Source organism: Trichomycterus rosablanca, chromosome 14 (genome assembly GCF_030014385.1).
Source record: "Trichomycterus rosablanca isolate fTriRos1 chromosome 14, fTriRos1.hap1, whole genome shotgun sequence".
In the NCBI taxonomy this organism is placed as follows: domain Eukaryota; kingdom Metazoa; phylum Chordata; class Actinopteri; order Siluriformes; family Trichomycteridae; genus Trichomycterus; species Trichomycterus rosablanca.
Window position 1 is genome coordinate 21,460,165 of NC_086001.1, and position 144,179 is coordinate 21,604,343.

Genomic DNA, 144,179 nt, shown 5'->3' on the forward strand with positions numbered 1-144,179 from the left:
AGCAAATATTTAAAAATGCAGTATGTAGTGTGGGACTGCAATCATTATACAACAGATAAATGGGTTATACAGCTGACAGTAGTAGTAACACAGTATTCCCAGCAAAACAACTTACAATAATAAATCAGATAGAATCTAAAGCAACTGAGTTATTAACACCATATAAACACCTCAGAAAACAGTCTAAAATGTTTAGCTAATATCAATTTAAAGCTTATGTTCATAACACACATCACATCTTCACAAGTGAAATCATCTTAAATCTAGTCAGTATATGTCATATCATTTTATGATTGTTTTATCTGGTTTGAAGTAATTTTACCTAATGAAAGTGTCTGGTTCCTATGAAAGATAGTCGTGCTTGATTCAAGCATTATTTATTGATTAATGCAATTTTGTTCAAAGGAATAAAACTTTCTCTAGAATAAAATGACCTAATACAAGTACAACACGTCTAATAAGAAGTTAATCTAATACAACTGATGTCAAAAGTTTTGAATTTAAGAAGATTTCACAATAACAGGATTAATTTGAGACAAACTGTAGAACTTTGTCTTAATTTAACTCAAAATAAACAAATGCTGGATGGATCAGGGACACAAAACAGGGTGGGTAGTAAAGGCAAAGAGCTTTCTGTATCCAAAAACAGCACCTCGAGTCCTTTTCTTCCCTTCCTTTATAAAGCCTTTGACTTGGACCTGATATGACATTTGTTGATAACAGCTTTTTTTCAGTTTGGCTTTCTCAACTGGTTCCCATCTGTGCAGTTTACCACAGATCATGGTATAACATGTTATCACCTTTTTTGCCTCTTTTTGAATTGCTGCCAGTCTGGTCCACTGTTTGGGTATAACTCATGTTGGCCAGGTCTAGTCTTTGGGATTGGAGGTCCACTCTCGAGTCCTTCGTGTTCTTCAACTCGGTCTAAGACGTCCCTGACTGTCTGCAACTGCTCAATATCTAGAAAAAAAGCAAACATAGATAGATAATTGTGATTATATTTTATTCTCAATCTGTCTTCTAGCAAACAACTAAATAGGAAATGTGAAACACATACAGTACTGTGCAAACGTTTTAGGCACCTGAGAAAATGAGATTTTAAAAGCTATAAAAATAAAACTATTTAAAAGTAAGAGTTCATTTGCTCAGAAAAAACTAATGTTAGAATAAAAACCAACATTAATACAGTAAGTAGTGCTTTTCTGTGTGTGAATGTATAGTTTAATATTATTTGTGGTTATCATATACCTAGTTTGGTTAATCAACACTTTATTATTTTAAATTAAGTGTGCTGGTGATTTAACAAGTTCATGCAATCAAGGAGAACATCTGGAAACAAACTTTGTTCTTCACACCAGCTTACATACATCTACTTTTTACTTTTTCCTGTATTTATGATTATTTGTACTTATTCTAATGTTATAACTTCATATATACATTTAGAAAGGAAATAACGTTCTTCCAGGACCGGGACCAGGACCAGGGTGCATCACAGAACAATAGAATAAACACAGTGCAGTTAAACAACAGTGTAATAAATACAGTAACTTACAATAAATACAAGAAGCATTTCCTAAGCTGTAAAAGTGAGGGGGAGTAAAAGAGAGATGTAGTGTGGGTCAGTACACGGTACTGAGAAAATGTAGAGCCAGAACTAAAGCATGTAGAACATATTGTGCTATAGAAGTAACAATGTAGGCTTATATAGCAGCAGTCATATTAGAGATCTTTTCTGTCTGATGCTGCCCGCCGCCACAATAGTTTTAACATTTTCACCCTGTTTACATTCTCACAGCTTAAACAACAGGCAGTTAAAACAGTCTGAAAGACTTTTCCTGAATTTCCCTTTAATGAGGAATAAAATACATCCATTTATCCATCTGTCTATTAGATCTTTAATAATGCAGTCAGCAGAAGAGGGAGACGTCACCCCTGTGGATCTACAACATGAAGAATTCCAGAAGAAAATAATAAAAAAAGGAGGAGGAGGATGATGATTTCTTCTGTAAGTAAATATGGAGCAGACAGTATGTTACAGTACAGTATGTTACAGTACAGTATGGTACAGTACAGTATGTTACACCTTACTTGTGCTGCTACACTCCAGTCTGGATTGAAGTTTTAATCTAACTAGGATTTATTTATGATTAGGAACCAAACCCACAACCTTCAATTTCCTCCAGTTGTTGAGATTCTTCTTTTGATATTGATGAATTTCAGGTGAAGTCACTTTAATCCCTGCAGAACTTGTGGCTTCTGTGGAACTGCTTTTCTCAGAGGACCAACAGTGTGGAGGTTTCCAGATGAAGCCTGTGAAGAAAGAAGAACCTGAAGATAAAGATGAGCTCAGTAAGACTTGAGCAAAATTATTTCTCCTGCTTTGGTCGTGTCTGAATTTCTTGTAATATTTTTGTATATTTAGTGCAGAAGTGAGCAGGTGAGTGAAATGAGGAGACAGAAGATAAAGAAGATTAAACAGATCATGCTGACTGTACCGTGTTTACACTAGTATATAATTACAGAGTAATGCCAGGTGAATACAAGTGGCTGAATGATTGGGTAATGAATGAGAAGAAATAAAGTCGAGTATATAAGCTGATATATTCAATATATACGTGAATATATACGTGTTTGTGCTGATGGTCCAGGAGAGATGAGTCTGCACCTTCCATCCAGATCTTAACTGTCCTCATTGTGGGTCTCAGACGTCTGATGACTGGGGTGTACTTGGGGAGCAGGAAGAAAGACTGGTAATCAGTTTACATTTGTGTAAACTTGGTCCAAGATTTTTAGTCCCCTTCTGATGAAACTTTGGAAGTCCAGATCTTAAACTGCAGTGATTAAAGTCTCCAGAAACAATAAAGACTCCATCTAGGTTCACAAAGGTCTTTTAAAGCTGCGTTAGCATTAGCATCTGGAGGGATATAAACTGCAGCAGTAACAATGCAGGAAAACTCTGGTGGTTATAATACCTGGTTATAAAGGGTCTACACGTTATAACCAGGTATTCCAGGTCAGCAGAGCAGTAGGTATTAACTATGGCAGAGTCCATGCATCGTTTTGTTTACATAAAGGCAAACACCACCACAGAAGCTCTTCATCAGTTTCATCAGCTCTTCATCAGTTCCACCATGCTGTGGTTTAGCTGCAGTCCATGAGCCTCTTTTGTGTCAGGGTCCAGATTTTCTGTTTGTCATCGCATATTGGCAGGGAAGATACAAGGTAGCGCTGGCTGGTGTGGATTTAGTTTTAACTTAGCGCGCAATCCTCTGCGTTTACCCCTGTTTTGTTTATGGTCTTGACTCCGGGCTCTTCCAGTTGGGATGAACAGTTCGCTTGGACGTGATGTTCTGCTCAGCTCTGGAAGTTATTAGGTTGCCTGCAGTAGCTAATGAACGTGACCCGGGTTCCCGGCGTAGCAGGCGTTACAGAGCTCAGAAAACAAAGGCCTTAAGTAGTAGGTCCACTAATTAGGGCTGATCACCCGCAGCTGTGGGGTGGCTTATTTAAGCCAGCTCCGCGCAGCAGCGGGTGTCGCACCTTTTGTTCTCTCGCTCTCAAGTGGCAGCTCGTCCACACTCCTTTATAGGGCTAGACGATACCCCTGGTGGCATAAGGCCATTTGGGTGTGTAGACCGCAAAGTCGAGGTAGCTAGTCTTTTGCTTTTGCCTCTTTAGGATTAGTGTGGTGCAACGCCGTGCAGCCCTCGCGCTGCTATTGTTTACACGATTAGCATTTAGCATTAGCGGTCTTGTTGGGCATCAAGCTTTAGCGCTTGTTGCATTCCCCGCTATAGTGCTCTTAATCATTGTTGTTATTGGATTCCAGAACCGATTCCAGAGTCCATGAGCCTCTTTTGTGTCAGGGTCCAGATTTTCTGTTTGTCATCGCATATTGGCAGGGAAGATACAAGGTAGCGCTGGCTGGTGTGGATTTAGTCTTAACTTAGCGCGCAATCCTCTGCGTTTACCCCTGTTTTGTTTATGGTCTTGACTCCGGGCTCTTCCAGTTGGGATGAACAGTTCGCTTGGACGTGATGTTCTGCTCAGCTCTGGAAGTTATTAGGTTGCCTGCAGTAGCTAATGAACGTGACCCGGGTTCCCGGCGTAGCAGGCGTTACAGAGCTCAGAAAACAAAGACCTTAAGTAGTAGGTCCACTAATTAGGGCTGATCACCCGCAGCTGTGGGGTGGCTTATTTAAGCCAGCTCCGCGCAGCAGCGGGTGTCGCACCTTTTGTTCTCTCGCTCTCAAGTGGCAGCTCGTCCACACTCCTTTATAGGGCTAGACGGTACCCCTGGTGGCATAAGGCCATTTGGGTGTGTAGACCGCAAAGTCGAGGTAGCTAGTCTTTTGCTTTTGCCTCTTTAGGATTAGTGTGGTGCAACGCCGTGCAGCCCTCGCGCTGCTATTGTTTACACGATTAGCATTTAGCATTAGCGGTCTTGTTGGGCATCAAGCTTTAGCGCTTGTTGCATTCCCCGCTATAGTGCTCTTAATCATTGTTGTTATTGGATTCCAGAACCGCTGGGTGGCGACGCTGTTAAGCACTCGGTTACTGCGCCAGCGTCCCCGGTTAGAATCCGCACCTTTGAGCTTACCTAACTGATCTATTGACTTTCTCTCTTTTTAGATCGGTGCGCTTCCTCAGCTGCGACCCTCAGCGAAGTATACGCCGATCGCTACCTACCCTAGCCAACCGCTGTGCTGGGGCTAGTGTTCGGCAGGAGGTTCTCCTGCCCGTGTCAGTTTGTTATAGCGCCTTTAGCGCTTTCGCGCTCTCTCTCACCTACGCCACAATAGCGCAGTGACAACGCACACGGCTGTTCCCCAGATGACCTGGGTTTGCGTCACGCTTTATTATTTTGTCCTTTTTAGGTTTTGTTTTCTCGTTTTTTCTTCTGTTTATCTTTCTTTTGTATTTAAAATAAAATTATTATTTAATTTTAATTCTGCGTTTGAGTCCTCCTTTCTCCCACGTGACAGAAGTATCTGGTTAATTTTGAATGGACAGCCAAAACAACGTTTGAGCGGTATAAATTAATGTCCATCAGCGTCTGTCTGTCATATGTGTAGTTCACTCGAGTAATTCAAGTGAAAACGCAGTAAATTGCCAAGTAAATAAACACTAGATTGCTAAGCTTGGTGAGATGCTGAGGTAGACATGCTGCCATCTTGCCCAAGGGTGGAAACATGTATTGTAAAGACAAAAAGGACCGTCCCGACTATTATCAGCAACATGTGCTGCCTTCAAGACGTCGTCTTTTCCAAGGACTTTCCAAGGGCATTTTTTTAAATGCATTTTCCCCTTTTTCTCTCCCTTTACCGCATCCAATTTTCCAATTTGCATCGTGCTTCCTCTCTGTCTATTCTGAACCCTGCCCTGACCAAGGAGATCAAAGCTAACCCACATCCGCTCCGACATATGAGCAGCAAGCCAGATGCAATTTTGCCACCCACACATTGAGGGTACGGGTACTGGACCAGCCTGCCTGCAGTCCTGACCTTTCCCCCCATAGAGAACGATCCCAACTTTTTCTGATTTGGGGTTGTATTATTATTATTATTATTATTATTAATTATTATTATTATTATTATTAATTATTATTATTATTATTAAATCTGCTGAAACCCTGTTTGAACAAAGGTTTATAGGTCGTGTTTTTTGACAGATAGTATAGAAGTACGTGTCTGTTAGTTCTAACTTAAGTGCTTAATAAAGAAGTCGGTCGTTTCTACCAACAATAACAAACTTATTTTCTTTATTTCACAAAACAAAACAAAGAAATTTCAGGTGAAGGACCCTCGATCCCTGTGGAACACGTCACCTCTGAGGAACACCTCACCCCAGAGGACCAACAGTGTGGAGGTTTCCAGATGAAGCCTGTGAAGAAGGAAGAACCTGAAGATAAAGATGAACTCAGTAAGATATTTTTTATCTTGAGTAAAATAAGATTTGGATTGAATAGAATCAGAGGAACCTGGGATGAAGCATCATACAGTGAAAGCTTGTAATGTACTCATGCAGATCAGTGTGAGCAGGACATGATGAATGCAGGATGAATCACGTTACAGGACTTTAGCATCAGATCTCAGTTTAACAATTACTAACAGTATTTATTATTTATAATGTTATAAATGTATTTGATTATTTATAATATTAAAAATGTATTTATTATTTATAATGTTATACATGTATTTGATTATTTATAATATTAAAAATGTATTTATTATTTATAATGTTATAAATGTATATGATTATTTATAATGTTATAAATGTGTTTGATTATTTTTAATGTTATAAATGTATTTGATTATTTATAATGTAATAAATGTATTTATTATTTATAATGTTATAAATGTATTTATTATTTATAATGTTATAAATGTATTTGATTATTTATATTGTTATAAATGTATTTGATTATTTATAATATTAAAAATGTATTTATTAATTATAATGTTATAAATGTATATGATTATTTATAATGTTATAAATGTGTTTGATTATTTTTAATGTTATAAATGTATTTGATTATTTATAATGTAATAAATGTATTTATTATTTATAATGTTATAAATGTATTTGATTATTTATAATGTTATAAATGTATTTGATTATTTATAATGTTATACATGTATTTGATTATTTATAATGTTATAAATGTATTTGATTATTTATAATATTAAAAATGTATTTATTATTTATAATGTTATAAATGTATATGATTATTTATAATGTTATAAATGTGTTTGATTATTTTTAATGTTATAAATGTATTTGATTATTTATAATGTAATAAATGTATTTATTATTTATAATGTTATAAATGTATTTATTATTTATAATGTTATAAATGTATTTGATTATTTATAATGTTATAAATGTATTTGATTATTTATAATGTAATAAATGTATTTATTATTTATAATGTTATAAATGTATTTGATTATTTATAATGTTATAAATGTATTTATTATTTATAATGTTATGAATGTATTTGATTATTTATAATGTTATAAATGTATTTATTATTTATAATGTTATAAATGTATTTGATTATTTATGTTATAAATGTATTTGATTATTTATAATGTTATAAATGTATTTGATTATTTATAATGTTATAAATGTATTTGATTATTTATAATGTTATAAATGTGTTTGATTATTTATAATGTTATGAATGTATTTATTATTTATAATGTTATAAATGTTTTTGATTATTTATAATGTTATAAATGTATTTATTATTTATAATGTTATAATTGTATTTGATTATTTATAATGTTATAAATGTATTTGATTATAATGTTATAAATGTATTTGATTTTTTATAATGTTATAAATGTATCTGATTATTTATAATGTTATAAATGTATTTATTATTTATAATGTTATAAATGTATTTGATTATTTATAATGTTATAAATGTATTTGATTTTTTTATAATGTTATAAATGTATCTGATTATTTATAATGTTATAAATGTATTTGATTATTTATGATGTTATAAATGTATTTGATTATTTTCTGCTTCAGAACTGAACAAGGATTTATTCTGCTCCTCGTGTCCACGTTCCTCTACAACCCAAAATCAGCTCCACAATCACATCAAGAGCTGCAACCATGATAAATATGAGACTCTGGTGAAGATTAAGACTGAACATGAGGATCTGACGCCCACCAGAAGCTCCAGTAATCAGCAAACATCTTCTGGTACTGTCAGCATTAACACCTCTCTCAGTCCCACACAGGAAGAAGGAAACGTCTGCTCACAGTGTGATAAGAGCTTCAAATACCAGAGTGCTCTCAAAATACACCAGCGCATTCACACTGGAGAGAAACCGTATCAGTGCTCACAGTGTGGTAAGAGTTTTAATACAAAGAGTAAGCTCAAAATACACCAGCGCATTCACACTGGAGAGAAACCATATCAGTGCTCACAGTGTGGAAAAAGTTTTAATCAACAGAGTAATTTCAAAAAACACCAGCGCATTCACACTGGAGAGAAACTGTATCAGTGCTCACAGTGTGGAAAAAGTTTTAATCAACAGAGTAATTTCAAAAAACACCAGCGCATTCACACTGGAGAGAAACCGTATCAGTGCTCACAATGTGGAAAGAGTTTTAATCATGCAAGTTCTCTAAAAAAACACCAGCGCATTCACACTGCAGTGAAACCATATCAGTGCTCACAGTGTGAGAAGAGTTTTAACCAACAGGCTAATCTCAAAATACACCAGCGCATTCACACTGGAGAGAAACCATATCAGTGCTCACAGTGTGGAAAGAGTTTTAATCATCAGAGTGATCTGAAAAGACACCAGCACATTCACACTGGAGTGAAACCGTATCAGTGCTCACAGTGTGGAAAGAGTTTTATTGGACAGAGTAATATGAAAAGACACCAGCACATTCACACTGGAGAGAAACCGTGTCAGTGCTCACAGTGTGGAAAGAGTTTTAATCAACAGAGTAATTTTAAAAAACACCAGCGCATTCACACTGGAGAGAAACCATATCAGTGCTCACAGTGTGGAAAGAGTTTTAATACAAAGAGTCATCTCAAAATACACCAGTGCATGCACAGTGGAGAGAAACCGTATCAGTGCTCACAGTGTGGAAAGAGTTTTATTGAACAGAGTGATCTCAAAAGACACCAACGCATTCACACTGGAGAGAAACCGTATCAGTGCTCACAATGTGGAAAGAGTTTTAATCATGCACGTTCTCTAAAAAAACACCAGCGCATTCACACTGCAGTGAAACCATATCAGTGCTCACAGTGTGAGAAGAGTTTTAACCAACAGGCTAATCTCAAAATACACCAGCGCATTCACACTGGAGAGAAACCATATCAGTGCTCACAGTGTGGAAAGAGTTTTAATCATCAGAGTGATCTGAAAAGACACCAGCACATTCACACTGGAGTGAAACCGTATCAGTGCTCACAGTGTGGAAAGAGTTTTATTGGACAGAGTAATATGAAAAGACACCAGCACATTCACACTGGAGAGAAACCGTGTCAGTGCTCACAGTGTGGAAAGAGTTTTAATCAACAGAGTAATTTTAAAAAACACCAGCGCATTCACACTGGAGAGAAACCATATCAGTGCTCACAGTGTGGAAAGAGTTTTAATACAAAGAGTCATCTCAAAATACACCAGTGCATGCACAGTGGAGAGAAACCGTATCAGTGCTCACAGTGTGGAAAGAGTTTTATTGAACAGAGTGATCTCAAAAGACACCAACGCATTCACACTGGAGAGAAACCGTATCAGTGCTCACAGTGTGGAAAGAGTTTTAATGGACAGAGTGATCTGAAAAGACACCAGCGCATTCACAGTGGAGATAAACCATATCAGTGCTCACAGTGTGGAAAGAGTTTTATTACACAGAGTAAACTTAAAAGACACCAGCACATTCACACTGGAGAGAAACCGTATCAGTGCTCACAGTGTGGAAAGAGTTTTATTCAACAGAGTTATCTCAAAAAACACAAGCGCATTCACACTGGAGAGAAACCTTATCAGTGCTCACAGTGTGGAAAGAGTTTTAATACAAAGAGTGAGCTTAAAATACACCAGCGCATTCACACTGGAAAGAAACCATATCAGTGCTCACAGTGTGGAAAGAGTTTTAATATACAGAGTAATCTCAAAAAACACAAGCGCATTCACATTTTACAGAAATGATGCTCACAGTGTTGGGGAGAAATGTTTAGCATGAATGAATTATACTGTGTAATTAATAGGTAATTATTTACACAATAAACATTAATAAGTAAATAGTAATAATAAAAGTATAAATCTTTAGGTTAAACTATTAATTAAATTAAATTAAATAATGTGATTATCTAAAGTGGAGTGAATGGTGGGTAGAGTATGGTGGCCGAGAAGTGCAAAACAAATTAACATGTTAGAAAACAAAATTACAAAAAAAACAAAAACAAATTTACAACGAAAACAAATTTACAAGTGCTTGGGTGCCCAGTGTTCGTAAATTTGTTTTGGCATATGTAAAAGTGTTTCAGCACATTTTGTTTTCGGCACTTGTAATTTTGTTTCGTAAAATGTTAATTTGTTTTGCACCTCTCGGCCGCTGATTTCTGACGGAAAGGGTAGGGACAATACACCGGAAGTGCGTGTTGCTTACCTGCTGTCAATATAATATATATACTATATATGTAATATAGTAACCAAACGCTTTCTAATTCCCATAGCAGCAGTTTCCTTCTGTTTCATACACATCACCCGTCTCCCACTGATAAAATACAGAACAAAGTGCGTCCTTTATCAGTTCAATACAGAACGCGGCGTTTAGTCTCCAAATAAAGAAGGATTCTGTATTTTACAGGACGGTGGGTAACCCTGGTTTGATTGTCTCTTATATAGTGAGTGAGATAAAACACAGCACCAAAGCTTTAAATCAGTCCCGTACAATCTGGTTTAATATAAGCTCCGATACACTGAGTCCAGTGTTACAAAAGTGAAACAAGCTTTAAAGCCTCGGTATCAGATGTTCCGTCCCTAATAAACAATGTTTTGTTTATTTTGTGTTAATTACTTTCATTATTTCGCTTTTGTTTTCCTTGTGGGAATTCCTTAGATGTTTAGAAGAGCGGACAGTAGATAGAGATGCACACGCCACGTCTAAACGTCTGCACAAACAATCTAATAACTTTCCACAAGAAAAACAATAGCGGGTCAACTGGATAAAATGATTTCCACAAACTAGACAAAACCTTGTTTATCGTCACCATCACAAACTCTGTTCACTTTACCGCTGACAAACAGTTTGATTGACAGCAGGTAAGCAACACGCACTTCCGGTGTATTGTCCCTACCCTTTCCGTCAGAAATCAGCGGCCGAGAAGTGCAAAACAAATGAACATTTTAGAAAACAAAACTACATATTCCGAAGTGCTGAAACACTTTTACATATGCCAAAACAAATTTACAAACACTGGGTACCCAAGCACTTGTAAATTTGTTTTTTGTTTTTTTTGTAATTTTGTTTTCTGAAATGTTAATTCGTTTGCACTTCTCGGCCACTATAGAAAGGAGATGTAACAGTGGTAAACAAGCCCCTGTCCCAACTTCTTTGGAACGTGTTGCAGGCATCAAATTCAAAATGAGTGAATATTTGCAAAAAACAATAAAGTTTATCTATTTGAACATTAACTATCTTGTCTTTGTAGTGTATTCAATTGAATATGGGTTGAAAAGGATTTGCAAATCATCATATTCTGTTTTTATTTATGTTTTACACAATGTCCCAACATTGGAATTGGGGTTGTATTAAAGGTTAATTAACAAAACAAAGGTGAAGTTACAAAAGTTTATTTTTGCAAGAGTTTATTTTTGGAATGTAACGTTGAAATATGTGATGCATGTAACATGAGAGCAAGTTGGGGATGTTAACGTAAGTCCTAGTTTAGAATTATTTCACTTAAGGTGTGCTCTCAAGTTATGTTGGGATGGTACCCATCATGTGATTGTTATGTAACGTACCGGTATAACCTGTTCTGTTCGAGTGTGGATCTGTTCCGTGTCTGTGTTTGTAGTTTTGTTGATAATTGAAGTTGATGAACGCAGGTGAGTTTATACATTTCCACACTTCTGTACATTACTGTGTATTGTTATTTTATGTAGTTCAGATTGTTGTAAAGCTGTTTACAGATTAATAAACATAATCTACTGTATTCTGATGCACAAAATCCACTACATTAAAGAAGAGCATTGCTTCTGTTATTAATGAAATACATTTCAGATGTTTTTACTGTGTGAATTTGTTCTGATAGGATCTCAAACGTATGTAAAATGTCAATTCGGTTGTGTTTAGACCACATTTAAAAGTCTAATAAAATTAGCAAATGAAATTGTTATCAAGTGCCACCCATACATTTATAAAAAAAACACTTATTCTAGTACTAATGTTGTGAGTTTGGGACAATTTTACTGAAGGAATTTAAAATAATAGGATGGTAAACATGTGTAAAATGTCTATTCTGTTGTGTTTAGACCACATTTTGAAGACCAATAAAAATGAAATTTCGAACACACCCTTTGTGTGATTTTGGGACAATTTTACTGTAGGAATTTGAAATAATAGGATGCTAAACTTGTGTAAATTTGTTTTTAGATTGCTTTTTGCAGATCAATAAAGACAATAAATCTAATTGTTATTAAATGCCACCCCTTTCATCATGAAGAACAAATAATTTAGTACTTATCTTGGGATTTTAACACATTTTTACTGTAGAATTTTTAAGTAATCAGATGCCAACCTTATGTGGTGTCATTTTGGTTGTTTTTAAGACCACTATTTAAAAATCAATAAAAAAAGACAATCGAATTATTATTAAATGCTACAACTATGACCATAAAGAACACCTACTCTAGTACTAATGTTGTAATTTTAAGACAACTTTACTTAGAGAATTTGGAGTAATGGGAGGGTAAACATATGTAAAGTGTCTATTCGATTGTGTACAGACCACTTTTAGAAGACCAATAAAATTAGCAAATCAAATTGTTATCAAATTGCACCCCTACAACCATAATGAACACTTACTGTAGTGCGCATGTGTTGATTTTGAGAGAATTTCACTGTAGGAATTTTGAGTAATCGGATGGCAAACTTATGTAAAGTGTCTGTGTGGTTGTGTTAACACACTTACATTACATTTACATTTTCAGCATTTAGCAGACACCTTTATCCAAAGCGACTTACATTACAGTATACAGCAATTGAGGGTTAAGGGCCTTGCTCAAGGGCCCAACAGCAGTAACCTGGCAGTGGTGGGGCAGAGCAACCCTCTGATCACTGGTCCAGTACCTTAACCACTAGGCTACATCTGGCCCACCATATTTCTATGTACAATAAAATAAGCGAATCAAACTGTTATTAAATACCACCCTTACATTCATGAAGAACACTTACTAGTACTCTAGAATAGACACTTTACATCAGCGTTTCTCAAAGTGTGGGGCGCGCCCCCCCTGGGGGGCGCAGAGGCATGACATGGGTGGGCGTGTCTGACTGAAATGAAGCGCGGAACTAATGTTTTAACGTCGGAATTTTTTTTTACGGTGGACCATAAACAAACCATAGCTGCGTCCGGAATCGCATACTTACTGAGTACGTACTAGATTGGAGGAAGTATACACTACTCGGCTGGTAAAGAAGTACGTACTTTCAGTACGTAAGTACGCAGTATACACACAACACCCGTACGTACTACGTCCGCCATCTTACCAACGTCAAGTGATGACGTGAGGACGTGATGACGTAATATCACCAGACCGCATGCTCATTTCAAGCGCCACTCGCTAATATTTTGGGTATTTATCTTGTCTTTTTGCGCCACTTACCGATTAATCCATAGTCATGTATCCCGACTCCACACTGAGAAGGCAGAGAGCAGTAAATCGCAGAAGAGAACTAAGAAAATTATTGATTTTTTACCTCAGAAATAATGTAAGTACTACTAACCTTTTTAGCAACAGTATACTCCATTACCATGATTAGACTAATACAATAAAAAAACATGACAAAATGATAGATCTGACACATTAATAATTACAGTAGAATAACTTCGAAAAAGGACAAAAAGAATAATAGCTTATGAGTGAAGATTGAAGTTCGACACACATTGATTTTATTTTAGATAGGTAATATAAAAACAATTATAATAACAATAATAATAATGATAATAATAATAAGTAAAACAATGCAAAACCAGTAAGAACAACAACTAAACTATGTACATTTATTTTACAGCATGTGAACCCGAGATCGTACTGCAACCTGAACACAGCTGTGCCTATCTTGCAGCTGTATTTTAGTGGTGCAGACCTTAGGGCTGATCTTCGTCTCTCCCGGGAGACCATCACCTCACTCACCGCTGCATTAAAAACTGAAGCTGATCATGGGTGGAGCAGGGACATTGAAGTGTTGGTGTTCCTCTATTGGCTGGCACATGCAGCATCTTATCGTGTTGTCTCATGAGCCTTCGCCATACCCAAATCGTCTGTGCACGACATTGTACACAGAATGAGTAGGGCTGTCAGAGGGCTCGTCAGGAGGATCATCACCCTACCAACTGGTGATGAACTAGAGTGTGTAGGAGCTGGGTTTGCCCACTTGGCCGGACCCGAATGTTTTAAAGTGACAGTTGGTGCTATTGATGGGTGCCACATTCGTATAAAACCCCCTTCTGCCAATGCACAGTGCTACCTAAACAGGAAGCTGTTCCACTCAATTCAACTTCAAGCCATCTGTGACCACCAGGGGAAGTTCAGAGACATTTTTGTTGGTTACCCTGGGTCGGTTCATGATGCAAGGGTACTAAAGAACAGCCCTGTGTATAAAGAGGGATAATACCCACCTGCAGGACGATACATTATTGGGGATGGGGGTTATCCCTGCATTAATACACCCATCCGGCTCCTGACCCCCTATCGAGAGCCTGTGCAGAACCCTGTACAGGCTCGTTTTAACAGCAAACTGTCCAAGGCCAGGAATGTGGTGGAAAGGGTTTTTGTAATGATGAAGACAAGATGGCGTTCCATTTTCTTTAAAGCCCTTGAGGTGAGCCCTGTCTTCGCCCCGGAGGTTGTTGCATGATGTGCGGTGCTCCACAACCTCTGTATCACTCATGGAGACATCATTGAGCCACAATTAACAGAGGTGCATGTTGACCAACCAGAGCCTGTAATTAATGACATTACATCAGGTGAAGATGCAAGAAAGCATCTGGCTGCAGCTGTCTCAGCACCACAGCACAGCACGCTCTCGCTTTTCCTCTCTCTGATGCGCCTCTTGCTCTCTCTTCTCCTCTCGTTCTATTCTTTCCCTTTCTCTTCTTTCCTCCCTCTCCTCAGCCTCTCTCCATCTTCTCTCCTCGTTCTCTGCTGCTTCTATCTCCCTCTCATTTTCCCTTTCTTCCATCTCCCTCAGATACGCAACTAAATCTTTTTTTGAAGCTTCAGCAGCATCCTGGCCAGTTGAGGAAATAAGGGTCACTGGGATAATTGATGGTCTCCCACCTATTGCCTCATCCATATCCGCATACCATTTCCAGGATGCTGCTGTTGCTTCACCACCCTCTGTACTTACCCCAGTAGGTGGACACTTAAGTTCCTACAAGATTCATAAACACAGTACAAGGACCTTTACTTGTATTACAAATCTTTTCTGATATTTTTACTGAAGATCTTACCAACAAATGAAGCTTACTTAGTTTTTTTGTTTAAGGTTTTCCCACTTCTTCTTCACATAAGTGGCAGTCATTGGTTCTCCAACACAAAGGCTCTACAATATAATGCACATAACAGTTATTAATGTATATAGCATACACTACTTCAAAAAAAGTTTAGTCATTAAAAGTTTTTAATGCTTTGAAAAAGTTAGCAAAACTTAAATACTAAAACTTGTCTTTATACCACCCTTTGTAATTAATATTATGCATAAGATGTAACACAAATTTTGTGTTACGTCAAACAAACAGTTACTTACTCAAACCCTCGAACCGCTGCATTCTGTTTTCCGGTGAAGAGGACCTGGTTGGCCACTCTCCACCGGATAAGATTTTTAGTGTCTTCATCAGACCCTGCAATATCAAACATTAGTTTTAAAAGGGATTTCTAATGTGACTGTGTAGCAACATTACAACAATCATGAATATTTAGCCTCAACAACCCCAAAGCTAGATATGTCTACCTTCCTAAGGATAGTTTGGCCCATCACTAGCATTACAGATAAAATTAAATTAATCTATAGTATTATAGTAAGCAAGTATTAAAGTATGCAAGTATTCAAATTTGCAAGTATTAAAATACAAAAGTATTAAGTACACATGTAATGTTGTACAACACTATGTAGTTAAATACATTGAATAAAAAGTAGTATATCGCTTTTATTGTCCTACCAGAATGACAATGTTTGAAGCCCAGGTCAATAGGACCTGCTAGTTAGAGAAGGATCACTTGTTTGTTAGGTTAAGTCCAAGAGTGGGTGTGGCCCGTACGGGGATCAAACCCGCGACCTTGGCGTCATTAGCACCACACTCTAATCAACTTAGCTAACTGGCCGACTTCCAAGGACAGGGCATATACCCACATACCTGATTCTACACTGACAGCCCTTCAGTTATGGAGCTGCCACACAGAAACGATGGAGAGCTTTACTGTTGTTGAGCAGAACAGATCTTCGTGTGAGATGACTGAGGTTCATGTATTTTTCTTTTAAGAATAAATAAAAGTTGATGCTTTTAACCTCATACTTTCCTAATACTTTTATTCTACACGGTCTCAATTTATTTTAGTCTTCTGCCATGTGCAGTGCAAGAATTCACTAAATTACACAGCAGTTCTATTTTTATTTATTTATTTTTGCCATTAACAAAATTGATTGTAAGCATTTATAAAGGTCATGCCACGTTCATTAGGTGAAATGAAGCCATAATTAAAGATGGCAGAAGAACAGGGTGGTATTCTTACTTTCAGTGATTAAATTACTCAGGTTAGAAAGTCCAGATACACAGCACATGCTCACCTGACTTTCTCTTAACCATGCCACCTATAATCATTAAAGTAGGTGTGGCCAGTACGGGGATCGAACCCGCGACCTTGGCGTTATTAGCACCACGCTCTAACCAACTGAGCTAACCGGCCAGTTCATCTTTTGTCTCTTTAGATCTTTGTACATAATTCTACACTAACTCCATTCAACCAGCTGCATGGCAGCACAAAAAACATTTGAGGTTCTGCACACTTTCAGTGAAGATCTGCAGAAACTATATATAATACTAATACTATATACTATGTTCTTGACTGAGTTTAATGCTGCCAACCAGTGACTGGACCAGATATGACTCAGGTCCAGGTTTTAGGATTTGTTGGTGTAGATTCTGGATTTTAGGAAGTTGAGCTACTGTTAATATTTCTTCCCCGTTGAACTGTTTTGTATATTAAACTGTAAAGAGATGATTTACCCTCTTTAACGCTTCACAACTGTATTACCGTAAAACAGGGTTTAGATGCGCAGTAAAAGTGACAATAACGTGACCCTGGTTTTTTTTTTCTGGGTGAGACTTTGTACCTAAAAATACTACAAAAAACAAAAACACCATTGATTGGACACCTGCTTATATGAGGTCCCACAGTCCACAGTGGCCATGAGGTCAAAGGAATCATCTACAGACCTCGGAGGCATAGATCTTGGCAACGGTACGGACTACCAACATCCATAAATGGAAGAAGTCCAGCGTATCCTGGTGGAGACGTGAGAACCTTCCAGAAGATCGACCATCCAGGCAGCACGACCAAAAGGCACCTAGTGGACTCTCTGGAGAAGACCAGGCATCTGCCACCCCTACGGCCTATCTGAGCCATCGAGGAGAGACGGGCCAAAATGCACCTCGAGGTCTCTCAGACCAGAAGAAACGAGTCACGTATGGAGGAGACCAGGCACCCGGCTAATGCCACACCTACTGTGAAGCATGGTGGTGGCAGTTCTGATAGAGCGGAAGATGAATGCAGCTGATCTGTCCTGCAGTGCTTATATATTTTATTTATTTGTATTAAACAGCGACTTTACGGAACGAGCGTAGAAGCCCTGGCGCTCGGGCTGGTGAGGGGCAGGTCAGTGCCGTGCAGCTCGGGCGGGGTGGCGTACGGAGGAGTTGGTGCCGCAGTCGATGTAGTGATACGCTTCCAGGGTGTTCTGAGCACTGCGCACCACGTACAATGTTTTCACTGAGGTCCTGTAGAAAACAAACACATCAGGTCAAATACCCTCTCGACCTAAATACCCCCTCCGCCTCAACTACCCCACAGCCAATTACCCCTCAACCCTAATTACCCCAAATAAACTTACTGCATGAAGACCACGATGTTATGAACCTTAATGTTGGCCATGGTGCAGAAAGCACTGAATCACACACACACACACACACACACACACACACCTTATACACACGTCTTAAACACACACCTTATACACACACACACCTTATACACATGTCTTATACACACATCTTATACACACACACTTTATACACACGTAATACACACACCTTATACACAAACCTTATACACACATGTAATACACACACATTAGTACACAATCACACATCATACACATGTATGAGGGTCTGTCATGGTATGGGGGTGTGTCAGTACCAGGGTGTGTCATGGTATGGGGGTGTGTCAGTACAAGGGTGTGTCATGGTATGGGGGTGTGTCAGTACCAGGGTGTGTCTTGGTATGGGGGTGTGTCAGTACCAGGGTGTGTCATGGTATGGGGGTGTGTCAGTACCAGTACCAGGGTGTGTCATGGTATGGGGGTGTGTCAGTACCAGGGTGTGTCATGGTATGAGGGTGTGTCAGTACCAGGGTGTGTCATGGTATGGGGGTGTGTCAGTACCAGGGTGTGTCATGGTATGGGGTGTGTCAGTACCAGTACCAGGGTGTGTCATGGTATGGGGTGTGTCAGTACCAGTACCAGGGTGTGTCATGGTATGGGGGTGTGTCAGTACCAGGGTGTGTCATGGTATGGGGGTGTGTCAGTACCAGTACCAGGGTCTGTCATGGTATGGGGGTGTGTCAGTACCAGGGTGTGTCATGGTATGGGGGTGTGTCAGTACCGGGGTGTGTCATGGTATGGGGGTGTGTCAGTACCAGGGTGTGTCATGGTATGGGGTGTGTCAGTACCAGTACCAGGGTGTGTCATGGTATGAGGGTGTGTCATTACCAGTACCAGGGTGTGTCATGGTATGGGGGTGTGTCATGGTGTGGGGGTGTGTCAGTACCAGAGTGTGTCACACACACTTATACCTAGGGTACCCTGTTACCCCCAGGACATGGGGAGAACATGCAAATGTCACCCGGTAATCGAACCCAGGACCCTCCAGAAGCCGTCCCACAGTGGAAATCAAGTCAGTATATGTGCAGTCACATGAATTCAGTCATGCCCATATATGGTAAAGGTAAATTCACTCTGCTCCCTCGGAACGCTGTGACATCACAATGTGGACCTGTGCTCTTCAGGAGCAGCATTTTGATTTTCTCCTCATTTACGATGGCTGCTTCTCTGAGACAGAGGTTTCTGCGTGTGCTGTGTTGCGGGGCGCCTCCCCGGGCGTCCTCCGGGGGCGACCCGAGTCACGGGGGCGGCACGGGGGCCGAGGAAGTGCTCCTGATGGAGGGGTTTCTGATAAAGAGGACCAGGAGTGTGTTTAAAACCTGGAAAGGGTCTGTACACTGATGCTTAGAGTATATATTAGGAATTCTCTCTCTCTATATATATATATATATATTAGGAATATATATAATTATGAATATTATATATACACAATATTATATTTATACACTCAATATTATATATATACACTCAATATTATATATATACGATGTGTTTGATCTCTGCAGGCGGTGGTTCATCATACAGAACAATCAGCTTCTCTACAAGAAGAGTTTTAAGGTAGGTCACATGACTTTACATGATCTAAATCAGCTCTCTCCTGGACTCTGTGAAATACCCATAATGCACCGCAGTCTTACGCCCCTCATAATTCAGGCGCATCACAGCAGAGGTCGACTTCTGTGCCGGGCTGCGCCCCAAACCGCCCCCCGTCGTGTTTACGTCTGGGACGATTTCACCAGCGTTTATATCATCGACTGTATAAATAAGAAGGTTTTATGTTCTGTTCCCCCAGCGTGACTTCACGGTGCTGGCTGAAGACCTGCAGCACTGTTCGGTCCAGAGCTGAGAGGACGCCGGGCGCCGCTTCTGCTTCCACGTGGACACGCCCACAAGGTAAGTCCAGATCTATAATCATCAGAGATAGACAGACAGACAGGTGATCAATAGACAGACAGATAATCAATAGACAGACAGACAGATGATCAATAGACAGATAGATAATCAATAGACAGACAGACAGATGATCAATAGACAGATAGATAGGCAGATGGACAGATAGATAATCAATAGACAGACAGACAAATATTAGACAGATAGATAGACAGACAGACGGATAGATGATCAATAGACAGGCAATAGATAGATAGACAAGATGATTGATAGACAGACTAACATACTAACAGATAGACAGATAGATAGATGATCAATAAACAGACAGACAGATAGATGCTAGATAGACAGATGAATAGACAGATAGACAAGAAGATAGATTATAGATAAATAGATAATCAATAGACAGACAGACAGGTAGATAGACAGACTATTTATTTATCTGTCTATCCATCTGTCTGTCTGAATGTCTGTCTATCTATCTGTTTATCTATCTACTCAATCTGTCTGTCTGTCTGCATCCTATATAATCTGTATCTATCACCGTGTGTGTACAGGAGCTGTACGTTCCAGGCCGACTGTGAGGCAGGTAGACGGGCGTGGATCAGCGCCATTCAGAACCTGACTCAGAGTAAAGAAACAGTCGAGAGCGAGGTGAATTATCATTACCACTATACTCCAGGAGGGGAGGGGATCAGTTCTCGTCTCTGTAACACCAGTTTAATGCGTCTGAATCAGCAGGAATCAGACGGGTACAAGAACGATTCGGAATCAGATTTGTCAAGCAAGCAGACAGACTCACAGGGACCACAAGTGTCTTCCGAAGCTCCAGGTAACCTTAACACCACCACGTTAGAGTTCCACACTATTGAACTCTAGTGACTATATATTTAACCCTTGGGCTTCGTAGGTGGGATGAGTTCTGGAGAAGTCGTCTGTGATGCTCTCGAGAACAAGGGTGAGTACGCCGAACCTTTATGTAGACCCTTATTTTTGGTCCACATGACACATGGAGCATCATTGGTGATACTTGTGTTGAAGAGGCTGAAGGAGAAACCACCGACGGAGAAGGTCAAGAGGAAAAGACGACCAACATGAACCCGGACAGCCAATACACCCTTGGAGAGCTGCTGGGAAAGAAAGACTGCGGTTCAGTCTATGAAGGAGACCATAAGGCAGATGGGAACCAGGTGAGTATCAGTTTGCTGTGTTGATCCTCCCCTGGATCCTCCTATGGCTCCAGATACCTGTGATGACCTACCAGGACCTTATTGGGTCAGGAGGACCTCTGAGTACCACCCTGGCCCCTGGATTCCTCTTAGCCCCAGACATGAACCCAATTGAGCATCTGTGGGACCTCCTCAATGGTCGTGTTGGCTCTACGGATCCTCCCCTGGTTCCTCCCTTGGCTCCAGATACCTGTGACAACCTTCTGAAGAGGCTAAACAAGAGGCCAAGAAGAGGCCAAATCAGTAATAATAATAACATGTCTCTTGTGGGCAGCAGGTTGAGGTGCCATGCACTGTACCCGAGACGGACGACATCTCAGAGGGAACGTCACGTGTGGTTGAGGACGTCTCCGAGCTGCACAAGTGCTATGAGGTTCACGAAACCATTGGATCAGGTAACTGGTACCACTTTCAGTCGTGTCTCTGCCTTTGTGTAACACAGATGTGCATCTTTTGAAACCTGACTTTTTTTAAATTCAATCGTTCTTCAGGTGGTTATGCAACGGTCAAGCTCGGCAGGCACATTCGGACTGAAGAGCCAGTGGCCATCAAGAACCTGGAGAAGAAAGAGCTCGGGGTTAGTTTCAGCAAAACCGTCTGTTAAAGACGGACGTGTCTCAGTTTCCAAACGTTTGGTTCTTCTAATTCTGATTTGAAAAGTCATAAAACTGTTCCGGTTTAATCCCCATTGCAGGATGAGTTGTCCGATTTGAGGATCGAGATTGAAGCCCTGAAGAGCCTCAATCATCAGCACGTGTGCCGCTTGTACCAAGTCATGGAGACTGCTGACCAGATCTACATGGTGCTTGAGGTACCATCAGTGGTTGGAAACTATCAGATTTGCTTCAATCTCTGGATTTACGATGATTTGCTGCTCACTTGACTCGCTCTCTCCTCCAGTTTTGTCCGGGTGGAGATCTGTTCGACCACATCGATAATAACAACAGGTTGTCGGAGGAGGAGACGCGCAGGATCTTCCGTCAGATCGTCTCGGCGCTGGCCTACGTCCACAGCCAGGGATACGCCCACCGTGACCTTAAGCCAGTGCGTCAGCCAAACGGTTTCCACTTATACTTTGTGCTCTTTCTTTGTTAGTGCTTGGACATGACGTGTTTTATTTTTACTCTCAGGAAAACATGATGCTGGATGAGAAGAATAACATCAAGCTCATCGACTTTGGTCTCTGTGCCAAACCAGAGGTTCGTTTCTCTCCTAAGACTGTAGTGTATACTTAAATCAAGCGTGCCATTCAGAGAGTCTAGTAAGGTGGTGTGTTTACCCCCATCCATCATGCTTTAATAAAGCCTTGCACACATGGTGTCCACAATTAGTTTCCGTGATCAGTTAGATGAACAGGACATCACAGAGCCATGCTGGTTCAGTTTGTGTGTTGTGTTGCAGATGCGAGTCAACAGTTGGACCTTTGGTTGATAGAAATCTGTTTTATGTAGGGTGGATTGGGTACTGCTCTGGATGAGGGCTGTGGAACCCCTCCCTACTTGGCACCAGAAATAATTGATGCGCAACCCTATCATGGTGCAGAGGTAGGTGTGTGTGGGGTGTGTCCCCAGGTTATTCCTGATAAACTTCAATTGAAAAGTCTCCAAATCCAAGGTGTTCAGTCCCCTCTGTAGCCCCATTCATGAGTTATTCTATAAGGTCTGGATGAGGGGACTGGCCAGGGTAAAGCATGATTAAAAAAGACAATTAATTTGTGTGTGTGTGTGTGTGTTTTAGGCAGATGTTTGGAGCTTGGTTGTTGTCCTATATGACATGCTGTGTGGCTACCTCCCGTTCGATGGTGACACTTTTGTGGAGCTCCATGAACAAATCACTGTAGGTCTTGAAACTACAATGAAACACCATTAGCATACACATCTTGTTATGATTATGAAACAGAATCCATTATTTAATGCTCAGCAGCATGTTAAACATACAGTAAAGTAACAGTAACGGCTTGTGGTGATGTTCTTTGATCAGATGTGATTGTTTTGCTCTGTGTTTCCTCAGAAAGGACATTATGACACTCCTGACTGGCTGTCTCCTGGTTCTGTACTGCTGATTAAGGAAATGCTGCAGGTGTGGGTTTATTGTGTGTTTAATGTGAGCAAAGCGGGTGTGTGTTTCTCTGTGGGCTTCATCACCTGAAGTTCTTGTATCTTGTCCTGTAGGTGGTTCCAGAGCGGCGTATAAAGGTGGAGCATCTGCTGGATCATGAGTGGGTAATGAAGGGGTACAGCAGCCCTGTGGAATGGCAGAGCACATGCCCGGTACAACATCCACCCTAGACATAGTACAGTGACATGATGGAGATCCACCGTACAGAAGATTGTATCTTTATTATCTCACATACTCATATATTTGTTTCTGTGTGTGTGTGTGTGTGTGTGTGTGTGTGTGTGTCTCAGCTGGATCATCTAGATGAGGAGAGCATCACCGAGATGGCTGTGATGTTCAGACAGTCCAACCAAAGCACCAAGCAGCTGGTGTCTGAGATACATTTCAGTAGTTGTATCTGCATCAACACAGATGCTAAAATGTAGACACATATTTATTAATACTGAGGTTCTTGTGCTCCGTCTAATAGAGATGTGTGTGTGTGTGTGTGTGTGTGTGCAGTGGAAGTTTGATCAGACTACAGCTACGTATCTTTTGCTCTTGAGAAGGAAGCAGCGCAGTAGTCCAGTGTGTAGCCGAGCGGACGTGTAAGAAATCCAGGTAACATTTCCACAATCACTGCATTTTACCTGATAAACGCTGCTCTACATGCTCATCTGTCCAAACACTACAGCTTCTGGAATGTTCTTACATCTTTTCTTGTTTTATTTAACAGGAGACGTCGTCGGTGCATCAAGGAGGGACGATGGTGGAGCCGTCCAATCAGGACACGTTACATCTCAATTTCACATTTCAGTGATTGTTGCAGATGTTTCTCTCTAACCCATCCTCTCTCTCTCTCTTCTTTTACCAGAACGATGCATTTTGGGTATCTGTGTGTGACTGGTTAGAGGAACTCCACTGAGGTGCCGCCCTTGTTGATCCACACAGCTGTATGAGAAGTGTAGAACATGGATGACCAGGATCAACAAGCATCAAAATCTTATAACATTAAATAATAAATAAATAAACTCACTGAATATATGAAGGTGGATGGATGTTTATTTTCACAATAGCAACACAACGTTTCCCGACATGTTACAGAACACTGAACTCACCAGTGAAGATACAGACCTACTGTCAGCTCACTCAGAGCAGCCTGAGATCGTTACCCTAAAACTTCATGAACTCATATCTCCTAAAGAGACAGTAAACTATTAACAACCATTTTATAATACATGAGGTCCAGTTACAAAATACACTATATTGCCAAAAGTATTCACTCACCCATCCAAATCATTGAATTCAGGTGTTCAAATCACTTCCATGGCCACAGGTGTATAAAACCAAGCACCTCGCCTTGTCGGTCTCAGGAGCTCAGTGAATTCCAGCTTGGTACTGTGATGCCACCTGTGCAACAAGTCCAGTCGAGAAATTTCCTCACTACTAAATATTATACAGTCGACTGTCAGTGGTATTATAACAAAGTGGAAGCGTTTGGGAACAAAGTGGTACCACGTAAAATGACAGAGCGGGTCAGCGGATGCTGAGGAACATAGTGCACAGAGGTCACCAACGTTCTGCAGAGTCGATCACTACAGACCTCCAAACTTCATGTGGCCTTCAGATGAGCTCAAGAACAGTGTGTAGAGCTTCATGGAATGGGTTTCCATGGCCAAGCAGCTGCATCCAAGCCTTACATCACCAAGCACATGGACTAAAGCATGCCGCCACTGGACTCTAGAGCAGTGGAGACGTGTTCTCTGGAGTGATGAATCACGCTTCTCTACCTGGCAATTCAATGGAGTTTGGGTTTGGCGGTTGCCAGGAGAACAGTACTTGTACAAGTTTGGTGGAGGGGGGATTATGGTGTGGGGGTGTTTTTCAGGAGTTGGGTTTGGCCCCTTAGTTCCAGTGAGAGAAACTCTTAATGCTTCAGCATACCAAGAGATTTTGGACAATTTCATGCTTCCAACTTTGTGGGAACAGTTTGGGGATGGCCCTTTCCTGTTCCAACATGACTGCGCACCAGTGCACAAAGCACAAAGTCCTTAAAGACATGGATCAGCCAGTTTGGTGTGAAAGAACTTGACTGGTCTCAACCAGATAGAACACCTTGAGATGAATTAGAGCGGAGACTGTGAGCCAGGCCTTCTCGTACAACATCAGTGTCTGACCTTACAAATGCACTTCTGGAAGAATGGTCAAAAATTCCCATAAACACACTCCTAAACCTTGTGGAAAGCCTCTCAGAGGAGTTGAAGCTGTTATAGCTGCAAAGGGTGGCCAACATCATATTAAACCCGGTGGATTAAGAATGGGACGTCACTCAAGTTTTCTGTTATTCCTCAAAGAAATTGATTGAAGTCAGGATTTCTCGTTGTGATGTTTTGCTTTAATCTTCACTGAAAGTGTGCAGACTCTTAAATGGTTTTTGTGCTGCCATGCAGCTGGTTGAATGGAGTTAGTGTAGAATCATGTACAAAGATCTAAAGGAAGAATAGGTTAACTGGCCGGTTAGCTCAGTTGGTTAGTGCGTGGTGCTAATAACTCCAAGGTTGCGGGTTCGATCCCCATATGGGCCGCCCTTACCTTAATGATTAAAGGTAGCATGGTTGAGAGAAAGTCAGGTGAGCATGTGCTGTGTGTCAGGACTTTCTAACCTGAGTATTTTAATCAATTAAAGTAAGAATATCATCCTGTTCTTCTGCCATCTTCAATTCTGGCTTTATTTCACCTAATGAACGTGGCATGACCTTTATAAATGCTTACAATCCATTTCATCAATGGCAATAAAAAAAAAAAAAGAACTGCTGTGTAATTGAGTGAATTCTTGCACTGCACATGGCAGAAGACTAAAAGAAATTTAGACCGTATAGAATAAAAGTATTAGGAAAGTAGGAGGTTAAAAGCATCAGCTTTCATTAATTCTTAAAAGAAAAATACATGAACCTCAGTCATCTCACACGAAGATCTGTTCTGCTCAACAACAGTAAAGCTCTCCATCGTTTCTGTGTGGCAGCTCCATAACTGAAGGGCTGTCAGTGTGGAGTGCTGCTCCATCCCAAAATATAATCGCAAATCATTGTTTACAGCGCCATCTAACAGCCAACTTGCTCTTAAATTACTAATTATTAACTTTTGGGCTTAAGTCAGACCTCACTGTGTGGTTCCATGGTGTAATGGTTAGCACTCTGGACACAAATCCAGAGTCAAAGCCAAAAAGAAAAATACACACACACACACACACACACACACACACACACACACAACTTCAGACTTTACTTTTACATCTCAGATTTTTTTAACTTACGTGATTGATATAATTCTGAGCTAATTTAGAAGTTTTCAGTCAGTAAACAAGAGTAATTTTAGTTAAACATTGCCACCCAAGTATCAAAATAACAAACTATTCCACTGTTAAACTGCACTGAGTTAAGTTTAGGACCCAGTTGGTCGGTAGATGGCGCTGTAAACAATGATTTGCCTTTTGGTGTTACAATTTGGCATAGAGCAGTCATATGTGGAACACTATTCTCTACTCAGCATTGATAACAGTGTTTTTACCTAAATAAAACCAGGTTCCACCGAGATTTGAACTCGGATCACTGGATTCAAAGTCCAGAGTGCTAACCATTACACCATGGAACCACACAGTGAGGTCTTACTTAAGCCCAAAAGTTAATAATTAGTCATTTAAGAGCAAGTTGGCTGTTAGATGGCGCTGTAAACAATGATTAGCGATTATATTTTGGGATGGAGCAGTCACATGTGGAACACTATAACACTACTAGTGCTATTACGATATTCAAGCTGGATGAATGGATGGAAATTAACATGTCATTTAAGGTGACTCTAAACTAGCACAAGCAATTGTGACGCTCTGTTGTACTGCACATGCGCTGAATGTTACCATCCTGAAACTGCTAATGTTTCCCAATCTTGGAGCTCACACCGGGCCTCGAATAAAAGCAGTAAGGTCCCACCGAGATTTGAACTCGGATCGCTGGATTCAGAGTCCAGAGTGCTAACCATTACACCATGGAACCTTGACACCAAGAAAACTAAACGTAATGATTAGCCATTGCTGAGTAAATTAAACAAAAAAGAAAACTAAACACAACTTCAGACTTTACTTTTACGTCTCAACTTATTTAAACTACATGATTGATATAATTGACTGAAATCAATAGAAAAAACTGAGGTAATTTAGAAGTTTTAAACACTAAATAAAAGTAATTTTAGTTAAACATTGCCACCCGAGTATCAAAATCACAACAAAACGTTCCACTGTTGGAAAATGGCACTAAGTAAACAATGACTTGCCACTTTTTTTGTTCTAATTTGGCATAGAGCAGTCATATGTGAAACACTATTTATTCTCTACTCAGCATTGATAACAGTGTTTTTACCTAAAAAAAGCCAGGTCCCACCGAGATTTGAACTTGGATCACTGAATTCAGAATCCACAGTGCTAACCATTACACCATGGAAGCACAAAAGATAAACAATTCAGCACAAAGGTTAATAATTACACCATTAACTCCACATGTTTAACGTAGTGTTTATGGTATTTAAGCTGGATGAATAGATGGTAGTTAACATGTCAGATATCCCAAGTTGCAAAAACTCATTTCAGGGCAAAAAAAAGCTAAAACCCACTCCCACACAGCAAAGGATATGGGTGATAACCACAATTTGGAGCTGCTAACTGAACTGTGTACTAAAATAAATTTAGACCGTGTAGAATAAAAGTATTAGGAAAGTATGAGGTTAAAAACATCAGCTTTTATTTATTCTTAAAAGAAAAATACATGAACCTCAGTCATCTCACACGAAGATCTGTTTTGCTCAACAACAGTAAAGCTCTCCATCGTTTCTGTGCGGCAGGTCCATAACTGAAGGGCTGTCAGTGTAGAATCGTGTTTGTGGGTACATGCTGGTTAGCTCAGTTGGTTTGAACGTGGTGTTAATAACGCCAAGGGCGTTGGTTTAAGCCCTGTGCGAGCCACACCCACTTTAGGACTTAAACTAACAAACAAGTGCTCTTCCTCTAACTAGCAGGTCCTATTGACCTGGGCTTCAAACGTTGTCTCTGACAAGTGTGAGTTATTTTTAATGCCCCTCTCATTCAGGTCAGAAACATGTGATTATTGCAATTTGCCAAACTTAATTACCCTGCTGTAAAAGTTAGCAAGTCATGTGACCCATGTGTACCGTCCAATGAAACAGCTGTGCGTGTGTCTCTGTGGTGCAATTGGTTAGCGCGTTTGGCTGTTAACCGAAAGGTTGGTGTTTTGAGCCCACCCAGGGACGAGTGTCTTTTATTGCACAACCATGTCTTTTGATGAAACGGATATGAGACACAACAACAACGTGTAGTCCAACAGAAATATTGGAAATGAGCAACTGAAAAACATCCAGTAAACAACAGTCCTACAAGCACAAATATCCACCTGAATATCCATCGCAGACTGGCTGTCCAAAGTGGAAGAATGACCTTTTGGTTTCTGTAGACATTAAATTAAGCAGTGTATCAGGACAGACAGCTCATCGGTCAGACCATCACAGAGATGTAGGTTTAATTCACTAACATCACGACCAGATTAAGAACTAATTCACAGTTTACAAACAAAATAAGTTCAAAATAATCAACAGAAACAGAAACAGACTTAGGCTGTGTCCGAAATCGCATACTTACTGAGTACGTACTAGATTGGAGGAAGTATGCACCACTCGGCCGGTAAAGAAGTACGTACTTTCAGTACAGAAGTGTGCAGTATGCACACAACACCCGTACGTACTACGTCCGCCATCTTACCAATGTCAAGTGACCATAGTTACAGACCGCATGCTTATTTCAAGCTCCACTCGCCAAAATTTTGGGTATTTATCGTCTTTATTTGCGCCACATACTGATTAATCTATAGTCATGTATCCCGACTCCACACTGAGACGGCAGAGAGTAGTAAATCACAGAAGAGAACTAAGAAAGTTATTGATTTTTTACCTCAGAGATAATGTAAGTACTGCTATCCTGTTTAGCAACAGTATACTACATTACCATGATTAGACTACTACAATGAAAATCGTCTGTGCACGACATTGTGCACAAAATGAGTAGGGCTGTCAGAGGGCTCGTCAGGAGGATCATCACCCTACCAACTGGTGATGAACTGGAGTGTGTAGGAGCTGGGTTTGCCCACTTGGCCGGATCCGAATGTTTTAGAGTGGCAGTTGGTGCTACTGATGGGTGCCACATTCGAATAAAACCTTCGTCTGCCAACGCACAGTGCTACCTAAACAGGAAGCTGTTCCACTCAATTCAGCTTCAAGCCATCTGTGACCACCTGGGGAAATTCAGATACATTTTTGTTGGTTATCCTGGGTCGGTTCATGATGCAAGGATACTAAAGAACAGCCCTGTGTATAAAGAGGGCTTATACCCACCTGCAGGACGATACATTCTTGGGGATGGGGGTTATCCCTGCATTAATAAACCCATCCGGCTCCTGACCCCCTTATCGAGAGCCTGTGCAGAACCCTGTACAGGCTCGTTTTAACAGCAAACTGTCCAAGGCCAGGAATGTGGTGGAAAGTGCTTTTGGAATGATGAAGACAAGATGGCGTTCCATTTTCTTTAAAGCCCTTGAGGTGAGCCCTGTCTTCGCCCCGGAGGTTGTTGCATGCTGTGCGGTGCTCCACAACCTCTGTATCGCTCATGGAGACATCACTGAGCCAGAATTAACAGAGGTACATGTTCACCAACCAGAGCCTGTAATAAATGACATTACATCAGGTGAAGATGCAAGAAAGCATCTGGCTGCAGCTGTCTCAGCACCACAGCACAGCACACTCTTGCTCTCTCTTCTCCTCTTGTTCTATTCTTTCCCTTTCTCTTCTTTCCTCCCTCTCCTCAGCCTCTCTCCATCTTCTCTCCCTCTCATTTTCCCTTTCTTCCATCTCCCTCAGATACGCAACTAAATCTTTCTCCCCTCGTCTCTTTTTGGCTGGGGTTTCCATGCTTCTCGAGGATGGTGAAGCTTCAGCAGCATCCTGGCCAGATGAGGAAATAAGGGTCGGTGGGCTAATTGATGGTCTCCCACCTATTGCCTCATCCATATCCACATACCATTTCCAAGATGCTGCTGTTGCTTCACCACCCTCTGTACTTACCCCAGTAGGTGGACACTTAAGTTCCTACAAGATTCATAAACACAGTACAAGGACCTTAACTTGTATTATAAATCTTTTCTGATATTTTTACTGAAGATCTTACCAACAAACGAAGCTTACTTTGTAATTTTGTTTGAGGTTCTCCCACTTCTTCTTCACATAAGTGGGAGTCACCTTCCCCTGCATTTGGTTCTCCAACACAAAGCCTCTACAATATAATGCACATAACAGTTATTAATGTATATAGCATACACTGCTTCAAAAAAAGTTTAGCCATTAAAAGTTTTTAATGCTTTGAAAAACGTAAATACTAAAACTTGTTTTCATACCACCCTTTGTAATTAATATTATGCATAAGATGTAACACAAATTTTGTTACGTCAAACAAACAGTCACTTACTCAAACCCTCGAACCGCTGCATTCTGTTTTCCAGTGAAGAGAGCCTGGTTGGCCACTCTCCACCGGATCAGATTTTTAGTGTCTTCATCAGACCCTGCAATATCAAACATTAGTTTTAAAAGGGATTTATAATGTGACTGTGTAGCAACATTACAACAGTCATGAATATTTAGCCTCAACAACCCCAAAGCTAGATATATCTACCTTCCTAAAGATAGTTTAGGATAGCCCATCACTAGCATTACAGATAAAATTAAATGAATCTATAGATAGATCATTTATTACAGCAGCTCAATATATATTAATGCAAAGTATTATAGTAATCAAGTATTAAAGTATGCAAGTATTCAAATTTGCAAGTATTAAAATACAAAAGTATTAAGTACACATGGAATGTTGTACAACACTATGTAGTTAAATACATTGAATAAAAAGTAGTATATCGATTTTATTGTCCTACCAGAATGACAACGTTTGAAGCCCAGGTTAATAGGACCTGCTAGTTAGAGAAGTCTCACTTGTTTGTTAGTTTAAGTCCAAAAGTGGGTGTGGCCAATATGGGGATCAAACCCACGACCTTGGCGTTATTAGCACCACGCTCTAACCAACTGAGCTAACCGGCCGATGTACAAGGTCAGGGTGTGGTGCACTTAAGGGAACAACATAAAAGAAAAATAGAATGCCATCTGTTTACTCTGTAATCGATTGGTGAGCCTGCGCATCGATCAGTGCGAGGACTGAGGGGAGGGAAAACTAGAGGGCACCCGCAGCACCTGTATCATTATAAAGTGATGCGGCTGTGAACAGTACTCGAAGTGTCCTGTGTCTTTTTCCTTTTTATAATTTTCTATAATTCCCTCTCTCAGGGGCATAACAAGGGCATATACCCACATACCCAATTCTACACTGACCGCCCTTCAGTTATGGAGCTGCCACACAGAAACGATGGAGAGCTTTACTGTTGTTGAGCAGAACAGATCTTCGTGTGAGATGACTGAGGTTCATGTATTTTTCTTTTAAGAATAAATAAAAGCTGATGCTTTTAACCTCATACTTTCCTAATACTTTTATTCTACACGGTCTACATTTCTTTTAGTCTTCTGCCATGTGCAGTGCAAGAATTCACTAATTACACAGCAGTTCTCTTTTTATTTATTTATTTTTGCCATTGACAAAATTGATTGTAACCATTTATAAAGATTATGCCACGTTCATTAGGTGAAATGAAGCCAGAATTAAAGATGGTAGAAGAACAGGGTGATATTCTTACTTTCAGTGATTAAATTACTCAGGTTAGAAAGTCCTGATATGCAGCACATGCTCACCTGACTCTCTTTCAAACATGCTAACTTCAATCAATAAAGTTGGTGTGGCCTGTACAGGGATTGAACCTGCGACAGTGGCGTTATTAGCACCACGCTCTAACCAACTGAGCTAACCGGCCAGTTAAGCTGTTCACTCTTTAGATCTTTGTACATAATTCTACACTAACTCCATTCAACCAGCTACATGGCAGCACAAAAACCATTTGAGATTCTGCACAGAAATTAGCAGCTCCTAACTGAATTTGTTTGTTATTGCACCAGAAATGCAGCAGTTTCATGTTATTTTAATGATCCGAGATCTCAGTCCTACTTCAGACATCACTGTCTAGTCATTTCTTATGATCAGACTTTCTTAATACACATCTAAGAGGTTTTGTGGGTTCTTATATGTGTGTTCTATCTAAACTATACTGTATTGTGGTACATTCGTTCAGCCTACAGCAGTTTAGACCCGCCCACTTAACCACCAATTTGCCTCCACAGTGAGCCTGTATAGAGAGAGATTAGGTTTTTTGTGTGTACCGTCCAACGAAACAGCTGTGCTGTTAGCTGTGCACGTGTCTCTGTGGCGCAATCGGTTAGCGCGTTCGGCTATTAACCGAAAGGTTGGTGGTTCAAGCCCACCCAGGGACGAGTGTCTTTTATTGCACAACCATGTCTGATGATCAGACAATTAAACCTCAGTGTATATTATCTGGAAACAGATGCTCTTCATATAGAAATATGCTTTACATTTGCTTGATGGTAATAACTCTTAGTGAAGTCTTAATGAACAATTAAAACATCAATTCAGGTTTAGTTCAATTGGGGAAAAATATTAACAGTAGCTCGACTTCTTAAAACCCAGAATCTACACGTACAAATCCTACATTCATTCCACAAAGTTCACAAACATGATTTAATGAGTGAAAACTTGATGTTTTGAGCCCCTCTGGTGTGCAGGCTGGTTCTGTGTATCAGCACTACTTACTGTGTGCAGAACCTGAGTCGTATCTGCTTCAGTCACTGGTTGGTGGCATTAAGCTCAGTCAAGAACTTTAAGAAATATATAGTTTAGATAGTTCACACATATAAGAACCCACAAAACCTTTTAGATGTGTATTACAACCCCTGGCAAAAATTATGGAATCACCACTCTTGGAAGATGTTCTGTCAATTGTTTAATTTTGTAGAAAAAAAATAAATCACAGACATGCCACAAAACTATCATTTTTCAACCTTCTGGCATTAAGAAACAATAAAAAAAAAAGAAACAAATATAATAGTTGTGGTCAGTCACAATTGCTTTTTTTAGATCAAGTAGAGGAAAAAAATATGGAATCACTCAAATCTGAGAACAAAATTATGGAATCACTCTGTAATTTGCAGTTTAAAAACAAAACATCTGCAGCAGATTAGATTTGCTAATTATTCTTCAGTTTAAAAAGAGTGCTTACACCTCGGAGAGCTGTTGCACAAAGCAGATTGTCATGAATCATGGTTCCAACACAAGATATGTCAGTTGAAACAAATGAGAGGATTATAAAACAAAGATAAATCATTGTGGAATGTCGCAAAAGATGTTGGTTGTTCCCAGTAAGCTGTGTTTAAAATCTGGACCAAGTACAAACAAAATGGGAAGGTTGTAAAAGGTAAGCATACTGGTAGACCAAGTAAGACATCAAAGCATCAAGATAGAAAACTTAAAGCAATATGTCTTGAAAACAGAAAATGCACAACAAAACAAATGAGAAACAAGTGGCCGGAAAGTGGAGTCAATGTCTGTGAGTGAACTGTAAGAATTCACCTAAAAGAAATGGGATTTACATACAGAAAAGCCAAACAAAAGCCATCATTAACACCTAAAAAGAAAAGAACAAGGTTAAAGTAGGCTAAAGAAAAGCAATCGTGGACTGTGGGTGACTGGATAAAAGTGATCTTCAGTGATGAATCGCGAATCTGCATTGGGCAAGGTGATGATGCTGGAACTTTTGTTTGGTGTCTGTCCAATTAAATTTATGAAGATAACTGCCTAAAGAAAACATGTTAATTTCCACAGTTGTTGATGATATGGGCCTGCATGTCGGGTAAAGGCACAGGGGAGATGGTCTTCAATAAATGCCAAAGTCCACATTGAAATTTTGGACGCTTTTCTTATTCCATCAGTTGAAAGGATGTTTGGTGATAATGACTTCATTTTTCAAGATGATAATGCATCTTGCCATAGGGCAAAGGACATGAAAACTTTCCTTCAAGAAAACATATAATGTCAATAGCATGGCCTGCAAATAGTCCGGATCTCAATCCATTTGAAAATCTCTGGTGGAAATTGAAGAAAATGGTCAATGACAAGGTTCCAACCTACAAAGCTGATCTGGCAACAGCAAGAGACAGTTGAAGGCAGATTGATGAAGAATACTGTTTGTCATTAGTTAACTCCATGCCTCATAGAGTTTAAACCATTATAAAAGCCAGAGGTGGTGCAACAAAGTAATAATGGTGCAGTGTTTTCTAATGATTCCATAATTTTCCATAAAAAAAGCAATTGTGACTGAACACAACTATTATATTTGTTTCTTTTTTTTATTGTTTCTTAATGCCAGAGGGTTGACAGTTTGAGAAATGATAGTTTTGTGGCATGTCTGTGATTTATTTTTTTTCTACAAAATTAAACAATTGAAAGAACATCTTCCAAGAGTGGTGATTCCATAATTTTTGCCAGGGGTTGTATTAAAGTCCATTTCAGCTGCTTGAATGGAGTTAGTGTAGAATTATGTACAAAGATTTAAAGTGACTATAAGAACTGGCCGGTTAGCTCAGTTGGTTAGAGTGTGGTGCTAATAATGCCAAGGTTGTGGGTTCGATCCCCGTACGGGCCACACCCACTTTTAGACTTAAACTAACAAACAAGAGATCCTTCTCTAACTAGCAGCTCCTATTGACCTGGACTTCAGACGTTGTCTCTGACAAGTGTGAGATCTTTTTAATTCCCCTCTCATTCAGGTCAGAAACACGCCATTATTTCAATTAGCCAAACTTCCCAGCTAGCAGTGTACTATCGGCAGGGCTCTAGAGTGCGACCAATTTGGTCGCACATGCGACCTAATTTCTCAATGGTGCGACTAAAAAAAATCTTAGGTCGCACTGGCGCGACCAGGCGTCCGAGGGAAAAAAAAACAACAGACACACATTAGGCCAATAACATGGTCTAAACCAATCAGAGATAGCGAAGGGCGGGACAATATTGTAGCAGTGATATGTGAGCGACATTCAGCTCAGCCAATCAGAATGCAGCACCAGGTTTATACGTTCTTCAGTAAGTTTAGTTTTGTATATGAGACTCGCCGGATGTCCCCAGAATGGAAGTTCGGGTTCTGGAGCTCGGCGGTGTAAAGTGTTGTAACGCTCACTTAAGTCCTGACTAAACAGTTAAAGTGACTCGACCCTGCCGTGTGCCTTTATTCCCACACCTCCACCACCGCACAGCAAAAGACCCGCAGCATCCCCACCGGACAGCGGCTAGGTGAGCCGACCCTCTACGGTAGTAAGGGGCTAATGCTAGCGGTAAAGTGCCGCGATAGTGAAAGTAAAAACACGACAATATTTTCGTTAAGTAAAATATAAAAATAACTAAAAGACCAAAATATATTACAATACATGTAGTCAAAATACACAGTGAGTGCACCGCAAGCGATTTTGGGAATCTAAAAGATTCAGTAAAGCCGATAATATAATGCACTGCATTTAAGATTACACTCTAACACACACACAAACATATACATATCATTTTAAATATACACACACATACATAAATAGATATACACACATACATACACATTTACTCTATTATTTTTATAATTTTTATAAGTGTGCTATAATTAGTCTGTAATACTATAATTAACTGTAAAGAAGACAGTGGCCGGCAATAGTGTATTTGTGACTGGTTCTAATACATTTCGAATTGAAAGGCTGAAAAAGCCCAATGCATCTATAAAACACATTACATGCGGCGATAAATGCACTGCCCGAGTGTCCCCTCTCCCCACTGCCCTTCATTGTCAGGCAGCAGCAAACAGATCATCAGACGAGGCCATGTTGACCAGATTGTTAGTTATTTCCAAGTCAATATTGCCTGTATGGACAGTGATTAAAAAAAAAAAAAAAAAAAGTGAACCTGTAAAACTGCGGTGTTAAATGCGATGCGGTCGAAAATTTGGGTGCACCTAACTTTTGTGCTGGTGCACCTAAGAAAAAAAGTTAGGTGCACCAGTGCAACCAGTGCAAAAAGTTAGTCTAGAGCCCTGACTATCGGGCCACATGTGGGTGAGGTGCGGGACATCTGGCGTACTGTCGGACTCGGGTGACGTCATTAGGGCCGAGTCTGGGCCAATATCTGTAGTAATATCTGTATAACCGAACTCGGGCCACGTTCAGCATGAGGTATGTGGCCCACTATAAATATCAGTGACTCGGACCGATACCGGTAACTGTCTGGAAAACGATGGAATAATTTTAAATAAATTAAATAATTATTTTAACTTGTTAAATACCACATAATTATAGGTAGTCTTTGTTAATATTATATATGTTTTTAGATAATTGATATGCTCTAATGACTGAGACATGAACGACAAAAATGATTAGGGGAAATAGTGCAGGTTAATACGGAGACAGAAGAGATTAAATAAGTAATGTTTTAAAGACGACTGGACTGGAATAAACTTTATAATGAATAAACTCTGAATGAGGAACATGAAGGGGTGAAAGTAAGCTGAGGTAAAAACCACCGAAGAAGAAGACGATGAAGATTCCCGCTCTTTTCTCTCACCGCCGTGCGCGAGCTCTCACCCGCCTCAGTGTCCTGCTTCATTCTGTAAGTATTTCAATTTAATCTTATATTTTTGTATATATATATATATCACTCAGGTGTAGTTAAAACTGTTAATTATATATACGTTTTTCTATCGAATGCTATAGTAAAATGTAATTGTATTTTTACAATATAAAAATTATTTTTATGCTTACTTTAGCTAGCTAACTAGCTACACTTTTTCTCACATAGCTAACGTTCTTTAATGATAAACGTAGCCCTCATACAATCGCTCTGACATACCTAAGTATTTTAATATTAGTAATGCGCATTGTTTGGCGTATTTTACAAGCCGATGTGAGTAACTGTGTGTTTGTAAATGGCGCGGCAGGTCTTCGGTAGCAGCCGTTAGCCGCTAGCAGGAGCACTGATAGCTGACAACACAACATATTTGCATATCTGAATACTAATCGCTTTTCGGTGAAATTCACTGATGTTTAAACAAAATGTGTAATTTTCGTGTTTCATCTAACTTAGGCTGCGTCCGAAATGGCATACATCGACAGTATGTACTAGATTTAATACAGTACACACTGCTTGACCGTTAAAGTAGTACGCTCTTTAAGTACGCGAGTATGCAGTATGCATCGAACTTCACACACACCAGCCGTCTAATAAGTGTCATGTGACACACAACGTCAAGCCACCAAATCAAAATTGCCACAATTCATTATTTTTTTTCTAAAAAGCCACTCATATAACCATAACATTATTAATTACAAACTTTTAATTTCACTTGTAAACGGTTATCTCCGCACTGTCCGCCCTTTTTACATTCCGCATCAGCAGCCTTTACACACTTGCACTTTCCTATCACATAACTGAACTAGAGCAGTGAAGGTGTTCAAAGCGAAAAAGGCAGACAGTGCAGAGGTGACGGTTTTAAAATTGTAAATTAATAATGTTATGGTTATATACTCTCCCAAGTAACGTTATGAGTAGTTTTTTAGGGAAAAAATATGAATAGAGGCAATTTTACGGTGATGTGACGTCGTGCATCACATGATATTGTTAAGCCTTTTTTTTAAAACAAACGTGAAAGTGATCTATTTGCCACTATGTCCTGGCATTTAACCCATCCATTCAGTGAAACACATATACACACACTAGTGAAGTGAGCAGTCAGAGTTTAAAGTGGGCTGGTCTGAATCATATAACTCCTAGTGGGCAAGCAAGTCCCTAATTTAATTAATCCCAGTTAATAATGCCAATATTTTTATGGTGTTTACCAACCACACCTTTATCGGGTGACCCTTTTCTGGAAGAAATGAACAGCATTAATTACAGGAATTGCTGACCTTGTTTGTAATAACGTTATTGATTGTCTCCTTCTGCCCATCTGACAGGCACCTATTCCAGTGTGGTAGCGGAACGTCTGTTAGTAATATATTTGCCAATATCACTCAGGTATGTTGACAGTTATTTATTTATATATATATATACAGTGTATCACAAAAGTGAGTACACCCCTCACATTTCTGCAAATATTTTATTATATCTTTTCATGGGACAACACTATAGAAATAAAACTTGGATATAACTTAGAGTAGTCAGTGTACAACTTGTATAGCAGTGTACATTTACTGTCTTCTGAAAATAACTCAACACACAGCCATTAATGTCTAAATGGCTGGCAACATATGTGAGTACACCCCACAGTGAACATGTCCAAATTGTGCCCAAAGTGTCAATATTTTGTGTGACCACCATTATTATCCAGCACTGCCTTAACCCTCCTGGGCATGGAATTCACCAGAGCTGCACAGGTTGCTACTGGAATCCTCTTCCACTCCTCCATGATGACATCACGGAGCTGGTGGATGTTAGACACCTTGAACTCCTCCACCTTCCACTTGAGGATGCGCCACAGGTGCTCAATTGGGTTTAGTCCATCACCTTTACCTTCAGCTTCCTCAGCAAGGCAGTTGTCATCTTGGAGGTTGTGTTTGGGGTCGTTATCCTGTTGGAAAACTGCCATGAGGCCCAGTTTTCGAAGGGAGGGGATCATGCTCTGTTTCAGAATGTCACAGTACATGTTGGAATTCATGTTTCCCTCAATGAACTGCAGCTCCCCAGTGCCAGCAACACTCATGCAGCCCAAGACCATGATGCTACCACCACCATGCTTGACTGTAGGCAAGATACAGTTGTCTTGGTACTTCTCACCAGGGCGCCGCCACACATGCTGGACACCATCTGAGCCAAACAAGTTTATCTTGGTCTCGTCAGACCACAGGGCATTCCAGTAATCCATGTTCTTGGACTGCTTGTCTTCAGCAAACTGTTTGCGGGCTTTCTTGTGCGTCAGCTTCCTTCTGGGATGACGACCATGCAGACCGAGTTGATGCAGTGTGCGGCGTATGGTCTGAGCACTGACAGGCTGACCTCCCACGTCTTCAACCTCTGCAGCAATGCTGGCAGCACTCATGTGTCTATTTTTTAAAGCCAACCTCTGGATATGACGCCGAACACGTGGACTCAACTTCTTTGGTCGACCCTGGCGAAGCCTGTTCCGAGTAGAACCTGTCCTGGAAAACCGCTGTATGACCTTGGCCACCATGCTGTAGCTCAGTTTCAGGGTGTTAGCAATCTTCTTATAGCCCAGGCCATCTTTGTGGAGAGCAACAATTCTATTTCTCACATCCTCAGAGAGTTCTTTGCCATGAGGTGCCATGTTGAATATCCAGTGGCCAGTATGAGGGAATTGTACCCAAAACACCAAATTTAACAGCCCTGCTCCCTATTTACACCTGGGACCTTGACACATGACACCAGGGAGGGACAACGACACATTTGGGCACAATTTGGACATGTTCACTGTGGGGTGTACTCACTTATGTTGCAGCTATTTAGACATTAATGGCTGTGTGTTGAGTTATTTTCAGAAGACAGTAAATCTACACTGCTATACAAGCTGTACACTGACTACTCTAAGTTATATCCAAGTTTCATGTCTATAGTGTTGTCCCATGAAAAGATATAATGAAATATTTGCAGAAATGTGAGGGGTGTACTCACTTTTGTGATACACTGTATATATATATATATATATATATATATATATATATATACAGTGTATCACAAAAGTGAGTACACCCCTCACATTTCTGCAGATATTTAAGTATATCTTTTCATGGGACAACACTGACAAAATGACACTTTGACACAATGAAAAGTAGTCTGTGTGCAGCTTATATAACAGTGTAAATTTATTCTTCCCTCAAAATAACTCAATATACAGCCATTAATGTCTAAACCACCGGCAACAAAAGTGAGTACACCCCTAAGAGACTACACCCCTAAATGTCCAAATTGAGCACTGCTTGTCATTTTCCATTCAAAATGTCATGTGATTTGTTAGTGTTACTAGGTCTCAGGTGTGCATAGGAAGCAGGTGTGTTCAATTTAGTAGTACAGCTCTCACACTCTCTCATACTGGTCACTGAAAGTTCCAACATGGCACCTCATGGCAAAGAACTCTCTGAGGATCTTAAAAGACGAATTGTTGCGCTACATGAAGATGGCCAAGGCTACAAGAAGATTGCCAACACCCTGAAACTGAGCTGCAGCACAGTGGCCAAGATCATCCAGCATTTTAAAAGAGCAGGGTCCACTCAGAACAGACCTCGCGTTGGTCGTCCAAAGAAGCTGAGTGCACGTGCTCAGCGTCACATCCAACTGCTGTCTTTGAAAGATAGGCGCAGGAGTGCTGTCAGCATTGCTGCAGAGATTGAAAAGGTGGGGGGTCAGCCTGTCAGTGCTCAGACCATACGCCGCACACTACATCAAATTGGTCTGCATGGCTGTCACCCCAGAAGGAAGCCTCTTCTGAAGTCTCTACACAAGAAAGCCCGCAAACAGTTTGCTGAAGACATGTCAACAAAGGACATGGATTACTGGAACCATGTCCTATGGTCTGATGAGACCAAGATTAATTTGTTTGCTTCAGATGGTCTCAAGCATGTGTGGCGGCAATCAGGTGAGGAGTACAAAGATAAGTGTGTCATGCCTACAGTCAAGCATGGTGGTGGGAATGCCATGGTCTGGGGCTGCATGAGTGCAGCAGGTGTTGGGGAGTTACATTTCATTGAGGGACACATGAACTCCAATATGTACTGTGAAATACTGAAGCAGAGCATGATCCCCTCCCTCCGGAAACTGGGTCGCAGGGCAGTGTTCCAGCATGATAATTACCCCAAACACACCTCTAAGACGACCACTGCTTTATTAAAGAGGCTGAGGGTAAAGGTGATGGACTGGCCAAGCATGTCTCCAGACCTAAACCCAATACAACATCTTTGGGGCATCCTGAAGCGGAAGGTGGAGGAGCGCAAAGTCTCGAATATCCGCCAGCTCCGTGATGTCGTCATGGAGGAGTGGAAAAGCATTCCAGTGGCAACCTGTGAAGCTCTGGTAAACTCCATGCCCAGGAGAGTTAAGGCAGTTCTGGGAAATAATGGTGGCCACACAAAATATTGACACTTTAGGAACTTTTACTAAGGGGTGTACTCACTTTTGTTGCCGGTGGTTTAGACATTAATGGCTGTATATTGAGTTATTTTGAGGGAAGAATAAATTTACACTGTTATATAAGCTGCACACAGACTACTTTTCATTGTGTCAAAGTGTCATTTTGTCAGTGTTGTCCCATGAAAAGATATACTTAAATATCTGCAGAAATGTGAGGGGTGTACTCACTTTTGTGATACACTGTATATATATATATATATATATATATATATATATATATATATATATATATATATATACATATATATTTGTAGCTTTCCAAAGATAAATGTTAGCGGTTTCATGTTTAAGTACTTTGGCACAAATAACACTGAATGGAATTTAAGACTTGGACTTTAATTAGGTTATTGTCAAGATACTGAAATTTTCAACTTCGATACCATACTTAGAAATATCAATATTTAGTAGCATTTTCAATACTAAAGGTAGATAAAATCGAAACTCTTTAAGATACACATATCAAAATAAACATAATGAAAGTTAATGGTCTGAATCTTTATTGCTGAAACAGTGTTCTTTACCTTAGTGCACATCTTTTAGTGGACCCATGGACCATGAAAAGTACAGTGCGTATCAGGTGTCCTCGAATCTACGGAGAAAAGCTGTTGCGAGTGTCAAGAAACGGCTATTGGAACTGTATCAAGAGCAGAATGTTTTCTGTGGATGCAATGAGAAATTTTTAGATGGCCATGTGTTGAGTGATGAGTGTATGGAGAGAGTGAGTTACAGTGATAAAACTGAGCAGGGCATGATTGGAGAGAGTGATGGAATTGAAACTGAGCAGGGCATGGTTGGTGGGGGTGATGGCATTGAAACTGAGCAGGGCATGATTGGAGAGAGTGATGGAATTGAAACTGAGCAGGGCATGGTTGGAGGGAGTGATAGCATGGAAATTGAGCAGTGCAATGAGGGACAGTGTGATGATTTCGAAAATGGGGAAGACGTTGTTGAGCCCTTTTGGGATGCATGGGAGCATCATGACATGAGTGAACCTAAGAGTCATGAATGGCAACCTGACCTAGCGCAGTCTTTGGCAAACTGGGCAGTAGAATTTGGTATTAAGCTTGTAGCGCTTTCAACTCTTCTTGTCCTTCTGAGACCCTGGCACCCTGACCTCCCAAAAGATGCAAGGACCTTGCTTAAAACAAAGACAAATTATCAGGTCTCACAAATTAAAGGAGGGATGTTCTTTTACTTTGGAATTCTAAACTCGCTGAACAACACGCTAGCTCTGATCTGGGAAAATGTAAAAAATGGTCATGTATTCAAAATACAGTTACATTTTGATGGGCTTCCTTTGTTCAAAAGTTCCAATACTCAATTTTGGCCTATTCTAGGGTTACTAAAAGGATACACATCTGCAAAACCATTTGTGATTGGTATTTTTAGTGGTGTTAGCAAGCCGAAATGTTTAGAAGAATATCTAAAAAGTCTTGTGGAAGAGTTAAAAACTTTACATTCTGGATTTATTTTCAAGGGTAAGACCTTCTTCATAACTGTCTCCTCAGTAATATGCGATGCACCTGCTAGGGCATTTATTAAAGGCATAAAGGGCCACTCTGGATATTATGGATGCGATAAATGTGTGACTCGTGGCAGACGAATCAATCACAATGTTGCTTTCCCTGAATTAGATGCTCAGAGAAGGACTGATGAAAGTTTCAGGTTATATACTGATGAAGAGCATCATACAACAACATCCCCTCTGACAAATACATACATAGGCATGGTATCGAAATTCCCACATGATTATATGCATCTATCATGTTTAGGAGTGATGTGAAAATTAGTGGTGCTGTGGTCAAGTGGACCCCTTAAAACTAGACTACAACCAAGGGACCTAAACAAAGTGTCAGAAAATCTTAAACAATTAAAGTACAATATACCCTCTGAATTTGCACGGAAACCAAGAGGGCTAGATGAGACCTGTAGGTGGAAAGCATCAGAGTGGCGCCAATTCATGCTGTATTCAGGACCAGTTGTGCTGCGAAATGTACTTTCATCAGCCCTTTTCCAAAACTTCATGTTGTTTTCCACTGCCATGTTTATCTTGGCCCACCCATTTTTGTGTATGGACTTAAACGACTTTGCAAAATCTTTGCTTCTGACGTTTGTTTCACATTTTGGTGAGACCTATGGAATGCAGTACATATCATACAATGTTCATGGTCTTGTGCACCTTGCAGATGATGTCAAAGAACATGGACATTTAGATACAATATCAGGGTTTCCGTTTGAAAATTATTTGGGGCAGCTGAAAAGACTCGTCAGGCAGCCACATTTCCCTGTAGCTCAGATTATTCGTCGCTTATCAGAAATGGAAAGCATAATAAAAGAAAACATCAGTCAACCATTTTCACATTGTTTGAGAAAGGAACACAATCACGGTCCTGTACCTCTCAGTAAGAGTAATGCTACCCATCAGTACAGCGAATTATTGTTTTTGCATTAAAACTTCTAAAGGTGATAATTGTGTTCGCATTGGTGATACAATAGCTCTGGTTAGAAACATTATTGATGTTGAGGGAACAGTGGTGTTGGTTTACAATGAATTCAAAACAAAAGCAAATTACTTTGATTATCCGTTGACTTCTACTCATTTGGGGATATTTCTGCTTTCTAATCTTGACTCAACCTTGCTGTACACATCTGCTGTTGATTCAGTTTGTAAGTATGTATTACTTCCATTTAAGGATGATTTTGTTGGAATTCCTCTGATTCATGTGTAAGAGTAGAAGAGGGTTGAGGGATGTCAATAGTCTGACAACATACATTTCATTAACAAGTAATTGTTATAATTTGTCTTGCTGCTGTAAAAGGATTTTGTTGTAAATCACTTGCCCTGTGGACTTGACTCAAATGTGAGATTATTGCTTATGTGAATAATTGCTGATATTCTATGTTTCCTCCACATAATCAAAGTTCAAAGCCTTGTTCACTCAAAAATGTTTGTTTTTATTCATACAAAAATCTTTTACAGTTTAAAAGTAACAAAAAGGGACAGGGCTGAAACAAACCTTTGGATATACTGCATTGTTAATTTTATTTTGCTAATTGCACAATTGTTACTATGTACTTCCCTTACTCTTTGGTACAGTAAATAAAGATTTACTAGATGTATTTCTTTTCTCAGTTTGTTTTGTCAGTCTCTTTTAAAGACATAACAGAAGTACAGAATTACAACACTGTGACGGTCACATTAAAACGTAAGTGACTCCCTTAACATTTTTTTTTTCATGAATACTAGCGATACTTCTGTTTGTTAGGTTTGGAGCTTTGTTTGTTAGGTTTCTGTTTGTTAGGTTTAGAGAGAATGTTCACATTAGAGAAGAAAATGTTTATTTATTTATTTATTTTTAGTATACAGCCATTGTTTGTGCTTTATTTCATCAGTATTGTGACCAGGTCCAAAGTAGTCCCCACATAATATAGTAAATGATTGTAAACACTTTTCTGTTTTTCCACTACAGGATGTTTCACATTGTGGAATTTGCAGACAAAAAGGTTGCAGTAGTCCCAGCTGTTTGGGTATCGAATGGAATCTGTAGCTGGCCCCCATACAAAAATGGAAACGAGATGAGCAAGGCAGTGAAAAAGCAAGAAATTCCGAATCCAGACTGGGCAAAATACGCTGTCATAGTGAGATGCACGAAAAGTGTGTAATTTCAAAATACTCATGAATAGCTTTCTTGTGAAGTATGTCATGCCACAGCTTACCATATAATGATTTAATTAATCACCTGTTTTCTAAAATGTTTGCAATAACAAAATGCTTGAAGTTGAATTTTATGAATATGTAATTCCATGCTATACCATATTTAGTTCTGACCACATACTGGTTGGCTGAGACATGCTCAGTGCCAATGCACATGTTAACTGGGGTTATTATAGTCCTTGTCTTATTCAGTTTAAGTTTACTGTATATGCACATTTGGAACCCTGCACTTAAAACTGTTTTCATAAATATATTTACTGAGCATTCTAAGAAAACCTGAGCCAGTCAGACTTGAGAGAGCTATTATATAATGCTACATAAATGCTTCTGCCTTTATTTTGCCATCAGATTCATACGATGCTATAAGGCCTAAATTAGCACTGGCTGAACAGCAAAGTGATCTGCAAACAGAGAGTGAAGATGACACAATGCCCTCATACAAAAGAAGGAAAGGAAGGTAAATGTTCTATTAGCCAAATAACTACATGCCACCAACTGATGATTAAGACTAATGGGACATTATGGACAATTACCCAACCTTGCTGTCACCTGTATCTCTTTTGGGAAATACTAATGTCAAGTCTACCTTAATTTGAAAAGTACATTCTTTGTATTCAATAGGGGATTCAATAGGAAATATATTCAGTCTGACAGTGAAGACGATGTTGGAGACAATGGTGATTTTGAAGAAACAATATCTGATGTAAATTATCTGCCAGATACTGCCAATGGTAAGAAAATTTTATTTTAGTATGGTAAAACCTAACAAGCACAAACTAATCGTTTATTGATACGTTAATATTAACCTTGGAACGTCTCCAGAGTTAATGGGTCAATTTGGTGCTTTTTTTTTTTTAACCTAAATCCTTATAATTATACATAAAACTTGCTAACGTGTTCTGTGCATCAAGAGCTTGTCCATATTGGCCTCTGATAATGACACTCAGCAGAGAACACAACTACAGACAGTATTTCATGAACTGTAGTAAGCCCAACTCCAGGAAAGTTATTGCTGATGCATATACAGGTCCTTCTCAAAAAATTAGCATATTGTGATAAAGTTCATTATTTTCCATAATGTAATGATAAAAATTAAACTTTCATATATTTTAGATTCATTGCACACCAACTGAAATATTTCAGGTCTTTAATTGTTTTAATACTGATGATTTTGGCATACAGCTCATGAAAACCCAAAATTCCTATCTCAAATAATTAGCATATCATGAAAAGGTTCTCTAAACGAGCTATTAACCTAATCATCTGAATCAACGAATTAACTCTAAACACCTGCAAAAGATTCCTGAGGCTTTTAAAAACTCCCAGCCTGGTTCATTACTCAAAACTGCAATCATGGGTAAGACTGCCGACCTGACTGCTGTCCAGAAGGCCATCATTGACACCCTCAAGCAAGAGGGTAAGACACAGAAAGAAATTTCTGAACGAATAGGCTGCTCCCAGAGTGCTGTATCAAGGCACCTCAGTGGGAAGTCTGTGGGAAGGAAAAAGTGTGGCAGAAAACGCTGCACAACGAGAAGAGGTGACCGGACCCTGAGGAAGATTGTGGAGAAGGGCCGATTCCAGACCTTGGGGGACCTGCGGAAGCAGTGGACTGAGTCTGGAGTAGAAACATCCAGAGCCACCGTGCACAGGCGTGTGCAGGAAATGGGCTACAGGTGCCGCATTCCCCAGGTCAAGCCACTTTTGAACCAGAAACAGCGGCAGAAGCGCCTGACCTGGGCTACAGAGAAGCAGCACTGGACTGTTGCTCAGTGGTCCAAAGTACTGTTTTCGGAAATCAAGGTGCCAGAGTCTGGAGGAAGACTGGGGAGAAGGAAATGCCAAAATGCCTGAAGTCCAGTGTCAAGTACCCACAGTCAGTGATGGTCTGGGGTGCCATGTCAGCTGCTGGTGTTGGTCCACTGTGTTTTATCAAGGGCAGGGTCAATGCAGCTAGCTATCAGGAGATTTTGGAGCACTTCATGCTTCCATCTGCTGAAAAGCTTTATGGAGATGAAGATTTCATTTTTCAGCACGACCTGGCACCTGCTCACAGTGCCAAAACCACTGGTGAATGGTTTACTGACCATGGTATTACTGTGCTCAATTGGCCTGCCAACTCTCCTGACCTGAACCCCATAGAGAATCTGTGGGATATTGTGAAGAGAAAGTTGAGAGACACAAGACCCAACACTCTGGATGAGCTTAAGGCCGCTATCGAAGCATCCTGGGCCTCCATAACACCTCAGCAGTGCCACAGGCTGATTGCCTCCATGCCACGCCGCATTGAAGCAGTCATTTCTGCAAAAGGATTCCCGACCAAGTATTGAGTGCATAACTGAACATAATTATTTGAAGGTTGACTTTTTTTGTATTAAAAACACTTTTCTTTTATTGGTCGGATGAAATATGCTAATTTTTTGAGATAGGAATTTTGGGTTTTCATGAGCTGTATGCCAAAATCATCAGTATTAAAACAATAAAAGACCTGAAATATTTCAGTTGGTGTGCAATGAATCTAAAATATATGAAAGTTAAATTTTTATCATTACATTATGGAAAATAATGAACTTTATCACAATATGCTAATTTTTTGAGAAGGACCTGTATAACTGTTGGCCTGGTCAAGCTTGACAGTGAACAGTGGTGTTACCAGCTTTTTGTATTGGGTTGCACCATAAAAAGGTGGAGGAAGAGGACCAGAGATGCTTTGTCTTAATAAACATGTCTTTTTCTCTGGGCTATCTCTCCATGGTACCTCTGACAGTCTTTTTACAATTTGACTGAGTGGGCTGCTAGGTTTTCTAATCATTTTTTTTATTTTACTCAGGTGGTTTTCATATTGGAAGGCACTGAAGCTGTCAAGAACACCGGGATTTTTAACGTCTTGCGCAAGATGCGCTAGATTGTGAACATTGTACGACACAAATTTAGGGCCATAGAGCTGTCCAAAATGAGAAACAAAAAGACCTAGGATGTTATTGGCATATTCAAGATAGTCCTTGTTGCTAAGGATGAAAATGCCCACAAATAGCAGCAGATAATTTTGGTACACTGCGGTGCTCAATGTATCTTTGAGCAGAACAGGGCCAGTGTACAATAAAAATTGTCTAAACTCTGTGGCTTTCCACATGTCAATTTCTCTAAGAGTCCTTGGTCGACATGCAAACTCAATAGGTACATAGCTTTGGATACCCAGCAGCCTTTCCGTTAATGCGTTTTCCTGAAAGTTGGACAGCCTACAAGTGAGAGGACCTAACTTCAGCCACAGGTACAGAAGTCGCCGCATGACACCTAGGCACACAAGGTGCAATCAAGGTGTAATCAAGAAGGAACCCAGATACCATTCCCAGAGATGTCTTTTCTAGAGCTGAAATACCATGGTGGTGATCCAAATCGGTCTTATCCCTGAAACTTTGATCTGTCCGTTGTGGCAGGTCGGTTCTAGGATACGTCATTCTGTTGTCTATGTAAACGCCTTCCTGTGTGCATTTCTCACACCCATGGTACCCTGTGTGACCTTTTATACACTTAATAAAAGCACGGGCTGGGGCATCACAGACCATTGAAGAGAGCTGCAAAGTTAACCTTACTCCCTCAAAGTCAAACCCCTCAGCAAGCTTGACTATCTCTAATGCAAAGTCATCAAGAAACTCGTTTGGTGAATTAGGCTTTCTTTCACCACAAAACAGCCCAATTGTCACTGGCTCATGATGTGGCAAGTTAATAACAGTGCCAAGGATGGGCCACAGCTGTGTTGGTGAGCTTTTGAAAAGTGGTAGCCCATCAATATTGACTTGAAGTTTCAGGTGTTTTGTATTGGCCACTAAACCCTTGTTTTTTTGCAGAATGTGTGTAATTGATTGGAGCACACCAAAGTAGTAGTACTGACCACCGGCTTTATCCTGAATTGCAAGATCATTTGGTCTTGCTGTACTCAAGAGTGTCCTGGCATCTTTTGGCAAGATTGAGTGATACTTGCCAAGGACATCTAGCTGCATTTATTGCACTGTGCGTGATGTGGTGTTGAATTGCCCATTTTGCTAGTTCATCACGCAAAGAATCAAACTCCAGTTCTGACTCTGATCCAGAATCAAAGTCCTCACAGTCAAAAAATACATCATTAGTAATGCAACTGAGGTCATTTTTACACACAGCAGATTGGCAATCCATGAACTCCAAATCATCATCATCGTTGTCTTCGTCTTCAAGTAGAGCATTGTTTTCTGTTTCTGAATCAATGCTCTGCCCCCCCCCCCCTTGTGCCTGAATTGACTAAGTCTCGATCAACCCATGCTTTTGCTTTTCGCCTAAGTGTCCAATATGATGGTTTTCTGCAAGACATTCTGTACAGTTAAACAAAAGATACAAAACAGAATCATTGTCACATTCAATGTATGTTATTAAAGTTATTAAAGGAGCTATTGCTTGTTTATTGCATACCTTTGTCTTTTGCGCACCTGTCTTGCTAGTGAACCTGAGTATAAGAAGACAACTGTGGGTAATTGTATGAAAAAAGGTTGATATGGTAAATAATCCTTTGATAAGTGTACACACTTAAAACAAAAAGGTTCTTCAAGGGTTCTTTAGTAAAGTGAATGACCATGAGCATTAAGGACCTATATAGAATGGAGAATCCATTGTACATGTTTCTTCTTAGCACCAAGAGGGTGCTTGTAGTGTTACAATGTCAAGCTTGTAACAATAGAAGAACCCTTTTGGTGCTATATAGAACCATGCACAACACAATCTCCATCAATCTAAAGACCCATTTCACTATGCAAAGAACCTTTTAAGCATGAAATGGTTCCATATAGAAATCATAGTTCTAAGTAGAACTACTTCCTTAACTAAAGAACCCTTGAAAAAAAACATTGTTTTGTCAAAGGGTTCTCCGAGTCTCCACAGAAGAACTACTTTTGGTTCCATAAAATACTATGTTTGTAGAAGGGATGTGTGAGTGTGAAGAAGTCTTAAAGAATCTTAATTTGGAAAAGGTTGTGTTTGTTTGTTTTTTTAATTTAAAGGTTCTTCACACTCTCACGTTCCTTGTGCAAACTTTGTATTTTATGGTAAAAAAAAAACATGCATCTTCTGTGGCATCACTCAGAGAACCCTTTGACAGTTTTCCATAAGGAAAAAAGTAATCCTGGATTGATCTGAATCACTATCTGGGAACACTGACCCTGTGGTGTGTTGAAATGTTTGCAAAGTTCCTGATTTTGTGCACTTTTTCTACTGCTCAAATTTAGTGAAGGTAAATATATTTAAATGTAGGTTTGATCATTTTTACACATGTATTTAATAATAAATGGAAGATAATGTTAACTATCCATTGAACGACTACATTTACCATGGTTCTTTAATATATAGTTTCTTGATGTTTGAAAGAACCTGTGTATTTTTATTCAGCGTTGTCCAGACTTATCCACAACTGGCCAGTTAACTGCTGGATTTCTTTCCAGACAAGCCAGAGCACATCAGGTTAACTGTTTAAAGACTGAGGCCAACTGATTAAACAAGTAGAAGTTCAGAATTGACACTTCTAACTAACAAATACCAAAAATATTTCCGGCTAACGCTATAGCTAGTTTTTTTTTTAGCTTCAAGCTAAAGTAATGCTAGCCAAGTTATCTAGCTAGTTCTACTTACTTTGTAAATTGGGGGGGTGTATGCAAACAGGAGTGTAACTTATACTCAGTGAAGATGTAAAAAAAAAATCAGTCGAATTATTATATACAAAAAGCAACTATATGCTACAATAAATCGATGGCTTTGACGGGTAGAAGAGCAGCGTCTCAGGCTATAGCTTACAAAACCATTGAGTGTCCGTTAACTGGTTCGCTCGCGCTAACCTTTTAAATTCGCCACGAAGATTCTAACTCATCGACGCGCACAATTAGTGTTTCGTGCTTGAGCTATAACTCCTAATGAGATGATTTGTTAGTTCAGTGTTGGTATAAAAAGTGAGAACTTTTTAAAATATACAGGGATATGGATTTTAAATGCCAGTATTGGTAATCACTGGACTCCATTTCATGCCACCTATAGCTAATGTCTGTAAATATTTCACTTTAAGTTAAACGTATTTGGTCGTTTCTAAGACAAAGTTGTTTTCTCCCTCATTAAATGCTAGTGGAATTCTTTAACGCTTATATATCGTAAGATGGTTCTCCAGTCTTATCCATAAATGGCTAGTGTGGCTGCAGGTTTAAACATCAACTAAGCAGAAACATACCTGATTCCTTATCAGTTGGTCTAATTGAAATTAAATGGCAACATGATTTAAAATGATGAAATTAGGTGTGCTTGCCTAAGGCATATGCATGCTTATCGTGTTAACCAAACTACACGTGCTTATGCATGCAAGTATTAAGAGCATATGAGATTAGATGTGTTAGTATAAGAACATGTATTCGATCAAAGGCAGGTTGTCCTTCTGTAGTCGGTGTCAATATTAGTAACTGGGTTTAAGCTGGATTGCTCTCTGACAGACCCATAGTTTTTCCTAAAGCTGTAAATCTTTTTGTGAAAATATTCAGAACAAAATATGAATGCCAACATTGGGCATTGAATGTACCCATAAATTTAGGATGGTTCTTGGCATTTTTTTCCATTTTCCATCAAATATATACATCTTTCTTAGTAACAGGGTAGCTTCTTGTCTTCATTTCATAGCTTCATGTTCATGCGTTCATTTAATGTGACGTCAACAGCTCCCTTTATTAATGATCAAATGTTTTCTAATGCCTGAACAATTATATGCAATTTTTCTTTGTCCTGTTTGCAGAACTTAGGTGGTTGTGGAGAATCAGATGACTGGTCTCTTCCAGACATTGGTTGTGAGATCTTTGGCAGTAAATACAGACACCCTTCTAGTGAAAGGTCCTCACTTCCGCTGAAGAGAAAGAAGTTGGTTAATGACTCCTAGGCACACAGGGTGCATGTAGGTAACTCATGTGTATATAGCCACTCTGGCCTTTTTATCCTTTTTTTTTTTTTTAAGTAAGCCATATGTGACTCATGCAAATATTTGTAAAATACCTCCACAGTACAGTTCTGCACACGCATTGAACTAGTGTTCGGAGTTCAACAGTGTTTTAAATGTGGTTGATTGGAAATGTTGCATCCATATTGTCGCAAGATGAAACATTCTTTGCTTTTTTAAAAGCCCTGCCCTCAATCGGTATCTGCCCAGTCGTTCACATTTGAAACTTTGTCTACCTGTGAATTCTTGTCCACACAGCTGCACTGTGTAGCTCAAAGTGAGAATGAATCCACTGAGCTTCTGGATGTGGGACTGACCTCAGAACTTCATGTATCGCTTGTAAAACTCAGGGAGGTAACATAAGTTAATCTGTGTGATTAAACTGCTTGATACAGCTCGGGAAAGGCAACACTTGAAGAATAGGAATGGCATTGTGTGGCTCCTGGTGAAATATTAAGCACTAAAAATTCCATCACTTTGGATGTGATTTCTTTAGCCTTCCGGTTGCTGTACTTTTGGTATTGGTCAAATGTGGTCTCCACAGTTTGCTGGATTTTTTGTTTGTTTGTGGGTTTTACTAGCTGTGCTGTGTTCTGATCACTGTAATACTTACGTGCCTTGGGTGATGTACTCTTGAGTGTCGTGTCAGGTTAGTGGTGTTTAAAAACCTTTCTTTTGCCTCCCCCAGGAAGAATGTTCGTTTTGCATGTTTTACAGGTAGCTGTCTTTTGTCTGAGTTGGTAGAAACTTTCCATCTGATCACATTTTCTATCAGCACAGCAGCAAAATTAACACTGGTTTCTGTAGCCGTGCACAAGGTCTGTATCTTCATCTGGCAGTTGAACAATGGGTCCTCATGCAGAGCTGCTGCAATCCTTACATTGTGAAAATTGGCCGATGCTGTTACATAGCCAATCTGCTTTGTTCACTTCATGTCCAAACTCGAAACACTACATAAATAGTGAGGAATCTTTAAAAGGTTTAATACTACTCGAGAGAAATTTAACTGAAAAGACATTTGAAATTGATTGGATATTCACCTATTTGATCTTTTTGAAACATTTTTATTAAGTAAAAATAAAACTGCTATGAAACTGCAAAGTCTAACGCTAAACTTTAATGGAGTAGCATTTTAGGCTATTGAGGTCCTACCCAGTATTACAATCATTTTGCTCTCAAAAAGGCCTCAATTGTTTATGGTATGGTTTCCACAAGATGTTGGAAACATTCCTTTGAGATTGTGGTGCTTGTTGACAAGGTTGTCATCCAATTGCTGCAGAGCTTTCAGGTGCACTTACATGTTACCAATCTCCCCTTCTGCCAGATCACAAAGGTGCTCTACTGGATTAAAACCTGGTAACTAGGAAGCCCACTAAAGAACACTTAACTCATGTTCATAAAATCAAATCACGCTGGAAGTAGTCATTACAAGATGGTAAACTGGTCATCAAAGTGTGCACATGGTCAGCAACAACACTCTACTGTAGTTGTGGTAATACACAATAGTCTGTGGTATTTAAGTGATGAATGAATGAATTGATATAAATAGACCCAAAGTATGCAAAGAGGCTGCAGTGGGCACAGGCTCATCAAAACTGGACAGTTGAAGACTGAGAAAACATAGCCTGGTCTGATTAAAACATAATTTCTGCTGAGGTACACAGATGGTAGGGTCAGAATTTGACACAGCTTGAATCCATAAACCCAGCCTGCCTTGTGTATATAGAATGTCACAGACTGTTTGAGTATTGTTGCTGACCATGTGCATCCTTTCATTTCACTTTTAATTGAACAAACTGATTACAATGATTACAATTACTCCCTTTTTTCTTCTTTCTTTATTAGTGACTCAATTTCATTTTTGACAGCACTTGGAAATGGATGCTGAAATTCCAAATCCCAATCCTGGTCACCTTTGGTAAGTTCTCTTGGTCATTTGTATGGTTGTTAACTGGACTGCCTATAATGAATCATCTTATTTATAGTTTTTTCCTTAATGCTGTTATATTTTCTACTGGTGAATAGATTTCTGTTTTTGAACTGTGATATGAGCTCAATTTTATGGCCCACATACAATGACCAGCTTAGGTTTGCTTTCAGTCTTAAATTATCAATTAATAACAAGCACAACAGCATTTGCTAAATGTGAATTAAATTTCGATTGGACAGTTTAACCAATAATCGTAACTCTGCAATGCTTCCTATTGAGCCTCCAACACACTCTCACTCAGCAGATGTTAACAGCTGTAGATCATTCTGAAATGGCAGACGAATGTTAACATTAAACAAAAAGTTTGGAATAAACGTTGCCTGTTACATTTCCTGTTTCAAAAGTGCTCATCAAATCTCAAGCCGTCACATCATAAGATTAAAACTTTGTTGCCATGGTAATCATTTAATTAGACTTCTCACTTTTATTAAGATGATGGTATATAAACAGAACTCCATACAGCTTGGTAATCTCAGATCCTGCTGTTTCAACGGAACAAATGTTTGATAGTAAGGTGAGCAAAGCATGTTCTAGTGGACATGCTGCACCAGTTACTGAAGGAACCTCTCCTCTGACTGGTTATCAATGCCCAATTTCACTGCTCATTTGCAAAAAATGCAGAGCTGAACTTCATTGCATAACTCAAAATTGCAGTACTACTTACAAATGAATGAGTTCTGGCTGCTTTGTTAGTTCCATCACTGGCATGCTGAGTAATAAACTTTCACCAAAACCCTTGTGGTTAAGTGAAGGCAGCAGTGTAAACTTCTTTCAGCTCTGTGCAAATTACTGTAGCATATCACAGTGCTCAAACAATGAGATACTACAGCTATAATTTAGGATTCAGGCATTCCGGAGAGACAAATGGTAAAAATTTTACAAACAACTGATGGTTAATTAAAAGGAAACTCAAATTGCAGTATATCACAGTGCTCAAACACTTCTGAATATTACAGAAACTGTTGGTATGTGTGTGATACAGACAGAAGCTCTGTTAGCCAGCTGATAGAGTAAAAAAAAAAAAAAAGGTTAGCTATACTATTTGGGCCCAACTGATGACCGTGACCCAAATGGAGCATTATGTTGGCCAGCTGCAGCAGAGCTCTCACACAGCATCCTTAGTTCAGGTGCTTTATTAAGCTTATGCAGTGGAAGTGAGTTTACACTGCTTTCTTTTAGCTGGAGGGAAGCACAGGCTTTTTTGTCGATGTTACATTTCTCAAAAACTTAAACCTCATTCGAATCTTAAGACATTTAGTTGAATGTTGAAAGTTAAATATAAGTAATACAAAGTGTATTTTCCAGATGAAGTGTTTTGTTGCAGCAGTGCACACACACCAATGCACACAGTTATAAGAACACTTCCTTCTACTACTTGTAGAATTTCTACAGTGCACCTTTTTTGTATTGTAAATCTTGCTATTTTTGTTTCTAGGTGAATGCAGACATCATATGTGTTGCCTGTAGCAGCCATGCAAGGGGTTTGAGTTGTCTTGAACGTTTCTGATGAGTGGAGTTTTAACCCAATTTCCATCTGCTTCACCTGTACTGCGTGGATTCTTGACCATTTCTGCATGGTAGTATAAAAACTGCTACCCTCCTCGCTCCTGTAATGCAGACCACATTTACAGCTTCGTAAAGTGTTTAATTACTTTGACTCTTGCTGAACTTTAAATTTGTGCATGTCGCAACACGCATGGAACACATGAGCAAAGAAGAGTGTAACATTTCTGAAGGCATTGATCTATGCTACTTCTGTTACTATTTGCAATAAAAAAGTGTGCTTACCTTCAACGTGTCTTGCTTCGTTTTCATTTTGCGATGTTGAACTTGGGTCCATCAGGTCATCAAATGCCACATACAGTCTTTTGCTGAGTTATCCATGTTTTGTTTTGATTTTGTAATGTAACTCAGGAAGTATGAAAAGTAAACAAAGATCTTGTCCAGCTACTGGACAATTTATGACCTAATTTTCAGGGCTTGGTATAAGGTGTGAATTCATGCATGCTGCAATTAGTCCAAGTCTAATGTACACGTGTGTGTGTATAAATATTTTTTTACTATATTAAGTAGATTAAATATTCAAATGTCTAAACTTTTCTTAGCAGAGGTAAGATCCACGAATGTTATACTTTCCATTAACTTTAAAGAAACCTTTATTTTTCTTACATGTACTTGATCCTTTATTTAGCTCTGTTTAGACAAGTATGAGGTTTCCTAGTTGCACTAATGAAGAATAAATGCATATGGTCATATGTACAATTCAGCTTGGCCACTGCAGAAATGCTGCATTGTGTTTCTCAATCAACAACGTAATGAATGGTGTGGGGTGTATTTTTTTTTTTTTTCCCTTTTTCCCTCCCCACTTTTATTTCATCCTTCTCCAAAGGTAGGTCACGTCTGTCTACCTGTATGAACTGGTGAGCCCTGCGACCTCGCCCCGTGTAGTTATGTCGTAAGTGCGAGTTAATAAAGAGGTTAAAAAAACCCAGTAATAATTCTACCTTCCAGTGTACTGAATACAATACTAACTACTTTTTCATGTTGTGAGCATATGGTGTGAAAGTTCGACAGCTCGGGTGAAAATTGCTGCATAATGCAGATGTCAAAAAGACGTATATGTGTATGTGTTCAGTATGTAGAACGCGGTGATGATGATAAGACCAATGTAAGATCAAGTTAAATAGAACGCGATGCATTTAAGATGTTCCGACCTTTTCCAGACGTCTCTGAGACGTATATGTGCTATCAGGGATATTTCCATACTAAATAGTACGAAAGCAGTATGCGAGAGCGGTTTGTGTTCGAATACGTAGAATCATTAATCAGTAAGCATAAAGTACCTGGATCACTTACTGCCTAGGCAGCCATTTTTGAGTATACAAACGATGCACACTAGCGTTCCGAAATCGAAGCAGGGATTCAAAAACTTTTTCCATGACAAAATTCCACCTGTAACCACTTTTGAGTATACTGTTCTTTAACAAAATAGTCAAATAATGAATATTATTTGATTCATAATTAGCTTTAAGTAAGTAACATTGTGCTACCAAATAAACTCAAACTAAATGCATGAATGTTTAAAATAAGCATTATTATTTCCCATTATATTATTAAGCATTATTAGTTCCAATAAACACAACTTACATCTAGCAAAAATTAAAAGTAAATAAGTATTGTATAACTTACCTTTCTGAAACCGCATGTGAAGCACCGTTCCAAATGAGCCCCTGGTTTGCAGACCATTAAGGCACAAGGACAAACCCCGCGTTTGTCCTTGTGCCTTAATGCGCATGTGCAATCAGCCAATTACACAATCAGCATTGTGTAACTGAAAATTGATTGTTCTGTTAACTCAGAGAATCTTGTTGGCACAATATCAGGGTGAAATCTGTTGGCCCAACATGTTTTTGCTTGTTCATGCTAAGTAATTCAGATTTCCTTGTTTCAGTAACTCAAAATCCCAAATCAGGTTAACGAAACGTAGTTGCTTTTTTTACAGTGTGGCAGTGTTTGGTTTTGAGTGAAGATAAAATAGTTTTGAGTCGATAGTTTGATTTTGCAGGATAAGTCAGAGGTTTTGTGAAAGTAGCTTACATTTTGGGTTTTGTGTTTACTGTTTTGAGAAAAGGAGAGGAGCTTTCAGGAAATGTGTTTTAGCAATTGAGAAAAACTGTAAGTACACATGTAATGTTGTACAACACTATGTAGTTAAATACATTGAATAAAAAGTAGGATATCGCTTTTATTGTCCTACCAGAATGACAACTTTGAAGCCCAGATCAATAGGACCTGGTACTTAGAGAAGGCTCACTTGTTTGTTAGTTTAAGTCCAAAAGTAGGTGTGGCCAGTACGGGGATCGAACCCGCGACCTTGGCGTTATTAGCACCACACTCTAACCAACTGAGCTAACCGGCCAGTTAGTCCGGTTTCTCTTTAAATCTTTGTACATAATTCTACACTACCTCCATTCAACCAGCTACATGGCAGCACAAAAACCATTTGAGATTCTGCACACTTTTAGTGAAGATCTGCAGAAATGAGCGGCTCCTAAACTGAATTTGGTCGTTATTGCGCCAGAAATGCAGCAGTTTCAGGTTATTTTAATGATCCGAGATCTCAGTCCTGCTTCAGACATCGCTGTCTAGTCATTTCTTATGTTCAGACTTTCTTAATACACATCTAAGAGGTTTTGTGGGTTCTTATATGTGTGAACTATCTAAACTATACTGTATTGTGGTACATTCATTCAGCCTTCCTAAGTTTAGACCCGCCCACTCAAACACCAATTTGCCTCCACAGTGAGCCTGTATACAGAGAGTGTGTGTGTGTGTGTGTGTGTGTGTGTGTGTGTGTGTGTGTGTGTGTGTGTGTGTGTGTGTGTGTGTGTGTGTGTGTGTACCGTCCAATGAAACAGCTGTGCTGTTGGCTGTACATGTGTCTCTGTGGTGCAATCGGTTAGCGCGTTCGGCTGTTAATAGAAAGGTTGGTGGCTCGAGCCCACCCAGGGACGAGAGTCTTTCATTGCACAACCTGCCTGTTGATTAAACCTCAGTGTATATTATCTGGAAACAGATGCTCTTCATATAGAAATATGCTTTACATTTGCTTGATGGTAATAACTCTTAGTTTAATAACTCTTATGTAAAAAGCATTGATCTAACAATCGGTGATAAGAAGACGCGATGTGTTTGTCTCAGTTGTTGTTTTTTTTAGTTCGTTAACGTGAGAAGCGTTTTGCGCTTCGGTTTCACCACGACTCTCGGTCCACAGACGGACGTCACGGTTCGGGCTGAAAAATCAAGTATTCTGTGGTGCCAGATTGGCCCCCTAGTTCTCTGTCTGGAACCTCTTTTTTTGGTGGAAACACACATTTGTTTGTGAAGTGCAGTGTGTTAGAAAACAGCTGTGCATTTATTTGAAAGTCACATATGCATTTGCAACAGTGGTGTTTTGTATTTGTAAATCACAATGTGTGCGTTAAATAGTCATGTTTTTATTTGTGCATCGTGTTGTGTTTGTTTACAAATCATATCATATTTACAGAATACGTTCTGTTTATTTGCGAGGTTTTGGCACTAAATTACCTCCATATACGATTACTTCAATGAATTTTTACTTAAGTACGAGTAAAGTTACTAGCCTAAAAATCTACTCAAAATCTACTTAAAATCTACTAAAGTAAAAAGTAACTCATTTAAAATGTACTCAGAGTAAACGTTACTTATTACTTTTTTAACAGAGAGGGGGTCTCCTGTGGAATGCAAACATAACAAGTGGATATAAATCTCACAATACTTGTTGTTAATTAAAATAGAATAGAATAAACATGTTGATACAACATTTACAACATTTAGGGATGTGTAATGTGTCATTTTAGTTCCATAAAACATTTTAAACTGTATAACCACCGTGTCGTAGAATGATTTGATTCTATTGAACGGCCCTTTAAACTGAAAGGGCCCGATTTGCACTGCTGGGAGTCATTATATATACGGCTCTTGAAAATGAACCGAGTAAAAGATCCGACTCCCCATCTCAGAATTCACTGCAGCAGTTTCCCAGACACATTTTTTTTTTTTTTGCGTTTTTTTTTATTTTACTCAGTAACGGATGTTATTTAAAATGTAGCGAATTACAATTCCCAATACAAAACATACAGGGGTTGGACAAAATAACTGAAACACCTGTCATTTTAGTGTGGGAGGTTTCATGGCTAAATTGGACCAGTCTGGTGGCCAATCTTCATTAATTGCACATTGTACCAGTAAGAGCAGAGTGTGAAGGTTCAATTAGCAGGGTAAGAGCACAGTTTTGCTCAAAATATTGCAATGCACACAACATTATGGGTGACATACCAGAGTTCAAAAGAGGACAAATTGTTGGTGCACGTCTTGCTGGCGCATCTGTGACCAAGACAGCAAGTCTTTGTGATGTATCAAGAGCCACGGTATCCAGGGTAATGTCAGCATACCACCAAGAAGGACAAACCACATCCAACAGGATTAACTGTGGACGCAAGAGGAAGCTGTCTGAAAGGGATGTTCGGGTGCTAACCCGGATTGTATCCAAAAAACATAAAACCACGGCTGCCCAAATCACGGCAGAATTAAATGTGCACCTCAACTCTCCTGTTTCCACCAGAACTGTCCGTCGGGAGCTCCACAGGGTCAATTTACACAGCCGGGCTGCTATAGCCAAACCTTTGGTCACTCGTGCCAATGCCAAACGTCGGTTTCAATGGTGCAAGGAGCGCAAATCTTGGGCTGTGGACAATGTGAAACATTTATTGTTCTCTGATGAGTCCACCTTTACTGTTTTCCCCACATCCGGGAGATTTACGTTGTGGAGAAGCCCCAAAGAAGCATACCACCCAGAAGCGTACCACCTGTGGACAATGTGAAACATTTATTGTTCTCTGATGAGTCCACCTTTACTGTTTTCCCCACATCCGGGACATTTACGGTGTGGAGAAGCCCCAAAGAAGCGTACCACCCAGACTGTTGCATGCCCAGAGTGAAGCATGGGGGTGGATCAGTGATGGTTTGGGCTGCCATATCATGGCATTCCCTTGGCCCAATACTTGTGCTAGATGGGCGCGTCACTACCGAACCATTCTGGAGGACCATGTGCATCCAATGGCAGTGCCGTGTATCAGGATGACAATGCACCAATACACACAGCAAGACTGGTGAAAGATTGGTTTGATGAACATGAAAGTGAAGTTGAACATCTCCCATGGCCTGCACAGTCACCAGATCTAAATATTATTGAGCCACTTTGGGGTGTTTTGGAGAAGCGAGTCAGGAAACGTTTTCCTCCACCAGCATCACGTAGTGACCTGGCCACTATCCTGCAAGAAGAATGGCTTAAAATCCCTCTGACCACTGTGCAGGACTTGTATATGTCATTTCCAAGACGAATTGACGCTGTATTGGCCGCAAAAGGAGGCCCTACACCATACTAATGAATTATTGTGGTCTAAAACCAGGTGTTTCAGTTATTTTGTCCAACCCCTGTACTTAAGTAAAAGTAAAATTACAGGCTGTAAAATCTACAAGTACACAAAAAACGACTCAATTACAGTAACACGAGTAAATGTAATTCGTTACTTTCCACCTCTGTAAAATACTTCCCACACTCTTAACAGTGATGTGGTTTCTCTATGTGAATACGCTGATGCCGTTTGAGACTATTTTCATGAGCAAAACTCTTTCCACACACTGAGCAGTGATACGGTTTCTCTCCTGTGTGAATACGCTGGTGTACTTTAAGCGCAGTACTTTGATTAAAAATCTTTCCACACTCTGAGCAGTGATACGGTTTCTCTAGTGTGTGAATACGCTGGTGTACTTTAAGGGCACTACTTTGATTAAAAATCTTTCCACACTCTGAGCAGTGATACGGTTTCTCTCCTGTGTGAATACGCTGGTGGTTTTGAAGGTTACCCCATTGAGCAAAACTCTTTCCACACTCTGAGCAGTGATACGGTTTCTCTCCTGTGTGAATACGCTGGTGTTCTTGGAGATTACTCCATTGAGTAAAACTTTTTCCACACTGTGAGCAGTGATACGGTTTCTCTCCTGTGTGAATACGCTGGTGTACTTTAAGGGCACTACTTTGAGTAAAACTCTTTCCACACTCAGTGCAGTTATACGGTTTCTCTCCTGTGTGAATACGCTGGTGTTTTTGAAGGGTGCTATGTTCAGCAAAACTCTTTCCACACTCTGAGCAGTGATACGGTTTCACTGCTGTGTGAATATGCTTGTGTTGTTGGAGTGTAGTCTGATGAGAAAAACTCTTTCCACACACTGAGCAGTAATATGGCTTCTCTTCAGTGTGAACACGCTGGTGTACTTTAAGGGAACTAATTTGAGTAAAACTCTTTCCACACTCTAAGCAGTGATAGGGCTTCTCTCCTGTGTGAATACGCTGGTGTTGTTGAAGTGTAGTCTGATGAGAAAAACTCTTCCCACACTCTGAGCAGTGATATGGCTTCTCTCCTGTATGAATGCGCTGGTGTCGTTGGAGATTACCCTGCGTAGTAAAACTCTTCCCACACTCTGAGCAGTGATATGGATTCTCTCCTGTGTGAATGCGCTGGTGTCGTTGGAGATTACCCTGCGTAGTAAAACTCTTCCCACACTCTGAGCAGTGATGAAAGTTCTTCATGTTTATGCTTTGATAAGACTGTAGAAACTGTTTCCTTGGAAAGCAACAGAAACAAAGAAACAAGTCAATTAATTAGAATTACTTTAATTACATTAATACCACAATAATATTAAACTCTTCACCTAGTAATAAAAACATTAAATTCACTTCACGTCTAAGTGAGAATCTGAATTCAAAGAACATCAGAATAAAATACTTATAAATACTGCAGATATCAATAATTAAATAACTTTAAATAACTTGATATAAATAAAGATATAAGAGATCTGACTTTCTCAACATCAGTCCTGCACCAAGCAAATCTAATCCAGTTCATGACAGGACTAATAATTAGCTCACAAGTGTAAATCTTTGGTGTGCTGGGAGTAAAAAAGGCTTCATAAAACACCACAATTATGAGCATAAAGCTATTTTAAGCTGTCTGAATATATTAACCTAATAATATTAAATAACATAATAAAATAAAAAGAACAACAAATGCAACATAAATGTAAAAAAACTAACAAGAAAACCCTTTACCTTCCTGTTAGAATCCTGGCAGCCACTTTAACAAAGCTGGTGTCTCCAGCAGGTCGTTTCTAATGAAGAACGTGCAGAAGATCCTTCTTACCAAGTGACTCAGCTACAAGTCTAGAGTTTAGTCCTTAAATAGAGCTGAGGACAAAGACCCAACACCAGTTCAAAACTCTGCATTGGTCAATCATCAGCCAACCATTCACACCTTCTTGTGTGAAGTACTAGCTCATTATCTATGGAACATGTGCAAATGAAGTAGATGGAGCCACAAAGCATGATGGGTGAAGTCAAACTACACCTATTTATCTCAGCAGAGAAGTTATTTACATTTAATCCTAAACACAAACAAGGAATTGAAAGGCTATTCTGTAAAGTGAAATGACATGAACTTAGATAAAGCTTTTATGATAAGAATCTAAGTCATGTAAAATGCTGTATGTATATTTGTGTGAATTAGTTTCTACTGTATATGAGGAACAATAAGAAAACTATAACAGGAAACAGATTTTATTATTATTAATTTTTTTTTTTAAGCACTTTCTACATTCTGAGCAGTGATATGAGCTCATTGAGGAAACATAAAGATTAATAAAGAAATGGAAATAAAAACCTGAAAATAAGAGCTTTAACTTCCGTTCATATCCTGTTAAAACAGCTGAGAATGAGAGCAGTTCATAACTACAGGAACACAGACTGTACTTGTACTCGGTCTGTTTACCTCCAGCAGCGACTGCCCCAACCTTATATGCAGTTGATTTGCATAACGACTGATCACCTGCCGTTGCATAACAATGGAACCGGTCATCAGGTCCATATGCAATTCACAACTGGGGTAAATGTGTGTCTTTTTCCCCAATCATGTGTAAAAGACACACATGGCCATTGTCATTAATGGTCATTGTGAACTGCATATGGACCTGATCACGGGTTCCATTGTTATGCAATGGGAGGCGATCTGTCGTAAACATAAATAAAATTTTATTAAAAAAACAATATTAAACAATAAAACAACAAAACCCTTTCAATGGATGAAATAAATAGAGAAGAAAATGTAGAACCTGAAATAAAAATGCAAACTAAACCTTTCTATAAACATTTACTAGGAAAAGTGAAGGTACAACCTAAAGCTAACACATACTAAGCTACCGCTTACAGCCACACCTGAATCAGATAAAGACAGACATGGGAACCAGGTGATGATTGCAGACAGGGAAGGAATGATTTGTTTTTGAAGAACTTGGCTTCCATATATTTAATTGTTTGCTGAATATTGAAGGCAAACACAGAGCATCACATCATGACCACAAGCACTACTTACAGTAATAATGTTTTATAGCTTTTAAACTCTCATTTTCTCAGGTGCCTAAAACGTTTGCACAGTACTGTATGTGTTTCACTTTTCCTATTTAGTTGTTTGCTAGAAGACAGAATGAGAATAAAATATAATCACAATTATCTATCTATGTTTGCTTTTTTCTAGATATTGAGCAGTTTCAGGCAGTCAGGGACATCTTAGACCGAGTTGAGGAACACAAAGGACTCGAGAGTGGACTTCCAATCCTAAAGGCTAGACCTGGCCAACAGGAGTTATACCCAAACAGTGGACCAGACTGGCAGCAATTCAACAGGAGGCAGAAAAGGACTTGAGGATGTGAGGAGTGCATCAACTCTGTTACATTTGGAAAACATGGCAAAGTTCCAGAGGGGAAGAAGAGGCTGGATACATCCTAAGTGAATGGAATACTAAGCAAGTATCTTTTAGCTTTCTCATTTCATACTGAAGCAACCTTAGATGTATACAGTGTGGGTAGCGGTCATTACATTGTGGTCAGTATAGCCAGTATAGCAGTGCTGTGGATAGATGTGTTGTAGACTCTTAGTACTCATTTATAAAGCCAATCACTGTACATATGTTCATTTTATATTCTACTGCAGCTTATACCATGATCTGTGGTAAACTGCATGGATGGGAACCAGTTGAGAAAGCCAAACTGAAGAAAGCCGTTATCAACAAATGTCATATCAGGGCCAAGTCAATGGCTTTATAAAGGAAGGGAAGAAAAGAACTCGAGGTGCTGTTATTGGATACAGAAAGCCCTTTGTCTTTACTAGCCAACCTGTTTTGTGTCCCTGATCCATCCAGCATTTGTTTATTTTGAGTTAAATTAAGACAAAGTTCTACAGTTTGTCTCAAATTAATCCTGTTATTGTGAAATCCTCTTAAATTCAAAACTTTTGAAATAAGATGTATTAGATTCACTTCTTATTAGACGTGTTGTACTTGTATTAGGTCATTTTATCTAGAGAAAGTTTTTTTCCTTTGAACAAAACTGCATTATCCAAGAAATAATGCTTGAATGAAGCACGACTATCTTTCATAGGAACCAGACACTTTCATTAGGTACAATTTCTTAAAACAAGTAAAAACAATCATAAAACGATACGACATGTACTGACTAGATTTAAGATGATTTCACTTGTGAAGATGTGATGTGTGTTATGAACATAAGATTAAATTGATATTAGCTAAACATTTTAGACTGTTTTCTGAGGTGTTTATATGGTGTCAATAACTCTATCTGATTTATTATTGTAAGTTGTTTTGCTGGGAATATTGTGTTACTACTACTGTCAGCTGTATAACCCATTTATCTGTTGTATAATGATTGCAGTCCCACACTACATACTGCATTCTTAAATATTAGCTACTGTTCAGTTGTATTCAGTTGTACATTGAAGTTTCAGCACCTGAAATTGTACTTCAGCTGTTATTCTGTAATATGTTATTTTTTATTATGCAAAATTATTTCTGTTTAAGAATAAAAGGTAAAACTGATTGGACAGTTGTTTGTGTTAATTAAATTGAATGTGTTTAATTAGGGTTACAAAGCATCAAGGCTGTTCTCTAAAGGAAGACAAGCATCAAGGCTGTTCTCTGTTCTAGCGCCGAAGTGGTGGAATGAACTTCCTCTGTCTGTCCGAACATCTGAGTCTCTTGCTGTCTTTAAAAAATGACTAAAAACCCACCTTTTTACTAAACACTTAGGCTGACTTGTACTTATTTACTAACATTTTGTTCCATTCTTATTCATTTCCACTTTGGTTCTAACAGGTTTTAGCAGATTTGTGTTCTTTGACTGTTGTTTTCCTAAACTTGAGAAATGAAATGTTCACTATAGAAGCACTTCTGTAAGTCGCTCTGGATAAGAGCGTCTGCTAAATGCTGAAAATGTAAATGTAAAGCTTTAGTTCTTAAATTCTGAATGATTTTGCAAACATTTTAATTGTTATAAAAATAATATGATATAGATAGATAAGATAGAACTTTGTTAATCCCGATGGAAATTGTTTCATTACAGCAGCAAAACACAGAACTCCACACAGAACTCTACACATATTGCACAATTCTACAATATAGAAGAAAAACAGTAAGGGAGGAATATACAGGAGCACCGCTATATACAAATATGGAGTAAAAACAGTATACTGTATCAATAAAGTATCAATATACACATTTATTATTACCATTAAAATTACCACTACCATTATCACCACTACTATCAACATTATTACCATTACTATCACTAGATTATTAATAACAATAATAATAATTACAATAACAAAATGTGACAGCAAATTTGGGGTCTAGAAAATAAAGTGACTTCAGTGAATAAGTGGTTTACGATCAAGGAAAAACAGCCATAATCAGTCCAGCAACATTAGATCTGGCTGCCTCGACTGTAAAGAGACTCGTTGTAGAGTCTGATGGCGGTGGGTAAAAAAGATCATTAAAGATTTTATGGATTTTACTGTTTTTACTTCAAAAGAAAGGAACCAGATCCTGAACCAACCCCTATTTCTGAACCCAGCCATAAGATTAAAATATAAAGGAGCAAAAATCAACAGCTAAAAGACGTTTTATATGAATTTACACCCGGATTTTTACCCACACAGGCATGGACTGACTTAATTAAAGATAAAAAGTACAAATAAATGGAAATAAAAAAAAACAATATCAAACAATAAAACAACAAAACATTTTAAATGGATAAAAGAAATTAAGGAGAATAAAACAGAGGAAGAAAATGATGAACCTGAAATAAAAGTACCAAAAAAAGAAAACAATAGAATTGTTACCCAAATGTTATTATAAATCAATTCATAAAGTAATAATACAGGCGCTGTAGGTGGTCTTGTTAAAAGAATTAAGAAACAGTCATTGGATGAAAGCCTGGCTTGTTCTCAAACATACCACATTTGTATGGTATAAAGTGAAAGATTTCTTCTGGAGAAAATATACATTACATTGTAATAAAATGTAATTTTATAGATCTCTCTCTCTCTCTCTATACAGGCTCATCGTGGAGGCAAATTGTTGGAGAAGTGGGCGGGTCTAAACTGCTGTAGGCTGAATGAGCAGAGATAAACTGATGAAGGCTGAACGAACGTACCACAATACAAACAACTATTTCTGTGAAAGAATTAAATCCCCTCTGAAACCATCCACACGTATCTAAGTTCTGCTGTATTATTCCTCACTGAATAAATGGTGGTTAATAAATTGAAAAAGAAAATCTTCATAAATGTATCACTGCCTCACAGATTCTAAAATCACCCAAACAGTTTAATGTTACACTTTCATGTAAATTTTACATTTAATTTGTTCAATCTGACAGTTTCACTTTTGATCCTGAACAAAGATAAAACCCCGGGTAGAGGAGCTGAGTGAACGTGGTCTGAACTCTGTGGAGGAGCTTCATTGTATCAGAGACGCTGTAGAAGGACAGAGTTCCATTCACTCCTATTCTAGAGGAACTCGGCATTATGGGAATTTCAGTCTCTTTCTTATTGTGCCTGGATGAAAATCTGGATGGAAAACACTCTAAACTCCAGGACTGATCATTGTATCCAAACACACACTCAACACCACGTCCCTTCCTGCTGATGCTTTTATATGACACTGCTATATCAACCCACTCATCCCCACTCCACTCAACCTCCCAGTAACAGCGTCCACTCACACTCTCTCTACACACAACCTGAGAGTAATAATCAAATCTATCTGGATGATCAGGATACGACTGGAATGTTCTACTGCAGGTCGCCACTTTGTTCTCCTCAGACAGACGGAGGAGTTTATTTACTGTGTTTGGATCCAGTGTGAACCGACAAACATCTGGAGAGGAAACACAAAATAAACCAATTAACATAGAAGAGAGAGAGAGTGAGTGTACAGTGTGTGTGTGTGTGTGTGTGTAGGGTTTGTGTGTACAGTGTGTGTATGTGTATACAGTGTTTACATACACACACATACTACTCAGCCACACACAAATACTACACACATAGACGCTACACATAAACATAAATACTACACAAACTCACAAATACTACTCCAACACACACAAATACTACACAAATACAGACACTACACATACAAATACTACTCAAACACACATAAACACCACAAACACACATACATTGCACATACACTGCACAAATACACACAGACACTACACATACACACAAATACTACACAGACACACAAACGCTACACAAACACCACACAAATACACACAAATACTACTCCAACACACACATACACTGCACAAATACACACAGACAATACACATACACTACACAATCACACAAATACTACTCCAACACACACATACACTGCACAAATACACACAGACAATACACATACACTACACAATCACACAAACACTACATAAACACACACACATGCACACACACAAACTTCAGACTTTACTTTTACATCTCAGATTTTTTAAGCTTATGTGATTGATATAATTCTGAGCTAATTTAGAAGTTTTCAGTCAGTAAATAAGAGTAATTTTAGTTAAACATTGCCACCCAAGTAGCAAAATATCAAACTATTTCACTGTTAAACTGCACCGAGTTAGCCGGTAGATGGCGCTGTAAACAATGATTAGCGATTATATTTTGGGATGGAGCAGTCACATGTGGAACACTATAACACTACTAGTGCTATTATGATATTCAAGCTGGATGAATGGGTGGAAGGCCAGCGCGCATATGTTGAGGTATGGGTTGCAGAAATGCTTTTCAGAACAACGGTTCGAATCCCGCTTTGGGCGATTTTGTACTTCTTCACTTTTAGAGAAAATAATCAAAAAGTGCATCGTAACTGACAATAAAGATCTCTTGATATGTAAATCGCGAATGAACAATTGTACATGTGTTTACAATTGCCGTTTTATCACTTTTATAAAGCGTTTTTATTTAGCTTTATAAAGCGTTTTTATTTACTTTTATAAAGCGTTTCCACACTAAAATAAATGAATTTAATATAATTAATTCATTTACATTAAAAAAAGTGTTATAATAACAAAATAAAAACTTTATTTACATGTTAACCTGCTGTAAAGGACAAAAGTAAATAAATAAATTCCTTATGAACATCACACCTGAATGAACAGTCGATTCCAGCCTATTATGCATGTCTTTTCATTTGCCAAACAGTCAATTTATGCATAGTGTGTTCATCTGATCACTTGTGAATTGCTGGCACATACACATCTATAGATATTATGGTCTATTCCCGCTTATCATGTAAAATAAATACATTAAATTTCAATCCAATTAAGTTACATTAATAGAATTTCTTTTATAGTACTACAAAAACATATTCACATGTTTATGTAACCGTTTCTATGATTTAACCAGCTGTAAAGGACAAAAGTGAATAAATAAAAGCCTTATGAACATCACACCTGACTGAGTGGTCCATTGTTTAGTTTATTCATTTACACTTATAACATTTTTGTAATAAAAATTGCATTTGACTTGAATATGTGCATTATTTAACCTGCTGTAAAGGATAAAAGTGAATTAAGGCCATATAAACATCACACCTGACTGAATGGTCTATTCCAGCTTATTAAGTAAAATAAATAAATTATATATTAATCCAATTCATTTGCATGAATAGAATCTCTAATAATAATAATAATAATAAGAGACATTTACATGTTTATGTATCCTTTATGATTTAACCTGCTGTAAAGGACAAAAGTAAATAAATAAATTCCTTATGAACATCACACCTGAATGAACAGTCGATTCCAGCCTATTATGTGTGTCTTTTCATTTGCTAAACAGTCAATTCCAGCATATTGTGATCTGATCACTTGTGAATTGCTGGCACATACACATCTATAGATATTAGCATACATATGGATGGCTGCCTTAAGCTCTTTACTGTAATGGGGGTTATGTTTCTTGTGGGGCATTTGATTTCCACAAAGCTTTATTATATTGTAGTCTGACTTTTGAAGTAAAACAACCATCTCTTAGGCAAACCAGATATCCCTGCCTAGTCTCGAACTTGGAGCTTTCACTCAGAGAGGGAATGTGTTCATCAATTACACCACAGGGATTTGGTTTTGGTTTGCCATTGAGCAGTTGCTTCATTTTGGAAAAATAAATAAATAAAAAAAAAACATAAAGATTTAAATAAATAAATAAAGATTTATTTAAAAACTTAAATTATTGCAAGTGCATACAATTTGGGGACAAACCTAAGAATTTAGAAAAATGCCAAATTCAAAAACACTATAATTCCAATTTAAGAAGCAATTATTTATATAACATTTTATAATATAATATAAATAATTTATATAGACAATAAGTAATTCAAACAGAAAAAAACAAACAAATTTGTTTGAAATGACTGTGTACAAAATTCTTACCATATAATACTTACTGAAATATATAGTACTGCATGTATGTATATAACTGTCAAAAAAAGTGTTGTGTTTAGATGTATAATGAATAAAATTAAATAAATCAGTAAATAAAACCTACAACAGAAAAAATATGTAGTTGTCCGAGTGCAGGATTTCACTGAGTGTCTTTCTTCTTACCATAGCCACGTGCAGACAATGTGGCCTTCCATTCAGCCAGTGACACTGTGGCTGTTTCCTCACAGTACCAGTTCCCATAGTACTGGTGATGTGTAGGCGGTTTCCTCTCTTTCTGGCATTTTTTGCACCTGATAATGTCAGTGTGGCGAACATACTTACGAGTGTGTATGCCAGTCTTCTCCCTCTGCAGCTTCCTTTTGCGGTACCACTGTGTATTGTAAGGTACATCTGGCACCGGGGTTGCTGACGACATGACCTGAGAGGGTCCAGCTGTAGCCGGATTGACTGCAGCAGGCAGAATATGCTGTAGTCTAGATGGAGCAGCTGGTCCATGGCTGTCCAGACATGGTCCAGGTAAAAGATAAACCTGGCCTTGAGGTAGCAACAGTGGAAGAGAAGCGATGCTTGTGGAGACTGGTGAGCCCTGGAGAGTTGGAGGAAAGTGTTTCTGAGGAGGGGCAGACGATGGTAGGCTGGAGTCAAAGTTTAATCGCTTTTTGGTCTTTGCCATGCCAGTAGTATCTGGAGGGAGAACAAAGACATGAGGGTTACTCGTTGACTCGGAGGTGGTGAGACTCTCCTTCTGGAGCATCGCGTGCTAAGTCACAGGACCAGACACCGATGCTTTTGAAGGCGTTATGCCCTGCTGAAGCACACCAGCCTCCTGAGAGCAGCTGCGCCGACTACCTACAAAGACACACAAACACATCAGTTAGAATTTCAATAAAGTAGTTTCAACAATTCATTACATTTGATAATCGCTTGACTCACCACTCTGACAATGTGGCCATATAAACTTCACATATTTGTATTTATATACTAGGTGTATATATATATATATATATATATATATACAGTGTATCACAAAAGTGAGTACACCCCTCACATTTCTGCAGATATTTAAGTATATCTTTTCATGGGACAACACTGACAAAATGACACTTTGACACAATGAAAAGTAGTCTGTGTGCAGCTTATATAACAGTGTAAATTTATTCTTCCCTCAAAATAACTCAATATACAGCCATTAATGTCTAAACCACCGGCAACAAAAGTGAGTACACCCCTTAGTGAAAGTTCCTGAAGTGTCAATATTTTGTGTGGCCACCATTATTTCCTAGAACTGCCTTAACTCTCCTGGGCATGGAGTTTACCAGAGCTTCACAGGTTGCCACTGGAATGCTTTTCCACTCCTCCATGACGACATCACGGAGCTGGCGGATATTCGAGACTTTGCACTCCTCCACCTTCCGCTTGAGGATGCCCCAAAGATGTTCGATTGGGTTTAGGTCTGGAGACATGCTTGGCCAGTCCATCACCTTTACCCTCAGCCTCTTCAATAAAGCAGTGGTCGTCTTAGAGGTGTGTTTGGGGTCATTATCATGCTGGAACACTGCCCTGCGACCCAGTTTCCGGAGGGAGGGGATCATGCTCTGCTCAGTATTTCACAGTACATATTGGAGTTCATGTGTCCCTCAATGAAATGTAACTCCCCAACACCTGCTGCACTCATGCAGCCCCAGACCATGGCATTCCCACCACCATGCTTGACTGTAGGCATGACACACTTATCTTTGTACTCCTCACCTGATTGCCGCCACACATGCTTGAGACCATCTGAACCAAACAAATTAATCTTGGTCTCATCAGACCATAGGACATGGTTCCAGTAATCCATGTCCTTTGTTGACATGTCTTCAGCAAACTGTTTGCGGGCTTTCTTGTGTAGAGACTTCAGAAGAGGCTTCCTTCTGGGGTGACAGCCATGCAGACCAATTTGATGTAGTGTGCGGCGTATGGTCTGAGCACTGACAGGCTGACCCCCCACCTTTTCAATCTCTGCAGCAATGCTGACAGCACTCCTGCGCCTATCTTTCAAAGACAGCAGTTGGATGTGACGCTGAGCACGTGCACTCAGCTTCTTTGGACGACCAACGCGAGGTCTGTTCTGAGTGGACCCTGCTCTTTTAAAACGCTGGATGATCTTGGCCACTGTGCTGCAGCTCAGTTTCAGGGTGTTGGCAATCTTCTTGTAGCCTTGGCCATCTTCATGTAGCGCAACAATTCGTCTTTTAAGATCCTCAGAGAGTTCTTTGCCATGAGGTGCCATGTTGGAACTTTCAGTGACCAGTATGAGAGAGTGTGAGAGCTGTACTACTAAATTGAACACACCTGCTCCCTATGCACACCTGAGACCTAGTAACACTAACAAATCACATGACATTTTGGAGGGAAAATGACAAGCAGTGCTCAATTTGGACATTTAGGGGTGTAGTCTCTTAGGGGTGTACTCACTTTTGTTGCCGGTGGTTTAGACATTAATGGCTGTATATTGAGTTATTTTGAGGGAAGAATAAATTTACATTGTTATATAAGCTGCACACAGACTACTTTTCATTGTGTCAAAGTGTCATTTTGTCAGTGTTGTCCCATGAAAAGATATACTTAAATATCTGCAGAAATGTGAGGGGTGTACTCACTTTTGTGATACACTGTATATATATATATATATATATATATATATATATATATATATATATATATACTGTATATATATATATATATATATATATATATATATATATACAGTATATACAGTATATACAGTATATATACAACATGATCTGGCCCAACAGAGTCCTAAATGAATAAACAAGTAGTTAGACAAAAACAGAAGAATTGCTACAAAGTGCACCTTTTTGAAGCTGATAAAAATTGACATGTAGTATAAATAAGAGGAGCATTTAAAATGGTCATACAGCATGTCAGTATAGTTCACAAATAAAGAAAATCGGAATATAAAGTCTTACATCGAGGCCAGAAGAAGCGGCGGAAGCAGAAGCCAGAACACTGGATGTCGATTCTTGCTTATGTGAATCTGCAGCTAAACAAAGGGGGAAATTTAAAAATTGCAACACAAGACATGGCACATTTTATTTTTAATTCATAACATGAGTCTGATGATACAGTGTTAAATACTTACAGCTGTGAGCAAGTAATGAGGCAGGCGATTCAGGAGAGATGCTTAATAGAGAAGCTGTGGGAGTCACCTCTACAGCAGAAGAAGGACCAGGGATAGGTGGAGCAGCAGCAGTAGTAGAAAAAGACTGAAGATCAGAGATTGGAGGAGTAGCAGACAAACCTCCTCTGGTGTCACCAGCAGCAGAAGGGGCAACACGTGGTGTTGCAGGAGCAGGTGGAAGTAAGGACACCCCAGATGCATCAAAGGTAGGAACAGTGAAGTCCTCAAAGTCCTGTGTCTCCACAAAGCCCTCGTCCTCAGCCACAGTGACATTCTCAGTCTCAAGTGTTGAGATGGTCAATTTATAGTCCTCCAGAACACTGCCAGTCTGCTCATAGAGGTATTCCAGCCCAATAAGTTCTCCTGTTGAAAAAAAAAAAAATCATCATCTACATCTACAAGTTCTTAACAGGTGTCAAACCTGAATGATCTTGTATTCACATTACTATATTTAATCCAAGCCTACCTGTATATTTCCTTGGCACTGTATAATCTACCAGGTTCCTCCCCAGCACCTCCTGAGCCAACTGGTTAGCTGCATGTCAAAGAAGACCACTGTAGGAGTGTGGCCCCCCACTTCCTGCTGCTGCCATGCTCCTGTCTTCATTCCAGCGGGCAAGGCCATCCAACAGATACGCCTGGAAAAAGGTGTCACCTGCCAGGGTTCCTGAAACACATAATGCATACTAATTGTGATTCTGGTATTAATTGTTAAAAAAAAAACAAATTATGCATGAATTTATAAATTCATACTTACCAGAAATGAACCTGTTCATGTGCAGATGAAAGGACTCCAGTGAAGTAGATCCTCTCGCACACCTGTAGGTTTGCAGCCTGTGCCCACCCTTCACTATGGTTCCGGTCTGCATGTACAGCTGTACACCTGGAGGGTCCTGGATGCTGGCGATGTGCTTTCTCTGTGACTTCCAGATCTCAGCCATTCTTGCAGAGTTGATGAGAGGCACGCCAAGGGTGTTGTGTCCCTTCTCACCATCATAGGCCTGAATCAACTCCGTTATGAGTGCCTCGATATCCCTGCAGCTCCGGGTGGCCCTCTTGCAGTGCAGTGCCATTTCAGCCCTGGTGATGTGGCGCATGACGTCTGCCTCTGTGGGACGCATCAGTCTGGCCTCCAGTTCAGAGCGCTTAGCTTCTTTGAGAGCTTGCAGATCACTCTCGTCCCACACGAAAATGCAGTGGCTCAGGCGGCTCATGAAGCCAGCATAGAGGGTATGCGAATCGGTGGTGCAGCCAACAGCAATTCTCCTCATAATGTGCCAGATGTCAAGACGGATCGCCATGTCCCGCCACGCCCAAAACATGTTCCGGAGATGACTTGAGCCACAGCAGTCCCGGTCGACGTACAAAACCTCAGGGGGCGACACGCCAGCATCCTGCTAGCGCTTGACAATGCCTTCAATCATCCTGCCCAAGCCATAGCCCTCGGATGCTGTGAGCACAGACATAACGATCTGACCATGCTCATTTCCGACATTAGTGGCCCAGGATGCTGTGGAGCGACTCCGTCCTGCCATCTTCCTCACAATCTTTTTGGTGGAGTCCATTTTCAGAACTCTGCCAAAGTGGGAGGTGATGGAGGCCTTTATTTCCTCCAATCTGCTCAGGACGTCTTGAGTGAAGACCTGCATCAGCCAGCGATGCTTCGGGACCGGAAGCAACCCTGGTAGCTCTCCCACAGCAACAGGCGTGATCAGTCCAGATGATGCAGCCCTCATGAATGCTCTGCAGTCAGTGAGAAACTGGATCTGTTTCTGCAGCCAGGCCTTCGAGTGCTGCTCCTCCAGCTGCTTCTGGATCTGACTGCTGCTGTTCCCCAAACCCCTCTGTCGCATCTGGCGCACTACCTGGATGTCGCATCCCAGTCTGGAGGTAAGGAGGCAGGGAAACTGGACGTGATGACCAATGTCTAGCTGAGAGACGATGTTGTGGCTCCAGCTGATGACCTTCCTCTTGCAGCTCTTGCAGGCAAGATATTCTGCTGCCATAAAATATGAGCTGCAGACACCGACCACCTGCCTGATCCTCTGGTGCATTCCAGCAGATGTGAGCTCCTCCTTGCCGCAGTCTGGATGAGGACAAAACAGCTGCACATGCCAAAGCTTCCTCGGCATCCAGAGGAACAAGGCGTGTCCAAAGTACTTGTCCATCTGTGGCATACCGCCTGGAGAAAGTGATGGTTGCAGGGGGTACCACCACATCCTATCCACTCTGGCATGGTCCAGCTCCGGTTGCCTAAAGCGTGACCACTTGAATAGGGCATTGGAGATCCACTTCTGATCTACCAAGGAAAGAGCAGGTTTCCAGCCAGCATAAAGACAAATTCCGCTTTCTAAAATATAGAAACAAAAGTGGGAGAAAGAGAGAAAACGGAAGGTTAAATACTGTTGTAATCATTCTTGCAAATCTGAATAAAGCTATTAAAAAGTGTATGCACATGTAACCCCCAAAAGTATGGCTGAAATTGTTAACGTTAACAATGCATTGAGCCCTTATACAACAGATATGTAATTAAAATATAAAACTTACGTTCTGATTCCACCTGGTCCGCTACCATCACCAACTCACTGTCAGCAACATGGGTGGTCTCAACCAAAGCAGGGGATGCAGCTGGAACAGCTAACAAAAAAAGCAACAAAAAAAAAGTTTATATGCGTGACATTTAAATAATGACAAACTGTAATTTAATAAAGTTCTCATCATCACTGCATACTTGAACTTGGCCGGGGAAAGAAGCCTCTTCACCCTTTTCTCAACATTTGTCACGCTGCTACTTTTCCCAACCAGCAGTGAACGCAGGGAGGAACAGGAGAAGGCCTGGAAGTTGTGGAGGGCTGGGCGGTGGCTTGAGAGCTGGTGGAGAGCTGGGCAGCAGCTTGGTAGCTGTTGGAGGGCTGGGCAGCGGGTTGCGTGGCCATGTTCTCCAGCTTGATCCGAACAGCATATCGGCCCTCGGAAAAGTGCTCTATATAGGTCCGGAAAGCCCTCTTGTTTTCGGCATGATTTCTGGAATCATAGTTTCCACCAGAAGATTCCTTTGTCATGGCAGCAACAAGGTATCCAGCATAGCCAAGAGCCTTTTCTGCCACCCACTTGAAGGTCTGTCCACGGAAAACCCCAAATTGAAGCTCATGCTGAGCCAAAACATGGATATCATTCTCTGTATCTCCACCTGACCGCAGGACTGCCTCTTTAGCAGAGTCCCGGACCCTCTCAGGTGAAATGGCCATGGACCATCTCTTCTTTGACTGCCAAGGCAGCCATGGAGTCACAGAGGTTCAGACTTCCATCAGTCCTCTTCCTAAATTTAGGCTCCATTTTCTATAATAATAATAATAATTAAAATTAAAATTATTGATGTATTTTTTTTAAAGCCCCAAAAGCAGTACAGTAACATTATCAGACCAACCATCTGCTGTAATAAAGCTTATACATGTTAATAATGACAATACTGATAACTAAATACTGATAAGTATTTTTTTTAATTTTTTTAACTTAAGCCCCAAGCAGCACAATAAGACCAATTGTAACATCTTAAACTGCAGTAATAAAGCCCTGAAACAAGCTTATAAATGTTAATAATGGCTATTTACCTGAAACAAACCTGAAATATAACTATGGTATTTTATCGTACAATAACAGGAATGCGTCTTTAAAGACTAAGCACCACCTAATGGACAACTCTAAAGATTTCGCATTAGTTTAGCTAGTTAAAAACCATAAACATGAATAAAATGTAAATAACTTGTTTAATTCACTCAAAAATCGACGATTTCAAGTAAATTGATGGAAAAACCCGAGGTCGCTCCGGAAATTCCAGGAAGTTGCAGCGTGACGTCACTGGTGGACAACAGTGTACTCCTACACCGTTATGACTGACTTGAACTGCGAATTTTCCAGTGCTGGTTCTTCAGATTCCGAAGCTATTTCTGAATTTAATGAAGAGGATGAATCTGCAGTGACAGTGGGGGTACCTGTATAAAAATGTTTCTTTCTTTCTTTCTTTCTTTCTTTCTTTCTTTCTTTCTTTCTTTCTTTCTTTCTTTCTTTCTTTCTTTCTTTCTTTCTTTCTTTCTTTCTTTCTTTCTTTCTTTCTTTCTTTTTGCTGTTGCAGGGTCCATCTTGTTTTACGCTTACATTCAGGTGTAATGAATGTTAAATAAATTAAGAAAATGAGCTAAGAGCGTCATTTTACCGCAACCTGAGTGTCAGGCTTTGTGTTTTAAGATGGAAACAATGGCAACAGTAATTATAGGCAAGTTTATTAATGGTTCACACTTGTAATTTAGACTATATTTAAACAGCCTCGGCGTACTGAAACACTTAATGACGGTTAATATGACATTACAGCCTGCAGATTCTCTCTTGCTGGCTTGCTGAAATGATTGAAATGTATTTTTTCGTTGAATAAAAATGTATTGAAACGAATAATAACTTAAAATGTAGTATATATTGTTATGTTAATTATACCTACTAAATAGATAGTTAATAGTGGCGCAATAATAACCAGGCTAGATTTGCTTTGCTCTCAAGTCACATGCAGGTGCAGTACAGTATTTTTATTTATACCATATTTTGATCAGATTAGTGCATTTAAAATATTTAGCCTAAACACTTTTTTTTCGTTTTACAGTGTATATCTATCCTAGGATAGAAGCTTAATTTAAACCTTATTGCGCATTCCTGCTCTGTTCTGTATTTAACAATAAACACGCATTTGATTTGTCCTAAAGCTGTGTCATCTATATATCTATCTAGATATATATAATATATATATCATATATACCAAGCTCGTAACTCAATTTGCTAGTATATCAAATCAAATTTTCCCATTAAAATGAATTGAAACACTATTAATCCGTTCCAGCCCTCCAAAAACCACACCGATTTTTTTTGTTACGTGTTTTCAAATAAGAAAAATGTACTTTATAAATAACAAATGATGTATAAAAATAATAATAATACATAATAAAAGAGAATGTAAAGAAATAAACTGGTTTTATTTAGTGTATTTACCTTAAAAATCAGACGGAGATGCTGGCGGAGGTGAAGATTGGCGGAGGAAGTTGGGGGAGTGTTTGATTTCGTGCTCACTTAACTTACTCACTACACACTTAATGCTACAATATACACCTCGGTATACGTCTGCTTTGGTATAAGTCCAACTTGGTATACGTCCTGTTTGGATGTGAAAAATGTTGCTTGGTATACGACCTTTATTTGGAATACGACTCGGATGCTAGAACATGTCAAAAGGCTTGTTCGACTTAACCCGGCGCTGCGCAGACCGATCGCCGCCTGGCTCGGTACGGTGCATGCCGGTTAGTTTTTTTTGTCCGACTTGCGTCGGCGCCACCGGCGCGTCACGATGACAGACTGGTTATAATCTCGTGAGAGCGGGGCGGCTGCAGGCGGCGGAACCAGTCCCTGCAGTTGCTCTCCACGTGCTGCGCTGCCTGAGAGACGGCTTGATGACGACAGAGCTTAATCCTCATTGGCTAGAAGCGCCGCTGAATCCTCTGGCGGTTGTTTCGTTTCATTCTAAAATGTAAATCTCAGTTTATTTGTCTTAAAGACCTGATATGTGCGAAATACTATCATGCTTTCTAGTAGCATGACAGTTTATTTTCGTACAAATTGCAACATATGTCATAATTATCATTCCATATCATGAAAAGACTCAAGTAGGCTACCTGATATTCTTTAATGTAACAGATCTTTTTATCTTGATGTTTTTCTAGAACTTCTGATGGTTCTTGTCTTCAAATTTTATTAATATAAAGCAATCTGAATTGCTGTAATATTTTATATCTTAACTGTTTTAATACCACTATCACTATTACACTTTGATTTATTTTTCATTCTTCTCTGTAAACTTTGTAAACATTTTAAAATATGCTACATAAATAAAAATGTGTGGATGTGCATGGTGTCATGTTTCTTTACAAGAACCAAGGTTAGAAGGTAAGCTGTTCTGGAAGAACAAAACAATCTTGTTCAGATGATGATTGTGTTAAGAGATTCATCTTCAATAAACCACAGCCACTATTCATCATCAATGCCTAAATAACTGATTTGTCCATGCTCGAAGAAGCACAAACTTCTACACAATTGTACAATGTACTTATTAACCACATTATTCATTAGTGACTCATACTGGGCACATTGGTGAGCATACTGAAGTTTACTGTTTAACAATGCATCTATAAAATACAGTGGCATGCGAACATTTGGGCACCCCGGTCACAATTACTGTTACTGTGAACAGTTAAGCAAGTTGAAGATAAAATGATCTCCAACAGGCATGAAGTTAAAGATGACACAAAACATTTTTTTTGTTATGTCTCTATAATAAACTGCATCTTGGTTGTGAGGTTGTAGTGAATGCTGTTCATCATTCTCTTCATCCTGCACATAATCACCTTGGTCTCCTGGCTCCAAGCAAACATTGTGTAGAATGCAACAAGCTGACACTGCTGAGCTGATGGACTGGACATTCCTCATGTGCAGGCATCAGAGTCTCCTAAACTTTGCTTTCAGAAATCCAGTGAGAATGATAGAATAGAACTGTTTCCTGTTAAAATATGCCAGGGGGTTGTCACAGTGTGGCTTCTGAATATGAACGTGGCATCCATCTACTGCACAGATAGTGTTTGGAAATCCAGCTGCTTGAAAGCCTAACAAAGAATTGTGCAGGGTTTGTCCTAAAGGCCAGGAAATGTGGTGTGCCATGTGTGTATTTACCAGAGTACAAAACTCATGGAGATGTTTGGCAAGAGTGGATTTTGTGATACTGAATCGGTCTGAAATACCCCTATATGACTCCTGGTTCGACAGTGTCCATAGACAGGCTAGGACACTCTTTGTCAGTGGCAATTTTGTTTGCTGTGGATTCATATAGACAGGGCCAAACGTGTTTATAAGATCCTAAATAGTAAGTGAGAGAAAAGACGGTTATCATGATAACATTGAAACCATCTGGATGATTATGTGGCTTCCACATACTCTACGTACCTCCACTTGTCCTTTGGTGAGTCTGAAATGACCTCTAAATTCTGAGAGACTATAGAGGGGGACAACATCCTCTACAAAATGTTGTGTTTTTGGAACAAGCCTAAAGAAGGGTAAATGTGATTAATTCCTTACGTAGACAAAATAATTATATAGACCAGGGGTCCTCAAACTTTTTAACCAAAGGGCCAGATTACTGTTCTTCAGTGTTTCGGGGGCCGGACCGCAGGTGAAATATTAAACACACCCAAAAAAGCTATTTACTATGTATACTGGATGTATTGTCTGTGCTTTGTATAATTGTACTTCATAATGGTAATGCAGAAATTGTATTTATTTCAATAATTTCCATTATCCTTCCTCATACAGTGTGAACTGTGAGTCTGCTTTTGCCTGACGACAGTAAGCGTCAGGTTCCATATTTGTTACTGCCAGTCATAATAGCTAATAAATGTTGATCAGTGAGTCTGGATCTGGTTGGAGATTTAAGGTGTTTCAACTTCGAAAAAGTCTGCTCACAGAAGCATCGGGCCGTAGTTTGATGACCCCTGATATAGACAGTTTGGACTTTAAGCCACTTTGACACAATATAATTGCAGTCTATTTACCATATACACAACCATAATGATTAAGGTCTGATTGAGTGCACTTTATAATTTCCATCTAATTATTTTTGGAACACTTTTACATTGTTTATCACATTCACAGATTCTACCTTGAACAAACCATATATTTGGAATTATGTATTCTTACGTTTTCATGTAAAATGTTTCAATAGTCTTGAAAAATAGGCTACTTAGTTAAGGTCTATTTATTTAAATAGTTGTAGACAGATATTTAAATCTATTCATTAACATAAATATGTGTTTGATAACATGTTTGTTAGAACTTTTCTTTCTTTTTTTTCAATCTACAATCTACAAGATAAATGAATGATGAGTAAAACTATATTTATTTACAGAAACTTATTTTGACACTTTATGGTCATCTATATTCACCACTATGGATTTGGAAAACAAACGCTGGGCTTAACCTGCTCAATGATCAAGAATGTTTAGTTCGATTTTAGTTAGATTCGCTTCATCAGCCACGCAGAACGCAAACGCCACGAGATCCGCTGTAGCTCATGTGGGTTGCAGGTGGCGACCGTCCGACTTGACGGCTTTCTTTTAACCTCCTCCCCCAACTGCAACCGGCAGCTCTCGCTGACCACCAAGGCGAGGCGCAGTTCATCTCGAACAAGCCTAAAATCAGTCACGACACCACATGTGACTGTTGTTTACTTCTCGCGAGACCAAGCCACTGAGCGCCATTACTCCAGTTGCTACCATTCAGTAAACAACCCGCGCTATAATGCGCTATATATATATATATATATATTTTACTTCACTTAATCTTATTCTTCACCGACTTTTGGCTTTTTCGTCACATTTTCCTCTTTTTTTACTTGCTTACGGCAAGATAACCAGGTGAACTGAACTCAACTGAGCTCGTAACTCAGATCTCGGCTCGTATCACAAAGCAAAAAATCGACCAAGTGACAGCTCGTATCTCGGAAAATTCGTTAGTTGGGTTACTCGTAAGTCGAGGTTCCACTGTATATATACATATATATATATATATAATTCAATTCAACACCGATTTGATATTATCGCCAAATATATATATATATATATATATATATATATATATATATATATATATATATATATATATTTGGCGATAATATCAAATCGGTGTTGAATTGAATTATTGCAGCCAAACACAACACACCTTTTAGTCATTTTGCATCGCCTTCCATTCAACTTCTTGAGTTGTTGTCCACCATCTACGTCACACGTGCGACGCCTGTGACAGATTCCGAAGCCGTATTCCTTGAATTAGTAAAAAAAAAATGTTTTCTAACTATCAATAATCACAAGTTAGGAACTCAACTTTCGATGCATTTATTTGTTTAAAACTTCAATATTAGCTGGTGCTTAGCCTTTAATAATACATTTTCTAACTTGATGTGAATGAGCTTTTAGAGAAATTACATTACAGACTGTGGATAATACTGTAATTTCCTCTAGAACAAGGCATTAAACCACTCGAAATAACTTTTCTACAGCCTTGTTTTGTTCACATGTCTTTAGTTAATTGTGCACCAAGCAAGCCTATTTCATTTATTCTCCTATAAAACATCGAGAAGCAAAAGAAAATTCAAGAAAAGTAAACAGTAAATGTCGTTAGAAGTAAGTTTAGGCTGACACGAAGTTACATTTCAAGGAATAAACATAAACTGACCTAGCAAATGAACGTTAGCATCAACTTATGAACTCGAACGAACTTTAAAATATAAAATAAATATAAACTTACCGAAGAAGATCAAATCCTTGCAAGGAAAATGTGATGAAAAACGTTTTATTCTCGTGATATCGCACCAAGAGATGCAAATCTAGTACTGGAGCTGCAGCAATGCGTCGCGATTTACCATGGAAACGTGACGTCATCGAAATCTGTGATAGGCGCAGAAAACATACGTCACGATGTCATGCCTCCTTCGATTCTTGGGGGAAAGATGAGGATCGTGATTGGCCGGTTGTTGGCATTCTTGGGGGAAAGCTGAAACGCGATTGGACCAAGTCCCCAAGAGTCCCTCAAGAATAGCAAGATTCACAGCCGGCACTGAGAGCTAGCCGGGCTTAAGCAGCATGTCAGAACATACAGCTCATCAGTCAGACCATCAGCGAGATGTAGGTTTAATTCACTAAAATCACGACCAGATTAAGAACTAATTCACAGTTTACAAACAAACACAATTCAGAATAAGTAACAGAAACAGACACAGACTTACTGTCGCTTTTAAACTACTACCTTGACTTGTTTTGAGTTATGAGATCTGCAGTATGATGTTGTTTGGTATTTGTTGGAGATGAAAAGAAGGCTGGTCTATAGAATCCACAATTAATGCCAACTTCAGTGGTTATACAGTTTGAAAATGTTTTATAAGATGGGCTGTCCTAAAATGACACATTACACATCCCTAAATGTTTTAAATGTTCAACTATTGTGAGATTTATATCCACTTGTCCGGTTTGCATTACACAGTAGCCCCCCCCCCCCCCCCCCATTGTTAAAAAAGTAATAAGTAACGTTTACTCTGAGTACATTTTAAATGAGTTACTTTTTACTTAAGTAGATTTTTAGACTAGTAATTTTACTCGTACTTAAGTACAAATTAATTAATGTAATATTTTAGTACTCTTTCCACCTCTGTATTTTAGCAATATGGAGACTTTTTGTTTAAATGTACCAACATACCTGAGTGAAAAGTTAATGTTCCCAATACATCTGAATGCAGAATATCAACAAACTATCAATGTTCGAAGTATATTTAACGATGAATTATCAATATGGAGACTTTTTTAACGAATGTACCAACAGAACTGAGGAAAATGTTGATATCCTCAATAGAGCTGAACACAAAATTCAACTTATCAATCAATGCTAAGTGTTATAATAGATATATTATAATATCACTAATAGCTGAACCCAGAATTCCAGTACAACCACAATGCTAAATGTAGTAATTATCTCAGCAAAAAATGGGTGCTTTTTGTTAAAATGTAACAACATGCATGAGGAAAATGTCGATATCCTCAATACAGCTGAACACAGAACTGCACTTAGCAATCAGGGCTAAGTGTAATTAGTGATATAATATCTATATGGAGACTTTCTTAACCAATGAACCAACAAAACCTTGAAAAATGTTGATGTTCTTATTATACCAAATATTTTTTTCCTCAGTGCCATACGTGAGCTGAATAATGTCAGTTTACTCACTCCTATGTGGACTTTGTGGCTACTCAGACCACACCTCTGTTATGTTGGTTCTAGCGTACAGACCGCTCACCAGTCGCTACAAACCAGAACTAAAACAGGTAAAGACCTGGCTAGTGGTAGCCTTCTCTGCTCTTCAGTACACTGACTGGGACGTGTTTTTATTGATCTAAAAACAGGACAGAAGCTTTCAGGAATCAATAATGAGACCGAGGATTAAGTTTCAATATGTAGATATTTTATTAGCAAACAAGTAATAACAAGCAAAATACATAAATAGCACATAAATGACCATAACAATACTAATTCTAGACTGGATAGGTGGCCATTTGCCCAGACTGTAGCAACTGCTCAAGTATATGAAAACATCAGATTGTACAAAACTGATTGTACCAAGTTATATAAACCAAACTATGAAAATGTGTGAAACACAAGTTATATAAGTAATATCTGTGCCAACATATAAAAATAATAATACAATTTATTTATGGGCGCGTTTGAAAACACTCAAGGACACCTTACAATTTGAAACATCAGTACATAATTAATTACACAGATTAAGGGTAGGCGAGTTTAAAGAAATACGTTTTAAGGCATGTTTTGAAACTAGGGATTGAATCAATGGTGTGAATATCAGGAGGGAGAGAGTTCCAAAGATGTGGGGCAGATTAGCTAAAAGCTCTAGCTCCCATATGAGGTAGACCAAAAAGGAGAGAGTTACAATAATCAATTTGAGATGTGACCAGGGCATGAACAAGAACATCAGCACTTCTAGGAGAAAGGAATGGACATAGACGATTTATGTTACGTAAATGGAAATAAGCAGATTGTGTGATATTGTTAATATGTGCATGAAATGAAAGATTGTGAGTGGAAGGAGAGACGACTGAGTTCTTCATCATCACTGAGAATTTGTTAGATTTAGAGAGAGGAGATTTTCTACCTATAAGAAGAATTTCAGTTTTATCAGCATTTAATGTGAGAAAACTGTAAGAGAACCATGTTCTTAATTCTATTAGCTAATCAGAGAGAGATGGAGGAGGAAGAGTAGCCGTGAGCACAGTGGACAGGTATAGCTCGGTGTCGTCCACATAACAATAAAATTGAATGTTGTATTTCCTAAAGATACGTCCAATGGGAAGCAGGTAAATTATAAATAGTAGAGGCCCCAAGACAGAGCCCTGAGGGACACCAATAGTAACAGGAGTTACTGTGAACATACTGTACACATCTAGAAATGTATGAAGAAAACCAATCAAGCACAGTAGCGCTAAGATCAATATATGCTAGCCGATCCAATACCTTTTATTTTCAATTCACTTCCACTATTAACTGATAGCATTCACTTACATCAGGCTCTAAACCTCCTGGTTCTACCCACCATTCACTCCACTATAGGTAATCACATTATTTCCCAGTAATAGTTTAACCTAAAGATTTATACTTTTATTATTACTATTTACTTATTAATGTTTACTGTGTAATTAATTACCTATTAATTACACAGTATAATCCATTCATTGCTAACCATTGCTCCCCAACACTGTGAGCATCATTTCTGTAAAATGTGAATGCGCTGGTGTTTTTTGAGATGGCTCTGTCTAATAAAACTCTTTCCACACTGTGAGCACTGATATGGTTTCTCTCCAGTGTGAATGCGCTGGTGTTTTTTGAGATTACTCTGTCCATTAAAACTCTTTCCACACTGTGAGCACTGATACGGTTTCTCTCCAGTGTGAATGCGCTGGTGTATTTTGAGAGCACTCTGTTGATTAAAACTCTTTCCACACTGTGAGCACTGATACGGTTTCTCTCCAGTGTGAATGTGCTGGTGTTTTTTAAGATTACTCTGTACATTAAAAGTCTTTCCACACTTTGAGCACTGATACGGTTTCTCCCCAGTGTGAATGCGCTGGTGTATTTTGAGATCACTCTGTCCATTAAAACTCTTTCCACACTGTGCGCACTGATATGGCTTCTCTCCAGTGTGAATGTGCTGGTGTCTTTTCAGATCACTCTGTCCATTAAAACTCTTTCCACACTGTGAGCACTGATACGGTTTCTCTCCAGTGTGAATGCGCTTGTGTGTTTTGAGAGCACTCTGTCTATTAAAACTCTTTCCACACTGTGAGCACTGATATAGTTTCTCTCCAGTGTGAATGTGCTGGTGTCTTTTCAGATCACTCTGTCCATTAAAACTCTTTCCACACTGTGAGCACTGATACGGTTTCTCTCCAGTGTGAATGTACTTGTGTGTTTTGAGAGCACTCTGTCGATTAAAACTCTTTCCACACTGTGAGCACTGATATGGTTTCTCTCCAGTGTGAATGCGCTGGTGTATTTTGAGATGGCTCTGTCCATTAAAACTCTTTCCACACTGTGAGCACTGATACGGTTTCTCTCCAGTGTGAATGTGCTGGTGTCTTTTCAGAGCACTCTGTCCATTAAAACTCTTTCCACATTGTGAGCACTGATACGGTTTCTCTCCAGTGTGAATGCGCTGGTGTTTTTTGAGATTACTCTGTGTATTAAAATTCTTCCCACACTGTGAGCACTGATATGGTTTTTCTCCAGTGTGAATGCGCTGGTGTATCTTGAGAGCACCCCAGGTCCTGAAGCTCTTCCCACACTGTGAGCAGACGTTTCCTTCTTCCTGTGTGGGACTGAGAGAGGTGTTAATGCTGACAGTACCAGAGGACGTTTGCTGATTACTGGAGCTTCTGGTGGGCGTCAGATCCTCATGTTCAGTCTTAATCTTTACCAGAGTCTCATATTTATCATGGTTGCAGCTCTTGATGTGATTGTGGAGCTGATTTTGGGTTGTAGAGGAACGTGGACACGAGGAGCAGCAGAAATCCTTGTTCAGTTCTGAAGCAGAAAATAATCAAATACATTTATAACATTATAAATAATCAAATACATTTATAACATTATAAATAATCAAATACATTTATAACATTATAAATAATCAAATACATTTATAACATTATAAATAATAAATACATTTATAACATTATAAATGATCAAATACATTCATAACATTATAAATAATAAATACATTTATAACATTATAAATGATCAAATACATTCATAACATTATAAATAATCAAATACATTTATAACATTATAAATAATCTAATACATTTATAACATTATAAATAATCAAATACATTTATAACATTATAAATAATCAAATACATTTATAACATTATAAATAATCAAATACATTTATAACAATATAAATAATAATATACATTTATAACATTATAAATAATCAAATATATTTACATTATAAATAATCAAATACATTTATAACATTATAAATAATAAATACATTTATAACATTATAAATAATCAAATACATCTATAACATTATAAATAATAAAACATATTTATAACATTATAAATAATCAAATACATTTATAACATTATAAATAATAAATACATTTATAACAATATAAATAATCAAATACATTTATAACATTATAAATAATAAAACACATTTATAACATTATAAATAATAAATACATTTATAACAATATAAATAATCAAATACATTTATAACATTATAAATAATCAAATACATTTATAACATTATAAATAATCAAATACATTTATAACATTATAATTAAATACATGTATAACATTATAAATAATAAATACTGTTAGTAATTGTTAAACTGAGATCTGATGCTAAAGTCCTGTAACGTGATTCATCCTGCATTCATCATTTCCTGCTCACACTGATCTGCATGAGCACAATACAAGCTTTCACTGTATGATGCTTCATCCCAGGTTCCTCTGATTCTATTCAATCCAAATCTTATTTTACTCAAGATAAAAAATATCTTACTGAGTTCATCTTTATCTTCAGGTTCTTCCTTCTTCACAGGCTTCATCTGGAAACCTCCACACTGTTGGTCCTCTGGGGTGAGGTGTTCCTCAGAGGTGACGTGTTCCACAGGGATTAAAGATCCTTCACCTGAAATTCATCAATATGTGAAGAAGAAACTCTGAAACAACTGGAGGAAACTGAAGGTTGTGGGTTTAGTTACCACAAATAAATACTACTTAGATTTAATCCAGACTGGAAGTATCAGCACTTCTCCACAGGACAGTACGGTACAGTACAGGTTCTAATCCCACTATCCACATTCTCTTATTATTTCTACTATACTAACCACACTGTACTGCACTAACATGGCAAATTGCTCCACATTTACTTACAGAAGTAACTTCCATCTTCTTCCTCCTCCTTTTTTATTAGTTTCTCTTGGAATCCTTCATTTTGTAGATCTATGGGGGTGACGTCTCCCTCTTCTGCTGACTGCATTATTAAAAGATCTGACAGACAGACGGACAGATAGACAAATGTACTTTATTCCCTATTAAAGAGAAATCCAGGAATACTCTTTCAGACTGTTTTAACTGTTTATTTTTAATGCTGTGAGGCTGTAAACAGAGTGAAAATGTTGAAACTATTGTGGGACTGAGCAGCATCAGACAGAAAAGACTTCTAATAGAACTTTTTGGGTTGGTTTCACAGACAGGGATTAAGCCTAGTCCTAGACTACACAGCATTTTGAATGGAGATTCTCTATTTAAAGCTAAATGTAGTCCTGGACTATAAGCCTTAATCCCTGTCTGGGAAACAACCCTTTGAGTTTGGTGGAAGTGGTTTTGTGGCCCAAAGTGAAATGATTAAGTCTGATGTTCTTTACATCTAGTTTCTCATCCACTCCCAATAACAGTGCTGTACTAATACTTTTAACTTTTACTATAAACCTGTAAAACAACCTGGAAACAAAGCTACAAGAACTCACTGTTTCTATCAAACATTACAACCTGTAAACAAAGCTGAAAATGTGACGCGTTTATATCAAAATGTTAGATTTAATAATGAATAAACTCTGAATCCGTTACAATCCACTGATTCATCGGTTCAATGAATCGGTTCATCAGTACTGAATCATGTGTGATGCTAACAGTTAGCAGAGCAGCTAAAAGTTTGTTTGTTTAAATAAATCTGGAGTTAAAGCTCCTCAAATCCTCACAGTGATGTTTTATTATGAACTCTAGTTTTATTATTAATTAGAATGTGGTTATAATTAAATATAAGGGTTATAATTAAATAGATATTTTACTTACAGATGAGGCTCTACAGTACAAACACAGCAGCTTCTTGTTCTTCTTATGATGTTTAATGGCGGTTGGCAGAACAACTTAAGATGCACCAGCGCCACCAACTGGACTGGAGTTGAACAGCAGCTTAGCAGTAAAACATCTATCAAGCCGATTCTGATGAACGACTCTTTGAAATGAACTAAAGGAACCGAGTCGCTCCTCTAGTATAAGGACAAATAATTAAGGAATAAACTTGTTTAATGATGTTAAATCTGATTGGTTCATGGCGTGTATGTTTTAAAGCAGAAACAAACACAGGCACATCTCTGCACAAGAGAGGATTTTTCTGAAACTAAATAAATAAAGTAAATAAATGGAATTTGTTTGTAGATGTGATTCCAGTATACAGTATTTGTTTGGGTTTAGAATGTAACGTGAAAGTAAAGTAATGAGGAACGAGATTACATTTTCCAGGATGTAATGAGTAAAGTAATCCCATTACAATTTTATTTAAGTAATAAGTAATGGATTACTTTTTTAAGTAACTACCTCAACACTGCTCAGGTAGCTTTAGAGAGGACTACAGTCAGTCCTAGACGTTCTTCCAAGCAGTTTCTCTAATGTCATGTTTTGTTTTCAAACTCACACATTCACACCAGGAGAAGCTTAAAAATAACCCAATAAAGTCACAAATCTGTGCTTAAGCAACAAGCTGTAATTTATTTCTAGCACCACTAGATGGAGAAGATGCATTTGGTACAAAAACATCACAACAAATCATCTGGATTCAACCTTTTCTTCACTAGGATTTATATGAACCGGGTTTTAGGCACTAGAGCAGGGGTGCACAACTTCTTTATAACAATATAACAATAATTTGAACAAAATAGAAATCTTAATTAGCTATATCCTTTATATAAAAAACATAAGAAAAGTGCAAAACCACAAACAGTTCTTTACAGGTTTTTTAAAAGGAACTTGAGCCTGTTTACTGTTTCCACCATATAAGTGAGTCTGTATCAGTATCTACACTGGGGAACATCAAGTAAACACTCAGCTCAGCTTTGATTTTGTCCTCTTGTGATTGGGGAGTGGATGGAGGGGGCACATTCCACGTCTAACCATATGGACTACAATTTCCATGAGCCCCTGGACTGTCACGTGACTATAACATGTCCCCGGTCAGCCAATCCTGATCGCGCTCACCGTCTCCGGAGTTTTGATTCAGTTCAGCTGTGTTCGGTTCCATGAATCTTATTTAAACTCTTCTGTTTGAGTCTCGTTGTGAAGTTTTGCCGATCGTGTTTGTGTCCTTATTTCTAAATCTAACCATTACCGTGTATAATCCTTGCTGTCTTCCGTTTCCTGCCTGTCTGTTTATCCTCTGGTTTTGGATTTTGTACACTGTTTTTGCCCTTTTAATATTAAACTTTCCCTGATTTATATTCCGCGAGCATCTGGTCAGTTTCTGCTTCATGACATGTTGGTATTTTAATTAAAATATAAAGTATGTAAACAATCGCGATTGTCACATTTCTAACATCATGTGAAAACGTTCATTCGAATTAATCGTGAAAATCGCCCAGCACTAAATACAGTTATATCAAATCAGGTAGTTAGAAGAAATGTGTTGGTCAGTGGGAGATACTGCAGCATCTTTCTGACACCAGCTGATTAATGTGGTCGCAAGCACAGCAGACATGAGAAAATACCTGTATGTCCATTCAGGGTTACATTTCCTCTGCTCGAGATCCACTTTACTTTTTTTACTCGTACTTGGTTTGGACAAACACATGGTACCGCTGAGGTAACTTGTATTTACATCATTTACTTTTCAGTCGCAATTTCATGGAATTACCCGGTGAATTTAAAGTGACAGCATCATTTATTTAAAAATGCATCAGCACTTTATTTGGCGGGCCGGATCGAGAGTTTTGCCGGGCCGGATCTGGCCCGCAGGCCGTATGTTGTGCACCCCTGCTTTAGACTGTTGTAATGGGCTGTTGTTATTGTTATAAACTGAAGCTACTGTGGCACCAGGCAGCAAAAAGTTATTTTGAATTCCTACAGTAAAATTATCTCAAAACCACAAGATTAGTACTAGAGTAAGTGTTCTTCATGGATGTCGGGGTGGCACCTGATAACAATTTGTTTTGTTTATTTTATTGCTCTTCAAAAAGTGGTATTAACAACCGAACAGACACTTCACATGAGTTTGAGATCCGATCACATCAAATTCCTCCAGTAAAAATGTCTGAAATGTATTTCATTAATAACAGAGTCGATGCTCTTCTTGAACTGAGTGGATTTTGTGCATCAGAACTCGGTAAATAATGTTTATTAAACTGTAAACAGCAGTTTTACCCTCTTTAACGCTTCGGGTACCGTAATACATGGTTTAGAGGTACAGTAACATGTTTAGTGTAGATGGTGCAGTGATAATTAAGTACACAATTAAGGACACTCGCTTACACTTTTCACCTGACTGTGACTATAAAACTCTACAAACCACCTGTAAACAAAGTTCAACTGTAAACAAAGTTCAACTGTAAACAAAGTTCAACTGTAAACAAAGTTCAACTATAAACAAAGTTCAACTGTAAACAAAATTCAACTGTAAACAAAGTTCAACTGTAAACAAAGTTCAACTGTAAACAAAGTTCAACTGTAAACAACGTACAACTGTAAACAAAGTTCAACTATAAACAAAGTTAAACTATAAACAAAGTTCAACTATAAACACAGTTCAACTATAAACAAAGTTCAACTATAAACAAAGTTTACCTGTAAACAGAGTTCAACTATAAACAAAGTTCAACTGTAAACAAAGTTCAACTGTAAACAAAGTTCAACTGTAAACAATGTACAACTATAAACAAAGTTCAACTGTAAACAAAATTCAACTGTAAACAAAGTTCAACTGTAAACAAAGTTCAACTGTAAACAACGTACAACTATAAACAAAGTTCAACTGTAAACAAAATTCAACTGTAAACAAAGTTCAACTGTAAACAAAGTTCAACTGTAAACAACGTACAACTATAAACAAAGTTTAACTGTAAACAAAGTTCAACTATAAACAAAATTCAACTATAAACAAAGTTCAACTGTAAACAACGTACAACTATAAACAAAGTTCAACTGTAAACAAAGTTCAACTATAAACAAAATTCAACTATAAACAAAATTCAACTATAAACAAAGTTCAACTGTAAACAACGTACAACTATAAACAAAGTTCAACTGTAAACAAAATTCAACTATAAACAAAATTCAACTATAAACAAAGTTCACCTGTAAACAAAGTTCAACTATAAACAAAGTTCAACTATAAACAAAGTTCAGCTATAAACAAAGTTCAACTGTAAACAAAGTTCAACTATAAACAAAGTTCAACTATAAACAAAGTTCACCTGTAAACAAAGTTCAACTACATGACCTTGGTGTTATTAGCACCACGCTCTAACCAACTGAGCTAACCGGCCAGTTCATCTATTCTCTCTTTAGATCTTTGTACATAATTCTACACTAACCCCCATTCAACCAGCTGCATGGCAGCACAAAAACCATTTGAGATTCTTCACACTTACAAGGAAGATCTGTAAAAATAAGCGGCTTCTAAACTGAATTTGGTTGTTATTGCACCAGAAATGCAGCAGTTTCATGTTATTTTAATGATCAGAGATCTCAGTCCTGCTTCAGACATCTCTGTCTAGTCATTTCTTATGGTCAGACTTTCTTAATACACATCTAAGAGGTTTTGTGGGTTCTTATATGTGTAAACTATCTAAACTATATACAGTGTATCACAAAAGTGAGTACACCCCTCACATTTCTGCAAATATTTCATTATATCTTTTCATGGGACAACACTATAGACATGAAACTTGGATATAACTTAGAGTAGTCAGTGTACAACTTGTATAGCAGTGTAGATTTACTGTCTTCTGAAAATAACTCAACACACAGCCATTAATGTCTAAATAGCTGGCAACATAAGTGAGTACACCCCACAGTGAACATGTCCAAATTGTGCCCAAATGTGTCGTTGTCCCTCCCTAGTGTCATGTGTCAAGGTCCCAGGTGGAAATGGGGAGCAGGGCTGTTAAATTTGGTGTTTTGGGTACAATTCTCTCATACTGGCCACTGGATATTCAACATGGCACCTCATGGCAAAGAACTCTCTGAGGATGTGAGAAATAGAATTGTTGCTCTCCACAAAGATGGCCTGGGCTATAAGAAGATTGCTAACACCCTGAAACTGAGCTACAGCATGGTGGCCAAGGTCATACAGCGGTTTTCCAGGACAGGTTCCACTCGGAACAGGCTTCGCCAGGGTCGACCAAAGAAGTTGAGTCCACGTGTTCGGCGTCATATCCAGAGGTTGGCTTTAAAAAATAGACACATGAGTGCTGCCAGCATTGCTGCAGAGGTTGAAGACGTGGGAGGTCAGCCTGTCAGTGCTCAGACCATACGCCGCACACTGCATCAACTCGGTCTGCATGGTCGTCATCCCAGAAGGAAGCTGACGCACAAGAAAGCCCGCAAACAGTTTGCTGAAGACAAGCAGTCCAAGAACATGGATTACTGGAATGCCCTGTGGTCTGACGAGACCAAGATAAACTTGTTTGGCTCAGATGGTGTCCAGCATGTGTGGCGGCGCCCTGGTGAGAAGTACCAAGACAACTGTATCTTGCCTACAGTCAAGCATGGTGGTGGTAGCATCATGGTCTTGGGCTGCATGAGTGTTGCTGGCACTGGGGAGCTGCAGTTCATTGAGGGAAACATGAATTCCAACATGTACTGTGACATTCTGAAACAGAGCATGATCCCCTCCCTTCGAAAACTGGGCCTCATGGCAGTTTTCCAACAGGATAACGACCCCAAACACAACCTCCAAGATGACAACTGCCTTGCTGAGGAAGCTGAAGGTAAAGGTGATGGACTAAACCCAATTGAGCACCTGTGGCGCATCCTCAAGTGGAAGGTGGAGGAGTTCAAGGTGTCTAACATCCACCAGCTCCGTGATGTCATCATGGAGGAGTGGAAGAGGATTCTAGTAGCAACCTGTGCAGCTCTGGTGAATTCCATGCCCAGGAGGGTTAAGGCAGTGCTGGATAATAATGGTGGTCACACAAAATATTGACACTTTGGGCACAATTTGGACATGTTCACTGTGGGGTGTACTCACTTATGTTGCCAGCTATTTAGACATTAATGGCTGTGTGTTGAGTTATTTTCAGAAGACAGTAAATCTACACTGCTATACAAGTTGTACACTGACTACTCTAAGTTATATCCAAGTTTTATTTCTATAGTGTTGTCCCATGAAAAGATATAATAAAATATTTGCAGAAATGTGAGGGGTGTACTCACTTTTGTGATACACTGTATTTCGTAAAGTTCTTGACTGAGCTTAATGCCACCAACCAGCAACTGGAGCAGATACGACTCAGGTCCTGCACACAGTAAGTAGTGCTGATACACAGTACCAGCCTGCACACCAGAGGAGCTCCAAACATCAAGTTTTCACTCATTAAATAATGTATTTTGTGAACTTTGTGGAATGAATGTAGGATTTGTACGTGTAGATTCTGGGGTTTAGGAAGTTTAGCTACTGTTAATATTTTTTCTCAGTTGAACTAAAAACCTGAATTGATGTTTTAATTGTTCATTAAGACTTCACTAAGAGTTATTACCATCAAGCAAATGTAAAGCATATTTCTATATGAAGAGAATCTGTTTCCAGATAATATACACTGAGGTGTAAAGCATAATGGAGCGGGTTCAGTAATTGTTTAGTAGTTTAAAAGCAAGAGATGATGTAAACAAGCTGCTTCTTATAGACTTCCGTCGTTCAGCCTTTCACTCCGCTGTGTGTCGTCTTTTACTTTCTCTGTTCTACACGCAGCTTTTCAAATAAAAGATCCTGAAACAGTGACAAAACACACAGAGAACCAAACACACCGCTCAGCTGCTGCTGATCCTCTTTCACCTGCATTTAGTACAAAAACACCACAACAAATCATCTGGATTCAACCTTTCCTTAACCATGTACCAGAAAAGTCGCTCACTGCTGCCTACAAAACCACACAAAACACTTTATACAGAAGAACCTTTAACTGTCTCTTACTTTTATTTTATTTTTATAAATAAATAAATAAGTAATTAACAGCTTAAAAAGCAAGTGTTTAGGTTCATTCATCATCTTAACACAGATTACAAACTAATCAAGCTCGTCCAATTTCAGACATTGTTCACGTAAACAAAAATCTCAGGTGTATAATGTTAATTTTAAGTAGTGCCCTAAGTAGGGAGTAGGCGTCATTTGAGACGAGGCCGATAGTCTCTACTCAAACTGCAGACTAAACGAACTGATAAACTATCTGATGAAGTAAAAGCTCTAAACCTTTTCTGTATTTTGGCTCCGCTGTTCTTCATGTTTCATGTTTACAGTTTCTCCATTTTACACTAATTACTAAACTTGTGTTTTTACTTTCCCGGTTGTTTCTGTGGTATTTGTGTGATTGGCTAATAGTCCTGCACTGAGGATACTGTGGGTCACTGCCAGTGTTGCCAACTCCTCAGTAAGGAAAGTAGCTATTGGCTGGCTATAATTATAAACTATAGGTAGCACATCTCAATAGATCCATTGATCTGTATCTCAGCCATATAGTAAAAATGTAGTATGTTTACATGTATCTCAGGCATGTAGTAAATAATATTCTAACCCTCTATGAGGAATATCTTCTAAGGTTTTACCTTCGTGATTTATCATACCCTGTTGGATAAGATCCCAGTGAGAAAACTATAGATCACACAGATCTTATCTATAGCTACAAAAACATGGAGTGAGGAACAAATAATTAGACCTGAACTGACAAGGGAAAAGCAACAACATTGTTTTACATATACAAACAGCTAAGTACAAGATAACGTAATAAATGCTCAACATGTTTACTCAGTAATGAACTTTATTAGACACAACCTTTACATATGTACTTACTTGCTATGTCTTAATGTAAGGTTAACACATAGCATTAGATAAACAACTGTTATTAACTGTATGCAATCACATATAGCTAATCTGAGCACCTTGCATAGATCTGAAATAGAATACAAAATAAGTCACATAATAATGGCATTACATACACTTAAACTTTATACTTTTAAAGGAATTAAAACTAAAACCAAACATTACTAACCGCTAACAGAAATGAATTAGGCAAAGGTAGCACAGAATTATAGGCGTTCCAATCAAAAACAGATGTGCACATGCTCGGTAGAACAAATTGATGGTATTGGGTAAAATAAATCAACAGAACAACAGCAGCATCACCCGCTGCTCGGTGAGGACAGTAACTGCAGAACGATATGTGCTTTTACCTCAAAGTCTCCAAAAGTCTCCAATAACACCATAAAAAGTCACTAGAGGGTCTGAAAACTCGCTAAATATAGCACAAATATCCACCTGATAAGTCACCGAAGACCGGTTGTCCAAAGTAGAAGAACGTTCTTTTGGTTTCGATAGATGTTCTTCACTGTAAGTGCGCAGAATGTGCTGCCATGCAGATGGTTGAATGGAGTTAGTGTAGAATTATGTACAAAGATCTAAATTGAAAAGCTGAACTGGCCGGTTAGCTCAGTTGGTCAGAGCGTGGTGCTGATAACCACCCTTATGGGGATCATTACCCTCTTAAATGATTAAAGGTAGCATATTTGAGAGTCAGGTGAGCATGTGCTGTGTATCAGGACTTTCTAACCTGAGTAATTTAATCACTGAAAGTAAGAATACCACCCTGTTCTTCTGCCATCTTTAATTCTGGCTTTATTTCACCTAATGAACGTGGCATGACCTTTATAAATGCTTACAATCAATTTTGTCAATGGCAAAAATAAATAAGTAAATAAAAAGAGAACTGCTGTGTAATTTAGTGAATTCTTGCACTGCACATGACAGAAGACTAAAAGAAATGTAGACAGTGTAGAATAAAATTATTAGGAAAGTATGAGGTTAAAAGCATCAGCTTTTATTTATTCTTAAAAGAAAAATACATGAATCTCAGTCATCTCACATGAAGATCTGTTTTGCTCAACAACAGTAAAGCTCTCCATCGTTTCTGTGTGGCAGGTCCATAACTGAAGGGCTGTCAGTGTAGAATCGGGTATGTGGGTATATGCCCTGCTACACAAACTGTCATTTTTTTCCCTGTTAAAAACTTTAGCTTAGTTAAAGCAAATAAAGACACCTTTAAAATGTTCATCTTTTATTACAGGTTTAAAGTTGCATAAAACAAATGTTTGTACAAATAATATAAAACCAAAGTACAAAATAAACATTTCACTCATTTTAATTATCTCACAAATCACTTCTCTCTTTTAAAGGTCAAAGGCAGCAGCATCTTTTAGATCAGAACAGCTATAAACAATAAATATCACTAAAGAGGAAATCCTGAAGACAACAATGTAAACCTTTCAGCTGGAGTAAAGTTACATAGTTGACCCAAGGTAAAAAAGAATCTCACAACTTACAGTGAATACGCTGATGTACTTTAAGGGCACTACTTTGAGTAAAACTCTTTCCACACTCTGTGCAGTGATACGGTTTCTCTCCTGTGTGAATTCGCTGGTGGTTTTGAAGGGTACCCTGTTGAGCAAAACTCTTTCCACACTCAGAGCAGTGATACGGTTTCTCTCCTGTGTGAATACGCTGGTGTTTTTTTAGGTTAACATGTTGAGCAAAACTCTTTCCACACTCTGAGCAGTGATATGGCTTCTCTCCAGTGTGAACACGCTGGTGTACTTTAAGGTCACTACTTTGAAAAAAACTCTTTCCACACTCTGAGCAGTAATACGGCTTCTCTCCTGTGTGAATACGCTGGTGTTGTTGGAGTGTACTCCATTGAGTAAAACTTTTTCCACACTCTAAGCAGTGATATGGCTTCTCTCCTGTGTGAACACGCTGGTGTAGTTGGAGATTACTCTGCACAGTAAAATTCTTTCCACAATCTAAGCAGTGATATGGTTTCTCTCCTGTGTGAATGTGCTGGTGTTGTTTGAGATGACTCTGCATAGTAAAATTCTTTCCACACTCTGAGCAGTGATATGGCTTCTCTCCTGTATGAATGCGCTGGTGTCCTTGGAGATGACTCTTCGTAGTAAAACTCTTCCCACACTCTGAGCAGTGATATGGCTTCTCTCCTGTATGAATGCGCTGGTGTCGTTGGAGATGACTCTGCGTAGTAAAATTCTTTCCACACTCTGAGCAGTGATATGGCTTCTCTCCTGTATGAATGCGCTGGTGTCCTTGGAGATGACTCTTCGTAGTAAAACTCTTCCCACACTCTGAGCAGTGACATGGCTTCTCTCCTGTGTGAATGCGCTGGTGTCCTTGGAGATGACTCTGCGTAGTAAAACTCTTCCCACACTCTGAGCAGTGATATGGCTTCTCTCGTGTATGAATGCGCTGGTGTTGTTTGAGATTACTCTGTGTAGTAAAACTCTTCCCACACTCTGAGCAGTGATATGGCTTCTCTCCTGTGTGAACACGCTGGTGTCGTTGGAGATTGCTCTGCTTAGTAAAACTCTTCCCACACTCTGAGCAGTGATGAAAGTTCTTCATGTTTATGCTTTGATAAGACTGTAGAAACTGTTTCCTTGGAAAGCAACAGAAACAAAGAAACAAGTCGATTAATTAGAATTACTTTTACTACATTAATACCACAATAATATTAAACTCATCACCTAGTAATAAAAACATTAAATTCACTTGACGTCTAAGTGAGAATCTGAATTCAAAGAACATCAGGATAAAATACTTATAAATACTGCAGATATTAATAATTAAATAACTATAAATAACTTGATATAAATAAAGATATAAGAGATCTGACTTTCTCAACATCAGTCCTGCACCAAGCAAATCTAATCCAGTTCATGACAGGACTAATAATTAGCTCACAAGTGTAAATCTTTGGTGTGCTGGGAGTAAAAAAGGCTTCATAAATCACCACAATTATGAGCATAAAGCTATTTTAAACAGTCTGAATATAAACATAAATGTAAAAGAAACAAACAAGAAAACCCTTTACCTTCCTGTTAGAATCCTGGCAACCACTTTAACAAAGCTGGTGTCTCCAGCAGGTCGTTTCTAATGAAGAACGTGCAGAAGATCCTTCTTACCAAGTGACTCAGCTACAGATCTAGAGTTTAGTCCTTAAATAGAGCTCAGGACAAAGACCCAAGACCAGTTAAAAACTCTGCATTGGTCAATCATCAGCCAACCATTCACACCTTCTTGTGTGAAGTACTAGCTCATTATCTATGGAACGTGTGCAAATGAAGTAGATGAAGACACAAAGCATGATGGGTGAAGTAAAACTACACCTATTTATCTGAGCAGAGAAGTTATTTACATTTAATCCTAAACACAAACAAGGAATTGAAAGGCTATTCTGTAAAGTACCTTTTATATTGTCACATTTTTAGAATGTATTTAGAAATGATACATCAGAATGTCTTGATATTAACTGAGTGTAAATTACAGGTGATGTACTATTATTATGAAGTGGAATTGTTCTGTGGAAACAAGTAGATTCCTTTTAGTAACAATAACAATTCATGAAATCAAGATTATTCCATTTAATAACAATCTAAATTAAAACGGAAATGAGCTTAGATTATGTTTTAGTTGACTTGATATTTAAAGTAAAATCATAATGTCCAATTATTACCAAACCATTTATTTTAAACCCTGAAATTCTATCCTAAATAGTTCCGCCAGATGCTTTTACCGTAATGTTTAGTATACGCACATCTTCACAAACAATGTGGGAGCTGATTTGACTGAGCATTTTGAAGTGGAGGCTTGACCGCAGTAGTAAATCAAACAGTTCACACACACACAAGTGCACAGTAAATATTTCTACACCATAAATACAGATAAATCTATAGGTGGGTGTTTCCTCTTATAGTTTTCTTATTGTTCCTCATATACAGTAGAAACTAATTCACACAAATATACATACAGCATTTTACATGACTTAGATTCTTATCATAAAAGCTTTATCTAAGTTCATGTCATTTCACTTTACAGAATAGTCTTTCAATTCCTTGTTTGTGTTTAGGATTAAATGTAAATAACTTCTCTGCTCAGATAAATAGGTGTAGTTTGACTTCACCCATCATGCTTTGTGTGGTCCATCTACTTCATTTGCACACGTTCCATAGATAATGAGCTAGTACTTCACACAAGAAGGTGTGAATGGTTGGCTGATGATTGACCAATGCAGAGTTTTTAACTGGTCTTGGGTCTTTGTCCTCAGCTCTATTTAAGTACTAAACTCTAGACCTGTAGCTGAGTCACTTGGTAAGAAGGATCTTCTGCACGTTCTTCATTAGAAACGACCTGCTGGAGACACCAGCTTTGTTAAAGTGGCTGCCAGGATTCTAACAGGAAGGTAAAGAGTTTTCTTGTTTTTTACATTTATGTTGCATTTGTTGTTCTTTATATTTTATGATGTTATTTAATATTATAAGGTTAATATATTCAGACTGTTTAAAATAGCTTTATGCTCATAATTGTGGTGTTTTATGAAGCCTTTTTTACTCCCAGCACACAAAAGATTTACACTTGTGAGCTAATTATTAGTCCTGTCATGAACTGGATTAGATTTGCTTGGTGCAGGACTGATGTTGAGAAAGTCAGATCTCTTATATCTTTATTTATATCAAGTTATTTATAGTTATTTAATTATTAATATCTGCAGTATTTATAAGTATTTTATCCTGATGTTCTTTGAATTTAGATTCTCACTTAGACGTGAAGTGATTTTAATGTTTTTATTACTAGGTGATGAGTTTAATGTTATTGTGGTATTAATGTAGTAAAAGTAATTCTAATTAATCGACTTGTTTCTTTGTTTCTGTTGCTTTCCAAGGAAACAGTTTCTACAGTCTTATCAAAGCATAAACATGAAGAACTTTCATCACTGCTCAGAGTGTGGGAAGAATTTTACTACGCAGGGTAATCTCCAACGACATTTATACAGGAGAGAAGCCATATCAGTGTTCAGAGTGTGGAAAGAGTTTCACTCAAAGTGGTGACCTTAAAGTACACCAACGTGTTCACACAGGAGAGAAGCCGTATCATTGCTCAGAGTGTGGAAAGAGTTTTACTCAACGACGTAAACTCCAACAACATCAGCGAATGCATACAGGAGAGAAACCGTACCACTGCTCAGAGTGTGGGAGAAGTTTTGCTCAACAGGGTCACCTTCAAAAACACCAGCGTGTTCACACAGGAGAGAAACCATATTACTGTTCAGAGTGTGAAAAGAGTTTTATTCAAAGTAATGACCTTAAAGTACACCAGCGTGTTCACACTGGAGAGAAGCCGTATCACTGCTCAGAGTGTGGAAAGAGTTTTGCTCAACAGGTTAACCTCAAAAATCACCAGCGTATTCACACAGGAGAGAAACCGTATCACTGCTCAGAGTGTGGAAAGTGTTTTGCTCAACAGGGTAACCTTCAAAAACACCAGCGTATTCACACAGGAGAGAAACCGTATCACTGCTCAGAGTGTGGAAACAGTTTTGCTGAACAGGGTACCCTTCAAAAACACCAGCATATTCACACAGGAGAGAAACAGTATAACTGCTCAGAGTGTGGAAAGAGTTTTGCTCAATGTAGTGCCCTTAAAGTACACCAGCGTATTCACACAGGAGAGAAGCCGTATCACTGCTCAGAGTGTGGAAACAGTTTTGCTGAACATGGTACCCTTCAAAAACACCAGCGTATTCACACAGGAGAGAAACCGTATAACTGCTCAGAGTGTGGAAAGAGTTTTATTCAAAGTAGTGACCTTAAGGTACACCAGCGTGTTCACACTGGAGAAAAGTCGCATCACTGCTCAGAGTGTGGAAAGAGTTTTGCTCAACAGAGTAACCTCCAAATACACCAGCGTATTCACACAGGAGAGAAACCGTATCACTGCTCAGTGTGTGGAAAGATTTTTGCTCATGAAAATAATCTCAAACGGCATCAGCGTATTCACGTAGAAAAACGACATCACTGTTAAGAGTGTGGGAAGTATTTTTATTCCACATTATGTTCTCCAACAACACCAGTGCATTCACGCATTAATCTACTTTAATAAACACAGAACAACTTTTACTTTCAAGTGGAATAATTTTACCCTGGTCTTTATGGTGTTTGCATAAATTCTTCATATTATGAATGCTAAGTTTTCATAAATGAATAGCCTCTTACTTTAACACTCCTAGATCTACACTCCAAAATTCTAGTCTTTAGATGATTTCCACAAATAATGAACCGTCCTCAACCAGAATGTACATGAGAAGGTGTGAATGGAGGGCTGTGGACTGAACAGTGTTGCATTGTTCTATCATCATGAGTCTTTGTTCTTTGTGTTTATCTATAGACCAAATTAGTGGTAGCTAAACTCATTTGTTAAAAGAAATACTCATATTTACATTTAATTATCCCACCATCTTCTAGTGCATAAACCCAGTTCATATAAATCCTAATACAGACTGCACTGACATGTTTTAAAATTACATTTAAAAATAAATAAATACTATTGTGGTAGTTCAGGTGTTTTCTTATCATGGAGGTGACCAATTGACCAAGACCAACTGAGGGGTCAGGAGACAAGTGTTTCTTTATTGATGAATAAATGTATTTGTTAAACTGTAAATTCCATCCGAGTCCTCTGTGTGATGAGAGTTTGGTTTTGAATCCGATGTCAGCAAATGTGTCCACGGTTGTTAAATGGGACTAAACTCACGGTCCATGTATTTGTATGTAGGCTTGAGCTGGAGTGACAATAGAAAGTGGATGTAAAGAGAATAAGAGAGAATACAAAATAAATAGTTAATAAAGAAGATTAAAGAGGAGAATAAAACAGGAGAGGAAAGAACAGAAAAGAGTAAAAGTGAAACTCAGACCTTTTAGTATTTAAAGTGTTACTATTTAATGTAATAAGAGCTACTAATACCGCTACTAGGTCCCACTGTCACTCTGTTCATCACAGTGCTGCTGGTGAAGAAAAGGTTGAATACAGATGATACAAATCACTGCTCAGAATGTAGAAAGTGCTTCAGTAAATCCAACAGTTCACATATTTCTACACCATAAATACAGATAAATCTATAGGTGGGTGTTTCCTCTTATAGTTTTCTCATTGTTCCTCATATACAGTAGAAACTAATTCACACAAATATACATACAGCATTTTACATGACTTAGATTCTTATCATAAAAGCTTTATCTAAGTTCATGTCATTTCACTTTACAGAATAGCCTTTCAATTCCTTGTTTGTGTTTAGGATTAAATGTAAATAACTTTTCTGTTAAGATAAATAGGTGTAGTTTTACTTCACCCATCATGCTTTGTGGCTCCATCCACTTCATTTGCACACGTTCCATAGATAATGAGCTAGTACTTCACACAAGAAGGTGTGAATAGTTGTCTGATGATTGACCAATGCAGAGTTTTGAACTCGTCTTGGGTCTTTGTCCTCAGCTCTATTTAAGGACTAAACTCTAGACTTGTAGCTGAGTCACTTGGTAAGAAGGATCTTCTGCACGTTCTTCATTAGAAACGACCTGCTGGAGACACTAGCTTTGTTAAAGTGGCTGCCAGGATTCTAACAGGAAGGTAAAGGGTTTTCTTGTTTGTTTCTTTTACATTTATGTTGCATTTGTTGTTGTTTTTATTTTATTATGTTATTTAATATTATCAGGGTAATATATTCAGACTGTTTAAAATAGCTTTATGCTCATAATTGTGGTGTTTCTATACGCACGCACACGCATGCACACTAGGGCTGGGTGATACTTTTTAGCTGAACGGCAATATACGATATATATCTCGATATTTTTTCATCCCATAAGGTAATAACAAAAAGACACTTCTGAGACAAAGCTACATGTTCCAAATGTTATACAGGCACTTTTATTAACATTCAGCTGTAGATGAACATTGTAGATGAAATTCTTCAGAAATAAGGGGTCACCAACCGTTTTGAAACAGAGGGCTACTTTAAGGGTACTGAGTAAGCTGAAGGGCTACTTGTAGGATACAAACTTCCTGAATAACATATGGTCGCATGGTTTACCTTTAATGATGATATTATGATTAATAATAATAATAATAAAAATTTCTTGTAATAATTATTAACAATGATTTACCATGGCAGGAAACACAGATATATTTAAACATGTAACATTCTTTATTTATGTTGATCTCAATCAGTTTCAATATTTGAAAGTCAGAAAGTCAAAAATTCTTCTGACTTCTGTAGCATTTTTTTTAGGAAATCATTAACAGTCCCATCCTCAAATAATGTCCCGTTTGTACTGATCACTACTTTTGTTTTAGAACAAATCATGAACTCTGTCCCATGTTTGTACAAATGATCAGTTTAGTAATATTATTTTTTAAAAGCTACAATTTAAATGGACGTTTCTGTGACACGTACTGAAGCCTCTCTCCACATTGTGCCGCTCTTTGCCGTCGTCCCATGAATTAAACACACTTTTCCTCCCAATCATTGTGAAAATATTAAGTTCTCTTTTGCTTTTCTTGTGTGTTTCTTCATTATTATTTTTTGGGGGTAAAACCCGCATCTCGCTCCCCATAGTAGCTGCGCTCGCTCGCTCATCCGCACACAGACAAGATCAAAACATCAAACATTTTTGTTCTTGAAATGTTATATTCAGTATTGTCATTTTCAAATCTACATCAGTGCAGGTGTTTTTGATTCAAAGACATCAACAATGCAAATATCATTTTTAGACAAAGCTCTATAGTCACTAGAGCTGTTTAGAAAATGCCCTGCGGGGGACTCACGTGGTGGGGGAGGGGTGAGTTGTGTTCAGTGAGGGAGAGAGGTGGGGCGAGGTGATGTGCAGAGACTAACTGGGAGAAGAGAAAGACGATAGGTGTGTTGGAAAAGCTAGCTCTCTCTCTACATAGACGCATTTTATGTCATCCTGTGCGCGCTCCCGAGAAGGAGGCTGTTCGAAATCCTAGATGCCTTAATACCCTCACTACTGAGGCATCTTATTATTTCAATGTTATTTTGGCTCAAGAACGAGTGAGCATCCGACGCTGCCTTAGTGATCAAGGCAATCCCAGCATTCATTGCGGGTTGGGTGCTCTTCTTTCACAGAAAAATAAACATGGTCGGTACATGAAGGGAGATGTTATACTGACGTTCGCTAAACGCGAAACCCGATGGAATCTCTATCTAAGTAGTGCGTTCGAATAACCTGCCTTATAAGTCATTGACTTATTAGAATCCTCTCTACTGAGGCAGCTGCCTGTGTAGGCAGTAAGACAGTAAGGCAGCTCCCTAGGTTTTCGAACACACTGAACTGTCGGATCTAATTGGAACTCAACATCTATATCGATATAAGCGATATTGTCTGATCTTATATCGTGTATGAAAATATATCGATATTTTATAAAATCTCGATATATTGCCCAGCCCTATGTACTAGCTTGATGAAGAAAGAAATAAAGTGTTGATGCACAAATGATTAGGAGCCTCATACTTTAATGACTTAATCCAGAAAGATAGTTCACGTGTGGGGAGTTTTGCTCTTCTATTCATCATGGAATTGACACTGAATTATCACTGCACCAACTACACTTAATGTTTTACTGCGTGTCTAAACCATGTATTACGGTACCCGAAGCGTTAAAGAGGGTAAAACTGCTGTTTACAGTTTAATAAACATTATTTAGCGTGTTCCGATGCACAAAATCCACTCAATTCAAGAAGAGCATCAACTCTGTTATTAATGAAATTTTTACTTTTACTGGAGGAATTTGTTGTAATTGGAACACTGCCGTCAAAATACACACAAATCCAGCCAATGCATGAACACTACACAGCAGTTACTACACACTACATAAAACAATACCAAACACTGTGCTTTTATCATAGCAAAACCAAATATCTTTATTATGGAATTCTGGAATGTTTTTTGTTTACATGAAAACATATTTACTGATGTGTTTATGTATGTATATACTAGAGAACCAACAAAAAAATACAGTATATGAACTGCAATATATTTATTTATTTATTTAGTTTGCAATGTCAATCATTTATTCTGCTTCAGGATCAAATCTCTGGGCTCGGTCAGGCCACAGGACTTCATGTACATCACAGGCAATATTCTTCCTATCTAGACAACGCAAAATAAAATCATTTTGCATGCAGAATCCAGGCTTGGGAAGAATCCACTCTAATGTCATCTAGGGCTGGACGATATGGCTAAAATTTATATCACGATATAACTCCTAATTTCGGTCGATATGATATAATTCCGATATCGATATGAATAATACAAATGTCAGAAAAACTGCCACCAAAATTGGATGGCTGTACCTGCAAACCTCTTTTCTGGTTTCTGGCAAGAAATACAAGCTGAATACACCACTGATATTCCTTTGCAATACTTGATCATTTGACTGCAAACTTGTGTGTACTGATGAGACTCATTTGAACCCCAGAACATGCTAGCGTGAATGCATGGAAAACAAATTTTAATTTTCTTTCAACAATATAATACAGACTGACCAACACTTTTAAGCCAAATCAGCATTGAAGATTGACTTTACTTTTAACAGCCTTCCACAATGCTGGAGCTTCCTAAAACTGAATATTTTCTTTTAAATGGAAGTGTTATTTAACTGCTATTAATTAATTAATTAATTAATTAATTTTTTTTTTTTTTTTTTTTTTTTTTTTTTTTTAAACGCCCAATTTAGAGGAAAACCGCCCAATCTGGCAACACTCAGGGCTCTAGACTTAACTTTTTGCACTGGTTGCACTGGTGTGCCTAACTTTTTTTCTTAGGTGCACCAGCACAAAAGTTAGGTGCACCCAAATTTTCTCGCATTTAACACCTGTTTTACAGGTTCACTTTTTTTTAATACTGATTGATATTGATTAACTAACAATCTGGTCAACATAAAGTTCTTTGAAGCACAATTCTACAAGAAAGGTAACTTACTGAAAAAGTGTTGGTGTTTAAAGAGCTTCACTGAGCTGAAATTTAAACTCAAGATAAATGAAATAAGAAGAAAATCTAATTTAAAAGTGTAAGTGTTTTAAGGGCTTCAAACATTGACATAGGCTACATGACATGACATTATTACATTTTGAGTCAGTTTGCTGCTGATATTTTTAAAGTGCCTTAAAAAAAGATGAACTGTGTGATATGACGTGGTAAAAGTGACCCGGACAGAACAAACAACGTTTAACGTGAAATATAAACACCACACGTGAAGTAAATCCAGTTCAACACAGATACATGTGGAGCTGTTAGACTGGATTTGATGGTTATTTCACATGTTTGTGTTGTGGAACTTTAATGATGTTTTATCTCTCGAGTCGAGCGCTGAGCAAATCGGTTATTTACGTCGAGAGTCGCGGTAAAAGCGGAGCGCAAAACTCTTCTCACGTCAATAAACTAAAGAAAACAACAACTGAGACAAACACGTCACGTCTTCTTATCACCGATATTTGATTGGTGTTTTTACATTAAAACGAACATCTATAACAGCAGCACAGATGCTCACACATATTCTACACACTCCGCCATGATATTTCGCTGTGTAACGCCCGCCGTTGATGACGCTGGTCCCGCCCTTAGATATGATTAGATATGGGCCTAATGTGTGTGTTGGTGCACCGGAGACTTTCAGTCACAGAGACTTTTTTCCCCTCGAACGGCTGGTTGCAGATTGACTGTGGATGCTCGTTCACTCACAGCTGTTGAACTCATTTAGCCGCTAATATCCACCGTGTTGTAGGTAGTGTAATCAGAGCGGTAACGCTGAGCACTGGCTTCGTGCCTGTGGCGTACATCATCATGCACTTACGTATGCATATCGATCGAATTTGTTTAAAAATCATATCACCGTTATTGAAACATTTTCTATCGCGATATATATCGATATCGAATTATTGTCCAGCACTAGCTTAAACACAGTGGCACAAATGCAGGGTTTTCCCTGGGTTGTTGGTGGGCTTACGTGGTGTGGTCACTGGGCTTGGGCTTAGGTGGTGCCCAGGTTTTATAGGGAGTAGGGAAAGAGTAGGAAAACCTGAAATGTGTGTTAATAGACATTTCCTGAATAAATCATATAAACTTTGATAAACTGCCCCAGTTTCACAGCAATAATTTAAAGCACACATATCACCCATCATTCCAAAGAAAATGCTGGACCTCCACTATTTTAGGAGCAACTTGCAGGTTAACGTTCACTTTTAATTAAGACGTGTATAAATAAGACATAAAAGGTGAATTGTCTTGTAGGAAATATTAAAAGCATTTATATTATCTGTACACTTAGAATTATAAAAAGTGATAGGTTTATTATAGTGCAGTTTAGCACTGTAACAACACTATAAACTAAGTAATTGTACCAGTCTTAACGTGTTACAAGTATTACTACACATTTAAAAAGAGCACAATCAACTACCGTCAGATAACAGACTGTTTATGCTAATGGTTTAGTAACGTCCCAAGTAACTCATTTGAAGACATATAATTCTGAGACCTGTGTTATTTTCGGCTTTCTAAAATGGCCATTTATTTTTAATAACATTTCAGGCATAGTAAATATATTATTGTGTATTATTATAAACTGTTTAAGTTAATGACTTACCATTGAACTTCAGGGTTTAGCGCGCGCCGCTTCACCAACGTCTTTTTATCCATTTCTCACTTTCCAGATAAACAGTTTAACCGTTGATGAGATTTTCCGTCGTCAGATTCTTGTCCTTTAATAAATTCTGACTCAATAACACATGTAGCAGGAACTTTATCTTTAAGCAGATACACAGCGCGGACTTTAACAGACTCGTTTTTGAGAATTAAATCACTGAAACTGAGACTAAATTTGTATTTCCGCGGTTCACCTGACGCGAAGCTCGAGACGCTTGGTTGAAATAACGGTCTCAAATCAAGTGCGCATGTGCGCATGCCCAGATGTCCAGACTGACATGATGTCTGACATGATGTGTGTAGAAGAGAGGTTTGTGCAGAACAGGCAGAATAAAAGGTTATAAAGTCATCTGTCTGATGTAATATTGATGTAATGTAATATTTGTCCTGTCTGCATGAGGTTATTTGTATTTTTGTAATATTATAAATATGTAAATCTGTGCTGTATTCTTTTTTTATTGGAATATTGTTAATCATCTATTTTTTTTTAATGTAAATAATGTCTTTTTGACATGTTTTTCATGTCATGTAATTAATTTACCCCCACACACATACATTTACACCCTTCATTCACATACCTACACTGTAAAAAAAAAAACATTTTTTTACAGGTTTTCCCAGTACATTTTTACAGTTTTAACAGAATTTTTTTGTAAAATTACAAGAATAAACTGTATATTGAAAAGTGTTATGTGATTTACCAAAAAAAATCTGTATAAATGAAATACATAAAAAAATCTGTTTTTTTACAGTTTTTAGATGACACTTTTAACAAAACTAACTGTAAAAATAAAGTAATATTCATTGACAAAAATAGCAGATCTTCTGTAATTTTCAAAAAGAAACCTTTTGTTATGCTGATATATCACTGTCAAATACATAAAAATACTGTTAATAATGCATTTAAAAATGTACAATTGCAAGAAAATATGTGAGCAAAGAAAGAAATATTTTGTAATTTTGCATTTCTTAACCACTACTTTGTATACATAAATTGGAAAAACAAAGGTATTTCCTACCTTATGAGACAGGCAACAATACAATTTAAACAGATTTAAACTTTTACTTTATTTATGCATTTGTATTAATTTAAAGATTGAATTGTTAAATAAGTGCATTTATACAAACTGTGTAACATAGTCAAATTTAAAATGTTATTAACTGTGATTTATTCTCACATTTATAATATTTAAATCAAGCATAATTTACCCATCCCCACATTCCCCAATAAACAGAAAGAGGTATTACAGTCCATCTGTGCAACATGTTGGGTGCACATTCCAACCAGAGCACCACAGATATAAAATGATGCTCTAACCTACCAGTTACACACTCAAAAAAAGGGTTTTGAGTGCCTGTTGGTTTTGCATAAAGAATATGTGCTGGTGTGACACAAATCAATTACATTTTAGATTTAAACATGATTGCATTGTGTTTATTTAACTCAAATAAATGAACCATTCATGGACTCAACTTTACTTAGTTGCTTTATTTTCTTGGAACTACTTAATGCAATAAGTTTATCAGGTGAAACCGGATATGACGCACCGGGGATTACGCAATACATCGTGAAGGCACATTGTGTTTCAATGGCATCTCAGGTAATGTGAAGCTTTACAAAATCTTTTTCCATATGTCTAATTGCATGCTAATCATGATGTTTATCTTATTATATTGTTTAATATAGCTCTTTAGTTGAATAATATTCAAGTTTTATTGTTGTGCATGCTTTATTTGTTTAAAAATGCTGACGCTAATTTGCGCGTGCTAATGCTAACGCTAACGGCGGACCTGCTTATAGTGATTTATTTATTAACATCTTTCTGTTTCTGTGAATAATATTGAAGTCTTGAGGCAGATTTTACTGGATTGCTGTTGGCTGACTGTATATTAAGTCCGGCTGCGCTGTGTGTGATAACGTTGCACTGCCGTGGTGCTAGCTAGTGCTAAGCTAGTCAAGTTCAACAGCCAGTATTCTCAACTTGTGGCAGTAAGGTTCTTTCCCGAAAGGTAAAAATGGCTTAAATTACTTCATACGGAAGTATATTAGAAGAAGGTAGAAAATAAAAAGATGTGTAATATTTGCGGTATCAGTGCATTAAAAAACATGGACACAACCTAGCTAGCTAAGATGTGAGCAGGCAGCTCGAGCCTGAGAGGAACGGCTTTTCGTTTAGCGCTCACGTTCTGCACAAAACTAAAACAAAGTGATTCTGTAACGTTAGTATCATTACAAACCTGAGTTTTGTGACTGTTATCCTCGAAAGCACACACATGTAAACAGTGTTGGATAATCAGTTAATTTGTAATGTTAAAGTCTTTACTATAGAAATAATATTTTAGTTATTTACAACAAAACAACTGATGTCTTGTATCTTCTGTTTACAGATGGTTGGAAATGTGTAGTTGCAGTTGGACTGACCTTTTACTGGTAATTTTTTTTCTACATTTTATGCTAAATTGAAGAATATTGAGCTACTTTTGACTGAACACTGAGTTATTAAGTTTAGATTAAGTGAAGAAGAAAAAATGTGGAAATTCTTACTATTTATCCTGTTTGGTTCTTTTACTTTTTTGTTTTATGTATTTAATGTCTATTTTCTTATTTAAGCTGGTAATTTCTTTATAAATATTTGTCTTGCTGATTTTGATCCAATTTCATCTACAATTTAGGATTCCCCCAATCACGCAATACCATCAGCACTAGGAGGGTGAAGGTAAGCACAAGTTTCCTCTGAGTTGTTACATCAACCACCCCATCTTTTCAGGTCAATGTATGTCTGAGTTAAAATAAAGGTTGAAGTGAGATGTCAGATATGTTAACAGTCCACAAATTTCCATTTAGGACTTAAGTTTAAGAAAGTGATTTTCCCTCTCTGTTCCATTGTAGGATGGTGATATGGCTGCAACTGAACTGGTGATTGAGGAGACTGTTCTGGGGATCTATGCGACTAGAGTTAAGGGAGCTGAAGCCATGGACCCCCCTGCCAATACTGGAGTGGTATTAGAAGGTGGTGTGGTTCTAGAAGACCTGGGCAGTGTGTTCCTTGCCTTTGCAGTTCGGGCTGATTTATGCCTTATATATTTATAACCTTATGATTTAGAACTTGAGTTACCCTCCTACATTCAGATACACTTGATGTACTCCAAAAACTGTTTCTGGAACTAGATGCTAACAAACTGTTTCATAAAGCTCAATTACTAAATACCAAGCTGTTCAGTGAGATGTGGTCCATACTGAGTGTTACACTTGTGACGTACTGTTCATCGAATTCCACTGTGGTTGCACTTTCTGAAAACTTCAATGTTGGCACTGACTTTTGTACATAATTCAGATTTATAAGTGTTTCATGCCCATGTTTTGCAGACATTTCACTTAACTGTGTGCTGCTTTGTTAAACATTTTCCATTGAAATGAATTCTGATTGCACTTATTGTTGTTAGGAGTCGGCCTGGTTCCCAGGCGGCCACCAGGGGGGGCCGACCCGCGGTTCACACAGTTAACCCCAGTGCTCGCACTGAAAGAGGCCGATCAACTCCCTCTGCGCCCACCAGAGGGAGCCAAACCCGTGAGCTTCCGCCGGCTGCCACCAGAGGGCGCACAGTCCGTAGTTCGACCAGGGGGAGAAGGACTACAAATCCCAAGGCACCCTCAGGCAATCAGCAGCGACGAGGCACACCTGGCTGAGTTGGTATTTAAAGCAGCGCTCAGCCAGGTGTCCTAGTCACACCCTTTTCTTTTGTGCTCTCTTGCACGTTATGTTAGGGACACAGGTAACGCGAGGCCTCCTAGAGGGTTTGCGGTAGGCCCAGGGGCCGAGGTAATAAAAGTAACTCAGGGAAAGAATAGGTTTTGGTGTGACTCCTTTGCACTCTCCTAATTTTACCAGGAGGATCGCGTACTCCGAATCTCTTCCGCTTTCCATTGTTTTGGCTGCCTGGTGAACCAGCAGTGCTCACGAGCTCCACCCCGCCCCTTGGGTTCGAGCTCGCACAGGCTCCTCCTCCGATCAGTACTCTGAGAAGGAGAGGCTCGCCTCACGCCTCTTTCTCTCTATCTCTCGCTTCTAGCTCCGGACCCGCGGGGTCGGAGCACTCGCGCCGAGCGCTCAAGCGGATCTCGGTGTTGGCTGGCCACGGCGGTGTTCGCTACCAGCACCCATCCCCGCTCCGCCTTGAGTGTCGCGCTGGTAAAGTTTAAGCACCTCTGTTCGCTTATGCGAATACTTACACAATAGTCTCGAGGGAGACGAACCTTGATATAAACCCGAGTCGCGGAGAACTAACCGGATCGGGTACGATTACAAAAAATAACTATATATATATATATCTATTACTTTTTTGTCGTTATCCGCTCGAAGGCGGCATTTCCTGGGTTCTTATACCTAGAAGAACTCCTTAGTTTGATATCGCTATATATACACATTATTATTAATACAAGTAGAACAAATAAAAGCGATCCTTAGTTTGCCCTTCAATTTGCCCACCGGCGCTAGCAACTTCAGCGGCGCTGTGGCTCGCTCGGTTGCGTCATAGCGTGTGTGTGTCTGAGTTCCCCGGTTCGAATCTCGCTCGCGGGGTTGCAGTGCACACGAGATCCTTTTGGAGCTTTCTTTTGTTTAAACACTTTGGAGGACTGAGGTCTACTCGTTGTGTTACGTTTGGGGTTTTATTTATATTTAGATATTTCAGTTGGCTTGGGCTCGCCCGGCTCCTCCTCTTTCATTCGGTGGAGATAGTCACCTAATTTGTGTACTCTAAACCGGCCCCTCTCTCCTCCGGCCGGCGTGCCCGCGATTGAGTCCTCACCTTACATATATCATAACAATTATATGCTGTATTGTGTTAGACATCTGATTCTTACACTGATCAGCCATAACATTAAAACCTCCTTGTTTCTACACTTACTGTTCATTTGTGTGAAAATTATTTGGGTAAAAAATAGCTGAACTGTGGTGGATTTTGATCCATTTTGAAGCTGAAATTAACAAAAGCTATTTATATACTGCATTTATAAAGTTCTATATATGTTCTAAAGTTCTATATAACATGTAACAGCTGCAAAATTTCACAGTAAGTATTATGCAGACAAATCTTAACCTACTTAAAATTTTTTGTATTTTGTATATTTTTTTAAATGAAGAATAACAATTTAAAAGTACAGTTAACTTATGTTTTAGAGAAAGAAAATGCTTTTATTTTGACAGTTTATTAATGTATTTAGATAATAAGACAATTTAACAGATATTTTTTGCAATACCTCTGACAGTTAATTTAAAATTGGGCTTTTGCTAAGTAAAATAACATGTTTTTTTTTGTTTTATATGCAAATATTTTGTGAAAACAGTAGTAATTATCTGTACTTAAACTTTTCTTTATCATTTATAAAGATAAATATTCTGTTTTTTTAGAGGTGTATGACACTGTTCTAACAATGAATATATGTTGAAAGTAGAAGATTTCATGAAATTATAGGACAATTTCCTGTAAAATTACAGTGATCGATGTTAATTATGGTAAATATAATTACGTTTTTTACAGTTTATCTCTGTTTTAAATTTTACAGTTTTTTCCCGTTTTTTTACAGACATTCTCTGGCGCCCCTGCTGCCAGAAAAATACCGTTTTTTTACGCTTTTTTTTTTTTACAGTGATAGGTGGCATGAAATGGAGTCCAGTGATTACCAATCCTGGCATTTAAAATCCATATCCCTGTATATTTTGAAGTTCTCACTTTTTATACCAACACTGAACTAACAAATCATCTCAGTAGGAGTTATAGCTCAAGCACGAAACACTAACTGCGTGTGGATGAGTTAGAATCTTCGTGGCGAATTTAAAAGGTTAGCGCGAGCTAACCAGTTAACGGACACTCAACGGTTTTGTAAGCTATCGCCTGAGACGCTGCTCTTCTACCCGTCAAAGCCATCGATTTATTGTAGCATATAGTTGCTTTTTATATATAGTAATTCCACTGACTTTTCTTCAATACATCTTCCCTGAGTATAAGTTACACTCCTGTTTGCATACAAAGTATTTACCCCCATTTACAAAGTAAGTAGCACTAGCTAGCTAACTTGGCTAACTTGGCTTTTTTTTTAGCTTGAAGCTAAAAAAAAAATAGCTATAGCATTAGCCGGAAATATTTTTTGTATTTGTTAGTTAGAAGTGTCAATTCTGAATACAATTCTGTTATTAACTTAACACTACTAGTGAAGGTTACATCAGTGGCATAATTACGGGCTAAACGACTTTTGCTAGCTAGCACTAGTATCCTCACTAATTGGCCTTCTAGCGAGCTAGCTAACCTCGTCTCATTTTAGCTTTAGCTAACGCTAAGAAACATGCCTTTAGAAAAACACGAAATGTTAGTATTACCTCTCCGCGGACTTTTAAGCAGTGAAAATTTCAACATACTACGTGAAATCCCTCCGTTTCTCATCAGCCGCAGCTAAACCACTCACCTTTAGTTCTTTGGGGTTTTTTTTGTTAGTTTTTTTGAAGTCACGCCTCTCCACGTAAAGCATGTGATACATGTGATACATGCTTCAGCCAGTTAAATAAATAGTAGGCGAGTACTCTACATCCGCAAAGGGCCGGTGTGGCTGCAGGTTTTCATAAAGTAACATGGGCACATACTTGTGTAATCAGTTGGCCTCAGTCTTTAAACAGTTAACCTGTGCTCTGAAATCCAGCAGTTAACTGGCCAGTTGTGGATAAGTCTGGACAACGCTGAATAAAAATACACAGGTTCTTTCAAACATCAAGAAACTATATATTAAAGAAGCATGGTACATTTAGTCGTTCAATGTATAGTTAACATTATCTCCCATTTAATATTAAATACATATGTAAAAATGATCAAACCTACATTTAAATATATTTACCTTCACTATAGTTGAGCAGTCGAAAAAGTGCACAAAATCAGGAACTTTGCAAACATTTCAACACACCACAGGGTCAGTGTTCCCAGATAGTGATTAAGATCAATCCAGGATTACTTTTTTCCTTATGGAAAACTGTCAAAGGGTTCTGAGTGATGCCACAGAAGATCCACGTTTGTTACCATAAAATACAACGTTTGTTTTTCGGTCCCATTCACTTCCATTCATTTTTGGAAAATTTGAGATATCGACGCCGTTCCAACTCTAAATCGTAAAGCCCACTGATGTAACCCCGACTAAGATACAGCATGGGGATTCGAACCCACGCCCACCTGCCACGCCCGTTTTTTTCCCCCCATTCACTTCCATTCATTTTTTGAAAGTTTGAGATATCAACGCCGTTCCAACTCTAAATCGTAAAGCCCCCTGATGTAACCCCGACTCAGATACAGCATGGGGATTCGAACCCACGCCCACCTGCCACGCCCGTTTTTCGGACCCATTCACTTCCGTTCATTTTTTGAAAGTTCGAGATATCAACGCCGTTCCAACTCTAAATCGTAAAGCCCACTGATGTAACCCCGACTCAGATACAGCATGGGGATTCGAACCCACGCTTACCTGCCATGCCCGTTTTTCGGCTCCATTCACTTCCATTTATTTTTTGAAAGTTCGAGATATCGATGCCGTTCCAACTCTAAATCGTAAAGCCCACTGATGTAACCCCGACTCAGATACAGCATCGGGATTCGAACCCACGCCCACCTGCCACGCCCGTTTTTCAGCTCCAATCACTTCCATTCATTTTTTGAAAGTTTGAGATATCAATGCCGTTCCAACTCTAAATCGTAAAGCCCACTGATGTAACCCCGACTCAGATACAGCATGGGGATTCGAACCCACGCCCACCTGCCACGCCCGTTTTTCGGACCCATTCACTTCCGTTCATTTTTTGAAAGTTCGAGATATCAACGCCGTTTCAACTCTAAATCGTAAAGCCCACTGATGTAACCCCGACTCAGATACAGCATGGGGATTCGAACCCACGCTTACCTGCCACGCCCGTTTTTCGGCTCCATTCACTTCCATTTATTTTTTGAAAGTTCGAGATATCGACGCCGTTCCAACTCTATATCGTAAAGCTCACTGATGTAACCCCGACTCAGATACAGCATCGGGATTCGAACCCACGCCCACCTGCCACGCCCGTTTTTCAGCTCCAATCACTTCCATTCATTTTTTGAAAGTTTGAGATATCAATGCCGTTCCAACTCTAAATCGTAAAGCCCACTGATGTAACCCCGACTCAGATACAGCATGGGGATTCGAACCCACGCCCACCTGCCACGCCCGTTTTTCGGACCCATTCACTTCCGTTCATTTTTTGAAAGTTCGAGATATCAACGCCGTTTCAACTCTAAATCGTAAAGCCCACTGATGTAACCCCGACTCAGATACAGCATCGGGATTCGAACCCACGCCCACCTGCCACGCCCGGTTTTCAGCTCCAATCACTTCCATTCATTTTTTGAAAGTTTGAGATATCAATGCCGTTCCAACTCTAAATCGTAAAGCCCACTGATGTAACCCCGACTCAGATACAGCATGGGGATTCTAACCCACGCCCACCTGCCACGCCCGGTTTTCAGCTCCAATCACTTCCATTCATTTTTTGAAAGTTTGAGATATCAATGCCGTTCCAACTCTAAATCGTAAAGCCCACTGATGTAACCCCGACTTAGGTACAGCATGGGGATTCGAACCCACACCCACCTGCCACGCCCGTTTTTTTTCCCCCATTTACTTCCATTCATTTTTTGAAAGTTTGAGATATCAACGCCGTTCCAACTCTAAATCGTAAAGCCCCCTGATGTAACCCCGACTCAGATACAGCATGGGGATTCGAACCCACGCCCACCTGCCACGCCCGTTTTTCGGACCCATTCACTTCCGTTCATTTTTTGAAAGTTCGAGATATCAACGCCGTTCCAACTCTAAATCGTAAAGCCCACTGATGTAACCCCGACTCAGATACAGCATGGGGATTCGAACCCACGCTTACCTGCCACGCCCGGTTTTCGGCTCCATTCACTTCCATTTATTTTTTGAAAGTTCGAGATATCGACGCCGTTCCAACTCTAAATCGTAAAGCCCACTGATGTAACCCCGACTCAGATACAGCATCGGGATTCGAACCCACGCCCACCTGCCACGCCCGTTTTTCAGCTCCAATCACTTCCATTCATTTTTTGAAAGTTTGAGATATAAATGCCGTTCCAACTCTAAATCGTAAAGCCCACTGATGTAACCCCGACTTAGGTACAGCATGGGGATTCGAACCCACACCCACTTGCCACGCCCGTTTTTTTTCCCCCATTCACTTCCATTCATTTTTTGAAAGTTTGAGATATCAACGCCGTTTCAACTCTAAATCGTAAAGCCCACTGATGTAACCCCGATTCAGATACAGCATGGGTATTCGAACTCACGCCCATCTGCCACGCCCGGTTTTGGGTCCATTCACTTCCATTCATTTTTTGAAAGTTTGAGATATCAATGCCGTTCCAACTCTAAATCGTAAAGCCCACTGATGTAACCCCGATTCAGGTACAGCGTGGGGATTCGAACTCACGCCCATCTGCCACGCCCGGTTTTGGGTCCATTCACTTCCATTCATTTTTTGAAAGTTTGAGATATTAACGCCTTTCCAACTCTAAATCATAAAGCCCACTGATATAACCCAGACTTGGGTACAGCATGGGGATTCGAACCCACGCCCACCTGCCACGCCTTTTTTTCGGCTCCATTCACTTCCATTCATTTTATGAAAGTTTGAGATATCAACGCCATTCCAACTTTAAATCGTAAAGCCCACTGATGACACCCTGACTCAGATACAGCATGGGGATTCTAACCCACGCCCACCTGCCACGCCCGGTTTTCAGCTCCAATCACTTCCATTCATTTTTTGAAAGTTTGAGATATCAATGCCGTTCCAACTCTAAATCGTAAAGCCCACTGATGTAACCCCGACTTAGGTACAGCATGGGGATTCGAACCCACACCCACCTGCCACGCCCGTTTTTTTTCCCCCATTCACTTCCATTCATTTTTTGAAAGTTTGAGATATCAACGCCGTTCCAACTCTAAATCGTAAAGCCCCCTGATGTAACCCCGACTCAGATACAGCATGGGGATTCGAACCCACGCCCACCTGCCACGCCCGTTTTTCGGACTCATTCACTTCCGTTCATTTTTTGAAAGTTCGAGATATCAACGCCGTTCCAACTCTAAATCGTAAAGCCCACTGATGTAACCCCGACTCAGATACAGCATGGGGATTCGAACCCACGCTTACCTGCCATGCCCGTTTTTCGGCTCCATTCACTTCCATTTATTTTTTGAAAGTTCGAGATATCGACGCCGTTCCAACTCTAAATCGTAAAGCCCACTGATGTAACCCCGACTCAGATACAGCATCGGGATTCGAACCCACGCCCACCTGCCACGCCCGTTTTTCAGCTCCAATCACTTCCATTCATTTTTTGAAAGTTTGAGATATAAATGCCGTTCCAACTCTAAATCGTAAAGCCCACTGATGTAACCCCGACTTAGGTACAGCATGGGGATTCGAACCCACACCCACTTGCCACGCCCGTTTTTTTTCCCCCATTCACTTCCATTCATTTTTTGAAAGTTTGAGATATCAACGCCGTTTCAACTCTAAATCGTAAAGCCCACTGATGTAACCCCGATTCAGATACAGCATGGGTATTCGAACTCACGCCCATCTGCCACGCCCGGTTTTGGGTCCATTCACTTCCATTCATTTTTTGAAAGTTTGAGATATCAATGCCGTTCCAACTCTAAATCGTAAAGCCCACTGATGTAACCCCGATTCAGGTACAGCGTGGGGATTCGAACTCACGCCCATCTGCCACGCCCGGTTTTGGGTCCATTCACTTCCATTCATTTTTTGAAAGTTTGAGATATTAACGCCTTTCCAACTCTAAATCATAAAGCCCACTGATATAACCCAGACTTGGGTACAGCATGGGGATTCGAACCCACGCCCACCTGCCACGCCTTTTTTTCGGCTCCATTCACTTCCATTCATTTTATGAAAGTTTGAGATATCAACGCCATTCCAACTTTAAATCGTAAAGCCCACTGATGACACCCTGACTCAGATACAGCATGGGGATTCAAACCCATGTCCACCTGCTATGCCCATTTTTTGGCCACATTCACTTCCATTTATTTTTTGAAAGTTCAAGATATCAATGTCGTTCCAACTCTACATTGTAAAGCTCACTGATGACACCCCGATATGGATACAGTATGGGGATTCAAACCCATGTTCACCTACCACACCCGTTTTTCAGCACTATTTACTTCCATTCATTTTTTGAAAGTTCGAGATATCGACGTAGTTCCAACTCTAAATCGTCTAAATTGTCAACCAAAATAATTCAGAAACCACCAACAGCATGACCAAAAATATACAGACATCACCAACTACATGATCAAAAGTATTCGGACACCACCAACTCCATGACCAACTGCATGGCCAAATGTATTTGGCAAACACCACCAAAGCATGACCAAAAGTATTCCTACACCACTAGCTACATGACCAAAAGTTCTCAGAATTGTTGATATCTTTGTAGTATCAACATTAGTTTAAGAGTTTTAAAGTGAGCCTTATGTCTCTGCTTAAAATATTAATTATTTTAGAGACTTAAATCAATAAAATAAAAACAACTTGGTGGTGGTAGCAAAAGGGCAATAGTGGAAACTTGGAGGGGGTTGAATCAATTACCTTCTTTTACAATTTCAGGTCCTTAATCACTGAGCTGCAATAAGCCATATAAACATGAAAAACATTACCAGACAATGTATGCATATTTTACAGTAGACAACCTTGTCACATCAATATTGTATTTGGCACATAATAGAAAATTAGAAATAGCCAGGGATAATATTTCCAACAACAATTGTATTATTTAATAACTAAATACGTACAAATGTTGATAAAAAAAAATGTTTTTAATCATATTTGGGAAAAGGGGTTGGACATTCAAATATTTAAAAAATATCGGGTTCAGTAAATGTATAATGGCTGCCAATGTAAACATTTCACATTGTACATCTAACTTACATTATATCTCACATTAGCTTGCTAGAAAAGTTTTTCTTTACAGGAACAAGGCTCTGAGATATTCTGATATATTATTTTAAAAAATGTCATTGCCCAAAGGACTCAAATGAACCTTATCCTGAAGGAACAGCTTACGGTCGTTAAAATGTATGTCATGGTGATGCACGATACCCCCATTAGTTCCAAAAACAAAACTTGTAATTTTACTGTTCACCCACTTATGAGACCGTTCAATTTTTTTCGGGTGTACAGACCCCCAGCAGCGTCGCTGGGTGATGGCTGATAATATAATTTGCATTTCTGGAAAACGCTGTTGGAGATCCTGAAGGTCCCGCTTCATTGCTGCAGCAAGATGCAAGGACTTTATTTTCCCCAAGTCATTCCCACCGCAGTGAATAAGCAGAACATCTGGTGGAGTTCTTCCTGAAAGCCAGTTGTTGAAACGAGGGACAACAGAATGCCACCTCAATCCACCCAAGCCAAGCCACTCAACCTCGGCATAGACACCCAGGCTTGTCCCTATGGTCCTCCTTGCTCTTTCTTTTCCATGCCGAATGTAGCTGTCACCTAACAGCAATACTTTTGGTAGATCTATAAAAAAAAAGATTATCAAACTAAATATTGAAAGACATAAGACATAATTTTTTGTTGCAATAATTACAGATTTTTTACATTTACATTTTCAGCATTTAGCAGACGCTCTTATCCAGAGCGACTTACAGAAGTGCTTCCATAGTGAACATTTCATTCCTTAAGTTTAGATAGACAACAGTCGAAGAACACAACTCTGCTAAAACCTGTTAGAACCAAAGTGCCTTTTTTTTTTTTTTTTTTTTTTAAATGGAAAAGATTGGAATAAAATGTTAGTAAATAAGTACAGTCAGCCTAAGTGTTTAGTAAAAAGGTGGGTTTTTAATCGTTTTTTAAAGACAGCAAGAGACTCAGATGTTCGGACAGACAGAGGAAGTTCATTCCACCACTTCGGCGCTAGAACAGAGAACAGCCTTGATGCTTGTCTTCCTTTAGTCCTGGATGGGGGCTCAAGTCGAGCGAGACTAGTGGCTCGGAGGTTGCGTGGTACAGAGCGGGGTTTGATTAGGCCACGAAGGTAGCTTGGGGCTGGTCCATTTTTGGCTTTGTAGGCGAGCGTCAGTGTTTTAAACTGAATGCGTGCAGCTACAGGAAGCCAGTGAAGAGAACGCAGCAGTGGGGTGATGTGGCAGTGTTTAGGTTGGTTAAAGACCTGACGGGCAGCTGCATTTTGAATGAGCTGTAAGGGTTTAATAGTGGCCATGGGAGCTCCTGCCAGGAGGGAGTTGCAGTAGTCCAACCGAGAGATTACAAGTGATTGCACCAGAATCTGGGTAGCTTCCCTGGAGAGAAATGGACGAATCTTCCTGATGTTGTACAGGAGGAACCGGCACGATCTCGTCATGTTGGCTATATAAGGAGAGAAGGTCAGCTGGTTATCCAGGACAACACCAAGACTTCTTACCTTATCAGATGGTCTAATCTGGAAGTCATCCAGAGAGATGACTAGGTCCTGGGTTGGAGACAGATCTCCAGGAATGAGCAACATCTCTGTCTTGCTGGGATTAAGTTTTAGAAGATGAGCTGACATCCATTGTGAGATATCTCGCAGACATGATTTTAGCCTGGCCCAAGTTCATTTTATACCTAAAATCTATAGCCAACATGGCACACTCAGCAATGGTGCACATGAAAATTCATTCAAAGGGGCAATTTCAGAAGCATACTGGTGGCATAATTCAAGTCGGGCCAGACAAATAACAAATCCATCATACAGAACTGGTCCCTCTCTGTAAGAAAAAGTTGATTTTAGCCTGGCCCAAGTTCATTTTATACCTAAAATCTATAGCCGACATGGCACACTCAGCAATGGTGCACATGAAAATTGATTCAATGGGGCAATTTCAGAAGCATACTGGTGGCATAATTCAAGTCGGGCCAGACAAATAACAAATCCATTATACAGAACTGATCTCTCTCTGTAAGGAAAAGTTGATTTTAGCCTGGCCCAAGTTCATTTTATACCTAAAATCTATAGCCAACATGGCACACTCAGCAATGGTGCACATGAAAATTCATTCAAAGGGGCAATTTCAGAAGCATACTGGTGGCATAATTCAAGTCGGGCCACACAAATAACAAATCCATCATACAGAACAGGTCCCTCTCTGTAAGAAAAAGTTGATTTTAGCCTGGCCCAAGTTCATTTTATACCTAAAATCTATAGCCAACATGGCACACTCAGCAATGGTGCACATGAAAATTCATTCAAAGGGGCAATTTCAGAAGCATACTGGTGGCATAATTCAAGTCGGGCTGGATCTCTTCTCTCTGTGAATTTCTCTTTACACAATACTTTCATTTTTCTTCTTGAATTCTATGTGTAATCGTTCTTCCTCTTGTGTTAATCCTTCTGTTATGTTTGTTTTGTCATTGTACATTGACCTTGAGTTTGCTGAAAGATGCTATATAAGTTAAACTTATTACTATTATTATTATTGTAGTTTGTGTGGTTCTTAACACCAGATCAGCTGCTGTCTCTATTATCATGGCTGAACAGATTCTCACAATTTGGGGTTGACGGTTTTCTTTATTTGTGTAAATAGAGATTAGAGTCGTTTGCGTGACTGTGAGGGTTTAGTGGTGCTGTTAGTGTTAGTATTAGTGATAGACACAAATAAATTCAATAATAAATGTTATTTTTACTTACTGAGTTCATCTTTATCTTCAGGTTCTTCCTTCTTCACAGGCTTCATCTGGAAACCTCCACACTGTTGGTCCTCTGGGGTGAGGTGTTCCTCAGAGGTGACGTGTTCCACAGGGATTAAAGATCCTTCACCTGAAATTCATCAATATGTGAAGAAGAAACTCAACAACTGGAGGAAACTGAAGGTTGTGGGTTTAGTTACCACAAATAAATACTACTTAGATTTAATCCAGACTGGAAGTATCAGCACTTCTACACAGGACAATACGGTACAGTACAGGTTCTAATCCCACTATCCACATTCTCTTATTATTTCTACTATACTAACCACACTGTACTGTACTAACATGGCAAATTGCTCCACATTTACTTACAGAAGTAACTTCCATCTTCTTCCTCCTCCTTTTTTATTAGTTTCTCTTGGATTCCTTCATTTTGTAGATCTATGGGGGTGACGTGTCCCTCTTCTGCTGACTGCATTATTAAAAGATCTGACAGACAGACAGACAGATAGACAAATGTACTTCATTCCCTATTAAAGAGAAATCCAGGAAAATTCTTTCAGACTCTTTAACAGTTTATTTTTAATGCTGTGAGGCTGTAAACAGAGTGAAAATGTTGAAACTATTGTGGGACTGAGCAGCATCAGACAGAAAAGACTTCTAATAGAACTTTTTGGGTTGGTTTCACAGACAGGGATTAAGCCTAGTCCTAGACTACACAGCATTTTGAATGGAGATTATCTATTTAAAGCTAAATGTAGTCCTGGACTATAAGCCTTAATCCCTGTCTGGGAAACAAGCCTTTGAGTTTGGTGGAAGTGGTTTTGTGGCCCAAAGTGAAATGATTAAGTCTGATGTTCTTTACATCTAGTTTCTCATCCACTCCCAATAACAGTGCTGTACTAATACTTTTAACTTTTACTATAAACCTGTAAAACAACCTGTAAACAAAGCTACAAGAACTCGCTGTTTGGTTCAAACATTAAAAACTGTAAACAAAGCTGAAAATGTGACGCGTTTATATCAAAATGTTACATTTAATAATGAATAAACTCTGAATCCGTTACAATCCACTGATTCGTCGGTTCAATGAATCGGTTCATCAGTACTGAATCATGTGTGATGCTAACAGTTAGCGGAGCAGCTAATAGTTTGTGTTTAAATGAAACTGGAGTTAAAGCTCCTCAAATCCTCACAGTGATGTTTTATTATGAACTCTAGTTTTATTATTAATTAGAATGTGGTTATAATTAAATATAAGGGTTATAATTAAATACATATTTTACTTACAGATGAGGCTCTACAGTACAAACACAGCAGCTTCTTGTTCTTCTTATGATGTTTAATGGCGGTTGGCAGAACAACTTAAGACGCACCAGCGTCACCAACTGGACTGGAGTTGAACAGCAGCTTAGCAGTAAAACATCTCCATTAGCCCTGTATCTCTCAGCTACAGTGTTGGGGGGAACGCGGTACAGTCACGTGATTACTTTTTATCTGTAACGAAGTCATTACAGTTACATATTTGTAATGACATTACAGTTACTGTGATGAGGGATGAGTCGTTCCTGAACGAACCGATTCTATTGAACGACTCTTTGAAACGAACTAAAGGAACCGAGTCGCTCCTCTAGTATAAGGACAAATAATTAAGGAATAAACTCGTTTAATGATGTTAAATCTGATTGGTTCATGGCGTGTATGTTTTAAAGCAGAATCAAACACAGGCACATCTCTGTACAAGAGAGGATTTTTCTGAAACTAAATAAATAAAGTAAATAAATGGAATTTGTTTGTAGATGTGATTCCAGTATACAGTATTTGTTTGGGTTTAGAATGTAACGTGAAAGTAAAGTAATGAGGAACGAGATTACATTTTCCAGGATGTAATGAGTAAAGTAATCCCACTACAATTGTAGTTAAGTAATAAGTAATGAGTAATGGATTACTTTTTTGAGTAACTACCCCAACACTGCTCAGGTAGCTTTAGAGAGGACTACAGTCAGTCCTAGACGTTCTTCTAAGCAGTTTCTCTAATGTCATGTTTTGTTTTCCAACTCACACATTCACACCAGTAGAAGCTTAAAAATAACACTACAAACCAACTAGTCTATAAGCACAAGAGGATCCATCTTTACAGACGGTGCTGTTTATGGTTTTACACTTTAAAATATGAGGAGTTTTTTTATTACAACAAACACCACGGCAACAATTAATAATTATAAAAATAAAATAATAATAATAAAGTCACAAATCTGTGCTTAAGCAACAAGCTGTAATTTATTTCTAGCACCACTAGATGGAGACGATGCATTTGGTACAAAAACACCACAACAAATCATCTGGATTCAACCTTTTCTTCACTAGGATTTATATGAACTGGGTTTTATGCACTAGAAGATGGTGGGATTATTAAACGTAAATATGAGTATTTCTTTTAACAAAGGAGTTTAGCTACCACTAATTCATACCTGTCAAGTTTTGGATTTAAAAATAAGGGAAATTTTCCGCCGCGCGCTTTGAGCCGTCCCACCAGCCCAACCGAGGTTCAGTATCCCTTACATTTTAAGACAGGTTTACAAGAAATCTAAAATAACCACCTGTGAACCACTTACAAACTACAATTAGATGATCAGAATCTGATAGGCCTACCTTTGTTGACACTGAAATGCTGTGGACATTCCTACATATGTAATTCTTATAATACAGCCTAAATGAAAACACAGTTACAAACCTTACAGAATGCATAACTCTGCCCCATCCTGCTCCTCTTTAGAAAGGTAAATTCGATGTCCCATTTAGATATTTACATGCAGTCTTAACTTTTTTGGCAGGAATGCCCTCTCTCTCCTTGCATCCATCCATCTCTCCCTGTTCCAGGTTTGTTCCCGCTGTCTGCACTGACATCGTGAGAACTGCCACTTGCAGCAGTCTGGGTGGCAGTTCTCGCGAGGTTAGTGACATTTCAGTTTGGAGAGGCACAGGAATGTTTTTTAAATTATAATTGTAGTATTGTGTAAAGGAAACATAAAAATACTTACCTGTAATGGGGAGCTGAACCTGTGGGAGGCACTGTTACCTTTTGTTATTGTTGTGGTGAGGTTAAAGCAGGGTCAGAAGAAAGTTACCGTTCTGAGAGTTTGCACATGACTTTATTGCTTATCTGAGATTTGTTGGTTAATAATAAAGACACTTAAATATATTATATTTGGATGTGATGATTGAAGATACCACAATAAAATAATACGGGAAATTTACGGGAAAATACTAATACGGGAGGACGGCGGGAAAGAGGGGTAAAATACGGTAGTTTCCCGGCCGAAACGGGAGACTTGACAGGTATGCTAGTTTGGTCTATAGATAAACACAAAGAACAAAGACTCATGATGATAGAACAATGCAACACTGTTCAGTCCACAGCCCTCCATTCACACCTTCTCATGTACATTCTGGTGGAGGACGGTTCATTATTTGCTAAGTGGAAATCATCTAAAGACTAGAATTTTGGAGTGTAGACCTAGAAGTGTTAAAGTAAGAGGCGATTCATTTATGAAAACTTAGCGTTCATAATATGAAGAATTTATGCAAACACCATAAAGACCAGGGTAAAATTCTTCCACTTGAAAGTAAAAGTTGTTCTGTGTTTATTAAAGTAGATTAAACTTGAATAATGAATAAAAACAGATTCAGATCTGAGGTTGGTACATTACACCACATTACATTTGATGATTAATGATCATATTCATACCATCATGTACATTTGATAATTGAAGTAGAACAGTTCTAGTGTATATTAGTAGAAAAGAAAGTACACATAGCTTTTTCTGTACATGCAGTAGTGGAGTATCATTTTATTTTCTCCTCTGAATGCGATGGTGTTTTTCAAGACGACTCCAGTCACAAAAACTATTAAAAATGCTGCTTCCAGTAAAACTTCATCCGCACTTTAAGCAGCAATATGGGTCATCCTCTTATGTGAATGCGCTGGTGTGGTGTACTTAAAGGATATTCCTTTCACTAAAGTTCTTTTCAGACAGTAAACAGTGATACGACCTCTCTCCTGTGTGAATGTGCTGGTGTTGTTGGAGAACATAATGTGCAATAAAATACTTCCCACACTCTTAACAGTGATGTAGTTTCTCTATGTGAATACGCTGATGCCGTTTGAGATTATTTTCATGAGCAAAAATCTTTCCACACTCTTAACAGTGATGTAGTTTCTCTATGTGAATACGCTGATGCTGTTTGAGATTATTTTCATGAGCAAAAAACTTCCCACACTCTTAACAGTGATGTAGTTTCTCTATGTGAATACGCTGATGCCGTTTGAGATTATTTTCATGAGCAAAAATCTTTCCACACTCTAAGCAGTGATACGGCTTCTCTCCTGTGTGAATACGCTGGTGTACTGTAAGGACGCTACTTTGAGTAAAACTCTTTCCACACTCTAAGCAGTGATACGGTTTCTCTCCTGTGTGAATGCGCTGGTGTACTTTAAGGGCACTACTTTGAGTAAAACTTTTTCCACACTCAGTGAAGTTATGTGGTTTCTCTCCTGTGTGAATACGCTGGTGGTTTTGAAGGGTACTATGTTCAGCAAAACTCTTTCCACACTCTGAGCAGTAATATGGTTTCTCCCCTGTGTGAATACGCTGGTGTTTTTGAAGGGTACCATGTTCAGCAAAACTCTTTCCACACTCAGTGCAGTTATATGGTTTCTCTCCTGTGTGAATACGCTGGTGTTTTTGAAGGGTACCATGTTCAGCAAAACTCTTTCCACACTCTGAGCAGTAATATGGTTTCTCTCCTGTGTGAATACGCTGGTGTTTTTGAAGGTTATTCTGTTGAGCAAAACTCTTTCCACACTCTAAGCAGTGATACGGCTTCTCTCCAGTGTGAACACGCTGGTGTACTTTAAGGTCACTTCTTTGAATAAAACCCTTTCCACACTCTGAGCAGTGATAGGGCTTCTCTCCAGTGTGAACACGCTGGTGTACTTTAAGGTCACAACTTTGAATGAAACTCTTTCCACACTCTGAGCAGTGATGTGGCTTTTCTCCAGTGTGAATACGCTGGTGTACTTTAAGAGCATTACTGTAAGAAAAACTCCTCCCACACTCTGAGCAGTAATACGGTTTCTCTCCTGTGTGAATACGCTGGTGTAATTTAAGGTTACTGCTTTGAGTAAAACTCTTTTCACAGTCCGAGCACTGAAATGGCTTCTCTCCTGTGTGAATGTGCTGGTGTCTTTGGAGCGTACTCTGACGAGAAAAACTGCTTCCACACTCTGAGCACTGAAATGGCTTCTCTCCTGTGTGAATGCGCTGGTGTTTTTGAAGGGTACCCTGTTGAGCAAAACTCTTTCCACACTCTGAGCAGTTATATGGTTTCTCTCCTGTGTGAACACGCTGGTGTTGTTGGAGATTACTCTGCTTAGTAAAACTCTTCCCACACTCTGAGCAGTGATGAAAGTTCTTCATGTTTATGCTTTGATAAGACTGTAGAAACTGTTTCCTTGGAAAGCAACAGAAACGAAGTCAATTAATTAGAATTACTTTTACTACATTAATACCACAATAATATTAAACTCATCATCTAGTAATAAAAACATTAAATTCACTTCATGTCTAAGTGAGAATCTGAATTCAAAGAACATCAGGATAAAATACTTATAAATACTGCAGATATTAATAATTAAATAACTATAAATAACTTGATATAAATAAAGATATAAGAGATCTGACTTTCTCAACATCAGTCCTGCACCAAGCAAATCTAATCCAGTTCATGACAGGACTAATAATTAGCTCACAAGTGTAAATCTTTGGTGAGCTGGGAGTAAAAAAGGCTTCATAAATCACCACAATTATGAGCATAAAGCTATTTTAAACAGTCTGAATATATTAACCTGATAATATTAAATAACATCATGAAATAAAAAGAACAACAAATGCAACATAAATGTAAAAGAAACAAACAAGAAAACCCTTTACCTTCCTGTTAGAATCCTGGCAGCCACTTTAACAAAGCTGGTGTCTCCAGCAGGTCGTTTCTAATGAAGAACGTGCAGAAGATCCTTCTTACCAAGTGACTCAGCTACAAGTCTAGAGTTTAGTCCTTAAATAGAGCTGAGGACAAAGACCCAAGACCAGTTCAAAACTCTGCATTGGTCAATCATCAGCCAACTATTCACACCTTCTTGTGTGAAGTACTAGCTCATTATCTATGGAACGTGTGCAAATGAAGTAGATGGAGCCACAAAGCATGATGGGTGAAGTCAAACTACACCTATTTATCTCAGCAGAGAAGTTATTTACATTTAATCCTAAACACAAACAAGGAATTGAAAGGCTATTCTGTAAAGTGAAATGACATGAACTTAGATAAAGCTTTTATGATAAGAATCTAAGTCATGTAAAATGCTGTATGTATATTTGTGTGAATTAGTTTCTACTGTATATGAGGAACAATAAGAAAACTATAAGAGGAAACACCCACCTATAGATTTATCTGTGTTTATGGTGTAGAAATATTTACTCTGCACTTGTGTGTGTGTGAACTGTTTGATTTACTACTGTGGTCAAGCCTCCACTTCAAAATGCTCAGTCAAATCAGCTCCCACATTGTTTGTGAAGATGTGCGTATACTAAACATTACTGTAAAAGCGTCTGACGAAACTATTTAGGATAGAAATTCAGGGTTTAAAATAAAAGGTTTGGTAATAACTGGACATTATGATTTTACTTTAAATCCAACTAAAACATAATCTAAGCTCATTTCCGTTTTAATTTAGATTGTTATTAAATGGAATAATCTTGATTACATGAACTGTTATTGTTATTAAAAGGAATTCTCTTGTTTCCACAGAACAATTCCACTTCATAATGATAGTACATCACATGTAGTTTACACTCAGTTAATATCAAGACATTCTGATGTATCATTTCTAAATACATTCTAGAAATGTGACAATATAAAAGGCCTTTATTATGAAGTTCAAGTGTACCAAAAAACAGGGTTTAGATGTGCAAAACTTTTAGCATAGACCATGTGATCTCTACCGTAAAACATGGTGTAAATGAACCTGGGTGTAAATAGAATTTACACCAGGGTGCAAACTGTACACTTTGCTGTTTACACCAGGGTGCAGATAGCATCTGCCTAATTTAAAATAGTTCTTCATGTAACCTAAAATTCTATTCATAATTAATTAGTTAATAATGAAGATTGGAGAGGAAAGAACAGAAAAAAGTAGAAGTGAAATTCAGAGCTTTTAGTATTTAAAGTGTTATTATTAGATGTTCTTTTATGAGATCTAAAACGATTACAAAAAATTCAATAAAATGACTAATAGTTTAATGATAAAATATTACTAGCTGTAATACCAATGTAAACAAAATACATCACAAAAAATATTAATCTGAATGTAAAATGAAACTATATTATTATTAATAATAAAAGATTCACTAGTAGTACACTGATAGATCATTTGCCATTTCACCAATATCTGTGACACCCTGGATTCTGGGCTAGTTTTAGCTGTAGGGTTGATTTTAGACCAGACATTAGGCTGGATAATTTAGTTGAACCTGGAAACTCTCACGATTTTCCCGCTAAATTGGGCTTGTTTAAAAATTCAGTCATGGTTGAGGATTTGCGCTCACATACCTATGAACAAGGTCTGCTAGTTTTAGCATGTGAAGGGCGGGTTTAGACAGACTTTGAGCTGGATATTTGTGCTGGACTTGGCATCCCTGGGTAGAGTTGAATTGTTTGGCGTTGGTTCCAGTTGCTGCTGGAGGTGAACAGAACGAGTACAAGTACAGTCTGTGTTCCTGTAGTTATGAACTGCTCTAATTCTCAGCAGTTTTAACAGGATTTGAACGGAAGGTAAAGCTCTTATTTTCAGGTTTTGTTTCCTTCACTTTATTAATCTTTATGTTTCCTCAGTGAGCTCGTATCACTGCTCAGAATGTAGAAAGTGCTTCAGTAAATCCAACAGTTCACATATTTCTACACCATAAATACAGATAAATCTATAGGTGCGTGTTTCCTCTTATAGTTTTCTTATTGTTCCTCATATACAGTAGAAACGAATTCACACAAATATACATACAGCATTTTACATGACTTAGATTCTTATCATAAAAGCTTTATCTAAGTTCATGTCATTTCACTTTACAGAATAGCCTTTCAATTCCTTGTTTGTGTTTAGGATTAAATGTAAATAACTTTTCTGCTGAGATAAATGGGTGTAGTTAGACTTCACCCATCATGCTTTGTGGCTCCATCTAGTTCATTTGCACACGTTCCATAGATAATGAGCTAGTACTTCACACAAGAAGGTGTGAATGTTTGTCTGATGATTGACCAATGCAGAGTTTTGAACTGGTCTTGGGTCTTTGTCCTCAGCTCTATTTAAGGACTAAACTCTAGACTTGTAGCTAAGTCACTTGGTAAGAAGGATCTTCTGCACGTTCTTCATTAGAAACGACCTGCTGGAGACACCAGCTTTGTTAAAGTGGCTGCCAGTATTCTAACAGGAAGGTAAAGGGTTTTTTATATTTAGTTTATTTTACATTTATGTTGCATTTGTTGTTCTTTTTATTTTATTATGTTATTTAATATTATCAGGTTAATATATTCAGACTGTTTAAAATAGCTTTATGCTCATAATTGTGGTGATTTATGAAGCCTTTTTTACTCCCAGCACACCAAAGATTTACACTTGTGAGCTAATTATTAGTCCTGTCATGAACTGGATTAGATTTGCTTGGTGCAGGACTGATGTTGAGAAAGTCAGATGTCTTATATCTTTTTTTATATCAAGTTATTTATAGTTATTTAATTATTAATATCTGCAGTATTTATAAGTATTTTATCCTGATGTTCTTTGAATTCAGATTCTCACTTAGACGTGAAGTGAATTTAATGTTTTTATTACTAGGTGAAGAGTTTAATATTATTGTGGTATTAATGTAGTAAAAGTAATTCTAATTAATCGACTTGTTTCTTTGTTTCTGTTGCTTTCCAAGGAAACAGTTTCTACAGTCTTATCAAAGCATAAACATGAAGAACTATCATCACTGCTCAGAGTGTGGGAAGAGTTTTACTATGCAGAGTAATCTCAAACAACACCAGCGCATTCATACAGGAGAGAAGCCATATCACTGCTCAGAGTGTGGCAAGAGTTTTGCTCAACATGGTACCCTTCAAAACCACCAGCGCATTCACACAGGAAAGAAATCGTATAACTGCACTGAGTGTGAAAAGAGTTTTACTCAAAGTAGTGCCCTTAAACTACACCAGCGCATTCACACAGGAGAGAAGCCGTATCACTGCTCAGAGTGTGGAAAGAGTTTTGCTGAACATGGTAACCTTCAAAAACACCAGCGTATTCACACAGGAGAGAAACCATATAACTGCACTGAGTGTGGAAAAAGTTTTACTCAAAGTAGTGCCCTTAAAGTACACCAGCGTGTTCACACAGGAGAGAAACCGTATTACTGCTCAGTGTGTGGAAAGATCTTTGCTCATGAAAATAGTCTAAAACGGCATCAGCATATTCACATAGAGAAACTACATCACTGTTAAGTGTGTGGGAAGTATTTTATTGCACATTATGTTCTCCAACAACACCAGCGCATTCACACAGGAGAGAGGTCGTATCACCATTCACTGTCTGAAAAGAACTTTATTGAAAGGAATATCCTTTAAGTACACCACACCAGCGCATTCACATAAGAGGATGACCCATATTGCTGCTTATAGTGCGGATGAAGTTTTACTGGAAGCAGCATTTTTAATAGACACCAGTACGGTCACACAGAAACTCGTTTTTTCAAGAAGACTGAAGTCGTCTTGAAAAACACCAGCACATACATTCAGAGGAGAAAATAAAATGATACTCCACTACTGCATGTACAGAAAAAGCTATGTGTAATTTTTTCTCTTATAGTTTTCTTTTTTTACTAATATACACTAGAACTGTTCTACTTCAATTATCAAATGTACATGATGGTATGAATATGATCATTAATCATCAAATGTAATGTGGTGTAATGTACCAACCTCAGATCTGAATCTGTTTTTATTCTTTATTCAAGTTTAATCTACTTTATTAAACACAGAACAACTTTTACTTTCAAGTGGAAGAATTTTACCTTGGTCTTTATGGTGTTTGCAAAAATTCTTCATATTATGAATGCTAAGTTTTCATAAATGAATAGCCTCTTACTTTAACACTTCAAGGTCTACACTCCAAAATTCTAGTCTTTAGATGATTTCCACTTAGCAAATAATGAACCGTCCTCAACCAGAATGTACATGAGAAGGTGTGAATGGAGGGCTGTGGACTGAACAGTGTTGTATTGTTTTATCATCATGAGTCTTTGTTCTTTGTGTTTATCTATAGACCAAATTAGTGGTAGCTAAACTCCTTTGTTAAAAGAAATACTCATATTTACATTTAATTATCCCACCATCTTCTAGTGCATAAAACCCAGTTCATATAAATCCTAATACAGATTGAACTGACATGTTTTGAAATTACATTTAAAAATAAATAAATGCTATTGTGGTAGTTCAGGTGTTTTCTTATCATGGAGGTGACCAATTGACCAAGACCAACTGAGGGGTCAGGAGACAAGTGTTTCTTTACTGATGAATAAATATATTTGTTAAATTGTAAATTCCAATCGAGTCCTCTGTGTGATGAGAGTTTGGTTTTAAATCTGATGTCAGCAAATGTGTCCATGGTTGTTAAATGCGACTAAACTCGTCAATGTATTTGTATGTAGGCTTGAGCTGGAGTGACAATAGAAAGTGGATGTAAAGAACTGGGTGGGTAATAATTCAAAATAGTTCTTCATGTAACCTAAAATTCTATTCAAAAATCATAAGAGGATGAAAATACTAAATCGTTAATAAAGAAGATTGGAGAGGAGAAGAAAACAGGAGAGGAAAGAACAGAAAAGAGTAGAAGTGAAATTCAGAGCATTTATTATTTAAAGTGTTACTACTAAATGTAATAAGAGCTACCAGTACTGCTACTAGGTCCCACTGTCACTCTGTTAATCACTGTGCTGCTGGTGAAGAAAAGGTTGACTACAGATGAACGTCTGATATCGGAAGCTAAGCAGGGGTGGGCCTGGTTAGTACTTGGTTGGGAGACTGCCTGGGAATACCAGCTGCTGGAAGCTTTTATGGCTCTTTTGTGTTTTTGTAACGTGTTGTAGACCTGCACTGGCGACTGTTTTTGGTATACAGGAAAGAAAAGGCTGAATGCAGGTGAAAAGGTGTTATTTGGCAACCAGCACTGTGTAAATATTGGACAGAACACATGATGGGTTATTTTAACTTGTTGGGTTGTGCAGTTTAACCATTGTGCTGAGCTGTGAGGTTCTTTTTTATCATGGATCAACTATGTAACTTTACTGCAGCTTGTATTTAAATGAAAGGTTTACATTGCTGTCTTCAGGATTTCCTCTTTAGTGATATTTAATGTTAATAGCTGTTCTGATCTAAAAGATGCTGCTGCCTTTGACCTTTAAAACTGAGAAGTGACTTGTGAGATAATTCAAATAAACATTTGTTTTATGCAACTTTAAACCTGTAATAAAAGGTGAACATTTTAAATGTGTCTTTATTTGCTTTAACTAAGCAGTTTCTGTAGCAGCTTGTTTGTTAGATTAAGTCCAAAATGGGTGTGGCCAGTACAGGGATCGAACCCACAACCTTGGCGTTATTAGCACCACGCTCTAACCAACTGAGCTAACCGGCCGACGTCCAAGGGCAGGGCATATACCCACATACCCGATTCTACACTGACCGCCCTTCAGTTATGGACCTGCCACACAGAAACGATGGAGAGCTTTACTGTTGTTGAGCAGAACAGATCTTCATGTGAGATGACTGAGGTTCATGTATTTTTCTTTTAAGAATAAATAAAAGCTGATGCTTTTAACCTCTTACTTTCCTAATACTTTTATTCTACACGATCTAAATTTCTTTTAGTCTTCTGCCATGTGCAGTACAAGAATTCACTAAATTACACAGCAGCTCTCTTTTTATTTATTTATTTATCTTTGCTATTGACAAAATTGATTGTAAGCATTTATAAAGATCATGCCACGTTCATTAGGTGAAATGAAGCCAGAATTAAAGATGGCAGAAGAACAGGGTGGTATTCTTACTTTCAGTGATTAAATTACTCAGGTTAGAAAGTCCTGATACGCAGCACAGGCTCACCTGACTCTCTCTCAACCATGCTACCTTTAATCATTAAAGAGGGTACGGGGATCAAACTCGCGACCTTGGCGTTATTAGCACCACGCTCTCACCAACTGAGCTAACCGGCCCTTTATTCCTACTAACATGCAGATCAACATGTGTAATTAAATCTATGCGATCAGCTTTAGTGAATTTAATCATTATTATTATAACTTGTCTATGTCACTGATTCTGTACCTCTGTACTCCCAGAGCATGTTCAGTGTTTAGGTGCCACACCCCTTTTGTGATTGGTCTCCAGGTAATTAGACCCAGCTGTACCTGGTCTGAGCTGAGAGCATTTAAGAAGGCAGTTGGGAAACAGTCACTGGAGACTATAGGCTTGTTCGACTTAACCCGGCGCTGCGCAGACCGATCGCCGCCTGGCTCGGTACGGTGCATGCCGGTTAGTTTTTTTTGTCCGACTTGCGTCGGCGCCACCGGCGCGTCATGATGACAGACTCGTTATAATCTTGAGAGAGCGCGGCGGCTGCAGGCGGCGGAACCGGTCACTGCAGTTGCTCTCCACGGGCTGCGCTACCTGAGAGACGGCTTGATGACGACAGAGCTTAATCCTCATTGGCTAGAAGCTCCGCTGAATCCTCTGGCGGTTGTTTCGTTTCATTCTAAATCTGTTTATTTGTCTTAAAGACCTGATATTTTACTGTTTTAAGTTTCTCATTGTATTATTGTATGGCTTGTTCCTCTGTTTTTTTAAAATCTTATTTTCTTTTTTATTATTATTATTTTGCACCCCCTAGATTGTAATTTATAGGTATGACATCCTCCACGAGAATTTGTATTCTTTTTTTATTGTTCTGTATGTTATGTTGTTTAAAATAATAAAAATAATAAAAAAATAAAATAAAAAAAAGACCTGATATTTGCGAAATACTATCATGCTTTCTAGTAGCATGACAGTTTATTTTCGTACAAATTGCAACATATTTTATAATTATCATTCCATATCATGAAAAGACTCGGGTAGGCTACCTGATATTTCTTTAATGTAACATATCTTTTTATCTTGATGTTTTTCTAGAACTTCTGATGGTTCTTGTCTTTCAATTTTATTAATATAAGGCAATCTGAATTGCTGTAATATTTTATATCTTAACTGTTTTAATACCACTATCACTATTACACTTTGATTTATTTTTTATTCTTCCTTGTAAACTTTGTAAACATTTTAAAATATGCTACATAAATAAAAATGTGTGGATGAACATGGTGTCATGTTTCTTTACAAGAACCAAGGCCAGAAGGTAAACAATCTTGTTCAGAAGATGATTGTGTTAAGAGATTGATCTTCAATAAACCACAGCCACTATTCATCATCAATGCCTAAATAACTGATGTGTCAGTGCTCGAAGAAGCACAATTGTACAATGTACTTATTAACCACATTATTCATTAGTGACTCATACTGGGCACATCGGTGAGCATACTGAAGTTTACTGTTTAACAATGCATCTATAAAATACAGTGGCATGCGAACATTTGGGCACCCCGGTTAAAATTACTGTTACTGTAAACAGTTAAGCAAGTTGAAGATAAAATTATCTCCAAAAGGCATGAAGTTAAAGATGACACAAAACATTTTTTTATTATGTCTCTATAATGAATTACATCTTGGTTGTGAGGTTGTAGTGAATGCTGTTCATCATCCTCTTCATCCTGCACATCATCACCATGGTCTACTGGCTCCAAGCAAACACTGTGTAGAATGCAACAAGCTGACACCGCTGAGCTGATGGATTGGACATTTCTCAAGTGCAGGCATCGGAGTCTCCTAAACTTTGCTTTCAGAATGTCTGAAATGACCTCTAAATTCTGAGAGACTATAGAGGGGGACAACATCCTCTACAAAATGTTGTATTTTTGGAACAAGCCTAAAGAAGGGTAAATGTGATTAAGTCCTTACGTAGACAAAATAATTATGTAGACAGTTTGGACTTTAAGCCACTTTGACACAATATAATTGCAGTCTATTTACCATATACACAACCATAATGATTAAGGTCTGATTGAGTGCACTTTATAATTTCCATCTAATTATTTCTAGAACACTTTTACGTACATTGTTTATCATATTCACTAATTCTACCTTGAACAAACCATATATTTGGAATTATGTATTCACACGTTTTCATGTGAAATGTTTCAATAAACAGTCTTGAAAAATAGGCTACTTAGTTTAGGTCTATTCATTTAAACTGTTGTAGACAAATATTTAAATCTATTCAATAACATAAATATGTGTTTGATAACATGTTTGTTAGAACTTTTCTTTGTCACCAGTCTACAAGATAAATGAATGATGAGTAAAACTATATTTATTTACAGATTTTACAGAAACTTAGTTTGACACTTTATGGTCATCTATATTCACCACTATGGATTTGGAAAACAAACGCTGGGCTTAACCTGCTCAATGATCAAGAATGTTTAGTTCGATTTCACGCAAAAGCAGAGCGATTTCTACTGCATCCACTTCATCAGCCACGTGGAACAGGAACGCCGCGAGATCCGCTATAGCTCACGTTTGTTGCAGGTGGCGACTGTCCGACTTGACGGCTTTCTTTTAACCTCCTCCCCCAACTGCAACTGGCAGCTCTCGCTGACCACCAAGGCGAGGCGCAGTTCATCTCGAACAAGCCTAATGTTGTATTGGCTCTCTTGCAGCGGTTTGGTTTGTCAGGTTGGTCCAGTTTGCTCATGTTCTTGTTTGTTCATTCCTAGAAGTCTAGTTCATGTTTAGATTAGCATTAACATTTAGTTTAGCCTTTAGCTTAGTTCATGTGTGTTTAGTTTAGTACTTAGCTTTGCAGTCAGCATAGGTCATGTGTTTGTGTTTGGTTTTGTGTGTATTAGGCTTTTCTTTTGTTACTATTAAGTATCTTTTTGTAAAACATCTCTGTGTGTCCGCCCCCTCTTGTCCAGTCTAGCCATAAAAGCGTTAAGCCGTTTAGCTACCTAGCTAACCATCAAAAATTAAGTTCTCCTTTAACCTTAACTTTTTACTTAACAAACTATATTTATGTACATAAATGCCATTCAGATGTTAGAAGTGTGTTAATAACGTCAAATAATAGATAATATGTAATATCTTACCATGTTTTTTATTGTAAGGTGATGAAGTATCTCAGATATTCAAATTCTCGTGCACGTCAAAGTTGTTCGTGCACATGTGCAGTTTTGACCATATGACCCAACATAATAATTTCTATTACACTTTAAGCAGCTTACTTTCATTATTATGTAATAATAATAATAATAATACATTTTATTTATATAGCGCTTTTCAAGATACTCAAAGACGCTTTACATAAGACAAATAATCAAAACAAATACGTACATACACCATACAAATCATAGTACAAAATCAAAAATAGTACATCAACATCAAGAATAATTAAGATAAAAACAAAGAGAGCAGCATAAGACAGTTCATTAAAAATTAGCTAAATTATGAGAGAGAACAACAAATATAGAACAATTTCTTAAAATTAGACAGAAACAGGACAGATTCACATGCAATCAGGAAACTGAAAACTTTACAAGTTTTAGGATCTAGGACTTCACATTTCTGTCGTGATCTAAGTATAAAAACTATTAAAAAGAATAGCAAAAATAAAAGCATTTATTTCGTGTTGTTACAAGTTAAATGCCATTTTGAATAGATGAGTTTTGAGAAGTGACTTGAATTTGGACAGGTCAGGACAATCTCGTAGGTGTTTGGGGAGAGCATTCCATAAAGATGGAGCAGCTATGGAAAAGGCCCTGTCACCCCAGGTCCGGTGCTTGGTCCTAGAGGGTATGGACAGTAGGTTAGCCTCAGAAGAGCGAAGGCTATGGGAGGGAATGTGCTGATGGAGCAGGTCGGTGAGGTAGGATGGGGCCTGATAATGGAGAGCTTTGTGAGTGAATAGAAGAATTTTGAATTGAATGCGTTGAGCAACGGGAAGCCAATGAAGTTTTTGGAGAACAGGTGTAATATGATCACGGGAGCGAGTATGAGTAAGGAGGCGATGTAATAAAAGCATGAATCAAGGTTTCGGCGGCAGAAAAGGAGAGTGATGGACGTAGACATTGTTAGGATTTTTGGAACATAACATCATTATTAAACATAAATTCAATATGGGAAGTTTTACGGCATTTTCCAAGTTTTACGACATCCAGGCCGCATGGTCTTTTGTCCAACATGGCGCCGGCTAGGCTCCCTCTCTGACTCCCACCGAGGGGGGGGAGGCGGAGCCCGGGGCTTTTTAGCACATTTCATTGGCTCCAACAGCAGCGGCGGAGGAGGAGCCTAGACTAGTTTAAAAAAGGATGGCGGGCTCAGAGCGGGACTCTTGCTTTTGTGGTTGTGTGTCTAGACTGCAGGAGAAAAGAGCGCTGATCAGCTTAGCTCTGGCATATATTCACAGATCATTTTTACACTTAATAAAGTGTTTTGTAGAGTACTTTCTGGATTCCATGACTGCTTTCTTCAAGGTCTCTCGACAAAAGATTCATCCGTAACTGAGGTGGACAGAGGTTGGTTTCACAAAAATTCAGTAGGGCGGATTTAGTATGGTTGTGTGGAGATATGAGAATCCGGCGAAGGTTGTATGGGAATTGGTCTGGGGAGTGTGCGTTGGTCTTTTTGGTTATGCCTTTCAGAATCTACAAGCAGCACGGAGTGGAGGATGCCGCGGACGTCCTGACCAATCACCACAACCATCGAAGAGACACCCGAGAGGTCAAACCTGGCGGATCCTTCGACAAGACCGTGTGGATTGATGGTATAGGGGTCCCAAGGGGGGTCCCAGATGAATTTAAGCCTTACAGAATAGAATGGCATTAGACATGTTGTCAACAGAGAAAGGTGGAGTTTGCCAGATTGTGGGGTCATCGTGTTGCACCTTCATCCCCAATAATACTGCACCCGATGGTAGTGTGACACGAGCTTTGGAAGGATTAAGGGCTTTGTCACGAGAATGGAAGGAAAATTCAGGGATAAACAATGAATGGGTTAAGTGGCTAGAAGGGATGTTTGGGCCATGGAAGGAAGTTATTACGAGTCTTGGTGATGTCAGTATGTGTAGGATTGGTAATTTTAGTGATATGTTATTGTTATGGTATCCCGTGCATCAGGGTATTAATAGAAAAATTTGTAATAGATGTAGTGTGTAGAGGAAGCAGAGGGGGGCAGGATCCACCAGTTATCCAGATGATGTTGGCTGGTTTGTCTAGATATCATGTAGATGATGATGAGGAGGAAACCCTTGAAGGTGGGCCGGAAGACCCACTTCGAGCGGCATAAGTGCTACTAACTCTGCTTAATTAAAGGTAAAACCGTCCAGAGAAAATGAGGAGAGAAGACCAGCACTACGGATCATACACCGAGAGGAAGGAAGGAGACTTGGAAGGACTGGCAGAGGTAGACTTCGTGGGAATTGGAAGACCCACTCCGAGAGACAGAAGTGACACCAACTGGACCTGCCTACAGGGAACAAACCACAGCAGAAAGCCCGACAAAACCGACCATGCGGAAGAAGAGTCCAGAGGAGCCACCGGAACAAGAAGAAGAGAAAGGATTTGGTTAGACTAGGAGGGAAAAACATAAACATATAGTTCGCAGACACATAGACCATCTTTGAAAACACTAGTTAAGTGCAACACACATAGTTTAGCTACAAAACGCAAGGGGTTAGTTCAGGATTGTTTACAATGTATATATGTTTGATACTCTGCTATTTTTAGGAGGGATATTCTCTGTGTTTCATCGTTTAAATGTTTGTGTTGCTGTGGAAACAGGTAAGACCGACAGGGGAGAATCCATAAGACATTAGGAGTCATGCAGAGACACAGGAGCTATGGGCCCCTTCTGAATATCTGCAGCTCCGTCCGGTGGAGGACAACCTGAACGGACTTCCTGTGGAAGCTACGCACCCATTGTTCTTATTTTTTTTCTTCTCTTTTTGATTTCTTATTTTTTAATTACTTTATGTTGATTTCCTGTTTTTATTATTTTTTGTTGTTTGTTTGTTTTAGGGTTAGGAGCTGTTGCGATAGGTACGGTTCCTTTAGTTTAACTGGTAGCCTTTTATTTTTTAGATACCTTTTATTGTAAAAATTCAGCCCAGTGGCCATGTAAGTCAGAAGGGGTTAAATTGGGGGTTGCTGACGGCTATCCTATCTCCTGGAATCTAGAAACACCTAACCTATAGTTAAAAGTTGATGTGAAAGCATTAAGATGCTTTCAAGGGGGTATTGTTAGGATTTTTGGAACATAACATCATTATTAAACATAAATTCAATATGGGAAGTTTTACGGCATTTTCCAAGTTTTACGACATCCAGGCCGCATGGTCTTTTGTCCAACATGGCGCCGGCTAGGCTCCCTCTCTGACTCCCACCGAGGGGGGGGAGGCGGAGCCCGGGGCTTTTTAGCACATTTTATTGGCTCCAACAGCAGCGGCGGAGGAGGAGCCTTAAAAAAGGATGGCAAGCTCAGAGCGGGACTCTTGCTTTTGTGGTTGTGTGTCTAGACTGCAGGAGAAAAGAGCGCTGATCAGCTTAGCTCTGGCATATATTCACAGATCATTTTTACACTTAATAAAGTGTTTTGTAGAGTACTTTCTGGATTCCATGACTGCTTTCTTCAAGGTCTCTCGACAAAAGATTCATCCGTAACAACGTGCTATGTTTTTTAGATGAAAGAAAGCAGTTTTGGTGATGTGATTTACATGGCGGTCAAAAGAGAGGTTGCTATCAAAAATTACACCAAGATTTCGGATGTTAGAAGACGGAGACAAAGTGTCATTATCAATGGTAATTTGAAAATTTTGTGTGGTTTTTGCCAGGGTTGTAGGACCTACGATGATCATATCAGATTTTTCACAGTTTAATTTGAGAAAATTAGCTTTCATCCACAATTTCATTTCAGTGATGCAATTTGTCAGAGTGGAGTGAAGTTCAGTATTAATGGATTTGGAGGAGATGTAAAGCTGAATATCATCAGCATAGCAGTGGAAATGTAAACCATGCCGACGTATGATGTCACCAAGGGGGAGCATATAAAGAATAAACAAAAGGGGACCTAACACTGAGCCTTGGGGAACGCCTTGGGACAGTGGAGCAATGGCAGAACTACAATTGTTGATATTAACAAACTGTTGTCTGTTTACGAGATATGACCTTAACCACAAAAGGGCAGTACCAGTGATGTTGACAGAGGATTCAAGGCGGGACAGAAGAATGGAATGATTAATGGTGTCAAAAGCTGCAGTAAGATCAAGGAGGATGAGAATATTAATTTGTCCAGAGTCTGAGGAAAGAAGAAGGTCATTTGTGACTTTGAGGAGGGCTGACTCAGAGCTGTGCTGGGGGCGGAAACCAGACTGAAATGATTCAAATAGATTATTGGAATTTAGGTGATCTTTGAGCTGTGAGGCAACAACACGTTCCAGTATTTTCGACAGAAATGGAAGATTGGAAATGGGCCGAAAGTTACTCATAATGTTAGAGACAAGTCCAGGTTTTTTAAGTATGGGAGTAACAGCAGCCAATTTGAGTGATTGAGGGACTGAGCCAGAACTAAGAGAGGAATTGATTATCTCTGTGATAAGTGATGAGATAACTGGAAAACAA

At 38.7% G+C, this 144,179-nt stretch overlaps 5 protein-coding genes and 7 non-coding genes across 12 annotated transcripts; 4 read left to right on the plus strand and 8 right to left on the minus strand.

Annotated features, from left to right (window-relative positions):
* Positions 1 to 7,892: 7,892 nt before the first annotated feature.
* On the plus strand, positions 7,893 to 102,797 carry LOC134326199 (zinc finger protein 850-like; the record flags this gene model as incomplete). The annotated part of the gene is made up of 2 exons (XM_063008390.1): positions 7,893 to 9,677; positions 101,760 to 102,797. Coding segments are annotated over 2 exons (2,823 nt in total), but the record flags the coding sequence as incomplete, so codon positions are not given.
* trnai-aau (transfer RNA isoleucine (anticodon AAU)) lies at positions 16,609 to 16,682 on the minus strand. The gene has a single exon. It is a non-coding gene; the product is annotated as a tRNA-Ile (tRNA).
* On the plus strand, positions 19,821 to 21,936 carry LOC134327006 (serine/threonine-protein kinase NIM1-like). The gene is made up of 8 exons (XM_063009096.1): positions 19,821 to 19,827; positions 20,382 to 20,478; positions 20,566 to 20,656; positions 20,735 to 20,782; positions 20,866 to 21,014; positions 21,331 to 21,448; positions 21,545 to 21,630; positions 21,748 to 21,936. The coding sequence occupies exons 4-8, from the start codon at positions 20,740 to 20,742 to the stop codon at positions 21,934 to 21,936; spliced, it is 585 nt and encodes a 194-aa protein (XP_062865166.1). The 5' UTR covers positions 19,821 to 19,827; positions 20,382 to 20,478; positions 20,566 to 20,656; positions 20,735 to 20,739.
* On the plus strand, positions 23,098 to 24,166 carry LOC134326090 (maternal embryonic leucine zipper kinase-like). The gene is made up of 5 exons (XM_063008295.1): positions 23,098 to 23,132; positions 23,225 to 23,323; positions 23,462 to 23,539; positions 23,673 to 23,771; positions 23,887 to 24,166. Exons 1-4 carry the CDS (start codon positions 23,124 to 23,126, stop codon positions 23,760 to 23,762), a joined length of 276 nt encoding a protein of 91 aa, XP_062864365.1. The 5' UTR covers positions 23,098 to 23,123; the 3' UTR covers positions 23,763 to 23,771; positions 23,887 to 24,166.
* On the minus strand, positions 26,730 to 26,801 carry trnaq-uug (transfer RNA glutamine (anticodon UUG)). The gene has a single exon. It is a non-coding gene; the product is annotated as a tRNA-Gln (tRNA).
* trnaq-cug (transfer RNA glutamine (anticodon CUG)) lies at positions 27,128 to 27,199 on the minus strand. Its single transcript has one exon. It is a non-coding gene; the product is annotated as a tRNA-Gln (tRNA).
* Positions 31,276 to 31,349, minus strand: trnai-aau (transfer RNA isoleucine (anticodon AAU)). The gene has a single exon. It is a non-coding gene; the product is annotated as a tRNA-Ile (tRNA).
* On the plus strand, positions 32,611 to 32,684 carry trnan-auu (transfer RNA asparagine (anticodon AUU)). The gene has a single exon. It is a non-coding gene; the product is annotated as a tRNA-Asn (tRNA).
* On the minus strand, positions 57,969 to 58,042 carry trnai-aau (transfer RNA isoleucine (anticodon AAU)). Its single transcript has one exon. It is a non-coding gene; the product is annotated as a tRNA-Ile (tRNA).
* Positions 98,241 to 99,341, minus strand: LOC134326088 (zinc finger protein 502-like). Its single transcript, XM_063008293.1, has one exon. It carries the CDS (start codon positions 99,339 to 99,341, stop codon positions 98,241 to 98,243), a length of 1,101 nt encoding a protein of 366 aa, XP_062864363.1.
* Positions 102,798 to 128,573: 25,776 nt separating the features above from the next.
* Positions 128,574 to 129,728, minus strand: LOC134326960 (zinc finger protein 135-like; the record flags this gene model as incomplete). The annotated part of the gene is made up of 1 exon (XM_063009041.1): positions 128,574 to 129,728. A coding segment is annotated over one exon (1,155 nt), but the record flags the coding sequence as incomplete, so codon positions are not given.
* A 6,252-nt stretch (positions 129,729 to 135,980) lies between these two features.
* trnai-aau (transfer RNA isoleucine (anticodon AAU)) lies at positions 135,981 to 136,054 on the minus strand. Its single transcript has one exon. It is a non-coding gene; the product is annotated as a tRNA-Ile (tRNA).
* Positions 136,055 to 144,179: the final 8,125 nt, after the last annotated feature.

Coding starts and splice junctions, on each gene's coding strand:
- LOC134327006 (XM_063009096.1), top strand. CDS start 20,740: ATGAGTTCTGGAGAAGTCGTCTGTGATGCTCTCGAGAACAAGG. Junction 21,015..21,330: donor ATAAGGCAGATGGGAACCAG/GTGAGTATCAGT, acceptor TGTGGGCAGCAG/GTTGAGGTGCCATGCACTGT. Junction 21,631..21,747: donor TGGAGAAGAAAGAGCTCGGG/GTTAGTTTCAGC, acceptor TCCCCATTGCAG/GATGAGTTGTCCGATTTGAG.
- LOC134326090 (XM_063008295.1), top strand. Junction 23,324..23,461: donor AATGGCAGAGCACATGCCCG/GTACAACATCCA, acceptor TGTGTGTCTCAG/CTGGATCATCTAGATGAGGA. Junction 23,540..23,672: donor ACCAAAGCACCAAGCAGCTG/GTGTCTGAGATA, acceptor GTGTGTGTGCAG/TGGAAGTTTGATCAGACTAC.
- LOC134326088 (XM_063008293.1), bottom strand. CDS start 99,341: ATGAAGAACTTTCATCACTGCTCAGAGTGTGGGAAGAGTTTTACTAAG.